Source organism: Ursus arctos, unplaced genomic scaffold (assembly GCF_023065955.2).
Source record: "Ursus arctos isolate Adak ecotype North America unplaced genomic scaffold, UrsArc2.0 scaffold_16, whole genome shotgun sequence".
Lineage (NCBI taxonomy): Eukaryota > Metazoa > Chordata > Mammalia > Carnivora > Ursidae > Ursus > Ursus arctos.
In genome coordinates this window covers 13834459-13975413 of record NW_026622830.1, presented here as the reverse complement: position 1 = coordinate 13975413, position 140955 = coordinate 13834459, and the positions used below count along the sequence as shown (strand labels likewise).

General features: G+C 50.4%; 4 protein-coding genes across 14 annotated transcripts; 1 reads left to right on the top strand and 3 right to left on the bottom strand.

The window, feature by feature from the left end:
• Nucleotides 1–9899: 9899 nt before the first annotated feature.
• OCSTAMP (osteoclast stimulatory transmembrane protein) lies at nt 9900–16043 on the bottom strand. The gene is made up of 7 exons (XM_026502941.4): nt 16040–16043; nt 15271–15342; nt 14559–14617; nt 14063–14178; nt 12511–13513; nt 10823–11192; nt 9900–9955 (listed from the first exon to the last, which is right to left on the bottom strand). Exons 1-7 carry the CDS (start codon nt 16041–16043, stop codon nt 9900–9902), a joined length of 1680 nt encoding a protein of 559 aa, XP_026358726.4.
• A 5259-nt stretch (nt 16044–21302) lies between these two features.
• SLC13A3 (solute carrier family 13 member 3) lies at nt 21303–93080 on the bottom strand. 7 transcript variants are annotated; one of them, XM_048222243.2, is made up of 14 exons: nt 92910–93063; nt 66964–67229; nt 64266–64429; nt 56948–57014; nt 53935–54117; nt 51618–51743; nt 47598–47693; nt 46503–46607; nt 41684–41781; nt 39910–39951; nt 36951–37063; nt 28866–29027; nt 26263–26400; nt 21303–23073 (listed from the first exon to the last, which is right to left on the bottom strand). In XM_048222243.2, exons 1-14 carry the CDS (start codon nt 93018–93020, stop codon nt 22897–22899), a joined length of 1848 nt encoding a protein of 615 aa, XP_048078200.1. In that variant the 5' UTR covers nt 93021–93063; the 3' UTR covers nt 21303–22896. The 7 variants fall into 7 exon arrangements, with proteins under 7 accessions (XP_048078200.1, XP_048078201.1, XP_048078203.1 ...); XM_048222244.2 differs by lacking the exon at nt 39910–39951 and having other exon boundaries at nt 92910–93080; XM_048222246.2 differs by lacking the exon at nt 26263–26400.
• A 231-nt stretch (nt 93081–93311) lies between these two features.
• Nucleotides 93312–107120, bottom strand: TP53RK (TP53 regulating kinase). Of its 2 annotated transcripts, XR_007190668.2 has the most exons (3): nt 106647–107120; nt 104127–105099; nt 93312–95461 (listed from the first exon to the last, which is right to left on the bottom strand). XR_007190668.2 is itself a non-coding variant. In XM_026503657.4 (2 exons), exons 1-2 carry the CDS (start codon nt 107080–107082, stop codon nt 104621–104623), a joined length of 915 nt encoding a protein of 304 aa, XP_026359442.1. In that variant the 5' UTR covers nt 107083–107120; the 3' UTR covers nt 103224–104620. The 2 variants fall into 2 exon arrangements, 1 of the variants encoding a protein (XP_026359442.1); XM_026503657.4 differs by lacking the exon at nt 93312–95461 and having other exon boundaries at nt 103224–105099.
• Nucleotides 107121–113398: 6278 nt separating this feature from the next.
• On the top strand, nt 113399–128238 carry SLC2A10 (solute carrier family 2 member 10). 4 transcript variants are annotated; one of them, XM_048222241.2, is made up of 5 exons: nt 113399–113502; nt 120701–121990; nt 122681–122803; nt 124576–124711; nt 126764–128238. In XM_048222241.2, exons 1-5 carry the CDS (start codon nt 113499–113501, stop codon nt 126840–126842), a joined length of 1632 nt encoding a protein of 543 aa, XP_048078198.1. In that variant the 5' UTR covers nt 113399–113498; the 3' UTR covers nt 126843–128238. The 4 variants fall into 4 exon arrangements, with proteins under 4 accessions (XP_048078198.1, XP_044241802.2, XP_044241801.2 ...); XM_044385867.3 differs by lacking the exons at nt 113399–113502; nt 126764–128238 and adding exons at nt 118664–120033; nt 124332–124351 and having other exon boundaries at nt 124576–124705; XM_044385866.3 differs by lacking the exon at nt 113399–113502 and adding an exon at nt 118666–120033 and having other exon boundaries at nt 126788–128238.
• The last annotated feature ends 12717 nt before the right edge of the window (nt 128239–140955 follow it).

The following is a 140955-nucleotide window of genomic DNA, read 5'->3' as shown; positions in this document are numbered from 1 at the left end:
CCCACACACACCTACTACCTCTCTGCCCTATACTCTTCTCTGGGATCTTCAGTAAGAACAATAGCAAAGCCTCCTACTCAGAGCCAAACACCATGCTATATTCATTATCTTTATTTCCCCCAGCCCTGGCTAGGCAGGTACTATTAGTCCCATTTTACAGATGTGGAAATCGAGGTCCAGAGGGGCATGATTTCCATTGTCATGCAGACAGTCAGGGGCCAAGCAGGAAGCAGAACCCCAAAACTCTCCTTGTCCCCACCCCAACCCCAGCCATCCTGTACTCAGCTCTTTCCAAGGTACCAAATGCCAGTTAAGCCCAGGATTCCTCCTCCCCAGTCTATCCTCCTCCTCCCTGAGTGTGGTCCAGAGCAATCCTTTTAGCCATATTAAAGGCAAGTGGCTCCTTGAGCTTCTCTGCCTCTAAGCCTGCCAGCTCAGCTCTCTCTCCTGCCTAATTGAGCTGTTCACTTGCCAGCAGCAAAGGGCAGTACTTGGCAATGAACGTAGTACATTTCAAGTGGCATTCTTGATTTTCCCATGCCTTACCACATTTCTAGTCTTCCTCATCTTAGTAAAGTCATCGTAGCAATGCCGCTGGCTGCTAAAACTGCCACCGGTTGTTAAAACCAACTATTCAGAAATTATGTCTTTCTCCCTCACTGTTGACATCCAATACTTAAGGAAGTCCCTCAATTCCGCCTTCAAAATGTACCTCGAATCAGTGCACCTTTCACCACTCTGCCCTGGACCAGCGCTTTCCTCCATCATGAGCCTCGTGATAGGAGGTTCATGGGAAATTGTTGCTTCCTAGGTTCTCTGCTACATTCTTGCCCCTCACTCTGTGGCCCGTTCTCCATACAGTATCAAGTGATCTCTTAAAAATGTCAGCCACTCTCCGGCTGACACCCTTCGGTGGCTTTGTTTTGTACTTAAAATGAATCCAAACTCTTTCCACAAGCCCTAGAACGCTCTGCGTGATGCGGCCCCTGCCCGCCTCCCCCTCTCAGTCATGATGCCTCAACCAGCGCCTCCAGCCCTCTATCTGGCTAACACGGTGTGTTGGTTGGATAGTGTCCCCCCAAAGTTTTCACATTGACCCAGAACCCCAGAAAGTAACCTTCTTTGGAAATAGGGTCTTTGCAGGTGTCACTAGTGAAAATGAGGTCATCCTGGATTATAATGGTCCTAAAGCCAGTGTCTGAGGTCTTCATAAGAGAAAGAGAGGGAGATGCAGACGCAGAGGAGACATCCAACGTGGAGGAAGCCACGCGAAGACAGAGGCTGAGATTAGAGCGTGCGGCTACGAGCTGAGGGCAAAGCTGGGGAGAGGCAAGGGGAGGTTCTTTCCTTGAGCCTTCAGAAGAGCACGGCCTTGCTGCTACCCAGGCTGCAGACTCCCAGCCTCCAGAAACTGTGAGAGAATAAACTGTTGTTTTAAGCCCCCTGGTTTGTGACGCTTTGTGACAGCGGCCCCGGGAAGCTAATGCACGCGGGGAGCACCTTCCTGCCTTGGAGCCTTTGTACTTCGGACTTCGTACACGATTTCCTTCAGCTCGGTGCCCGGCCCAGAGGCCCCCAGTCATGGGCATGTGATTCCTAGGCCGGGAGTGAGGGTGATGCTGGCTGGTGGGGGTAGGAGAGGCTCCACTCACTCAGTCGCTCAACAAACACTCCCAGAGCACCTGCTGCATGCTGGATGCCGGGCATACGGCAGTGAGCAAGAGCCACAGACTTGTTCACTCACACGTTCGTTTGTTTACGCCTCATGCATTCGTTCCTTCAACACATATTGCTGTGGGCCTAGCCACGCGGTGAAGGTTCTTAATAACGGTCCTGATTGTTTGTCATTGCTTCCATGGGAGGGGATCTGTGTTCCTGTCCCTTGGATCTAGGTGGACTTGTGACTTCTTCAACAAATAGGGCATGACAGAAGCAATGCTATGTGACTTTGACACTAGGCCCTAAAAGGCCACCAGTTTCCACCTGATTCTCCTGAAACACTCATTCTTGGATGCTTGCCTTGGGGATGCTCCTTCTCTGTACCCAGATGCTACAAGCCGTTCGAGCCACAAAAGCAGCCACGTTTAGGTACTTTGGTCAACAGTCCAGACATGATATCCCAGCTCAGACATCAGACACATCAGGGAAGCAGCCCCGGATTCCAGCCCCCAGCCATTCGAGTCACTTCCAGCTGAGGACCAAGGCATCACGGAGCAAAGACATCCATCCCCACTGTCCCAGTCCACTTCCTAACACAATCCATGAGCCTTATAACGTGGGTGGCTGTTTTTTGTCACTGAGTTCAGGGTGGTTGTTACATGGCAATAGATGACGGCGGGACCCATGCGAGTCAGACCATCAGCAGTGGTCAGGAAGCACAGACTATCAAAGCGGGAAGCGAAACCCAGTCAACAAAGTTAACACCCGTTCGCTGATGTTGGGTTAGGGACTGATCCGGGTCGTTGGGATGAATAGCCAGCTCTGTGAATTAGGCAGAGTGGGCATGACGGCTCCCATTTTACAGATGAATAAACTGAGGTGGAGTGACCAAGAGAGATGAAGTGATCTACTTGGTGTCCCATGGACAAGGGATAAAGTAGGCGTCGGCACCACATCCGTGCAGTTAAACTCTCCGCCGGACCCTGTCCTTTGGAAGGCACAGGCAGCAAACGCATAGATCATCAGACTTGCCGTCAGAGTTTTGGAGGTGTTCCAGCACTGGGTGTGGGAGAGCCCTGTGTGGTCTGCGGTGAGGGCGGGGTGCAGGATTCAGGGAATGCCTCCCCAAGAAAGTGCCACGTCAGCAGGGCTGCTGGGCTGGTCGTCCTGTTGGCTCGTCATTGATTCCGTCCCAAAAAATGAACTTAAGCTACCAGTTTTCTTTTTTGCACACTACCCACCAAAAGTACATTTCAGATAGCACCCTAGGACACACACACACACACGGCTGAAACAAGGTCTACAAAATTATGCTTATGCTTACTATGAGCAACATATGGTGTTTTTTTCTATTCTATTACTTTTTTTTTTTTAAAGATTTTTATTTATTTATTTATTTACTCGACAGAGATAGAGATAGCCAGCGAGAGAAGTAACACAAGCAGGGGGAGTGGGACAGGAAGAAGCAGGCTCATAGTGGAGAAGCCTGATGTGGGGATCGATCCCACAATGCTGGGATCACGCCCTGAGCCGAAGGCAGACGCTTAACCGCTGTGCCACCCAGGCGCCCCCCTTTTTTAAATACTGGTTACAATGTGCTAATTTGTTTCCTGATCCACAGTGGTGACCCACCATTTGAAAAACATCTCGCCCAGCCTTCGTAATCCCAAGCCCTTTACCCGTGATGAGGTTGGAATAAGCAAGTGAATAGTTCCAGTGAGTGAGTCATGAATGGCTGTTGGGGGCGGGGGGCGGGGGGTGGCTTCTGGGAAGGTTATATGCTATATAACCAGTCCTAGAAGGAGGGAGAGGGAGAGAGGGAAAGAGACAGAGAGAGCCTACACACGCATGACCCCGAGGCAGTGCCTCCTGAAATTTTGTGCTCATCTGCCTCCCGACCTTGGGTGGAGGAGATGGGGAGCACCCAGCCATGCCGCTCTTGGGGAAGGGCTCGCAGGTGGTCTGCTCTCAACACTGCAGAGGAAGCTCCAGAGGAAACAGGTGGGGTGACTTTGGCCCTAGCTGCCTGGACCCTGGTGCTGGATGCCCACTCCTGTGGCTGCTCCCACCCCCAGGAGTCATCGCAGGTATGCACAGGAGCCCTCTGCAGCCAGATGGTGGCCATGCTGTCACCAGGAGGAAACCCTTTCCCTCTCCTGCTCATCACAGCGGGAGGAAGCCCCCCCACCCCAGGACCCGGCATGGGTCTGTGGGCTTGCAGCTTCACAGACGGCTTCTAACCCCCAGCTTCCTTTAGATGGAGAGTGAAGAAACAGAGTCCCTGAGAGGTGATGGGGTGCGCCAAGCCCCCCAGTCCTCAGTGAGAGAGCTGAGATTTGCAAGCTCTGGCTGACTCAAAAGAACACGGCCATGCTATAGAGATTGTTGCCATTTCTCCTTCCCCTTCCTGGAGTAGCATCCGGAGAATGCAAGCGAGAGACAGCCTCCTCCACCAGGTCCTTCCCCACGGCAATCAGAACGGCTCCTGCTCTTTGAAAGCCGAGAGCTTCACCTGGCTCCTCGTGCTCCATGGCAGCAGACTGTGTTTCCCAAGGGTGCTCCAGGGAGGTGGCCCCCGTGCTCTTTTGCAACATGACCTTGCCACTCCTGGTCAAGATGTGGGGTCCATTTCTCCACTCCCTTGAGTCTGGGTGGGCTGTGTGAGTCTTTTGGCAGAAGTGATGCTGATCAGTTCCCCGGGTAACCCCTAACTGGCCTGGCAACTCCTGCTTCCCGCCTCTCCGAGCCCCAAGTTGCTGGTAAGACATTCAGGCCATGCTGTCCAGGCCACGTAAGGAGGACTGTGGCCCCAGACACTGAGTGGAGAGGCCATCGTGGATGGCCAGTCCAGTCGAGCCTTCAAAGGACCCCAGCCGCTGTCCCCCTCCAGCAGTACTAATAGAAGAGACTGCACTGGAGAACCCCACCCCCAAGCCCAGTCAACCCACAGAACGGTGCGAGATAGTTATAAATCTTTGTTTCAGGTCCCTACGTTTGGGGGTGGTTTGCTCCACAGCAGTAGATAACCCAGAACCCCCACCCTACAACAAGGTGAGTGTAATAGAAGAGATTAGAACTCAGGGACTCTGTCTCCCAATTGAGAGATATTTTGATTTTTTTTCCTTCCCCTTCATAACGGAGCCAGCAAGCGCTGGAGTGGGGATAGGAACTCAGCACTTGAACTCTTTTCCAGGGTCACATTGGCATTTCCAGGTGGGCAGCAAGAGGGAGCAGCAGGGGACGTGTCCTTCTCCATACCTGGAACCGTTCTCTGTTGGTGCTCAACCCAGACGCCAGCAGAGGGTGTCTGATACTGCCAAGTTTCCAAGGCCTTTGGCAATCCCAAGACCCCAGGGCTCTCCACTGCCTGGGTCAAGGGAAATTAGCACTCCCTCTTCCTCATCTCTCTTCTTTGAAGACCTGGAATCTTCCTTGGGTAGGAGAAAGGTCAACATTAATATTTATGACTCTGGGAAAATCCCATAATCCTCTCTGAACCTCAGGTTTCTCATCTGTAAAATGGGCATAATAATGATTCTTTTGCCTCTAGACCAAAGAGTAAAAGGATCCTGAGACTAAGTGTGGGATTGTCAGCAGGGCTGGGATTAGTCTTCACTTTTTTCTGTCCTTTTAGACCTGGCACCCAACAGGTAATCTGGTGATGGGTTCCAGAAAACAGCTGGGACCCCAGAGAAACTAACAACCTCTCCCTCCTCTTTTCTGTCCTCCAAAAATGTCAAATTTGTCCCTACCTCGGTGCCTTTGCACTCGCAATTTCTCTGGCCTGGAATGTTCTTTCCCTTTCTCTTTGCACACCTACCTCCTCCTCATCCTTCAGGTCTCAATTCAAATGACATCTCCTCAGAGAGGTCTCCCCTGGCCACCCCATCTCTACAGGAAATGATCTTGTTTATTTATTAACTTGTTTCTAGAATGTAAGCTCCATGAGGAGCTCCTGTGTCTCTCCCGCTGTACCATCAGAGCCCCGCACAGGGCTTGTTGTGTGGTACGTGCTCAATAAATATTGGTCGAGTACACGAATGAAATGTCGGTGAGAACTGAGGACGTGTAAAAATGGAGCTAGATGCTTCTTCCAGGCGTCTCTCACACGGAGTGAGGAAAGTTCTGTTATTCCCCTTGAACGGAAAAGAAAAATGAGGGGCAGGGAGACTTAGTGATCTGTTTGATGTCACACGGCCACTAAGGGGTGGCGTCAGAATGGAAACGTCCATCTTTCTGACGCCCAGGTGTCTGTTCTTTCTAGTCTGTCTGGTGGAGAAGATGCTGCCCCCCGCTTGCATCCCCTCGGCGCCGGGAGTTCCCGTACAGGTTGCCGGTGTCCCTCTGTGAGCACCTGTGACTGCACCTGAAACCATCACCCCGCAGCCCAAGCAGGAGGCAGGCTGGAGGCGCCAAGGCAAGGAGCAGCCCTCGGCCAGTGACAGCTGACAGTGGAGGAGAAATACCCAGACTTCCTTGGGGTGGCGGTGGGGGGGACTCGGAGGCGTGTTCTTCGCCATCTTCCAGAAGTTCCGCGGCAGCGGTATCTGCTTACCTGCACCTGACTCGGCTTCGTCCCCTTTCTTCTCTAGCTTCCCCACGTCCCTGCTGGGGCTTCCCGGGATCGCCTCCCAAATACATCACGACACCAAAACCCCCACCTCAGCCTGGGCTTCATCCCAGCAGCATCGCTGCCTAGCACATTACCACACATGAAGTGGCTTAAAACAGCACACATTTCTTTCTTTCTTTCTTTCTTTCTTTCTTTCTTTCTTTCTTTCTTTCTTTCTTTCTTTCTTTCTTTCTTTTTTATTTATTCGACAGAGATAGAGACAGCCAGCTAGAGAGGGAACACAAGCAGGGGGAGTGCGAGAGGAAGCAGGCTCCCAGCAGAGCAGAGAGCCCGATGTGGGGCTCGATCCCAGGACTCCGGGATCACGCCCTGAGCCAAAGGCAGACCCTTCATGACTGAGCCACCCAGGCGCCCCAAAACAACACACATTTCTTATCTCCCAGTTTTTGTGGGTCAGGAGTCTGGATGTGGAGCCTCTGGGCCCTCTGCTCCAGAGTTTCTGACGGGCTACAATCAAGGTATGGGCCGTGGCTGGAGCCTCACCAGAGGATCCAAGGATCTTCTCACTTAGAAGGCTGCTGTCGGAAGTGGGGCCTGTTGGACCGATGGCCTCAGTTTCCAGCTGGCTGTCGCCAGAGGTCACCCTCAGATCCTTCCACGTGGGCCTCTCCAACATGGCAGCTTGCCTCATCAAAGCATGCAAGCCGAGAAGGCAAGAGAGTGAGCCCGCTAGCAAGATGGGAGCTGCCGTCTCAGGGGGCCTGATCACAGAAATGACACCCCACCACTTTGACCGTATTCGGTTAGCTGGAAACACGTTCAAGGGGGGGAATCACACAAGGGTGTGAATGCCATGATTCATTGGGAGTCATTGGGGGCCATCTTGGATGTCTGTGTGTCCTACCAGCTAGCATGCACCTGAAAGCTACCACCTCATAAATAAGTTAATAAGTAAGTTCCCACGGAATTCGGGAAGTTCTGCATCTAGTCAAGGAAGCTCTCTGATGTACACCGGGAGGCACGGCCAAGGACAACACGGCAGCGCTGTTCACGATAACAAAACTTGGAGACCACCTCAGCATCTGCCAAGGGGGAGTGCTAAACACCTCGTGACGTATCAGGGCCATCCAAGCATTAGAAAGAATGAGGTCGGGCCGAGACATGTTGCTGAATGAAGAGACAGACTGCAGAACGACACATGCCACATTGTGCCACCCAGAACAACACACAACCTTACACAATTCCATGTTCTAGTTACATATACTTACATGTGTAGACAAATATCCGAATGGTACCCACCCAACTGATGATAGTGGTTGTGTCTGCAGGGTAGGAGACAGATATGTGTGTGGTGGTCAAAGGAGACATTACTCTTACTTGTTAAGATCATAGGCTCTGGGGGCGCCTGGGTGGCTCAGTCGTTAAGCGTCTGCCTTCGGCCCGGGGCGTGATCCTGGGGTCCTGGGATCAAGCCCCGCATCGGGCTCCCCACTCTGCTGGGAGCCTGCTTCTTCCTCTCCCACTCCCCCTGCTTGTGTTCCTTCTCTTGCTAGCTGTGTCTCTCTCTGTGTCAAATAAATAAATAAAATCTCTAAAAAAAAAAAAGAAAAAGAAAAAAAGAGAGATCATAGGCTCTGGAAGCCAGACCACCTGGATTTCAGTTCTGGCTCTGCAGCTTATTAGCTGTGTGACTTCTGGCAAAACACTTAACCTCTCTGAACCTCCATTTCTTCACACCTAAAGGGAGAAGAATACCATCTATCTCGTATACTTTTGTGAGGTTTATTTTTCTTTAAAGATTTCTTTATTTACTTATTTAGAGAGGGAGAGAGGGCAAGCGGGGGGAGGGGCAGAGAGAGAGAGAGAGAGAAAATCTCATGCAGACTCCCCGTGGAGCACAGAGCATGGAGCCCGATGCGGGACTTGATCCCACCACCCTGAGATCATGACCTAAGCCAAAACCAAGAGTCGGATGCTTAACCAACTGCCGCACCCAGGTACCCCCTTTTGTGAGGTTTAAATAAGGTGATGCTTTCACAGAGCTTTGGCCATATCTAATGGCTTGCTAGAGCCAGCCCACACCAGCTCCCGAGAGCCAATTGTGGGCATCTCTGCCCCACTCCCAGCACACTCCCCGCACATCAGCACCCAACAAACACTAGCTATTATTATCTTCTCTGCTCTAATTTTCTTAAGGACAAGCATTCACGTGTTACTTGTGCAAAGGCGTGGGTGAGTCATTGCCTAAACAAGCCACAAGGCAGCTCTGTGGGAAAGGGAGCTGGGGGTGGGACTGGGTGTCGGGTGAGGCCAGTGATGGCTCTCGGGGATGCGTGCAAACACCTCTGGGGAGCGGGCAGAGAGGTGGCAGGACTGTGGTTCACCTCCCCGCAGCTGGTGATTCACAGGCACTGGCTGCTTAAGTTGAAACACTTGCCTGGGAATATATCTCTTCCTGCTTTGTGGTTTTCCCTTTGGCCACAAATCTGGCCCAAAGCAGGCTGCTTCCAGTACCCAACCATTCCCTTCTGCAAGCCCCAAATCTTCAGGGAGGAGCCAAGAACAGAGAGCGTGCGGTCCTACCTCCAGAGACCCGGTCATCGATTGGATTTTTACTGAGTGTTTACTTTGTACCAGGCACTGCTTCAGGTACTGGAAATAGTGTGGAGGACCAGACACAGAGTATGGAGTTTACGTTCTTGTCTGCATGAAGCACACAGCAAGTAACACACAAAGAGGCAGCTTAATCTATAAATGTATACGTAAGCTACTAAAGGATACGGGTAAGAGCACTTACGGAGGCGAGATAGCAACTTGATATGAGAGATCAGGGGTCAGCAAACATTTTAGTTAAAGAGCCAGACAGGAAATATTTCAGATTTTTGTGGGCCATGCAGTCCCTGCCTCAACTACTCAAATCTGCCGTCAGAGCAGACACGGCCAGAGACAATACTTAGACTAATGGGTGTGGCAATGTTCCAATAAAATTCTGCTCACAAAACCAAGCAGCAGGCTAGATTTGGCTCACAGATTATAACTTGTCCGCTCCTGCGATGGAGTGAAACTGGCTGGGATGGGACAATACAAGGTAGAGTGGTCAGGGAAGGCTTCTCTGAGGAGGTGACATTTGGGCTAATTCCAGAAGGATGCAACGAAGCTTTCCATGCCAAGACTTGAAGGAAGTGTGTTCCAGGATGTGGGGACAGCAAGAGCATTGCCCCGAGGTGCAAACCAGCCTGGTGTGTCTGGGGAGTTTAAGCCCATGCATCGTGCCCTAAGCCCGGGCATAGCAAGGCAGGGAGAGGTTGGCTTGAGCGGGGCTTTGAGACCCAGGGCACATCATCAGTCAGGGTCCTGGCAGGAAAGCGATGGTAGTCCTAAAGGGGAAATGGAAGAGTTTAATGAAGGTACCGAGGTGGGGACTTGGTAAAGGGAAGGATGGTAAAGCTCTCAGAGACTAGCACCTGCAGAAGCTATACTGTTCCAGAACCCAGGGGCATCTACAGCCACCTTGAGGGACCACCCAGCCAGACAGGAGCTGTGGCTGCCTGTAATGGAATGTGGCCTCTGCCAAGTAGCCCAGAGGGCTGCAGGAACAAATACCCTGACATCTCTCTCCTCTCCTACTTTGGATCACCGGCCAATGCCTCCCACTGGCTGAGCCCAGCTAGAAGTCAGAGGCCAGGGGAGACAGGATGATACAATTCACAGAGGTATGAATTCCTGGGAAAAAGAAGGGCAGAGAATGATCTTCAGGGAACAACAGGGAACACCAAACCCACAGGGCAGACAGCTGGGGTTTTACTAGAACTTTGATTGGGGATGCAATTGCCAGATAAAACATGGATTACTCAGTTCCATTTGAATTTCAGATAAGCAACAAATACAGGTTTAGAATAAGTATGTTTAGTATAAGAATGTCTCAAGGACGTACTTAGACTAAACCCATATTTGTTATTTATCTGAAATGAAATTTACATGGAACCGGGTGTCATGGATTTTTATTTGCTAAACCCTGCCAACCGGCATGGGAAATCCCCAGAGGAATTTGAAACAAAAGAGTAACATAATCTAATTTGGGATTTAATAAATACTTCGTTTATAAAATCAAAAAATTTTAGATGGCTAAATCTAAGAGGATTCAGGGGACATATAAATAAGTTTCAGGAGCATTTAGATACATTCACCACGTGACGTTTCCATTTATCAGGGAAAGCAGTGGATGCAGATGAGAGCCCGGGCTGACCCCCAACTGGCCTGGAGAAACCTCGAGTTGTCTCTGCATTTTCTTGTCTTCACTGTGCCGAGGTCTTTACTGCTTCCTGAAGCCTTTTATGCTCAAGATTGCATTCCTTCCTTCCCACATCCCCACGTGGAAAGTAGGTCGCATGTGTTGTTACTGTGCAAGGCGTAGAAACTGAGGCTCAGAGAAGTGAAGCAATCTATCCAAGGTCACACAGTAAGGCAGCAGGAAGACCAAGGTCTGTGCGGCTCCCAAGCTCTTTCCCCTCTGCCCTACAGCTCTCTGTTCTTTCCAGTGGCCAGCGTGCTGTAGGCCTGTCTACCTATGCTGGGTGGATGCTGGCAGACCTGGGTCTTGAGAGCAGGAAGGAGGCCCCATGGGAAGCCTCTGGCCTCCGTGCCTGTCGTATCTGTGTTGAAGCCGGGCGTGAAGGTGGTGGACCCTCCTTGCCTCCTGGGTGGAGAAGAAGGAAGCAGCGATGGTGTGTCGCAGGCGCTGGGCGTAGGTCTCCAGCAGGACGGTGGCGCAAGCTGCCAGTTGCAGGGCCCCGGCAGCCAGGGGGGCGGCGGTGTGGGGGTGCCGGGCGGGCAGCAGCGGGCAGCCCGGGGAGATGAAGCGGAGCTCCCACTGGAAGGTGTTGTGAGCCGAGAGGAAGGGGCTCTCCGGAGGCGGCTGGTTGAAGAGGAAGGGGACAAAGCCCAGGACTGTGTATGTAGCCTTCAAAGAGGAGACAAAGGCTAAGTCAACAGACAGACATTCCAGCCAGTCCCTGTTCCCCACCACTCACGGCCGCTTGCCCTCCTCTGCAAGATGGGCACAGAAGTAACCCAGCCTCCTGCCTCCTGGGCACTGAGGGGTATCAAATGACATCAGGAGTCTGAGCATGCTTTTTGACAATAAAAAGCACTGTACAAATGCTATTTTTATTATTATGTTTGGCAGAGAATGCTTTAGAGAACACAAATGGGTGCTACGGGCATTTACTCTTTGCTAAGCCCTTAGTGAAGCCTTTAGATGTCTTTTTCATCAGACACGCATGATCCTCTGAGGTTGAGCCCAGAATGAGCCTCATTGAAAAGATGCAAAGCCTAAGGTCACACAATGATGTGGCCAGCCGTGGGGGTGGGGGGTGGGGGTGGGGGGTGTCTGTCCCAGCCAAGGCGGGTCCCAACATCCTGCTCCTAAGAATTAGCCTCTCCAATTCCCTTGGGGTACACAGGAACAGGTGTAGGGACACATGGAGGTCAGAGGTGAACCATTTAAACTTTGGAGCCAGACTTCTTAGTTGGGTCCTGGTTCTGCCCAGGGCCTACTTCTCTTCCGGGTTCAGTGCAGGGGGCTCACGGAGGTATTTTATTCTCTTTTAAAATCAGAATAAATAAACGAGCTTTTAAGTTGAGGAATACGTTTCACTTCACAGATCATACCGTCCCTGATGCAGCCATCAACTTCATTTGAGCAGCCACGGACCAATACCTCAACAAATGACATGGCTCTGTTCTAATACAACGTAGTTTACCAAACCAGGAAGCCCGCAGGGTGTGGCCCCGGGGCACAGTTGGCAAACTCCTGATCTAGCTCATTCGTAAGCCCTCCTCCAGTCTGATACACACAGCTGTGAGCTGTTCACGATAGCCGCTACTGATTGGACCTCTCCTGTGGGGCATGGAGCTCCCTGGGTCCTTTTACAGAGAACCACACGTTAAGACTCACAATAACCCGGCAGGGCGAGGAGCAAGGATCCAGTTTGTACAAGGGAGGAAAATGAGGCTAGGACATCTTGCCACTTAGGAAAAGAGTGACCTGGGGGGTCAAGTTATTTTCAAGTCGTTGGGTATCTGGAGCCTCACCTGCCATAGGGGTGAGAATAGAACCCACTACACCGGGCTGTGCTGGGAATCCAATGAGTCTGGGCCCCCCTAGTTTCTCCAAGGACTGGGACTTGAAGGCAAACAGAATTCAATCGCAAATCAAGTGGTTAACACCCCCGCCCCTTCCTACAAGGAAATGACTCTAGTCCCCTCACCGCACTTACATCATACTTGACCGTGAGCGTGATGGGCACGGCAGGCAGCTTCTGAGCCCAGTCCACGGCCGCCTGAGCCAGCAGAAAGGCCGCGTGGTCTGTGGCCACCGTCACAGCTGTGGCCATCAGGAACAAGGCGAGCAGCCCCAGTCTCAGGAGGCAACTCAGCAGCTCCCCCTGGGACAGCCTCGGCCGGGTGGCCCAGAGCAGCCAGGCTGGTGGGGAGGCCACCAGGTGCGTGGCCCGGGCTTCCGCCAGCTGCCACGCCAGCTGCCGGGTCGCGTAGATATTGTCAAACCGCAGGTCGGTCAGGTAGCGATGGAGGTACCAGGCCGAGTCCACCAGGAGGCCCAGCATAAAGAGCCCTGCCACCACCTGCTGGGTCCCTAGCACGGCCGCCCGGGCCAGGGACTCCAGGCCAGAGAAGTCCTCCAGCACCTGCTGGGTGACGTTGAGCATGTGCAGCTGGAACGCAGAGCCATTGCCCTGGGCCTGCAGCGTCAAGCCCTGGCTCCCTGCGTGACCAGCAGGGCCCAGAGCCCTGGACGCCGTGTGCAGCTGGTGAGTGGTGTTGAGCAGACTCTCCAGGGAGCCCTCTGTGACACATCTCAGCACCTGACCCGCGGCACCCATGTTGGCCAAGACATTGGGCACCACGGCGACGCCCAGGGTGGCAGTACTCCAGGAGAGGAGCAGGCGGCGGCCCTGCTCCGTGCCCAGGGTAGGGACGCTCAGAGCAAACAGGCAGCGGGCAGGGGGCACCAGGCCCAGCACCAGGAAGACCAGGAGGCCCCAGACAGTGGCCGCTGTGGCAGAGGGTCCCAGAGGGTAGAGCAGCGAGGACACCAGCCAGTGGTATGTCAGACCTGCGGCGGCGACAGCCAGGGAACCACACAGGAGGAGCTGGGTCAGCAGCTGGCCACAGCTGGTTGGGACAGGCTGAGAGAAGGCAAGCCAGGTGGCCCGCAGGGGGCCGAGGGCTTTGCCCAGCCCCAATCCCCAGAACGTCCACCTGCACGTAAGGAAAAAGGGGGGGGGCTCTTTCAGGAGGATGAGGGGTTGGATGTCAGCCCAATGCCCCTGAGCCACAAAACCCTTCAATTGCAAACAGGCTGCACCCCTTTAGCCACACGGGTGGGCACTCTTCCCCGTGACTCACCCCAAACCCACAGGACCCAAGCGGAACGAATCAGAGGCTGCCCTAGGATGACCCTTACTGGGCTCTTCAGGGAACAGCCCAGTTCCCGGGGATGTGAGCATGGATGTCTGGGCTGCCTGCATCCATAATTCCAGGTTTGCAGGGGTGCCTCGCCCCGGGGAGGGCAAGAGTCGTGGAGAGAGAAGCACAGATGAGAGAGAATTGGGGAGAGAGAGAGAGAGACACTGTTTGCCCTAAATGCACAGTCTTGGCTGGCTTCCTGTGTGACTCTGGACATCCCTTCTCTATAGACCTCAGGGTCTCCTCTATGATTTGGAGGCGTGGGGAGTGGACCCACTGACCACTCAGGAGCTTTTCTACTCTGTTGTCCTTACATGCATTAAGCAACTATGATAGGCTCACCAGTGGAGAGACAGGAATGAAGGAATCCGACAAGAATCCAGGCCCTCCTGCAGCCTGCATTCGAGAGTGATGGCAGAGGAATCCGTGAGAAGAGGCTGGGTTCTGGACACAGTCTGCTGGAGGGGCCAACACGATAGGCAGTCTGATTGGCCGTGAGAGTGAGAGGAAGAGGGAGGTCAAGGATGACCTTGAGGTTTGGTGTCCGAACCACTGAAAACACCCAGGTGTCGTCCAAGGTGGGAAATTAATGACACGTAAAATCACGGAGGTATAGATGACATTGAAAGCCGTGGGGCAGGAGGAGACTCCTCGGGACAGTGTGCTGGTGGGGAGGAGAGACTCGAGGACTGAGCCCTCGTCTCAGGGTGGGAGGCAAGAAGGCGGCTGGGAAAGCCGAGCCAGTACAGTGTTCCAACAAGGGGGGAGAGACCACGTCAAGTGCTGCTGATGGGTCCACGAGGCTGCGGACTGAGCAAGGACCGTTGGATTTGCCTACATGGAGGTCCCCGGTGACTGCCCAAGGGTAGCGTGGTGGCACCGTGGGCCAAAACCTAACTAGAGGGGACCCGGGAAAGCCCGAAAGGAGTCGAACATGAGATATGAGTGTGCAGAGTCATGTTTGTAGTAAAGGGGCGCAGACAGGGTGCCAAGGCCACTGGTGGGGGTGGGACCAAGCTGGGAGAGACTCCAACAGGTTTGCAGATGGGAGAGCCCATCAAGAGGGGGGCGTGGACGAAGGGGAGGCCCCCTGGAGTGATCTTCTTAGTGGTGGCAGCTGGTAAGATGGACAGCACAAAAGGAGGGGCAGGTGATGGGCAAAATGTGGGCGTCTACGTCTCAGTTCCTCTGACGCACAACAGAGCAGTGGTTAAGGGCACAGCCTCCAGACGGCCTGGGTTCAAATGCCCGCTTCAGCACTCACCATCTGTGTGACCTTGGTCAAGATTCTTAATCTCTCAGTGCCTCAGTTTTCTCATTTCTATGACATGTAACTCATGTCTGTAACATGGGGGGATAGAATTAGCACCTCGTAGGGTCACTCTGTGTCTGGGACAGAGTAAGGAGCAGGTCACCTGTTCTCTGTCACGCAAGCATCAATGCCACCAGGGGAGGGACTTGGTCTCTTGTGCTCACTCATGTGGCCCAATTGCCTGGAACAGTGTCTGGCACGTAGCTCCCTAAATATTTGTAGGCTGTCGTAGGATTACTTCTGTTTGCTCGGGGTGGCAGGAAAGCGAGGTCAGCGTTGACGGAGAGTGTGTTGGAGGAGGCAGTGGAAGCTGGAAGAGGAAGGAGAGGGTGGAAAGAGTTGTGCCGGAGGTTGTGAGAGCCAATGAACCAGGGCAATGCTCTCCAAGTTGGGCAGCACCAAGGGCCCACTCGTGGTCAGAGATGATGAATTACGGCCTTTCTGGCCCCTGAGGCCATTTTCGTTGAGGACTAAACCTCCTCCTTTTGTATAATAAGTATTCAGGACATGGTAGCCCTTAAAAGAATAGTGAATAATACAAACGATAGGGGAAGGGAAGCCAGCTGTAAGTCATGCCGGGAAGCCAAGGCGTGGGGGAGTGTCGGGAATGATGTGGAAATCAGCTGCCATCTGTTGCCAGGGTGGCAAGCCCTGTGTGTGCATTTTCTCGTTCAATTCTTTTTTTTTTTTTTAAGATTTTGTTTGTTAGAGAGAGAGAACACACGTGCACAAGCAGGAGTGGCAGGCAGAGGCAGAGGGAGAAGCAGGCTCCCCGGTGAGCAAGCAGCCTCATGCGGAACTCGATCCCAGGACCCCGGGATCATGACCTGAGCCCAAGGCAGATGCTTCACCGACTGAGCCACCCAGGCACCCCTCAATTCTTACAACTATCTTGTAGACATTATTACTAGTCTTATTCACAGATGGGAAAACTGAGGCTCACAGAAGTGGAGTTTACCCAAGGTCACGCAGCTGGGGAACGGCAGAGCTTGAGGCTAAGCTCATACCCATCGTGCCAGACCACTGACCGTTTTCTTGCCTGTAGTCCCAGTGTCCAGGGTCTGCAGACCTACCCGGTCCTGGCGAGGTGTGCAGCTGTCTCCCACAGGGCCCTCATGCTCCCTGAATAGCCGCGGATCTGGATCGGGGCAGGCAGGCTCAGGCAGTGATGGCAGGTGGAGAGGAAGTGGGGGTAACTGTATTCTCCAGAACTTGGGGAAAACCCTGTTGCTTCTGCTTTTTGGTCCTTAATTAAGCCCTCCTAGTGGCTTTGTTCCGCTCAGGCCCGGGCCCACCTCCCAGGGGGTTGGGCAAGCTGCCTCATCCTCTTCCCACAGGCAGGGGTGGGTGGAAGGTGTGGGAGGCAAGAACATTCTCCAAGCAGTTATCTGTGATCCTGAAAGCAGGAAGGTAGAACTGCCCCCATTTCACTGAGGAAATTTCACTCAGTTTTGAGGCCCAGAGAAGCCATCCCGCTCATTAGTGGTAGTGCCAGGACTAGAACTCGGCTTGGCTTCCCCTTGCTCCCCCTCCACAGTTGTGTGCCCCAAGAGGGACCTGATCCCCCACTCTGAGCGGTGGGAACCCACAAGAGACAATTGGACCTCTGCTGAGACTCTCTTTGAAGCGGAGTGGCTCAGGTCCCCTCTCCAGCTGGCTTTCTGTCTCTAGCTCTGTCCCTCCCTGCCCGTGTGACCTTGAGCAGGTGACCCCACCAGTTTCCTCCTTTTAAAAGAGCGGAATGATAGGGGCGCCTGGGTGGCGCAGTCGTTAAGCATCTGCCTTTGGCTCAGGGCGTGATCCCAGCGTTCTGGGATCGAGCCCCACGTCAGGCTCTTCAGCTGGGAGCCTGCTTCTTCCTCCCCCACTCCTCCTGCTTGTGTTCCCTCTCTTGCTGGCTGTCTCTCTCTCTGTCAAATAAATAAATAAATAAAATCTTTAAAAAAAAAAGAGTGGCATGATAATAACAGTTAACATTTACGGAGCACTGGCTAAGTATCAGACACGCTTCTCAATAGTTCTTTTCGAGTTCCCTGAATGCTTATTTCCAAACACCGTTTGTGGTAGGTACTGTTATTTTCATTCTTCAGTTCAGAAAAGTGAGACCCAGAGAATTAAGTCCCTTCACCAAGCCACTCAGCTAGTAAGAGGAAGAGCCGTGATTTATAGCCGATGGTCCTGTTCCAGAGTCTACTGGTCAGCCACTGGGCTCTACGGGTGTGGAGGGAAGGGTTCCCAAGACTCGTGTTACCTTCAGATGCATCTGGCACTGCAAACAGTAGGCACTTAATAAGTGTGAGGTCCCTGCGTGCGCACTCTGCTGCAGTCATCACCCGGCAGCTACACCGCTGGGCTGATTGGAAAGCCAATCCCTCTCTGGAAGGAGATGCTTCGCCCCCAGCATCTCTGTGCTCTGCCTCCTCCGGGAGCCCTCCGCTGTGCCCCCAGCCCTCTACCCTGCAGGATGGATGGCCCAGGGAGAAAGGGCACACCTAGGTGGTGTTCCAGACTCCCCCTCCTTTTCCCTTATAAAGACATGTTGCCTGGGTCACTTGCTCAGGCCTGAAGGAGGGTGTTCTGTGGCCCAGACAGCGGAAGTGACATTATCATGGTCACACAATCCAATGAGACACCTGTGGCCCTCAGAGGGCCTGACACGCTTCCCAGATCACAAGCCCCCCCAGGAAGCCAGGCCAGGCACCACGTCTGCAGAGAACCGAGCACCCAGAGCAGACGGGAGCAGGAAACCCCGGGCGCCTGCAGAGGCCGCCCGTTAAGGCAAGGCTTAAAGCACGTGGGATGGAGACAGCGTGGACGGCCGCGTGCAGACCGTCTCGAAAAGGAGGGCTCCTACTCCGCTCCGGTGGAGGGTTGAAGTCCCTTGAAAAGAGGTCCAACATCACCAGATTTTCCAGTTTTTCCAAAGATGCCGGTCATTCCCTTTTTTATATAAAAGTCTCCAAGTTTTTAAAGCCAGCATTTAAAAAAGGCCTTTGTGCAGGCCCGTCTTACCAAGGCTGTGGGCCCGAGCCGGCTCGGGGGCCGCCGACCAGGTGCAGGGGGCCGTCTAGCTGTCCCTCTGAACTGCGGGGGCCCGGGGGGCTGGGGGTAGTAAGTAGATCCGTACGTGAACGCCAGCTGTGCCGCTCACTGTGCTGTGTGACCTTGGACAAGACACCGTCCTTCTCTGAACTTGTGTGGACTCTGCTCTCATGAGAATACTAACACCTACTTCCTAGGATTGTTTGAGGATTTAATAGAATAATGTATGTAGAGCACCCAGTCAGTAGATAACATGTTCCTGCCCCACTTTCTCCCACCTGGGCCGACAGCTCTATCTAGGTGAGTCCCAGCTCTGCTCAGACCTGATCATACAGGCTTCTACGATGCCCACTGGGCCAGATCGCGCGCCAGGGTCCCCATGCCATAGGGAACTTTAGGGCATTGTGCCGGTCAGACAGGAGTGGGCCTGGCAGGACCCACATTTGCCTAGTTTCTGTACTGGCCCCAGGGAGCCGATTGGTTAAGGACTATGGTGGTCATTTCCTGAAGGCCTCTGGTGAATGTGTAAGATTTGGGAGTTTGGTGGCATAGGGTGGGAAGTGGCAGAAGATATTTTTGGCTTTTTTACTTCTGCCTACATAAAGCTGGCTTGGCTCCAAGTCCCACAACGTCCGGAAGGGTCTTCTGAATCATCCAAAATAGAATCAGCTTTTTGAGGGGAATTTCTGGGTGGAGGAATCAGAACCATAAGACAGTATAGGAAGAGGAAGTGGTAAGCCTTCAGATCTAGAATCCGCATCGGAGGTCCATAGAATATTGGAGTCATTGAATTTTATAGCCCGTTGGCATACTGTTGCCACACATCCACTCAGCCTGAGAATACGGAGAGGTGGCTAAAATCTTACCAAGATATAATGCTATCCAACAGAAACAGAATACGAGCCATGTATGTATGTAAAAATTCTCTAGGAGCCACATAAAAAGTGAAATTTATTTTAATAAAATTTTTATTCGACTTTCAATAAAAGTTTTATTCAACCTAATATATCCTAAACATTATCCTCTCAAAATGTAATCAATATAAAATTTATTAAGGGGATATATTATCTTCATTTTTTGTACTCAGTTTTAAAAACCTGGTGTTTTTAAAATGAAGAGAATCAGTGTAAGGCATTAAGGAGGGGTAGGGGCTGTGGCAAACAAGAGAGTTCGCCTATCAGTTCGAATTTTCCCTCCACCAGTACTCAACTCCAAACAATTGTTGCCAGGTGGTGATAGGGTCCCATGTTGCCAGACCTCCTGGTCTTTTCTTTTCTAAGAGAAGCACAAATCTAGGTTTTAATGTAAAATTTTCTGAATTTATGTCTAAAATGTTAGCAATCAATTAATAGTTTAAAACTCATGAAAGGTGGCCCCAAAAGCCTGACTGTGGACTGGAAGCAGACCTGGGGACCACTAGATGACAAGCTCCAACTTGGTCTAAACCTTCCCTGCCATGTTTTCTCAGCTTGCCCCTCCAGACCCAGTCTCCACTCTTCTCCTCCTTGCCCCAAGCCCTGGGGTTAGACCTGGACGGGCAGCCTCCAAGGACTTTCCTGCATTCTGGCTTCTGTGGGTGTGATGGTTCGCTTTCTGTGTCAACATGGCTGGGCCGCAGCCTCCAGCTATTTGGTCAAACATTATTCTGGATGTTTCTGTGAGGGTGTTTTTGGATGAGATTTACATTTAGATTAATGGAGTTTGAGTGAATCAGATTGCTGCCTCCTGATGTGGTGGGCCTCATCCAATCAGTTGAAGGTCCGAATAGCAAAGCTCCTGCTGGTCAGGTCCACTGTCAGGTTCAGAGGTCTGGACTAGACTCTTTGAAGGCTCCACAGTCATTGCAGACATTGAAGCTCCAGCTAAACTCCCCGCTGAGTGACCTCGGCCACACCATGTAGAACAGAGACAAAGCCAGCCCTGCAGAGCTCTGTCTAAATGCAGAAACACGGCGCACCTGGGTGGCTCAGTAGGCAAAGCATCTGACTCTTGATTTCAGTTCAGGTCATGATCTCGGGGTCGTGAGATCAAGCACTGCAGCCGGCTCTGCACTGGGTGTGGCCCCTGCATAAGATTCTCTCTTCCCCTCCTCACTCTCCCCCTGCAGCCTCTCTCCTGCTCAAAGTCTTTCTCTCTCTCTCTTAAAAAAAAAAAAAAATGCAGAAACATAAGCCAGTAAGTTGCTGTGTTCTAGGGCCTGAGTTTAGGGTGGTGTGTTATATGGGCACAGTAACTAAACCAGGTGTTCTGCTGTGTGTTTGTTCTTTCTGATTTCTGGATGTTCCTCTTGTATTCCAGACAGGAGTCTCGTGTGTATTTCCAATGATCCTGTAACCACCCCTGCCACCCACCTTCCTCCCATGCTGCCATGAGCGCATGACTGACTCCTTCCAGTCTCAGTCTAATGGCACCTCCTCAGGGAAGTCCTCCCTGATCACCCTGGCTGAAACAGCTTCTGAGTCAGTTCATCACGTTGTCCAGTTTCATCTTCTCCCTTGCCCATATCATGACCCAGAGTCATTTATTTGTTTACCTGCCCACTGCCTGTTTCCTCTGCTAGCATGTAAGTTCCATGTGGATGGGGACAGTGAATGAGCACATAATCAGGTTTTAAATAAATATTGTTGAATGAATAAATGGAAGAAGGAGTGAGCAAAGAAATGAATAGGACAGACCGCGGATCAGAGGGCAAGGCTGCTTTCTTATAAATTCTGGTATAGATTCATTAATCAAATATTTACTGAGCACCTGTTATGTGTCAGAAACCATTCTAGGTACCAGAGTTATGGCACTCAACAAAATAAAGTTCGTATTCTGATAAGTTGGTATTTTAGAGGGAGAGAAAGTTAATAAACAAGAAAATACATAATACAGTGGCCTGACTGAATCCTAAGAAGAAAAATAGAGCAGAGTAAGGAGACGGAGCATAATAAGAGCAAGATTTTACACCAGATGGTCAGGGAAGAGTCTCTGGGGAGGTGACATTTGAGCAGAGACCTGAATAAAGTGAGGAAACAAGCACATCATTGGAAGCAAAGTGTTCTTGGCAAAGGGAACAGCATGTGCAAAGGCCCTGAGGCAGGGCAGTTTAAGCACGTGGCTGGAGTGGAGAGGGGAGAGCAGTAAGGAAGTGAAGTCAGGGAGGTCTGTTCCGCAGAACCCCCAACTCAGGAACTTGGGGCTTTCAAGCTCTCTTATGCCCAGAAAGCAAATCATCTGTAGGCCCAGTGTTGATTAATGCTCTTTATTTTATAGCATTTTCAATCAGAAGTATTTGAAATCACGATTCATCTGGTTACAGGTCCCATGGGTTTCTCCGTGAATGGACTTCTCTGGTCCCCTGCTCTCCAGGAGTGCAGCTCCCAAATCCCACGGGCTGTAGACGTGACTGGATACTGAAGTTCTCATGCGGGAAGAGGTGGAGACCATCCCCCAACGTGGGGGCCTTTCCTCTCTCCTCCCTGCTGCTCCCAGGGAAACAGCCGTGACTCACTCATGCCGTACGGAGGACAAGTTCAGTCTCTGGGTGCTGCCGTCCCAGCCCACACTGCTCGGGGGACATCATCCCTCAGATGTGTAGGAAGGGGAGACACGAGGCTTCCGGACCCCCCATGGGCACCTTGTCCAGTGCCAGGCTAATGTGGGCCACTCATTCCACTTCCTGAGCGCCCGCTGGGCCTAACACTGTGCTGTTCACTGGGGATGCCTAGATGCTTCTGCTGGAAACAAGGAGGGGTCAGATCTAGGACAGCCCCCACCAGCCACTGGCTCAGGGGAAGTCTCGGTTGACCCCCTCTGTAGAAGAGGTTACGATGTTTTGCCTGCCTGAGAAATTTTACCCTGGCCTTTTATGAGCCCCCAATGTATCTTCTGACTTTTTTTTTTTTTTTCATTCCTGAAAAATGTGGCCTTTGCTAATGAAACATGCTTACCCCTCGGGGTATGGGCAGGGAGGGGAGGACCAGCTGTCGCAATAAGCAGTAGCTGGCAGCCACAAAGTCCCCCGCTGGCTACACATCGGAGAGTCCTCGTTGGAAGGACAGTAGGGCCAGGGCTCGGCCTGACCCCAGAATGACAGTCAAACTGAATCAGATTAAAGAGGAACATCCTAAAAAGCGTGGGTAGAGATGTCAGGGTTTCTAGAACTCCCCTGGTGTGCTCAGGCACCCGGAAGTGCAGCGAGGAGGATCCGCACAGCCTCCTCGACCTCAGGAGGACACCTGTCCCTCCGCTGTCTCCAGGGACCGAAAGCATCCCCGGCTGTGGCGGCTGCGGTGTACCGGCAGGGGTCAGATTCAAACAACGGGCACAGACTGGGCAGGACATGCTGTGGCTGTGAACAGCTGGGACAGTGCAGCCCCAGAAGCCTCTCTGAGGAAGGCGACATCTAAAGGCAAGACGGTCTCTCCAGAGTGTAACCTAAAGTAGGCCCTGGGGGACATTAGCGGTGTCCGTGGGAATCAATGGCCCCTCCCATTCCAGCTGTGTAAGACAAATGCCGTTCCAGACATGCTTCCTGCTGCTGAAATAGGGAAATAGGGCTCCCTTGCACCCTAGCCATAGAACAGCTCAGAGCTAAAGGAGCTTGTTTCTCTGGCAGCAGATCTGGGAGATATCTGGGCCCTGACCTCCACGAAAGAGAAGGAGAGGGTGTCCTAGATAATGAGCCTGTGGGCCCAAGTGGACCACTGGAGGTCACCCTTGCTTTCTGCATACTGGATCACAGAAAAGAACTGCTCCATCATCCTGTAGAGTCCTAGCAGCAGGTGATGGCAGAAGCCTTCTGGGAGGGCCCAGCCCAGAGAGGGTCCCGGAGGGGGGCTCAAAGGGTCCGAAATGTGTCGTTGGCCAAGGCAGATGGCAGTGCTGTGATGTTGGCTGAGTGGATGTCGGCCCAGTCCGGGAAGGTGCCCAGCTGGAAGATGGTCTGTGCCCAAGTATTCATGGCCAGGCTGAGCAGCAGGACACCCAACAAGTTCATCAGGAGGCCTGTCCGCACCTGAAATGGAGCCCAGGTAAAGGGAGGGATCAGCTCAGTGTCCATCGTACAGATGGGAAAACCCACGCTCAGAGTCAGGAACTCACTCACTCACTCACGATCTCCCAGCCGGCAGTGACGGTGCCAGGACACGAGTCCAGGCTGGTAGATGCCCAAGACCCTTCCATCTTTATGCTAGCCTAGGCTGCCCCTCAGAGAGTTGCCAATGTCCGCATCTGCCGAGTGGTTTCCAGGGGCCCGGCGCTGTACCGTGCAGGTGTGCTAGGGATGTGTCATTCAACCCATCCCCATGACACCCTCCAAGGGTGATTTTTGTTACTTCCTCTTTACGGAAGAGGAAAACAAGGCTCAGAGAGGTTGGCTTACCCACATCACACAGCTTGAAAATAATCTGGTTTGATCAATAACACACGTACACACTCACACAGACACACACACTCACACCTATCCACACTCCATGCCTACTTAAGGCCGTACTGCTTTGTTTTGAAGAATTTGTCTTATGGAAATTTCAACCTTTTTTAAGTAGCTAAAACAAGTCTGCCTGTTTGCTTCTCTCCCCCCCCCCCCCCACTCCGCCGGGCTAACCCCTTGTGCATTCAGTCCAACTTTGGGCTGAAAATCTGTTTCTCCTCCAGGTTTTCTGGTTGTTGACCTCAGCACTGCTCAGCTGTGAACTGTGCAGGGAGAGAGGCGCTCTCTTCTCAACCCCCTTTTGAGTCTATTCCGCCTGAGAAAGTCTCCGTTTGGTGCTGTCGTGCCCTTAACACTCTCCCTTCCTTGCCAATGGCCCTCTTGAGAAAGTGGGGGCTCAGAACCTTCTCCAGGCGATTGTTTTCAGGGTGAATGTAATTCTTTTGCTTTTTTTTTTTTTTGTCTGTGTCTGTTTTTTTAGACTTACCTTCGATGGCATACAATACCAGTTTTCCATGGCCAGATGGGTCAGAAACTCTTCCCTTTAAATACTCTTGTTTAAGTGTTTTAAAAAATGTCGCGGATTTAGGAAAATTGTTACGTCAATATTGCCACGGATGGCTCACGGAAAGGACACCAGTTGTGAAGGGAGTACAACCAATGACAAGGGCCAACTGCGTGATGCTGGCCTGCCCCTCTGCTCGGGGTGGGGAGGGGTCAAGCCCTGGCCACTCTGGAGGTTCAGAAGGCGACTGGCCAAAGCTTTGGGGTGGCTGGGAGGAGGGCCGGGCTTCTGGGAGCCTGGCTCAAAATAGCTGCTTTAGGGGGGCGCCTGGGTGCCTCAGTCGGTTGAGTGCCTGCCTTCGGCTCAGGTCATGATCCCAGGGTCCTGGGATCAAGTCCTACATCGGGCTCCTTGCTCAGCGGGAAGCCTGCTTCTCCCTCTCCCTCTGCCTGCCGCTCCCCCTGCTTGTTCTCTCTCTCTCTCTCTCTGACAAATAAAATATTTTTTAAAATGCCTGCTTTGTCCCACGTTCGTTGTCACGTCAACTACCTACACCGTCACTCTCAGGAGCAGAGCCCGCAGATGGGCACGCACCAGACTGGCTCTGACACGTCTGCCCCTCTGTGCCCCCTTGGGCCCCCTTGGGCCCCCTTGTGCCCCTCGGCCTCTTCCCATCCCCACAATGTCTCTCCATTTCTCTCACTGTCTCCTTGTTCTCAGAACGGGCCAACGTCATGTCTGCGTCTCTGCCCTCTTGCTGCCTTCCCCGAGCCGGCCTCCCCGGTCCACACTCAGCCCCAGCCCCCAGCGATCCCCTCCACCCCCACAGCCAAAGTGATCTGGGAAAGGCAGGAGTCAAACCCCGTCACTATGAAGTAGGGACGCTGCAGGGACTCTATTTTAGAAGGGCTCCGTCCTGGCTGTTTTCCTGCCAGGCCCCGTTTACTCCTGTTCTATACTTGACCTCTGAATAAGCCGAAGAAGCAAGTTCCCACTTCGAGGGGGAAGCAAGAAAGTGAATCATTCTCTGAGTTCTGTCCAAGCCCCCAAACACCTGATCACATTAAAGAAGAGCCAGATCCCAGGTACGTTCCAGGACAACAGCTTCCAACAAACCGCGGCTGAAGCTGGCATCCATACGCCCCCTCCAGTGATTTATGGAAAAGCGCTGACGGTTCACCTGACTCCCCTTTGATGGGACCTACCGTGGATTCCTAAAGGCACACGGACGTTCCCTAGACCCTTTTCCAAGGTAAACCCCTAACCCCAAGCAACGATGAGACTCATTCTCTCCTCTCTGAGTCTCCCAGACACTCCGTCCACTATCCTCTGTCTGTCACTCAATTTTTATTCAATAAACTCAGTTTTCACTGCCTCTGGCCCACATGTGATTTCTGTCCTCCGTGAAGCCAGGGACCCTCTTGGCTGGTCCTGTGGGACCTTCCCCTGGGTTCTCAGACCCAGCCTATCTGCTCAAATCCCTTTAAAGTCCTCCCACTGTGAGCCACATAATATCCCAAGTCTGTGCCCTGCTGCTCTGCAACCCCCCCCCCCAGCCTCTGGCCTCATCCTTCCAACTCCGCTCCAGGCACACCAGCCTCCTCCTTCTCTCTCTGTTTGCTCTGTGACCTCCTTCTGTCACTCTTGCCCACCACCTCCCTCCCTTCCCCTCCGGGTTTAGCCTGGTTATCCTGCCAGAGGCTCTGTGCCTGGAGAGACCCGACCAGGAATTGGTTTAAGCACATCACCCTCTTCGGTTACACGGTTTAGGATTTGCCTTCCCTGAGTGCCCCCAGGCAGCCAGTGGAGGGGAAGTGGCAGCGGGAGGCAGGAGGAGGGAGGCAGGAGGAGGGAGGCAGGGGAGCGTGGGGAGAGGGAACACACTGGTGAATCTCCACCACCCTGGCTTCAGCCTCACCCCCAGGGTGCAGCCCGCTGCTCGGCTCTCCTACAGATTCCAGGCACGGAGCAGTTGGCTGAACGAGTAAGAAAAGAGAGCAGCACCCAGAGAGAGAAGGAAGTCCCTTGTCCCTGTAGCAGACTCTGGAAAGTCTTCACTAAGGCAATGTTTCCTGAAATTGTCTAAGCATAAGAATCACCCCAGAGTGTTTGCTAAAGGAACCTGGATATTCCTGCTGCCCCTGCAAATGACTTACTCGGAGACTGGGGGGAGTGGAGGAGCAGGAGTGGGGGGTCCCGTCCAGACGTCTTGCCCAGCACCTGCTGGCCACCCCCCTCTCAGGCCTCTGCTAGGACGAGCCCCGACTCACCATGTCTTTGACCAGCAAGTGTCCAGAGGCGAAGGCAATGGAGTTGGGGGGCGTCGAGACGGGGAGCATGAAGGCATAGGAGCAGCCGACCGTGCCGGGGATCATCAGATACAGGGGGTGCACTCTCAGGCGGATGGCCTGGTCCGGGTGCAGGGGGACACCACGACAGGGAAACGGAAGCCACCACAACAGATGGAGATGGTTGAAAGCCACAACAGCAGACAGAGACAGAAAGAGACGCGATGACAGAGGCGTAGAGACAGAGATTGGCAGAGTGGCCGAGAACAATCGCAGCAGACGGGGAGACAGGTGTGGAGATACACAGAGAGACATACAGCCCGAAACGCAGATCCACAGGCGAACGCAGAGACAGACAAGAAGAGAACCCAAACCAAGGGACACATGGAAAAGACATTCCCAAGGTTAGTGACATTCGGGGGCCGCAAGCTTGGGCCGGGGAGATTTTTCTAGAACACACCGTCCCCAGCCTGAGAGTGCATCATCATACCTGCAGGACTTGCTAAAACACAGCTTGCTGGCCCTACTTCATCCAGAGTTTCTGATTCAGCAGGTCTGGGGTGGCCCCAGGAGCCTGCATTCCTCACAAGTTCCCAGCTGAGGCTGATGCTGAGAATCACGGCTCAGACACACCCAGTTCCCTGCCTGGTCCTTCCCTCAGCCAAACTGTCCCCACAGCCAGTCCCTGGGCACCTTTAGCTGGGGCCTCACCAGATTTCAGAGACACAGAGAGTTTGAGATCATATCTATTGAGAAGCATTTCCCAGTTTCTAAGACTGTGTGAATCAAATGCGTCTCTGTGTTGGCCTCATTCAGTGGGCTGGTTGGTCACCTTTCTCAAATGATGTACTCATCTACAATTCCTGTTGGTCTCCTCTCTGCTATTGTATTTAAGATAGGACATTTTTTGGCCCCTCTAGGAATTTTGATAACCCAAAGCATATCCATTTTCTCAAAGAGAGCTAAACTTACCCCCGACATGTAACACGTTTTGGTTTTGACAACAAGCACCATTTAGACCACTGTGTCATCCACTAGTGTCTTCTCCAGCAAAGGTTGCCCCAACAGACCTGGCTGGGTCCACGCTTCTCCTCCCCTTCACCTCACAGCGCCCCCATCTCTCTCAATCATCTGCTCCCTCAGATCTGGGGAAGGGTGTGATTCAATCAAATCACACTTGGCAAAGCTGGGGGACCCCCGCCCCCCACTACTGATGGGGGTGTAAAATGGCGTGCCCGCTTTGCCTAGATCTAACAGAATTATAAGGGGCACATGCCCCTCAATCCGGGGTCTCATCGAGGCGTGTAGCTAGCGGGAAGCAGGGGTGCACAGACAAGGAAAGGTCCAGGAGGCATGGCTGGATCACGGCAAAGGCTGGAAACGATTTACTGTCTCTCAGTGGAGATCTTAAATAGACCCACCGCTATCTGCTGGTAACAGAATATCCTCTAGTCACTGAAAAAGGATAAAGTACATCTCTGTGTGCTAACACCGTGTGATCGCCATTACAAATTCATGCAAAACTAAGCCAACTAAAACCAAAACCAAAGTGGCTCAGGTCAGTGTGCCTGGTATATTACTGTTGACAAAGCGTGTAGTTGCCTCACTGATTTAATGGGATCAGTTCTGGATTCTATTGAGATAACCACATGGCTTGGTCTTCTTTAATCTATTTAAATACAGAACGCTGCTGATCGCTTCTAGTGTTAATTGGGTTTGAAATTCCGAATACAAATTCTATTTGATCATGATATATTGTTCTTTTCTCATGATCTTAGATTTATGTTGCTGTTTGCATCTTTGTTTACATGTGAGATTGAGTTGTGACTCCCCCCCTCCCTTTGCTGTCCTTCTTTGGTTTTAGTGTCTGGGTTTTGCTCACCTTATTCCTGGATTGAATGGCTTTCTCCAACTTTCTGTGCTCTGAAATAGCGTGAATAAGGTGGGAGCTAGCTGGTCTTTGAAGGTTTGCCGACCCTCCGAGGACTGGCTGGTGGCTTTTAGGGTGGTGGTTCTCCACAGGGGGGGATTTTGTCCCCCCCCCCCCCCCGCCCTGTGGACATTTGGCAATGTCTGGAGACATTTTTGAGTGTCACGATTTAGGGCGGTGCTACTGGGACCTAGGGGATAGAGGCCAGGGATGTTGCTGAACACTGTACAACGTACGGGACAGCCCCCCACACAACAGATAATTCTTTGGCCTCAAATGCCAACAGTGCTGAGAAACCCTTCTTCAGAGGGAGCTTAGCACTTCGCCTACCACAACGATTTCTTCTGTGGTTATTCGTCTACTCAGACTTCCTACTTCGTCTTAATCCACATTTGAAAATTTACATTTTCCCAGAAAAGTCTCCAAAGGAAGAAAATTTGGTACCTTTTGAAAGTATTTACTCTGCGTATTTCTTAAAGAAGAAAAAAAAGATATCGGTATAAAAAAAAAAATCAGGGTCTGACAGTTTCAGGCATTTTGGAAGAGAACAAAGGCACCTGTAGCCGGATGGAGCTCCTCCCGGCAGCGGAGAGATTTCTGAAGCCCCGCCCCCGGCCCCGCCCCCGGCCCGCCCCTCCGGCCCCAGGACTCTCACCAGCTCCGCCAGCACCGGCAGGAAGATGATGATCGTGGCCGTGTTGCTGGCAAACTCGGTGAAGAAGGCGATGACGACAGTGATGAGCAGCACAGCCAGCGCGGGGGGCACGCTCTCCAGGGGGTGCAGCTGCCCACCGATCCACGCGGACAGCCCCGACTCCTGCGGTGGGGGGGGAGGGGAGCCTCTGTTCACACCCCCGCCCAGCTCTGGCTGCCGTCCCCCAGGGCTGGGTCTAGGAAGAGGTTAGTATGAACCACCGTGATGAGGACTGTGACCACCACGCTCCTTCACCGACGGGGAGACTGAGGCTCAGGGAGGGTAAGTGACAGGTCCAAGGCCACACATTCCAGCCCACTGGCATCAGCGTCTCTGCTTCTTGAACGGCTCTCTACTCCAGCTCTGTAGGCCCAGGACCCAAACCCCTGGATCCCCAAATAATGCATTTGGCTCTAGCACCTCTAAGTTCCAACTTGAGTGAGAGAGGAAAACTGGACCCTCTGTGGATGGTGATGAATGACAAAAATATTAACACAATTATGTATACAAAGTATTCATTAGTAATCTGATCATTATTATATAATAATATATACAAGAAATACTATATATCATCCATAAAGACTGTATCAGATATGTTAGATACAGCACTAGCCAAATGACTCAATAATAAAGACATTTGTGAGTAATGATAAGGATAATTATTACAATAACACAACATTGTATTATCACTCATTTCATCATAAGAATCATCAGCCCTGGGGCGCCTGGGTGGCACAGCGGTTTAGCGTCTGCCTTCGGCTCAGGGCGTGATCCCGGCGTTCTGGGATCGAGCCCCACATCAGGCTCCTCTGCTATGAGCCTGCTTCTTCCTCTCCCATTCCCCCTGCTTGTGTTCCCTCTCTCGCTGGCTGTCTCTATCTCTGTCGAATAAATAAATAAAATCTTAAAAAAAAAAAAAAAAGAATCATCAGCCCTGAGGCTTTACAGGTTGCCTGGCACCTGCACACATTACCTCCTCAACCCCTCCCAGCCTTTCTGGAAGGCAGACATTTGTCTCTGTGTTACGGAGGAGGAAACTGAGCCTGGCAAAGTTTTTGTGACTTGCCTGGGCTCCCCAAAAGTAATAACCTGAGATGTATTTCACACTCAGGGCCACGTACTTCTTCTTTTCTTTTAAGATTTATTTAATTATTTATTTGAGAGAGAGAGAAAGAGCAAGCATGGGCAGGAGGAGGGGGAGAGGCAGAGGGAGAAGCAGATTCCCTGCTGAGCGTGGAGCTGACTCGGGGGCTTGATCCCAGGACCACAGGATCATGACCTGAGCCAAAGGCAGACACTTAACTAACTGAGCCACCCAGGCGCCCAGTGCTATGTACTTCTATAAGCAAAAATGGTCCTGCAAGCTCCCTATCACTTGGGCACCATCCTCTGGACGCACCAGTCTGTCATTAATAAGGGCGATGCCCAGAGCCGACAGCAGCCCTCCAGGACAGAGAAAGGACAGGTTAGATCATCCCCTCCCTGGCTCCAGACTCCACCCCGCCATCCGGGTAGCAGAATTAGCTCCATGCTCTCTCTACTGACTTCTCCAGCAGTTACTCTACATAGGAGTATTTAAATACTTAATCAAATGTGTGCTTACCATAGTCCTTTTAACAACCCAGTATCCTTTGATACCAATACACTTGGGTTTTTCAAAGAAACTTCATACATTTCTTTTATGTCTGATAGAGAACTTACTGCTTATCTAGAACTTAAAATTTCTTAATGGATTCTAGAACACAGCATACTGTTTTTCCATAAATAAAATACTATGCCTGTGCCCAGAATTTGACATAAAAGTTAGCTTCAAGGAGCGAATAATAAATGCTTCAAGATATTTTTCCCCAGGAGAGTCTTTTTAAAATTTAGATGCTTCTTTTACATCCACACTGTTTGTCTGATAGCCTAGAAATGATGGCACATGGCAGAGTCAAGGCCCCAGCCCTTCCCCAGCGAGAGAACCCTTCAAGGGGAAAACGGGGCCACTGGTTTTTCCCAGAGGCCACAGCTCTGGCTAAGAGACTGATGGCAGTTGTGTGCGATTTAAGGGAGAGAGGCTGGAGAGAGGGAATATTAATGACTTGGATGAATGAGAAGCCAAGAGCTCCCCTGTGGCCGGGCCTCTGGGTGGCGGGCTTCCAACCAACATCCCAGCACACTCAGGTCCTTGGCTCAGCTTCTGCAACCAGAGGGAGGTCTGGTGGCTTCAGGATAGTGAAGCCCCTGCTCTCTGGGGATCTCCTGGGGGACTCCAAAAGGCTTCACCTGCCCTTTCCCATTCCCTTAGGTATTGGAAGCTCCGTTTCCTTGGAAACACACAGCCCCACAGTGTTCCAGGGACTCTGGAACCAGCAATGGGCAAGGTCGGATGCCATGTGGCCAGAGGATGAGGAGAAAGGGTCCCAGAGTCAAACTAAGCTTGTTCCCCACCATAATCCTTCCTAGCTGTGTCACCCTGGGCAAGTAACTTAACTTCTCTGTGCCTCAGTTTTCTCATCTGGAAACCTGGATACAACAGCGCCTATCCCAGAAGGCTACCATTGGGAGAAAAGGAGCAAATCTACAAAGCAGTTGGAAAATGCCCCAGCGCCTGGTGAGCCCCCCCACGTGCCAACTGTCATTAGTAGCTTCAAGTCACAAGATGCCAGAGGCAATTCAGAAATTGCCCAGCGCGGTGGTTGTCAAACTGTTTCCTTACAGCCCCCAAAGGTGTCAAGAGGTGCCCAAGGCCACATTGCAGGATGGGAGGGGAGAGGCTTGACAATCTTTAAGAGCCTCATAATACCCAGCAGGCTCGGCTGTGTGTATACAACTCTGCAGAATAATTCCTAGGGAGAGAGAGCCGGTGAATTTGGTTCAAGGAAAGCAAAAAAAAAAAAAAAAAAAAAAAAGCGCATGCGTGAACATTCAGACCACCATACTGCTTACAAGCTGTGTGACTTCGGGCAATTGATGAACATCTCTGTTCCTCGATTTCTTCAAGGAGTTGTGGTAAGGATTAAACAAATGCTTGCAAAACAGTCCCTCTACATAGTAAGCACCGAACAGGATTCATTACTATTTATCTGACAGCCACTTAATGTGGAGTTTACTCTGTGCTGGGCACTCTTCTAAACACTTGGCTAATATTAACTTATTTAATCCCCGTAATGACTCCATGAGGTAAGTTGTATAATTATCTCCATTTTATGGCTGAAGAAACTGAGGCACAAAGAGGTGGTGATTTGCCTGAATAAGTGAAATGACTTGCCCTAGGGTTGGAATTTTGAACCTATAATCTAGCTCTTACTTCGTTAGGGTACCTCTCCAACCAATGATAATGCCAATCATCATCAGCATCACCATCATCATCACCATCACTATCATCATCATCACCACCATCATCACCATCTCCACCATCATCACCATCATCATCACCATCATCCTCATCACCATTGCCATCACCACTGTCACCATCATCACCGTCACCATCAACACCAACATCACCATCATCATCATCATTGCCATCACCACCATCATCACCATCATCATCATACCATCATCATCATCACCATCACCACCACCATCATCACCATCATCATCACCATCATCACCATCATCATCACCATCATCACCATCATCATCACCATCATCACCATCACCATCATCACCATCATCATCACCATCATCATCATCATCACCATCATCATCATCACCATTGCCATCACCACTGTCACCATCATCACCGTCACCAACACCAACATCACCATCATCATCATTGCCATCACCACCATCACCACCACCATCATCACCACCATCATCACCATCATCACCATCACCACTGTCACCATCATCACCGTCACCATCAACACCAACATCACCATCATCATCACCATCATCATGGCCATCACCACCATCACCACCATCATCACCACCATCATCATCATCATCACCATCATCATCATCATCATCGCCATCATCATCACCATCATCATCACCATCATCACCATCACCACCATCACCATCACCATCATCACCATCATCACCATCATCATCACCATCATCACCATCATCACCATCACCATCATCATCGCCACCTCCACCACCATCCTCATCGAGGTGATTCTCTAGCTGGAAATGAGGGATGGGGAAAATATACACGTTTCCACTTGCCTCCAGGTTTGCTCCCTTGTGACTTACTCTCAGACTCCTATAACCCCAATATATTTTTAGATAAGTTTATTTTGGTGGAGATTAAATGAGATATACACGAAGGTGCCTGAAGACCAATTTCTCAATCCATGAGATAGTAAAACTGTATTCACAGTAACAGTAGTGAGGTTGAAGGTGGTCTTGGTGTTAGCACTGGGTATGCATCGTCCCTGTGCTGGGCACTTTCCATGCCTCACGTCATCAACCCTTAAAACAGCCCGTCTCATGGGTCATGCCCAACAAATGTTTACTGAGCATGTTATGTACCAGGACTCATCTCGATGTCGGAACAGTAGTGAATAAGGCTGATATGACCCCTGCCCGCATGGAGCTTACATTCCAGTAAGAGAGACACCAACAAGCAAGCAAATGAGCAGGAAATTTCAGGGAAGGAAACAGGAGGGAAAGAGTGGGGTGATTATAGGGAGAGTGACTGCAGGGAAGGCTACTTTAGATATGGTGCCAGGGAGGGGCCCTGAGTTGGTGACCTTGGAGCTGACCTGAAGGGCCAGGACTCGAGATCTCGGGGAAGAGCATTAGGCAGAAAGAAAGCAGATGCAAAGGTCCAGGGGTGCAAATGAGTCTAGTATGGCTGACATTAAGGGGCCAGTGGGATTGGAGGGGAGCCAACGAGGGGAGAGAGGTAGGAGCTGACGCCAGGGAGGCAGGCAGGGGCCAGGCCATGCTGGGCCCTGTGTGTAGGCCACGGAAGCCTTCAGACTAGAGTCTACATATATGGGGAGTCATGGGCAGTTTTCTAGCAGGAGAAAATGCACTGAGGACACTAAGCGGGTTTAAGTGAGTCGCCGAGCTCAGAGCAAGCCCTGGGATCTGCTTCCAGCCCTTCCGAACTGCACTAGGGAGTGCACACATCCAGGCTCACCCTGGACCCCATCCGAGGACCTGTAAGCCCCAGGAGGCCTGGCGGTGGCCTGGTGAGGGCCCTGGGCAGGGGCCAAGAAGCAGGAAGTGCCATGAGCGCTCTGGTTCCTCCTGGGGCAGGCTGCGCGGGCCTGGGGAGAGGACGGTACCAGCAGGGATTGGGGGAAGGGGGCAGCTGCCAGACAAAGCCCTCGTTGAACAGAAACTCCAGCGGCGGCCCAGGGCTGGGCCAGGAGCCAGACCGGCCTCCCAGTGTGCTTAGTGGTCCTGCAGCCCAGCCCCCACTGAGCCGAGACTTTTCCCACCACATCCTGAACTCAGAGAAGCCTCCGGGGTACAGGGCCATCTCCCCGACCCCCTGCCTCAGGGTCAGGCAAGATTCGTACCATCTGGATAAATGGCACCCTTTCCACCGAGTTGCTCACGTGGGAACCTCCATGTTATCCCAGATTCTGATGCCCCGCCCCCCGCATTCAGTTATAATAACCAACCACGTTGGCTGTGTTCTAAGGTCTCCACTTGCATCGGCTCATTTCATAATTGTAACAAGTCTGTGACATGGCACCGTTGTTGTTCCCGTTTTACAGGTAAGGAAACTGAACCACGCAACGAAGAGCGACAAGACCCACAACTCCAACCCAGACAGTCGGGTTCCACAGCCCGTGCCTTTTACCATAGCGTCGCAGAGCCTCTTCAGGACCTGGATAACATGTCACTCCCTTTGGGAAGCCTTCCCTGATACAGCCCCAGTAGGAGGCAGTAGTGGGAAAAGTCAGACAGGAGTTCAAATCCCAGCTCTGCTACCTATGAGCTGTGTTACCTAGGATCAGTCCATTAACCTCTCTGGTCCTCAAGATTCCTAAAATGGACACAAAAACAGTAGTGCTGCTCACCCATCCTTTTGCTCCTTTTGAAGTCTATACTGTTGTATTTGTGTGTGTTATTTGTTGTGGGAAAAATGAGTAAAATAAATATATATGTCATAAAAAGGAGTCGTTGGGTCGAGAACCTGAATGTGCCACCCAGATCCCCTTCAGTGAAGGCCTGGTGGGTGCCCTGGCGTGATGGCTTAGCACTCCGGACTCCGAAGGCCTGCTTGTCCCCGCGCAGGGAGTCAGGGAGTGTGAGCACAACGGGCCTTCACTGTCAGCGCCCGGGAGGCTGTCTCAGACCTGAGAATCATCTTGCCCGAGGTCACACTCACTCCTGGGACGGCTCACATGGGCAGACTGATGCTGGCATGCCGGGGTGTGGCCTGGCCATCTCAGACCAGTCGGGACGTCTCTGAAGGGCCAGTTCAGCGCCACGATCCCGGGGGGGGGGGTGGAGGCATCGTGGGGTCTGCTCACAGTTGTGCTTCTCTCCCTGGCCTCCACAGCGGGGAACTTGAGGGGCACAGCGTAACACCCCGCTCACTCCCCTGCATGTCAGAGTCCGCTCCCTGGCAGCGGAACCCACAACAGCCGTGGCATGAGGATTTGGAGAGAGCACCCGGAGTTCCTCGTGCTCCCCATTGCTGTGTGTTCCACCAGCTAGCACGTTCTCTAATTACTTCCAACAACCCCGAAGGAGGAACTTTGATCCTATTCATAGATGAGAAAACTGGCGCCCAGAGAGGTTTAGAAACTTGCCCAAAGTGCCCCAGCGGGGAGCGGTAGAGCTGGGATTTGAATCCAGATACTGGGATTCTCAAGCCGGGGCTTCTTACTAGTGTACACTTTACGGATGTCTTACATCGTTTCATTGTTGGAACCTGAAAATTCGAACTGAATTAAAGAAAGAAAGCAATCTGAGAAGCAATTTCAGGTTTCCCTCACCTTAATTTCAGATTAACCCTTCATTGGTGGTGGTTTTAAATGCCTTGGCTTACAAGGAGAGATTTAGGGGTGAGGTGGGGCCCAGCATCATGAGCTGGGGGTTCAAGTCCCGGCTCCAACAATCTCCTGCTGCACAAATGTAGGCAAGTTTTTAGCCTCGAGTTACCTCCGTTCCCTCATCTTTGATGTGCGGACAGCAAACGCATCTACCGCCGTGGTATTGATGAGATGAACCGAGTCCCTGTTTGCAAAGCACTTCACACAACGCCTGCACTTGGGAAGTTCCTGAAAATGAGTCGTGAGGAGGCTGGCCTCTGAAAGCAGACCGACTGGAGTTGGAACCCCAGCTTCTGAGCAGAGTGCTATTGTACGACCTTCAGAGAGTGGCTTAACTAACTTCTCCATGCCTCAGTTTTCCTATCTGTAAAATGGGGACACAAATAGTACCCAGCCCTTCGGGTCAGCGTGAGCGTTTAAAGGGGTAACACCGAGGCCGCACCTGCTCTGAGCAGGGCCGGCCGACACTGCAGAGTGTCAACACCTGCAGAGCGCTGAGAGCCAGAGCCTCCCGAAATTCTGTGCTCTGCGCCCCTCGCCCTAGTCCCAGCCCTGCCTCTGAGGTCACAGAGCCCTCTAGAACAATATTCATAATAACACTAACTGATATTAATAATCTCTAACATTTATATCACCATGGTCAAGAGCATAGGCCGTGGCATCAAACTACCTGGATTCTAGTCCTGAGTACGTAGCTGTGTGACCTTAGGCAAATCACTTTGCTTCTCTGTGCCTCAGTTTCTTCATCTACTCATAGGCTTGTTGGGAAGTTTGAGTGAGTTAACGTGGGTAAAGCACGTGGCACGGTGCCTGGCCCAGGGGGAATACGACGTGGGGTTACTCCTCTGTGCTCACGGGACCCCTCGAGCCATGATGGCAGGAGTCGTTGGCAGTAGCATGTTCCTCATGAGCTCCTTGAGAGTCTGGATCGGACCTGACGCCTCCTTTTCTCCACAGCACCAGGCTCTGAGTATGGAGCCCTGATGACCCCAATCTGGCAACTGGGGAATCTGGTGGTGGCTGCGGTGCCTGGGCCGCCGGCGCATTCCCCCCCGCATTCCCCTCCCCAGGCCCGCAGCCCCCTGGCAGCTCTTACCTCACAGCCTTTGGCCATGGCGAAGCCGCCTCCCAGGAGAAGGATGATGTTCCAAGGTACCGTGTCCTGGACCTTCTTCCATGTCAGCAAGGGCTCTGTCTCTGCGTTGGAAGCTGGGTGGAGAGAAGACACTTAGCCTCGCGAGGGGGCACGGATCCCCCTGGGGCAGAGGGGGACCCGATGCACACTCAGGACGCTCAGCCTGAGGAAGGGTCACCAGCCCCTTCAGCCCATCTTTGTGGGGACACTTGGGGCGGGGGGGGGGGGGAGGATATTCTCCTGGAAGCCACAATCTGCCTCCAGCATCCGATCTGGGAGCTTCAGGGAAAAACCCCACGAGCATCGCGAGGGGCATCTGCTCTATTCGCAACGAAAATAATTGTCCCGGCTTCCAGAGCATGAGAACCTCCTGGAACTGGGCACCCCACCCCCGTCCAGGATGTCCTTTCAATGGCCTGAAACCCCTTCTGGGGCAGTGCTGCTTTCGTCCTCATTTACAAGACAAAAGGCTCTCTTTGTAACGGAATGTGCACAGAGAGGGAAAAAGTGGAAGGAAATTTAGGAAGAGAAACTGAGAGTTTCTTTGGGTCTCGGAATTATGGGAGGATTTCTAGTTCCTCAAAAGCAGCAGTGTCTGCGTGCAGGTTAGAACGGGGCCCAGCAAACTTCTGTGAAGGGTTCGGGGGTGGATACTCCAGGCTCCGCAAGCCCCCGTGGAACCAGGCTGCCACCGTAGGGTGTGAGCGGCCACAGAAAGGACACGCGTGAGCGGGCATGGTGGTGCTCCCAGGGAACCCTACTGACCAGGGAGGGGTGCCTCTGGCTCGCGGGCTGAAGTTTGCCACCCCCTGTGTTGGGAGCAGAGGCCTGGAGACAGACCCTCCCGGGTGTTGGCTCACCGCATGCCCTTGAACGTGACCTTGCCTGTCTGAGCCCCCACTTTCTCGGCTGACCCCTGGTACAGAATCAGTCCTTGGAGGGGCCTCATGAACACAGACGAGGCAACGAGGGAGCTGCTGGTGGAGAGGGACGGTCCTGTTCTGCTCACAGCCGAATCCCCATCTCACTGCCTGGCACCTGGTGCGGACTCCAGAAACGCTAGTTCGCCCGTCTGATGCGTGCGAAGCGGGGCCGATGCCTGGGGCAGGGGGACCGCTCTTGAAATGGGACCGTCCCCGTAGGCGGCCACCGGGAGGCGGGGAGGCCAGCGCCGGCTCACGCATGGCAGTGCCCTACTTCCCAGAACAATTCCGGGTCACACAACCACTGACATTTTGTTTCTCCTTCTCAGCTTTTTCCAGTTATCCAGAATGAGAGCTGGAGACAGGTGGGTGGCTCGGCCCTCTGCCTTGAGGCGACAAAGTATGATTTCATGAAAGAGGCAGGCAAGGTCTGAAAAAGAAAGGGGACTTGCCCCACATAGGAGAAGGCCTTGACCGTGGGCCTCACGTCACACCGATTAAACGCGGGACACGGTAAGTGCTAATGGGGCCTCCTGCCCCACGACAGGCACTCCACCTTCGCTCAGATTGTCTTCATTACGTTCCCATCCGGCGGTGCCCTTGCCGCTGTTTCTTAAAAGCACAGCCTCTGACGGTGGGAGTGTCACACGTCCAGCCCCACTTCATGCCGGCGAGCTGGCTGGAGCAGCGGCTGAGAGCAGAGCCTGAGGTTGAACGAGACTTGAACCCTAGCTCTGCGCTTCGGCTGTGTGACTTGAGTTACTGACTCTACTTCTCTGAGCCTCAGTGTGCTCATCTGCGAAAGGGAGCAACGGTACATCCTCAGAGACCCGCTGGGGAGAGGACATGGGCCCATGGGGGCAAAGGGCTCGGCGCTGGGTGTGGCCCAGAGCAAGTCCTTGGTTGGTCATTTCACAAATATATATTGAGGACCTACCACGTGTCAAGCCCTCTTCTAGGCACTGGGGATTCAGAAGTGGCCAAAACAGAGAAAATCCCTCCCCTTGGAGAACTTACATTTCCAGTAAAGGAGGCAGGTGAGAAACCAATAAAAGTATAATGTCAGGAAATTTCATGTGTTGGGAAGGAAAGAAAATAGGGTAGAAGGGTGGAGAGTGACAAGGGAGGGATGCTCTTCTGGATAGCGTAGTCAGGGAAGGCTTCTCTAGGGAGGTGATATTTGGACAGAGTGTGAGTATAGTCATGGGAGTGAGCCACACGATATCTGGAGGAAGAGCTTGGTGGACAGAGAGGAAATGGACGGCGTCATTATCACCAGCATCATCGTCCAGAGGCACAGTGCCCTGCACATAGGACGCACTGTGTCGATACTCGCTGAGTGACATAAAGGGACAGAAATGCTAGTATGACTCCCACCAGGGAAGAATGGAAGGCAGCAGGTGTAATAAGGAAATCAAGGTTGGCCTGGACATCCGGGTTCTATCCCCTGTCTCTGTTTAGCTAGCTGTGTGACTTTGATCAAGTCACTTTCTGTCCATGGAAACTGGCCACTCGCTCAGGCTCCGCGTCGGTCCTGAGTGCTGAGTGCTAGAAAGCACCATTTCAGCCAAGTCTGCGTGGGCCTACTGGTGGCCAAAGGACAGGCGGTGCTCGGGGAGGCCCCCCTCTCCCCATCCACCAGGCAACACCCGAAACTCCAGCCCAAAGAACGCTCCACTGAAGCGGCACGCTGTACCCCGCGGGCAGACCAGACCCGGCTCCCAGACGTGATCTCACGCTACTGTCCTTGGCTCACACGGTGTTTTTCAGTTCAGATTAGTGGCAAACGTTTAAAATCAGGGAGATTGCATACAATTTTTTGCTTCTCTTGAAAAATCAGCAAATCTGGCAAGACCAGTCCTGCTTTCCTGCATGGTGACAGTTGGTGGAAACTGAGTCACAGCTGCCCTTTTATTTAGAGGTAATTGGCTTTGCCAGTTTCCCACAGACCCCACGACGTGATGGGGTGCCCTGACGCGGGGGGTCTTGCCACTCACGAGCATCCTCGGCTGCTGTTTTCCTCCTATAGACATTGTTCTCTGTTTCAACAAAGCAAAAGGAAAGCAGGGTGGGGAGGGCGGTGTGTCATGAAACACTTTTTCCTGCACCCAGTCCTCCTGCACCCAAACACTGTTCCCTCCCTGTGGGCATTTGAGTTTGCAATCTCTGTTCTATAAAACTACTAAAGCCAGGGGTGACGAGTGTCTAAGGGACACACGGCTGGGATACCAGACATGGACATCACAGGCCCTCCCCACAGCCCCGGCCGAGAGGAAGCTCTGAGCTTTTCGAGCCCGCCCACAGGTGATGGAACCACAGACAGGACCTGATCAAGGGCAGCTGATCCCCAGGCTGGCCGGGAATCTACGAGGCTTCGAGGTGGCCTGGTGGGAGAGCTGCGCAAATATCAGGCCAGACCAAGCAGATTCTCACTCTCGGCAGTACCCACGGGAAGAGAGACATAGCAGGTGCACAGACGTGCAGCGAAAGATGAAAGGGTAAAGAGAAAGGGATGCATGTGCTATGGGGAGGGGCGGGTTGTGAGCCAGCCGGAAGTGAGAAGGCAGGAGGCAGCCACCGTGGGAGTGCGTGCCGTGAGGATGTGGAGAAGACATGGTAAGGGAACCCGTATTCTAAAAAAAGCAGGAACTGCACCGCAGCAGAAGCGATAAAGAAGCCAAAGCTCAGCAGCAGGGGAACGTCTGGAGGGGCCAGTGCATGATGAAGGCCAGCTGCAAGGCAGACGGAGGAGCGGAGACACATCCTGCCGGGATTGCAGTCTTTGCCCCCAGTCTGAGGCTCCTTGGATCTAGGGTTCGCTCAGCTGCACTGTTTCCGGGGCCCTGTGATATCGTCTCCTTGCTGATCCTTTCCTTGTGCCCCACGCTCAGACCCCTTCCTCCAAACCGGAGCTAACCGGCCTGTGACTCTAGATGACGACCCCATTTCTGACTCCTGGGCCAGGGCTCATCCCACCGCCCTCGAGGGAGCAAGCAGTCTCTGTCCCAGGTGGTAGGTGGCAGTGCCTTGCTCTGGCAGACACCTGCTGGGAACCCCGCGGGGGCACAAGCTGGCCATCGGAGGGCCAGCCTCCCGAGCTTTTGCTTTGGAGGGCTTGGGGGTCCTTTTGACCGGACCTAGAACGCCGCTAGGCTGTTGTGCCTCGGTCCCCACCACTTCCTATCCCGTTAAACCTAGCTTGAGATTTGCACGTCTGGCCCCTTAGGCACCAGACGCAGAGTCGCAACTCCTGCCTCGGACCCAGAGGCCACACAGGTTTTCTGTAGAAGGGTCAGCAAGTAAATATTTTGGGTTTTGTGAGCCAAGAGGCAAAATCGAGGCTACTGTGTAAGTACTTATGTAACTAACTAACTAAATGTCCACAGATTTCTTATTGAAGAAATAAACTTTATTTATGGACTCTGCAGTCTGAATTTCATGTCATGTTCCTGTGTCATGAGATATTTTTCTTCTGATTCTCTTCAACCATTAAAAAAAGTAAAAGCTATTCGTCGCTCCTGGGCTGTACGAAGCAGATAGCCGGCTGGATTTGGCGGACTGGAGTTGTCACTCCTGCCCTGGACCGTCACCTCTGGCAGCCCCAAGTGCCCAGACCAGGTAAAGCCTCAGACAGAGAAAAGGGAAGAAGTGGGACCACATGGTTAGTACAGTGGGGCTCAGGTCCCAGGTGTGGGCGCTGCCTCGAGGCCACCAGTGCTCCAAGTCACAGTCCTCACGGAGCCCGCTGAGACCCCGGCCTTGACACCTTACCTTTAAAGTCAAACCACCACTTGAAAGAGGGCCTTTGGGATGGGAAGAAGAACAAGATGGTGACAATGGCCACTCCGGTGACAGCATCGGAAAGAAACCTACAATGACAAGGCCCCAAAGCATGTGACCCTAGGCATCGCAGCAGGCCTAGGGTTTGCTGGATTTGCAAATGAGGATTTGGGGGAGGGAATTAGGCACTTGCTGTGAAGGGGGCGTTGTTGCAGGCCACTGGGTACTGTCCTGCCTGCACTCAGCGTGGATGCTGAAGCCCTCTCGCCCTGCCCTCGGCTCCCTGGGGTGCTTGGAGGCCACCGGAGACAAATCATAGCAGCATTGTCCACGATAGCTGAACTGTGGAAGGAGCCGAGATGCCCTTCAACAGACGAATGGATAAAGAAGATGTGGTCCATATATACAATGGACTATTACTCAGCCATCAGAAAGAATGATTACCCAGCATTTGCAGCAGCATGGATGGGACTGGAGGAGATTATGCTAAGTGAAATAAGTCAAGCAGAGAAAGACAATTATCATATAATTTCACTCATTTGTGGAACATAAGAAATAGGAGGGAGATCAGTAGGAGAAGGAAGGGAAGAATGAAGGGGGGTAAACAGAAGGGGGAATGAACCACGAGAGACTATGGACTCTGGGAAACAAACTGAGGGTTTCAGAGGGGAGGGGGGTGGGGGATTGGCCGGTGATGGGTAGTAGGGAGGGCACGTATTGCATGGAGCACTGGGTGTTATACGCAAACAATGACTCATGGAACATTGCATCAAAAATTAAGGATGTACTGCATGGTGACTAACATAACATAATAAAAAATTCAAACAAACAAACAAACAAACCCCCCCAAAAAACCCACAAATGCTTATCCTCCAGGGGGACAGACTTGACCAAAGTGGGAAGAGGCTGAGCACCACCAAATATGGGCTCTGTGGAGCTCCCATGGAGCACCAGAACCAGGGCTTCTCTGAGAGCTTGTATGCATTTCTTCCACTTCTGCTTGCCTTCCTCCTGGGACGGGCGGCTTACTACTCGGAGATGCAGCCCATTCGCACCAGCAGAACGCAGATGGAGGCAGCCTCACAGCCCCTCAAAATCTAACTACCGCCTTTCAAGGATCCACTGCATGTCTTGTGGCGACATTAAGCTCATAGAAGTCTCAGAAACAGCCCTCTGGGGCAGGCAGCTTCCATCTCAGATGAGGGATCTGAGACTCAGCGAGCAGAAGCAACTTGCTCCAGGCCAGGCCGTGGTCCATGCAGGAGACGGGCATTGAACCCAGATCTGTCTGGCTCCCGGCTCAATGAAGCACAGAGCCAAATGTCAACAAAAGCCCTTTCGGCCCACACATTTGGGAAGAAGAGTATTCGAATGGCCGAGAAACCGGAAAAGATTGTCAATATCACCGTATTAGAGAAATAGAAACCCCACGCTAATGGAGTATCATTCGCCTGCTAACAGGCAAAACCTGAAAGGGTGTTGATAATACCTAATGGGGACATTGGAAAACATACTGGTGGGGTGAAGAGAAACTGGTTTAACCTTCAGGAGGCGGCTGGCAACGTTTCAATCCTTTACATGTGAATACCCCTTGGCCCAGTTATTGTACTTCTAGGAAGTTATCCTCGGGAAAACCGGGCTCTTGTACACAGATTATGTATAGGGATGTTCAATATGGATAACAGGGAAAAAGTGGAAGATTTTTAGTATGGACATGTGTAAATAACTTGTGTATAATAATATATATATAATAGTATATCTATAATGAAATACCCTGCATCTGTTTTTTTAAAGATAAAAGATAATATCAATCTTTATGCATTGACATAGAAGTACAACCAAGATATTTTGTAAATCAAAAGAAAAGTTTTTATTTGCAGTATGAGACACAATCCAAAAGGAATTGATTAAATAGATTAAGATGTTATCATTCTGTAGAAATACTATGGAGAGTTTAAAAAAAAATGAAGTGGGTCAGAAATAGTAAGTTGCCCATGAATATATTATTGTACTTTCTAATTTTTGTAACATATACACACACAGATATATGTCCGTGTGTATGTATTATTATGTGTGCATGTGTATATCAAATCCGTTAGACACCAAACTTTTAATTATGATAATCCCTTCATTTACCCTTGATGAAGAGTAACTAACTTTTCCTCTTTCATTTCAGCATTATTTAAATTTTTTATGAGTATGCATAACTTTTATAATTAAACAAAAAAGAAAAAAGCAGATCATAAATAATATGTCTCTGTGATCACGTTTCTGTTTAAAAAACCTTCTGTTTAGATAGGTTTCTCTTTAGCTAGTTTGCATGTATTTTTACAGCTAGTTTTATCTAAATATAATTAACATGCAATAAAATGCACCCATTTAAATGGTTGGCTAATGTATACAGTCCTGTAACCACCAATGGGATTAAGACATAGAACAGTTCCCGGATAGGTGTTTTTAAGTCAGGAAAGATGTGTATCAGAATTGGAGACTGGGTTTCTAAGTGATTTTCACTTTCTTTGTATTGTTGGAATGTTTACAACACCCACTTTTCATCTGAAAAAAAATAACAAAGCATCTACATTTTGGAAAAATAAGACAATGGTAGTAAGAGCCAGTCCTCTTGGTTCCATGGAATGACATGGCTTCTTCCTCATAATAATCTGCATGAGATCAGAACCTTATATCACCCATTTTGCCGGGGGCGGGGGGCGTTTGAGGCTCTGAGCGTCACTACACTCCCAGGGTGCAGAGCTGCTCTATCCAATATGGCAGCCACCGGCCACACGTGGCTAGTGGACACTTGAATTCTGGCAAGACCAAACTTAGATGTGCTGCCTTGTAAAATGCTCACCGGACTTTAAAGAGTGAGTATGAACAAAAGTAAAATATCTCAGTAATTTTTTATATGGATGACATGTTGAAATAATACACTGGGTTAAATGAAATATATTATTAAAAATTAATTTCATTCTTTTGACTTTTTAAATGTGGCCCCTAAAGCTTGGAAATTATATATGTGTCTCACATTATATTTCTGCCAGATGGAGCTGATGGAAATCATCAGATCTCACCGAAGCCAGAGGACATATCTCCTATCTAATCATGTTCTGACACGCCAGAATCTGACACAGTCACCCACTCGCTCTCTCTTAAAATGCTCCCCAAACTTGGCCTTTGCTCATTTATTGCTCTCAGTTTTCCATCTACCTCAATGCCTGCTTTTGCCGTGTCTCTCTTCTACCCAGCTCCCGAATGTACGGGGTCCTCGAGTCTCCTACGCTCTCCCTTGCAGTATTTGAAAGACATATTTGACTTGACAAGTCTAACCCAAGTCTAAAATCGACTTGTTGACAAGCTACCCACAGCCTCCTAAAGAATGTTCTTCTCCAGCTAACCACCGTCCGTGCAGCTGCTCCTTCCCTCATGCCCCCAAATTCCACCAGGTAGCAGGTGCTGTCATTTCTAACTTTCAAACAGACCCTGACGCTGCCCGTCCAATGCTACCACTTTGACACACGCCAGCAAGGCCTTTCCCCTACACCAGGGCTCAGTGAGCGTCTTCTGTAAAGGGCCACACAGTAAACACTTGACTTTGCAGGCCGTATGGTCTCTGTCCCGACTCAGCTTTGACCTTGCAGTGTGGAAGCTGTGCGGACGATCCATAAATGAACATAAATGTGGCTGAGTTCCAATGAAACCTTATTGGTAGACACGGACATTTGAATTTCATGTGGTTTTCATGTGTCACAGATATTATTTATCTTTTGATTTTTAGCCATTTAAAAAGGTAAAAGCCATTCAAAAACAAGAGGAGGGCCAGATTTGGCCCAGGAGCCTTAGTTTGCCAGCCCTGTCCTAGATGACAGGGGGTCACCTAGATGGTGTTAGAACTCCTGCCTGTTTCCCCCTCTCCATCCCCTAGTAAGGGGAACTCACACATTACTGAGTTCTTTCCATGAGCTCTTCTAATCACTGGACATGAACTAACTCATCGATCCTTGGAACAATCCAATGAGAATTGTACTATGACAACACCATTTTATAGATGAGAAAACAGAGGCACAGAGCCTCACCCACAGAAAAGATGCAAATGTTTTATGTGTCCGATAAGACTCTCCAGGATCTGGCTCGCCTGCCCATTCAGCCATGCTTTCCTGCCTTCCTGCCGAGCCTCAGTCACCCTGGGCTTCTCTCAGTTCTCCAAATGTGCTAAATTAAGTTGCTGCCTCCGGCTCTCAGGAGACCTTCCCAGCAGGTCTCCAGTGCTTATCACTACTCTTCTGAACTTTGCTTCCTCCCAGAACTACCCAAAGTCAATGCCCCCCCCCCCCGTTCTTTTCTAACATAGCCCTCTTGCTCGCTCTTTGCCCTCATCACAATCTGCAGGGTTTTGTTGTCGAACACTTGCTTTTGCCTGTGTCCCCAGCACCTGGCACAATGTGGAGCACATAATAGGCGCTCAATAAGTGTTGATCGATTCAACCAACAAACTAATGAGTGAATGAATGAACGAATGAATGAATGATGTGCTCAGAGTTGCACCACTGTTTACAAGGGGCAGAGCTGGCATTTGAACCTAGTTTTGCCTGATTCCACAGGCAAAGCTCCTAACACATGAGAACCCAAGATGTTTTATCATCTGAACCTAAACTGTTTTGCGGGTAAAGGAAGGAGCTGTTTACAGTCACGCGGGACCGAGGGTATACACCTAGCCCAGCCCCTCCAGCTGCACTGCCTCTTCAGCTCCAGACACCCCCTCCCAGAATCTTCCCCGCTGGGCTCCACCCCCAGGTCCCCCAAGTCTCACCCAGGGGTGAAGAGGCTGGCCCAGCCAGGGATGAACTTCGGATCCCGGGAGAAGAGGAGGATGGCGAACATGCAGAAAAGGGTGAACACGGCCTGTTCAGCAAACCTGTGGCACAGAGAGGCAGGCGCCCTGCTGATGGTGGGGTTTGGGCAGACCGCAGCGTGAGAAGGCCTGGGGCAGGTGCCTGCTGGCTGTGACCTGGCCTGGGGCTCTGCCTCTGAGAAGCTGCGAGAAGTAATCCACTCTCCAGAGTGAGGGGAAGGGTATCCCGGGGTGTAAGGGATTCCTGTCCAGGGGCTCCCACACTCCCCTAGGCTCCCTCCAGAGCATCAGGCACCACCTTCCCCCCAAGTTATTGATATCATGCCCACCCGGAATTTCCCAAGGTCCTAAGGAGAATCACCAGAGAGAAAGAAAAAGCAAAGCAGAGGCGAAGTCAGAAAAGCAGGAAAAAAAAAAAAAAAAAAAAAAAAGGAAACAGGCAGACAGAAACAGAAGTAGGCAGGAGAGAGGGGAACAGTCATACATGCAGAGGGACATGGCTGTACAGAGGGGCAGACAGACAGGGAGAGGGGCAGACACACGGAATCCCCAAACGTTGCAGTAAATATCTCCCCAATGTGCCCATTCCACAGACTGCGGAGCAGAGCCCAGAAAGGGTTAGTGCTTTGGCCAAGGCTGCATAGGTATTAGTGGCAGAGCCAGCTCTTGGGTGCAGACCTCCTGACTCCTAGGTATTTTCACTGAATGGGAACCATGCATTGAAAAAGTCCCCGGAAGCAGCCCGAGGTAGTGCTGGCCATCCCATGTGCCCAGAGGGAAAGAGTGCATTAGCTGGAAGGGCAGGAGGTCCCCCCCCCAACTTATACCCTGAGGGGCTCCCTGGTTCTCGGGGCGTTTGCCCCATCACCAGGGGAAGAGGCTGACTGTGTAAGCCAACCCTATACTCTCCATCCCCAGGCTTCTAGGCCATCGTCCTGAAATTCCCCCAAACTCAGCTCCCTGGGGTCCGGAGGTCAGGCCAGGAGGTAGGTCTCCTGAAAGGCTATGCAGGGCTGTCTCCCCCCACCCCGCAGGAACCCCCATACCACGCACTTGATGGGCCCCAGGTTCTGGAATTCCTCCCGAATCACAGCGCGAGCCCTGTCTTCTGCATCAGTTTTGATCTCAGATTTCTTCTTCCTCCAGCCCCTGAAACAGAAAGTAGGGAGGTGAGGAGTGGCCACTGCAAGTATGACTAACTCCTCCACTGCCCCAACACCCCCTGGCGAAGCCTCATTATCTCTGATCTGGAGGCCACAACAGTCTGCTGCGGAGAGGCCTCCCTGCTTGTGTCCTCCCTTTCAGAAATCTGCTCTCCCCACCTATAGCCTCGGTGGTCTTTTAAAAATGTGAGTCTAATCATAGGACTCCCAGTCTTACAATTCTTTAGGGGGTCAAACAGGCACCTGAATAAACTAATGCAACAGAATAGGAAGTCCAGATACAGACTGCGGATTTAGTCTATGATCAAGTTGCTATCTCAGATTGGTGTAGAAAAGATGAGCTATTCGGTCAGTCGTGTTAGACGTGCAGATCAATGTGACGGAATGGGGAGTCTAGAAATAAACCCATACTTCTGTGCTCAGTTGGGTTTTGGCAAGGGTACTAAGACCACTCAATGGGGGAAAAATCGTCTTTTATCATATGATGCTAGGACAACTGGATAGCTTCATGCAAAAGAATGAATGTGGACCCCTACCTCAAACCATATAAAAAATTTAATTCAACATGGATCAGACCTAAATTATAAGGGCCACATGTATAAAATTCTTAGAAGAAAACACAGGGGTAAATTTTTCTGGGTTTGGATTAGGCAACTATTTCTTAGATATAACACCAAAAGTTCAAGCAACCAAAGAGATAAATCAGACTTTGTCAAATTTTAAAACTTTTGTGTGTCCATAAATAGCACTGGACAGCTGGGGGGCCACTTGGAACAAAAATTGAAGTTGGGGATCTAAACCTCACATTGCATCCTAAGGACAAACTCCAAACAGGTTAAAGATCTCATTGTAAAAAGAAACAGACAAAGAAAAAAAAAAAAAAGAACCTTGATAAAAACATGAGATTCTTTCCTTTTCTTTCTTCCTTCCTTCCTTCCTTTCTTTCTTTCTTTCTTTCTTTCTTTCTTTCTTTCTTTCTTTCTTTCTTTCTTTCTTTCTTTCTTTCTTCTTTCTTTCTTTTACAACTCCTGTAATGGGAAAATCTTTCTAACTGTAGTTGAAAATTCAGGAGCCACATGAGAAGGATTGAGAATAAGCACTAATCTTTCAATATAAAGAGTCCTAGAAACAGTAAGGCCAAGATCAATAATCCATTTGAAAAATGTACAAAGGACATAAACACAATTTAACGAGCCACAGGAAAGAAAATACCAGTGGCTCTTATGAAGCTAGGAAAGCTTTTCACGTTGCCTCTCAATAGGAAAAGTTGCTCAAAATGACTCTTAATAAACTGAATGGAGATTCTTTCTCTCTTATCAGATTGGCAAAAATCCACGGCTGCAGGCAAGCAGACACTCTCATACATTATAAATGGGAGAACAAATTCGTACAAGTCCTATGGAGAATGACTTGATAATATCTATTAAAAGGAAAAGGTATTTATTCTCTGCCTCCAAAATCTCACCTATGGACATTACAAAAACACATGCTAACATACAAAATCATATCTGTCCGGGAGACTAGCCACCAGAAAAGACACCGTATCTGCCTGTATGTGTTTAAGGAAACTCTGGAAGATGACCCAGGAAACCAATAAAAGCAGCTACCTGTTTGGGGGGAAGTACTGGGGGATGGGTAAACGAGGGCATGGCTGGGAAGAAGAATTCTCACCGCATACCTCTTTGCATCGTTTTGATTTTTGAACCACGTGTTACGTGTTGCTTATCCAGATTAAAACAACAACAACAAATGAATATATTTCTAAAAAATCCTCACAATGGCTCTTTTGTATGAAGATCAAACTCCCACAAGACCCTCAATGATCTAGCCCAGTGTTTCTTACCCTTGGAACTATTACCATATTGGGGCAGGATCTTTCTCGGCTGTGGGGTGGGATCGTTCCTCGCTGCAGGAGGCTAACTTGTGAATTGCAGAATGTTTAGAAGCACTCCGGCCTCTGTGATGCCAGGCGTAATGCCTCAGTTGTGACAACCAAAATGTCTACAGATATTGCTAAATGTCCCCTGGTGGGGGGATCAGAGGTAGGGCAAAATCATTCCCAGATGAAAACTCCTGCCTCATTCCCTGGCCTCATTTCCCACAAATCTCCCTCATCCCCTGAACTCGGTCACTTTAACCTTTCAGTTCCAGAACATCCTTTGGTACCTCCAGCCTCAGGACATTTGCACTTACTGTTCTAGCTGCTTGGAATGCTCTTCACCGTGTCCATTTCTTCCCTCCCCTTTATTGAGTTGAGTCTATTCATTCTTCATATCCCAGTTCAAAAGTCCCTTCCCCAAGGAAGCTCTCCTGACCTCCCAGTCAGGTGGGAGCCCTCCAGGGCACAGCATACGTATCTCACTGTCTTTTCCTTCACAGCACTTACGGCTGGCGTTCCTGCCACACTTGGCTGCTCCCTGTCTGTCCTCCCCACCTTGAGTGGAAGCTCCCCAAGGGCAGGGAGGACAGCCAACACCTGGGACAGTGGTCGGCACGGAGTGGGCGCTCAGCGGATATTTGCTGAGTGGAGATGGTGTCGTGGCATTGGCCTGAAACTTCTCTGTTGCCCAGAAACACATCTGTCACTGAACTTCCCTCTACCTGCATTTCCTCCATCCCCTCATGGCTGAGCTCTGCAGAACCCTATTAGATTGAAACAGGTAGACCAGAAAAACAGGCTCTATTTCCGGCTCGGTCCTGGGCAGTTCACACACCCTGACTTGTTCAGCCTTTACTTTAGCTGTAGGTAATTTTTAGCCCCAATCTACAAGGGAAGACATTAATCCTCAGGGAGGTTACCAAATTGCTCAAGGTCACATGGAAGCGTGATTTGAATTCTGGTCCGTCTGAGTTCAAGGTTAGGGCTTGCTTCTCTGGACTAACGCGAGCTTTGAACCGAGTTTCTGTTCTGAGGAGTTCTGGGAAGCATGTGAGTCAAGGAACACCACGATCAAAGCCTTTCTATTCTCAAACATTTTCACATCTCTTTGATCCAGAGTAACTTTCACTGGTTCCATTTTACAGATGAGCAAATTAAGGCCCAGAGAGGTGAGGGGATGGAGTCGGAGAATGACTCTACGACATGCCTGCCACCCCCAGCCCTGAGCTGTCACTCCTATGTTAGGATGTCCCCAACTCCAGGCATTTGTAACCTACCTTCACAATGTTCCCATATCCACATACCACCTGGTTCGTATTTGCTTAATATCTTCCTCTAAATAGATTCATTATTTCAACTAAAGAAATGTATATAAATAGAAAGCTTTATATCACTCCCATAAATGGAAAACAAAAGTCACTTGCCATAAAAAAAGTAATCATAAAAATAAATACTTGAAAGCAAAGCAATTATTATGCTCTGGCTGGACACCGTTGCTGGCGTAGGTGTCCGGAACGGACGCTTGCTCTTTGCTGAAAAAGCTGATTTGGGAATGCTGGAAAGGTTTTACAGTTTCTCCACCACCCAGCTGAGACTTGCTCCATTCTATGTGAGTTGATAAAGGATTCTTCTTCTCACTCTATGAGTCGATGTTATTTAATACCTTGTCCTCATGCCACCCCAAGTTATCTCCTGTACCAGCGCCCCATAAAATGGGGGAGAGCGCACTTCCCTCTCCTCTGGTAGGAGTGTTTATCTTACTCAAAGGACAGTGCTATCCGTCATTACCCATGATGGGTGACGTTAACTGAGGGTCTGGGCGTCGCAGGCAGGTCACACCACCCATAACCTTCACATCCCTGGGACGTGGGGTCTACTCTAGTCACCGCATGAGAAGGGAACATGAAATTATAGGGATGACCCTCGGTTTCCGTAGGAGGAAACTCGACTTGAGAAGACCACCCTCTACCCAATGAGAAGGAAGCCGGAACCCCCGTCGGGCCCAAAGCTCGAAGTAAGCGTGAGGGGTACCTCAGGGTCATTCCCCCGTACAGGAAGGAGATCCACAGCCAGCCCACCAGCAGGAACAGCACCATGAGAGGGAAGGCGAAAATGAACCAGGAGCCGAAATTCACCACATCGCACTGTGGGAAGAAACTGGAGAAGGGGGGGGATGAGAGCCCGCCGGGGTCAGCCCCGCTGATGCATAGTATACGTACAGGCAGCTATTCCCTGGCTAGAACACCGAGGTTTACGTGTAGAAACTAGAGTATGCTGAGTATTAACAGTGGATTGAACATATTTCAAGTTTTTTCCCTACATTTTCTGAATGTTCTATAATGTACCTACGTAATCAGCGTAAAGTAATAAAATGTATTCAGGGAGCAAAGGCCAATGGGGACACTCAGGGCAGCCTTTTCCCCACTTCCCCCACACTCCTGGCTAGAGAATCAGAACCCCGTATTACTTGGCATTCATTTTACATCCCCTCCTTCTAGACCAGAATGTCCAAGCTTATGCAATTAAAATATTGTGTGATTTGCATGTGATTTGCATGTAATTTACTCAAAATCCTTCACATTTGATATTTTTACTTCTATCGCCAGTATTTTTTCCTTAATTTTTTTTCAAGTTGGAAGAAAGCCCTGCTTGCCTCACAGTGGACAGGCAGCCTGAAAACCCTCTGACAGCACCTGCCCCCGCCCTGCCCCGTTCCTCCCTATCCCCCAATCGGTACCTGCCCCAGAAGGCCCCAGAGCCCACATCTTCCCTGTCCAGCCCAGGGATGTGCTCCAGCTTCGTCCTCCCGGCTGACTGGCCCTTTGCTGTCACTTCTTTCTATCTGAGGACACTAAAGGGGCCAAACCCAGATTGTCCCCACGTCTCAAGCGGGACCATCTTGGCTTCTGGTTTTTCAGTCCCTAAGCAAAACCCAGAAGGCACAGCGAGGCCTTGCTCAAAGGTGAAAAGACACCAAAGGTGTGCAGGGGGCTTAAGTCAATTGGGGGAAATACTGATGCCTGGCCCCCATCCACACCTCCTGAATCAAAGTCTCTGCCACGGAGACCCAGGCATATTTTTCTCACCCTCCTGGCTGACTCTTCTCTGCACCCTGGCTGAGGACCCCTGGCTTCTACCATCAACTCTGAAAATCAAAAGATTTTAGAACCTGAGAATATAGTGGAGGATTAAGGTTTAAAATCGGCTCAAGACGTAAAACACAGGTGTACTTAGAATTTCTCATGAAAATCACCTTGATGAAAAGTGATAGCAAACCTGCTCTCAGGAAGCCCAGCTTTCCCCCTTCATCCTAGGAAGTCCTTGATTCTTCGGTTGACTATCGAGAAGTTGGCCAGCACCTGGGGCCACGTTGCATAGGAAGCACTTCTGTTGTGTCTGTTTGCCAAATGCTTACATTTGCGTTCTTGTGATTAAGTGAACATATGATGTATTTCCACTGCAAAGGAAGCTTAGAATCCCCACCTCTCAGAATCCTGGACTCTGAAAATCTTAGGAACAGAATCTTGAAATACTGGGATTATTTACATCTTCAAACTAAGAGGCTCGGGATAATGGAATTGACAAGTCATGCCATCTGAGAATCTTTCTCTTTTATTCTCCCGCCCTGAGGGGTGGACACCCAGACACTCTTTGAACAGCTTCATTGCTGGGGAGACTTCAGCTTCTGGCAGAGCCCACTCCATGGTTGGCCTGTGCACCTGGTTGCCAGGCTTCTCCTGGAGCCTCACAGCCACAGACCAAAGCCGCTGGTTGGGGGTTGTTTTTAGAGTAGATGTCACATCATGTCATTACTTCGCTCCCAGCTCCCCACTGACTCCCCATCTCACTGGCAGGAAAAGCTGGGGTCCTAACAACTTACCTTATCTCCTCCCACGCTTCCCTCTGCCTTCCGCACCCCCGCCTCACTGGTCTCTGTGCTGCTTGCCTTTGAACAGGCTATTCCGTCTGGAATGCTCTTCCCTCCCGTGCTCCCATAGCTTCTAGGTCCCAGATGTCACCCTATTAGAAAGGTCCCACATCCCCGACCAGCCTATATAAAATAGCATCCTCTCCTGTCCCTTCCACACCCTTATGCTGTTTTGTTTTATTTCATAATTTATCACACCAACATATAATATATCCATTCCCCTTTTCCTTTATTGCCTGTCTCCCCCACCAAAATGGAAGTTCCCCAGGGCAGGCACTTTGCTGGGTTTGGACCCTGCTGGGCCCCCAGAGCATGGCCAAGAGAAGACATCCAGTACAGACTTCCCCAACGTGTAATGGAGAGGGACAAGGGTGGGAGGAGCGGAAACTCCAGGGCTGGGGGGAGCACACCTGCTTTTACCTTTTGAGCTGGCCAAGCAGGATGAGGTTGGGGGCCGTGCCTGTGAGGGTGGCAGTGCCCCCAATGCTGGCCGAGTAGGGGATGGAGATGAGGAAGCCCTTCCAGATGTTTCTGCGATACTCCTCCTCCTTCTTGCAGTCTGCCACAAGGTCCAATGGAGCCTCGGCCTCAGGGCAGTCTTTGCTTTAAACAAACCCAAAGAGAAGCCGTTCAGAGCACATTCAGAATCCTGGGCCTCATGGGGAAACACACTGGGTGGGTTGGGAAAACTAAGTGGTCTTCCTGGCGGGCATCTCAGCACCGGCATCAGAAGCCTCTAAAGCCGGGCAGCCTTCCAGCTTCAGTGCTCTGGGCAGGTGCCTCTGGTTCGGGTGAGTTCGCGGCGGCAAGGACTGCGGTTTATATGGAAAACAACCTAAATCTCCATCATAAAGGGGTTGGCTAGATAAAACCGCTCCTCTTTCTGGCTGGAACACCAACGCGGCTATTAAAAACGATGATCTCGATGGATGTTTGTTAAGATGAAAGATATCCATAACGTGAAGGGGGAAGTGTCGGTAACCGCACTGCTTAATTTTTTTTATTTTTAAACTATTCACATATGTTACGAATATATGAGTATCAAGAAAAATTTAGAATGGTATACACAAAGTTGCGTTGGTGCCTTTCTTGGGGGTGGAAATACGGATTCTTTTTTATCCTCTTTTTTTCTTTCTTTGTATTTTCTGGGTTTTCCTGGTGCAGTTAAAAGAGTATTGGGAAAGAATAAAATTAAAAAGTATTAATTATATAATTAAAAGATAATGACATTGCCATAAATTTATGGAGGTGAAAAGATGTTCCCTACCTTCCATTAAGTGAGACAGGTTACAGAAGAGCATATACGCATTAGCAATGTTTTTATTTAAAAAATGCATTTCCGTACATAGAGAGGCATCCAGAAATAGTCTAGAATAGTATTCACTTAACGGTTTTAATCTATCTTTGGGAGTGAGATACTGTGTACATTTTTCTTTTTGTTTAAGTGTATTCTTTTAAATTGTGCAATTATAAAATTTTTATAAGTGAATGAAATTAAGAATTGTCCCTGTATAACACATTAATTTCTTTTCTTTCTTTTTTTTTTTTAGAGAATCAAAGATACTTCAAATATCTTCTGGCCTTAATTACTACATAAGAGGCCCCTTATCTGGAAGGCAATTGGGATATGATTTGGGGTCTAAAAGGAAGACAAGGACTGGACGCAGCTGGAGACAAATGTCATGGCCTGACCTCTCAGGGTGAAAGTTCTACCAGGAACTGTGGGCTCCCCCAGACGTGGGGACCCAACCAGACTGAGCCTCACAACGAGAATGAGAGAACAGAAGGGGCCTGAGGGCTCATCTAATGCAAGCCCCTCTTTGTTCAAATGGGGAAACTGAGGCCTAGAGAGGGGACTTTCATTCCAATGGACATAGAGTCTCCATCCAATGGATGGGGTTTGCATTCAGGGGACATGGAGTTCTAGAGAATGAGGACTGGGTCTTTTCCACTAGATTCAGCACAAGCTCTGTGTGGGCAGATGGTCCAAGTAGATTCCTCAGTTGTGGGGTAGTGAGTGGCTGGGCCAGTCACAGTCACCATACCTCAAAGCTGGACTAAAAGCCCCCAGATATAGTACCAAGAAGGAGCAGAGACCATGAAATAAGACAACCAGACATGAGGTCACATCCCTCCTCTGCTAAAAGCCTCCACTGGATCCCATGTCATTCCAAGTCAAGGCTACACCATTGGCCTATGAGGTCCCTCATGCTCTGCCCCCCCCCCCACCACCACATAAGCGATTTCTCTGACCCTAATTCCTCCCATCCACTCACCCAACTCCAGCCATACTGGCTTCCTGGCTGCTTTCGACTCTCAGGATCTTTGTACCTGCAGGCCCATCTGCTGAGAACACTCTTCCCAAAGATCCCCCCTTGACCCCTCACCTCCTATAGGTGTTTGCTTACGTGTGACCTTCTTGGAGAGGCTTTTCCTGACCACTTATTTTAAAACGGCCTTTTCACACCCCACAGGCCCCCTCCCTAGCCTTCTTTCCTGCTCTGTTCTCCCGCATAGCCCTTACCAACCATCTGACATGCTGTGAATTTTACTCATGTGTTCGTTTCCTGTCATCAAGACGTAAACTCCACAAGGGCTGGATTTTTGTCCGTTGCTGCGTCCCTGGCAGTGCCTGGCTCATCGTAAGCTATCTGTAAATATTTGTTGAATGAATAAAACAGACCTGACTGATGTCCAGCAATGCCTCCGGCAGGTGACCTGACTTCCTGCTGTTTCATCACCCAAGGTAACAACGCCATGTGTAACAAGCGCATGTAGGAGCCGGTATGATCCGTACTTGCTCAACACAATCTCATTTGCTGTCAAAAAAACCCTCTAAGGTGGGTTCCACTCTCATGCCCAGTTGGTGGTTGAAACTAGCAGGGGCTCAGAGAGATTAAGTGACTTGTCCAAATCACACAGCCGGTAAGTGGCAGAGCCAGGTTCGAAGTCAGGTCTGCAGGGCTCCGAACCCCAAGATCTTAACCACGCTGCCAAATATAAAGGACACCAGCCACTAAATGTGCTGTCAATGTGAAGATGCTTCCTAAGTCACACCAGCGTGAAGGACTGTGATTGTCTCTTAGGAAGTTTTGTCTTTAGAGGCTCTGGATGCCGGTCTGCATGACTTTCCTCCTTGACTGTCATGTAGTTTGTATGCTCCTGCTCCTCTGGACCCTCCTCTCAGAGCCTCCCCCTTACCAGAGGGACTTAATATGCTCCCCTGCCCTTTCTACCTACGCTTGCATTTTTTTTAAAGGAGGCTGGGTATGTCCAAGCCCAAGCCAAAGGGATGGATGGTAGACACTTGGGCACTAGGTCATTTGGAGAAAAATCTGGGGCTGGGGGGAGGATTGCTTGCAGCATTGAATTCTTGTTCATCATCTCCTCAGATCAAGCACAGGTTCCTCCATCAATTGTACCAGGAACTCACTCTTCTGTGCTGGCAAGAAATTGCATCTCCGTGGGCACGGGGTGCAGGCCGTTCCTCCGCACAGCCACTAGGAGGAAAGAGCATGATGTCTTTAGTGTAATGTAACGAATGGACGGGAGCATTCCTGTTCTCATGTCGTCAGTGAAAAGGGCTTCTTCAGGTTTCCCTCCTATACTGTTAATTAAATTTTTTAAAAAGGCACTCAAAATTCCCTCCTTCCATCCCACCCGTCCCTATTTGAAGATGGCCCCAGGCCTGTGGGCAGGGATTAAGTGGCAGGTCCTCTGGACTAGACTCACCCAGGCTGCCATTGCCAAAGGCATATTTGAGAAAGACTAGTTAGAATAGATCAGCAATAGGCTGGGTGACCCCACTCTCTCTCTCATTCATTCATTCATTCATTCATTCATTTAGTATTTGTTGAGCACCTACTGTGTGCTATTGGGTATGAGCTTGTGGTACACAGTGAATAATACAGAACAAGCTCCCTGCTCCCATAAAGGTTATATTCTAGAAGGGGAGCCAGACGATAAATGAATACAGAACATCTCAGGTAGTGACGGAGGAAAGAAAAGTGGGTGATATGTGGAGAGTGATCACAGAGTGGGGACGGGAAGCAGGTGGGTTGCTGTGATCAGGCCAACTGAGAAGACACCATGAGCTGATGGCAGCTGATTTGAGACCTAAGGATAAAAGGAGCCAGTCACAGGAAGAGCTATAGGAAGAGGGCTTGAGGCAACAGGTGCAGCAAGTGCAAAGGCCCTGAGGTGAGAGTGTATCTGATGTGTTGAGAAGAAGAGCAAGCAGTAGGGCCGGAGGGGCATGAGGAAGGGAGAGAGCAGTAGGAGGGGAGGTGAGGGAAGGAGCGGGGGTGAGGAGGCCAGGAGGTGGGCTGGGTCACGCAGAGGTCTTGGGGCTTACAGCAAGGACTTTGGCTTCTACACCGAATCAGATGTGAGCAGAGCCAGGGGAGTGTTTGAGCAGAGGAGAATAGAGTCAGGACAGGTCTGGCTTCCTTTTAAAGACATCCCTTGTCTGATAGATTAGTCGCCCCAGAAGCCTTCAGTAACATTTTGGAAACAAGAAAAACTGAAGGGATTAAAATTTCTTGCAGCTAAAACCATTACTAGGAGCAAAAAGACCTATCTCTGAGCATTGAGAGTGTGACTGATAGCTAAACACATGGGTTCTGGGTTCAAATCACGGATCCGTCACTTACTACGTAACGTTACATCAGTGGTTCCCAACTGGGCCAAGTCTGCCTCCAAGGGACATTGGGTGATGTCTGGAGATATGTTCATTGTCATAACTGGAGGTGGAGGTGGAGGTGGAGGTGGAGGTGGGGGTGGGAGTGTGTTACTGGCATTTAGTGGGTAGAGGCCAGGAACGCTGTTAAACATCCTATTATAATAGCACAAGTCGGCCCCCACAACCATGAATTATCCCGCCCAAAATGTCGTAGTGCTGGCGTTGAGAAACCCTGGTTTAGATAAATCCCTTAATCTCACTGTACCTCAGTTCTTTAATTCATAAAATGGAAGTAATAATTCTCCTAAGGTTGTCAGGAGGATTAAGGAGTTGACCCATTTGCTATAGATAGAATGCTTGCATCCTCCCACAATTCATATGCGGAAACCTAATCCCCAATGTGACAAACTAGGAGGTAGGGACTTGGGGAGGTGATTTAGGTCAGAAGTGCAGAGCCCTCATGAATGGGATTTGTGCCCTTATAAAAGATGCCTCACAAAGCTCCCTTACCCCTCCCGCCATGTGTGGACACAGCAAGATGGTGGCCATCTGTGAACCAAGAAACAGTCCCTCACCAGACAACAAATTTGCTGGCACCTTGATCTTGGACTTCCCGATCTCCGGAACCGTGAAAAATAAATGCCCAATCTATGCCATTTTTGTTACAGCAGACTGAAGGGATTAAGACACCATTTAAAGCAGGGACTGGCAAATTTCTTCCGTAAAAGACCAGATAGTAAATATCTTAGTCTTTGGGGGCCCTATCGTCTCTGTTGTACTCAACTCTGCCATGAGAGCAGCCTAGACAATATAGAAATGAATATGTGCGGCTAAACCTTTATTTTTGGATACTGAAATTTGAATTTCATAGAATTTTCATATGTCACAACACATTCTTCTTTTGATTTATTCAACCATTTAAAAATACAAAAACAATGCTTAGCTCACAGGTCGCACAAAAAGCAGGCCCCAGGCTAGATCTGGTGGGCCAACGTTTGCCAGAATCGCCACTGAAAGAATTTAACAGGAATCTGAACGCTGGCAAGGATTTAGTCAATGTGGGTTTCTCTTGAGATAGAAGAAGAAAGAGGCCCTCTGACATCTGGAACTGGTCGGACCAGATATGCCGCGTTGTTCTCTTGCTGGACCTAAACGATCTTACACATCACCAGCGTCGGACAGAGATGAACATGAGACATGCGAGGGCACTTTATAATCTTGTCTTAGACCAAAGCCACTGGCCACCCACAAAATGCCAAACGTCCCCCTCTCTCGCCAACTGAATGGCTACTTCTTTACTAGTAGAATTGCCCCTGATTTCTGACATCGTTCAACGTAGAGCAAGTTCCTTAGACCCCCACAAATGCCTCAGCCACAGCCCAAGCCCCGTGAGAGGTCCTTTCTAACACGTGACTGAGGTCATTTCGGAGGAAGGGTCCGGACTCCAGCTGCAGCTCTTTCCTGTCTCAGCAGGTGGCTTGGGGAGCAAGTCCCGCCCCCTCTCCACTCTGGGCTGCTCCTTTCCTGTTGGTACCCACAGGGAGCGGGAGCCATGGGAGCCGTGGGAGCCGTGGGAGCCGACGGTCACTTGACCGCGGCTGGGCCTGCTGACCGCCTGCAGAGGTCTGAAGGCTAAATGCAGATCAGCTCACCCGGGTGATAAGACCCTACACGTTGGTGCAGCTTAAGTTTCCTTCAAGTCCTAGTTGAGAGGGATTTATTTATTACCTGTCTCCCCCATGGATTCCCAGCTCCACTGGTGCAGTCTTGTGCACTCAGAACACTGTTCGGCACATAGTATGTGTTCAATAAATGTGCGGAATTCATGAGTGAACGAATGAATGGATCAGTTACGCCACTGTTCTAAACCTCAGCGTCCTCCTACATAAAATGGGGGGAGGGCGCCTGTGCAGCTCAGTTTCCTCCTCTATAAAATGGGCACGATGACACGGCCATCCCTACAGCACCGTAGTGGAGAATCTAATGAGCACACACACGTGGGGCGCTGGAGAAGCCACCACCCACGTGGCCCCTCGGTCCCTCAGGCAGCACAGGGAGCCGAGCTGGGTGAAGACACTGAAGAGAAACATCAGGGCTGCTCTCCAAGATTGAGGACCCCCCACCCCGAGTCTTGTCCAGCGAGCCCTGCCCTGCCCCAGGCTCTGTCCCGCTCTGGCATGGTGCTTACAAGCAGATTCTAGTTTCAGACAGAGCTCAGCAACTAACTAATCCTTTTGCCTCCCTGAGGCCCAGTGTCCGCATCTGTAAAATGGGATCACCTACCTCCTAGCACCGTTATGATTACATGAGCTGACGCGTGTGAAAAATACAGCACCGCGTCTGGCATGTGGTCAGTCTTCAGGAACTGAGAGCTCACACTGTCATCATTGTTGTTGCTGTGGGTGCCCCTCATGGACCTAGAGCCCCCAGGAGCCTCCCCACCCCTGTCTTGGTCCACTAACACTCTTCCACTCCCTCCATGCGTGTCTTCACAACCTGCCACCAGGACAGAGCACAGAGACTGCGTGAAAGGGAACATCTCTCTTTTGCTCTGGCATTAACTTTGTTTTCGGTCTTAAGGCTGATCATTAATCAATCCCTGCTCTCTGATCCCACCGCCTGCGAAAGTAGGTGTCTGCCCCAGCTTCCCAGGCCCTCCTACCTCCTGACATCCTGCAGCATTCGGCAGAAGACTCTGGATTTCACCTTGCACCCAACACTGAGTGCGACCATAGGCAAGTCCCTTCCCCTTCCTGGGTCTCAGATTTTTTATCTTGATAATGAAAGGAAAATGGCTTTCAAACTTTTTTTTTTTGGCCGCTAGACTCTTTGGAAAAAACTTGTGTATGAGGCAGAATACCAGAGGTTAAGGGTTCAGGCTCTGAAGTCAGCCAGCCTCGATTCAAAATACCAGAGCCGCGGTTTTGAAACCGTGACCTTGGAGGCTAGTTCATCCTCTCTCTCTCTCTTTTTAAAATTTCTTCCTCAGTTTCCAATCTTCTAAATGACGTCACGGCTGGCGCCACGTCCTGCAGACGGTAGGCCCTGCGAAGAGCCCTATGAGGAGCCCCAGCACGAAGTACGGGTTCAGTAAACCATCTGTGATTGTTACGGGGATGCCCAGCGGATAAAACAGGTGAAGTGGGGGAGCTGCGGTAGACATAGGAGAAGGTGCAGAGTCTTCTCTGCTTGTCACCACTCCAAGGGGACGGTGACACGGTTCTCTGGAAGCCCCAAGACTCCGGGGAAACAGTGTGAAAACAAACGAAGCCAACTCTGGCCTACGGGCCAAATCTGGCCCACGGCCTGCCGACTGAGAAGGGTTTTTACATTTTTAAATGGCCGGATAAAGTCAGTAGAGGCCTAATATTCATGATGTAAAAATTACATGCAGTTTTCATTTCAGCACCCATAAATAACATTCCATTGGCACCCAGCCACGCCCACTTACTTACATCTCGCCTATGGACGCTTTCTCTCGGCAAGGGCGCAGTCTGAAGTTTGAACAGGGCGATGTGTGGCCAGCAAAGCCTGACATATTTCCTGTCTGGTCACTTACAAAAACAGTCTTCTGACCCCTGCTGTAGAACATCTCTTCCCTCCCACGTGGAAGACTTTGACCTTTCGTAGGTCCGGGCTCTGCTCCTTTACCAACAATGTAACTGATTCTGGTCATGTCACTTTCCCTCCCTGAACCTCACCTGTAAAGTACTTATCATCATTTCTAGCTTTCGGGGCTGACGTGAAAATAAAATAAGCAAGACCCTGGTGGCATGATCGGCAAAGACCCATACCACGGTAAACGAGATTAACTTAGACGATACGTGAATCGATATTGAGATTTTTAACATATAGATCAATTTTTAACACATATTCAGAAAAACATAACTAGCACTCAAAGCCCGTGGTTTCATGAATCATGTTTGCTGTGTTATTTGGCATAAATGATCCAGAGTTCCCAGGGTACATCTGCCATCTATCCCTCAACACGTGGTTTTCCCAGGTGGCATCTCTTGGTCCCCACATTATGTTCACGTACCAGCCAGCAGAACTGGAGGGCAGGAAGGGCAGGCCCCGGAAGTCGCACGCACCATTGCCACTCAGAGACTATTGGCCGCGCTTAGTCAAGGGACCACACCTAATTGTAAGGGAAGCAGGGAAATTCAACTTTTTCTCTCCAAAGCCATGTGCCCATGTGGGGCTTTGGTTACTAAAAGAACAAAGACTCAATATTGGTGATAAAGTAGAGATTTCTGCCCACATAGGAACCAATCGAAAGCTTCCTTTTTAAATACATTTATGTAAATAGGGGCGCCCGGGTGGCTCAGCCGGTTAAGAGTCCAGCTCTTGGTTTCCGCTCAGGTGATCCTCAGGGTCATGAGTTCGAGCCCCACGTGGGCTCTGTGTTGAACATGGAGCCTGCTTGAGATTCTCTCTCCCTCTCTCTCTGCCCTACCCCCTGCTCGCACGAGGAGCTCTCTCTCTCTCTCAAACGTAAATAAATAAATTAATTAAATTAAATACATTTATGTAAATAAAAAGAAAGATGTTTTAAAGCCCACAGAATGTGGCAGCCACTGCCACAATGAGGGAAAGACTAAGGGAATCATACAGGTGCCAGTGAAAAGTCCTGATAGCTTTGTGCCTCTGAATCAATCCTGAAACTGCCTTTCTCTGCCTTCTTGATATTTGAGGAAAACAAACCCTTATGTTTCAAGCCACCTGCAGACAGACCTTCTTTGCCTACGCTCCCACGGACGCAGCTGGTTCCATGGGTAAGAGAGTGCGCTCTGGAGCCAGCCTGCCAGGGTGCAAAGCTGGGCTCAGTCATTTGTCTGCTGTGTGACTTTGGGAAGTCACTTCCCTTCTCTGAGCCTTTGCTTCATCATCTAAGAATGCAGAGGCTACTTGTATTTTGTTTTGTTTAGAACACAGTTTCCGAGGTTCAAGGGAATCAAATCCTTCAGTTGGTGGCATATTCTCACTGTCCTTGTACAAGGACCCTCTTTTGTTTTTTCTTTTTCTTCCTTCCTTTCTTCCTTTCTTTCTTTCTTTCTTTCTTTCTTTCTTTCTTTCTTTCCTTCTCTCTTTCCTTCTTTCGTCCCTTTGATTCCCATTTCCCACTCCCATCCTTTGCAGAGCAACCATGCTGATGCGTTTAATCTGTAGGTTTTGTTAGCTTAAGGTCTTGCAAAATGGTCACTTGCATGAATTTTTCATTTACCTAATGGTATTGTCTTCTAGATCTCATTCTGGACTTTTCCCCCCCAATCACAACTATGTTTTGTGAGATCCATTTCTAGAACCATGTTCCTCTAATTCTTTGCTCCTAAAAGCAGCCCGGCGCTCAAGGGTACACACTTGACCTTCCCCTTTACTGGTGGTGGCGCTCACGTGGCTACGAACTCACCACACCACGGAGAATGTGCAACAGATGCTGTCACGCCTGTCCCTCGTGGACCTCTGTCAGAATTCCTTTGGCACTGGTATCCAGGAGCCAAACTATCGGGTTACAGGGTATGTACACTTTTCTTTTTTTTTTAGGGTATGTGCACATTTAATTTGATTAAATATTTGCAGAATAAGAAAGGCTGACCCCGTGCACATGCTGTCTGGCAAAACACAAGGGTTCCCATGGTCCCCTTCTTGCCAACATAGGACACTGTCTAGTTTTCTTATCTTTGCCAGTCTCACTGCAGTAAATCTCATGGTTTCAGTTTGCATTTCTCTAGGTATTAGTGATGTTGGGCACCTCTTCGAATGCTCTAAAATCAGGTGAAAGTCTCGTATCTACTTCCTAAGGCTGTTTTGAGAGGTAAACGAGATAATGCAGGCTAAGTGTTGAACTCATCACTCAGTACGCAGTCAGCACTCCATGAATGCAAATCTTTTAAAAACCAAAGTATCGAGGTTGACTTAGCTACTTTTCAGTTATTATTGCTATTTAAACACTTGGCACATAGGAGATGCTCAGTAGTGCATTCCCTTCACCCTCCCCTCACCCTCTGGGCGTCCGGCTCCCACTCCTCCACATTGGTGGGGCTGCCCCAGTCCCCTTCTGCAGCCTCACCTGCGTTCTCATCACTCTGCCAGTTGAGGTCCTTCTGAGCCTCCTTCTGGCTGAAGAGACTTTTCAGGATGGCGCTGGCAATGGGCAGCATCATGGCAGTGGAGGCCGTATTGCTCAGCCACATGGACAGGAAGGAGGTGGTCACCATCATCCCCAGGATGAGCCTGGGAACAGAGGGAGTTAGAGGTACATCCGGAACGGGGGCCTAGGAGGTCCTCTTTACCACCCCTGGGGAATCCAGCCCACTCGTTTTCAGACAGGAAGTTAAGGCCTAGCGAGGACAAGGCAGTGACCAAGTGGGGACCAGATTCACTCACCAGCCTTATTTCAGGTCTAAGGACACTGATTCCACACGTTTCAGTGAACTGGCCACAGGTACCCAAGGTAAAATAGTCCAAAGATACCCCAACACTGAAGTTTTCTCTCCCTTGCCCCCCAGTCGTTGATGGCTTCCATGACAGAATAAAGTCACCTTGGTTTGGCACCAAGACTGTCCACCATATCTCCCCAAACCATCTTCCCAGCCTCTTCTCCCACTTCCCCTCCCATTTCTACCAGGCACCTGCTCAGACTCCCCTGGACTCACCAACACATCCAACAGGCCCCGATCTCCTGCCTGCCTACCATTGCTTGGCCCCCTCCCACCAGCAGGAATCCAAATTCCATGATCTTTTTTCTTTACATTGAATTCTTAACCCACCTGGAATTTATTTAGATGTCTAGTATGAAGATCTAAGTAGATTTTTTTTAAAAGAATAAGCCAGTTATTCCAACGCTCACCATTTACTGAATAATCCATTCCTTTCCCACTGATTTAGATTTCTTCTAGAATATGTATCCAGCATTGAAAAAAATCTATTTCTGGACTAGTGTCATGCTGTTTTCATTGTTCTAACTTTATCATATGTTTGAATAGCAGCCCCACCCAGTCTTCAAGGTCAAATGTAACGTGCTCCATGAAGAAGTCTACCCCTTACCTCTCCTGTGGGCTCCCACACCACAGATGCCCCTCGGGTTAGAATTCCGCTTTGCACTGGAATCAGTCCTATAGATACAATCTCTCCCACAGGACTGACAGTCCCTCCAGAGCCTGCGGAGTGCCTGACACAGAGCCGATACTAGAAACCTAGGAGTTATCTAGAACCTTCTTCTCCTTAACCACTACCCCCATCGATTTTATCAACCAAAGAGCTCTCAAAGCTGCCCATTCTGTTCATCTCCACTGCTACCACCCCAGTCCAAGCTGTCACCATTGCTCGTCCGGACACCCAGAACAGTCTCCTAACTAGGCTGTCCCCAGAGTCACCCCTAATCTGCTCTCCACCTGGCAGCCTAGAGGAATTTTTTTTTAATGCAAATCTGGTCATGTCATTCCCCAACTTTGAACACTTCGAAGTGGAGATTCATAACCAGCAGGGCCATGGATATAATTCAGGATGGAAACGAGAAGGGAAAACGCATTTTTATTTGTCTAACCTCTAATGGAAATTAAGTATGTCCTTTGGTGATAAACAAACGCAACAAAGCTCAATAGTATTAGAAGTGCCTGGGACTCCGTCACCAATTAAGATCACAGATATTTTCAGATCTTGTTATAATAGATGCAAACATCTTGGAATTCCACTGACACTCAAAACAGCCTCAAAATGCAGTTGTTATTAGGCCAGTAGAGGGATCTTACCATTTACCGTAAAGGAGTACATACGGTACCACGTCACAAATTTGTTTTTAAACATTTATTTGGGTCACTGCATTTGCTTGTGTTTGCTGTTGTTTTAAATCGTACGTGCTTTATACATTTAAAAATATTATTCTAGCAAGGGATCCTTAAGATGCAACAGATTGCAAAGGAAAAAAAAAGATTAAAAGAACAGTGCAACCCTATTATAAAGTCCATTTAATTCTCTTAGGATGAAAGTTCAATCCTAGCCAGGGAGCCCAAGGCCCTGCAGGAATGGCCCCTGCCTCTCCATCTCTCCGGGGCCATCTTGCCACCCGCTCCTCACCTACCTGGGCTATTAAATAGCAAACTAGGAAGATAACGACCAGGATTTATTGCACTTTACAGGTCTAAGCTATTACATCTTAATTTTACAGCCAAAGAGAGAGAAGTTAAGTCATTTCACAGAGCGGGAAAAGTGGGGTTCAGCCCCAGCAGTCTGAGTCACCTTGCTAAGATGGCCCTCTCTAAAACTACTGGACACGAATCACTGGGGGCCAGGCCTGGGATAAGCATTTCAACTGACTCCCCAGGTGATTCTTTTTTTTTTTTTTTTTTTTTAAGATTTTATTTATTTATTCGACAGAGATAGAGACAGCCAGCGAGAGAGGGAACACAAGCAGGGGGAGTGGGAGAGGAAGAAGCAGGCTCATAGTGGAGGAGCCTGACGTGGGGCTCGATCCCGTAACGCTGGGATCACGCCCTGAGCCGAAGGCAGACGCTTAACCGCTGTGCCACCCAGGCGCCCCTCCCCAGGTGATTCTTACACACTTTCGAGAACTGCCCAAGAGCCTGGCACTGTGTCTGGCATACAGAAGGGGCTCATAACATATTCAGGGAATGAATGAGTAAATGGAAGGTGGGACATGATGAGCTTGTGGGCCTGGGGGGTCAGATCAGGAAGAGTGAGTTTGGGCTCCAAGAGATGCGGTCCCTCTGCCTTCCCACCTTTGGGCTGCACCCATTACCTGGCCTTACCTGGCTGGCTGGACCCCAACGAGCATGAGGATCTTGAGGGCGATCCTTCGGTGCAGGTTCCACTCCTCGATGGCGCTGGCCATGATCAGCCCGCTGAGGAAGAGGAAGTTGGTGTCCAGGAAGTACTGGGGGCAGACCTTGCTGGAGGGCAGGATGCCCAAGAAGGGGAAGAGGATGATGGGCAGCAGGGCCGTCACCGAGAGGGGCAGGGCCTCTGTGCACCAGTACACCGCCATGAGCAGGATGACAAACAGGCAGCGGCCTTCCTGCAGGGGGGAGGGGGGGAGATGCAGCTCAGAAGGGTCAGCGGAGCCCTGGGTGGGAGGGGGAGAAGAGATCCTGGGGCAGCACCCATCGAGGCACGTTCCGCAGGGAAGCTGTGGAGAGGGTGAGCGCCCAAAGCTTTGACCTTGAGCAGATAACATCACCTGTCTGAGCCTCATTTTGCTCAACTATACAACGGGAAAGCAACATCTGTCCATTTTATAAGACTGTTTGAGGATTACACGAAATGCTCCATTGGTTTAGGAGTAGACCCTGAGATGAGCATGAGAGTGAAACTAGTTTACTTGGTAGAGGATCCCAGAATGTTCTGGAAGGGCAATAGGGAAGCGAAACAGAAGGAAGCCAATACAGACAGTGTATTCATGGGAAGATTACCCCTATGGGCAGTTGAGGCTCAATCCTGATGGGGGACCCTGGGAGAGGGTGTAGATCATGCTTCAGAGTTGATCTCCTGGGAAACAAGAAAGCTGGCTTTTTACCTGCCAACTCCTGGCCATCACTGGTTGAAGGCTGCTCCTGGGAGCATTAACTCCCCGCACTTCTGGCCTGCCCCGCATACAGTGAGAGAACACACCGGTACAGAGCGTCTCAGGTTCAGCAGGAGGCTACGGGCACGTGCAGGATGGTGAGTGCCGATGGAGATGTGGAGAGAGCACCAGCAGCGGCCGCCACACCCATACACTCAACACAATGCCCAACCCAGAGCGCATGCTCTGTAAATGGCAATCACAATAAGCGGTATGTATGGGGTTACTAAGTACCGGGAACTGTGTAACCCTCACAAAATCCCAGAGGAGTGAGTATCCCCATTTTCTGGAGTAGGAAGCTGAGATGCAAGGAGGACACTAGCAAGACAATGATTGCAGAACAAGTCAATCTGCCTCCAGAGCCATTGCTCTTAATGGAATACCCGCCAGCTGCTCCCAGCGGAGCACGAGAACCTCTGACAAGTGGACAACGCAATGCTGAAGATTCAGAACCAAACAGCCCAGCGGTCGCCAGGGCTCGGGCAGGAGGTGTGTGTGTTGGGGAAGGGGAGCTGCAAAGGAGTGCAAGGGAATGTTTGGGGGTGATGGAAATGTTCTAGAAACAAGAGTGCAGAAATGACAACGCCTTCACTTCTGATCCATCAGTGTCTCACTGGATCCATCATCAATAGTGTCTTATTATTATTATTCACATGGCCACTGTCTGAATAAAATTGCTTACTGTCCTGACCTTGCTTTCTTATGTTCTCTCAAGGCAATGACCTTGCATGTTCCAGAAAACACAGAGTCTTTCTTGAATTCGATGCTGTCGGACACCATTTTATGCTTCTTACTTCTTACTCACAGGTTTGGTTGACTTTAGTCAGTGTCCACAGGACACTGAACTGAATTCCATCCTAACAAGCAGCCTCCTTATAGAACATACCCTCAGCTACACAGTCAGGCATCAGCCACATGCAGACACCAGGACGAGTTAATCCATCTAACTGAGGGGTAAGGACAGGATCCGAGGGACCAATGGCTTTGGCAACAATCTAAGCAAAGGTGACCAGTGACTAGGGTCTGGGGGAGTGGCGGAGGTAGTGAGAAGTGGTCAAATTCGGGGTCTATTTCCAAGGGAGAGCCTGACAGCTTTGCCGAGGATCTGTTAGGATGTGTAAAGCAAAGAGAGCAACCGGGAGGAGTTCCAGTTGTTGGCCTCAGCCCGGGGAAGAATGAGGTCGCCATTTACTGAGCCTTACAGAGCCAGGGAGGACTGTGGGATATACCCACACTCATTTGCACACCTCGAAAACGCATCCTGTTTTCTCAACAACCTGGCTGGGAGTTGAGACCAGGAAAATGAGTGAGACACAGTCACTGCCCTTTAGGCAGCAAATCAGACCGTGCCAATAATAGAAGAGTCCTCTGTGGCTAGTTCTCAAACTTGAATGACCCTCGCAGACTCTGCCTACCAAGTCTCCCTCAAGCGGGGGTATGTTGGTAAATATTTAACAACTGGAAAGCTCTGTTGTGTGTGTGTGTGTGTGTAGAAATTCCTTTTTTTTTTTTTTAAATATTTTATTTATTTATTTGTCAGAGAGAGAGCACAAGCAGGGGGAGGAGCAGAGGGAGAAGCAGACTCCCCTCTAAGCAGGGAGCCCGGTGTGGAACTCAATCCCAGGATCCAGGATCATGACCTGAGCCGAAGGCAGACACTTAACAGACTGACCCACCCAGGTGCCCCTGTGTGTAGAAAAAAAATTTTTTTTTAAAGATTTTATTTATTTATTCGACAGAGATAGACAGCCAGCGAGAGAGGGAACACAAGCAGGGGGAGCGGGAGAGGAAGAAGCAGGCTCATAGCAGAGGAGCCTGATGTGGGGCTCGATCCCATAACGCCAGGATCACACCCTGAGCCGAAGGCAGACGCTCAACCGCTGTGCCACCCAGGCGCCCCGTGTGTAGAAATTCTTGATTACTGTTTGGTTTAGCTAAGAAGTCACTCATGTCATTGACCAATGAATTTAGTTTTACTACAAATGTCAGTTTATATTTTTATTTACATTAGTGATTAAGACAAGAGGGAAACAAGGACGTATGTCAGAAATTCACTTGTTCACCGATGATGTGAGCGACTTCTTTACTGAATCAAATGATAGTTTTCAAATACTGGAAGAATCCATCCTCATTTGGGGGGGCTATTCACAATGTAACCACTATAGACACAACACATTTTACGTTTCATCTGCACTGTTAACATTTTCCAGCACTTTCTTAAATTTAGACAAGCAAGGGGCTCTTGGGGGGCTCAGTCGGTTAAGTGTTCAACTCTTGATTTTGGCTCAGGTCATGATCTCAGGGTCAAGAGATGGAGCCCCATGTCGAGCTTGCACTGGGCGTGGAGCCTGCTTAAGATTTTCTCTCTCTCTCTCTGTCCTGCCCTCGCCCCTTTCTCTCTCTCTCAAAAAAAAAAAAAAAAAATCGAGAAGAGCAACAAAACAATAAGCTAAGCTCTGATTTGCAGTGTTTCCCAACTCCCAGGTGTACGTACCCCCACGTGGTTGATTTCAAGCTATCAAGTGACATCACTGAACAGAGTTGGCAGGAGATGGACAGTAGCACACCCCCACACAGCATTTCCTCCACACATACTGATGTAAATAAAGCAGATACAGATAATCTCAAGATCTTAGATAACCGTAAAATAATCAGCAAGTGGTGAGCTTTGAGTATCTATTACCTTTGTTTTAATATATTGAATCACAAGTTTATATAGTTTCATTTTAAATATCTATGCTTACAACCGGCTAGCAAAATTTATGAAAACTCGACAATCAGATCTACGAGCTAGTATACACGCTCCAATACACTGTTGCAAGCTTCCAGACAGAACATCCACGCAAACCGCCCCCTCCCCAAAGGATCTGGGTTCTATTCTGTTGCAAACTTGACATTTTTCAACTCATGCTTGGTATCATGCTCCATAATGCAACTATCTTTTTAAAATATACAATTATTTTCTGCTGAATCTTGCCGCTGGCTCAGGAAGACACACCACATCTATCTTGTTTTTTATATACCACCTGCCAGACCAACAGTTATCCTGGTTTAGAAGATACAGGTCTTAGCTCAGGCTGCTATCACCAAATACCACGGGCTTAGTGGTTGAAACAGCAGACATTTACTTCCCCCAATCCCGGAAGCTGGAGAATCTAAGATCAAGGTACCAGCAGACTTGGGTTCTGGTGACAGCTGGCTTCCCGGCTTACAGATCCCATCTTCTCATTACATCCTCCTCACCTGGTCCTCGCTTGGTACATATGAAAAGCTCACTTTCTCCAAAGGCTCTAATCCCATCATGGGGTCCCACCCTCATACACTGATCTAATCTTAACAGTTTCAAAAGGACAATAAGGGGTTTGTAGGAACAACTTTATACCAGTAAATTTGATGAACTAGAGGAAACACAAAAACTCCTCGAAAAACATAACATTCAACTATCAGGAAAAGAAAGAGAAAAGCTGAATATTTCAGGATCTATTAAAGAAACAGAGTCAATCATCAAAAACCTTCCTACAAAAAAAACGTCTAAGGCCTGCTAACTTCAATGGTAATTCTACCAAACATGTAAGGTATAAATAATACATATCTTACACAAGCTCTTCCAGAGAACAGAGAAAGAGGGAATATTTCCCAATTCATTCATGAGGCCAGGGTAACCCTGTGACTGGCGTATCCCGATGAGGGCATTCAAAGGAATAATAACGGTTGAGCATTGCTGGGACATGCAAAGTCGTCTGTAAAACCAGTTTCCTTGTCTCTCCTGCCTCGCATCCCTATGCAAAGGAATTACAGGAACAATGACAACCCAAAGATTTTCATGTATTAACTCATCCAATGAAAGGAACTATCACTATCCTCTACTTCTTCCAAGTGAGAGGGAAGAGCGCCCCCCACCAAATACGTTTTAGAGCAACAGCAGGAGAGAAAAATAAACATGACCTTTCAAAAATTACCTGTAGGAGCTATAATTTACATACAATCAATTGCATTGTTAAGTATGCGTTATATGTTACAGTATATGTTAATCAATTGTTAAGTATACAGTTTGAGGTTTAACAAATGTACATACCCACATCACATCCCCATCAAGAAAGAGAATACTTCCGTCACCCCAGAAAGTTCCCTTTTGCCCCTTCCAGATCAATCCTCAGGCCCCTTCTAAAACACTGCTGTGATTTCCATCACTAGAGATTGGTTTTGCCCGTCCTTGGACTTCAATGGAATCATACAGGATGTACTTTTGTACTTTTTGTTCGGTACGAGGGCTGCGAGGTTCACGCACGTGGCTGTGTGTGCCCACGGTTCGCTCTTTGCTAGTGCTGAGTAGTACTCCGTCCTGTGAATACACCACCGTTTGTCCGCGCCTCCTCCTGCTCCTGGGCATTCGGATTGTTCCCAGTTTGGAGCAATGACGAGTAAAGCATTCAAATGCATCTGCTCTGGGGGTGACATCCTGTAAGTCCTTTTGTGTCGTATATGGCACATTATATAATGGGGGATGGAGGGGGGTTACTGATAAATTCTGGCTGTAAGGGGCTGCCTTTCAAAGGTTCTGAGTCCCAGGCTTGTTTTCTCCCTCTCCTTCTCCTCCCCTCCCCTGTTCTCTCTCTGTTTCACTCTCTCTCCTCCCTCTACTCACTCCCACTCTCTCTCTCCTCCCTTCCTTGGTGGTCTTGCCAAGATGTCAACATCAGTCCTTTGCGGAGCAACAACTCCAGATATAGCCCATGTCAGCTGGGAAGATGATCGGAGGCAAATGGCAGGAATTGGGAAGTTAATCCTTGGCCGGCTTGGGGGCTTTGCCAGTAAGTGGGTCAAGAGTGTGTTTCATTACCTTGCTGGTTAGTTAGGGATTGGAGCAGGGCCAAGGTGACCCCAAATAGCTTCCCTGCCCCAGCTGGGCTTCCTGTGGGCAAATGGATCCAGAATTGCCAGCTGGATGCCAGACATCTGGTGGGGAATTAATAAGTACTACTGCCCCTCACGCCCCACCCCTGCCAGGCCTTGAGGACAGAACTGACTCCCAGAGAGCAAAAATCTCCCAGGAGGCTTGGAGGCAAGGCCTTGTGAGCTGGCGCCCATGCACACTAAGTGGTGGGCTCTCAGACATCAAGCCAGCCGAGCCGGTTCCCCCCTCCAGGCCTTTGCACCTGCTGTCCCCTCCGCCTGGCCTTCTCGACCCTGATCTCGGTCCAGCTGGCTCCTGCTTGTTGTTTGGCCCTCATCTCAAAGGTCGCCTCTTCAGGGAGTGACCTGACCACGCAATCTGACCATGGATCGATGTGGTCCGATTTCCATTGTCTGGCCTTGTTTTTGTCAAGCACTTCTCAATTGCTGAAGTATTTCTTGTTTGTTGCCTTGTTATTTCCTTTCCCCCACTAGACCATAAGCTCCATACAAACACGACCCTTGTCTTTATCTGTTCACCTCTGTCTCCAGGGCCTCAGTGGATATTTACAGAATGAATAAACACACAATCTACATCAGGCGGCACAAACTCAAGCACAGGGCACCATTTAATGAGTGAAGCGGGCCAGTGGAAGAAAAAAATCACATCGTTTTCTCGAGTCTGATTTGCACTGCTGACAGCACCGTTATTTTAGCAGTGGGGGAGATGCCCACGCTTGATGATAAATCAGAGCTGGCGCTGGGCCTCGGAGTCAGGAGTGCAATAGGGAGGAGTGGGGACTGTGGCAAATGGGGAATATTGGCCCCTCTAAGAACAGCAACTACCGCTCAGTTTCTGGATGTTGCCATGAGAACATGAGCCCTACAACGCCAGATCTCCTGATTTTTTGAAAGCTTGAAACTGCTTTTGTGTGACATCTCACAGTTTCAAAAGATTTGCTTATTAAGAAGAAAGTGTAGGCAAAAAAACCCCACACCCGCAAGCACTATCAAACTCTTGGTCACCGGGTTACGATCTGTAGTCTAAATGGTTTTAACTGGTGTAAGATTCCAGGAAAGTGCTCACACATACACAATTCCGAATCTAAGTCAATTTACTAGGGATCACGGGATGCTATATTTAAAATCTCTGCTCCATTTTAAAATTCCTATTTTACAGGTATAGAAACTGAAGTCTGTGGAAGAGCAGTGATCTCTTGAGGGCCATGCAGAGCACAAGAGCAGAGCTCACGGCACTCAGGCCTGGTGACCATTTAAATGGTGCACCAGGGAGTGGGGTCCAGGCAGAGCCACGATTTTACCCCAGCCCACAGCACATCTGTCCCACGTCTGCCTCTGGGCCACCCCCTGCCCCTTTCGTGAACTCAGTCCAGCCACCTGGGTGCGTGGCGGTCTGCATGTCTGCAAATGGAGACTTCCCTTGATCCCTCAAGGGCAGATTGGGGTAGAAGCATAGAGTCGCATGATCCCAGGGCCCGTTCCTTTGAGTTTAGAGGGTGGGGCAGGTGTCTGATCATTTTCTAGATCATCTCAGAGTCAGCAATTTGCCTCTTTGCCACTTTGTTCTGTATCGAGGCTCCGCTCAGGAGACAGAATCTTGCTGAGGTGGCCCAGGGTTGATAGAATCAAGGCTTCTGGTGAAATCTCTCTCAGCTACGCGGCCCTCCCCTCTGCCATTAAAAGCTGGTACCACTCGGCTGAAATCCCCAGGGCTGCACGAGCCTGCAGGAGGCTGCTGCCCGAGGAGACAGCTGCCAGGAGCTCTTGCTGGTCCTGATGATCAAGGTTGACACAGAGGCCAGATTTTGGAGGAACGTGATATGGAGGGGGTTGGGGAGTGGATGCGGAAATGGAAAGGAACAAATGCCAAGGAAATCTCCAGAGCTGAGCTGTCCGCATAGAGAGCTTCCAGCCACATGTGCCTACATATGTTTGAATTCCTTAAAATGGAACAAAATTTGGAATTCCACTTTCTCGGTCACAGGAGCCACATTTCAAGTGCTCAGTAGCTGCTTGAGACCAGCATCTACCCCTCCGGATAGAGCAGATAGAACATTTCCGTCATCACAGAGGAGGGGCTCATGTGGCTCGAGGGCCAGGAAGTCTGGGTATGGTGGCTCTGCTACAGTGTCTCAAGGCCAATCCCTGAACCCTCCGAGCGTGAGTCCCTTCGCTTGCAAACTGAGATGAAGAAGAATGACCCTGGGCTGTCACCTCACCGAGGACCCCTTAGAGTGAGCGCGCACAAGGCACCTGGAATACGCACTTGGCAGATGGGCTGTTTCAGGAGTGAGGTTATGAATACATTTCTAGCTCTTCGTTAGATGCCCTCCTTTGCAAATTTCAGCCACAAATATGGTTTTTTTCTTAAAGAAGACATCCTCCGAATACACAAGCCAGCTACCTGTTGAACGCCAGGGTTGCGCTTTCTTTCTCTGAGGATTACTAGATAGTGAACGGTCACAGAGCAGAGATTTGAGGCCAGCCTGCTTTCTCCCTCCTTCTGGCTCACCTGAAGTTTTTGCTTCCACGTCCATAAGATTTTTTGTTTAACCCTCCAGTCCATTAACGTCACCATGGGATACATATATCTCAGTGTTGACGAGTCTCTATAAGTTGTTTTTTTTTTTTCTGGGAGACAGAAAATCTGCCTATGTCTTACTTTAGTTTCAGAGAAGTTTTCTGCTATTAAAGATTCGAATACAGAGGGTCCCCAACTTCCGTTGGTTCAACTTAATGCACAAAAGCAACACCCATTCGGCAGAAACCATGCTTCGAAGTTTGAATTTTGGTCTTTTTCCCGGGCCGGCGATATCCGGTGTGATGCCCTCTCGTGCTCTCTCCGGATGCTGGGCAGCCCCGCGATCCCAAGGGGCTACTGCCCAGCCACCTGCAACCATCGTGTCCCCATGCAACCACTCTGCTTTCCACCGCGACACTGTGCATTAGATGATGGCCCAACTGTAGGCTAATGTAAGCGTTCTTCCCCCCCCTTTTTTCCCTTTTATTATGTTATGTTAGTCACCATAATGTAAGTGTTCTGAGCACCGTTTAAGGCGGGCCAGGCGGAGCCGTGACGCTCGGTCGGTTAGGTGTAGTAAACGCGTTGGCGCTTACGATATTTCCAACCGACAATGGATTTGTCGGGCTGGAATCCTGCCATAAGTGCAAGAAGAGCTGTACTGTTTTCTGTTCTACTTGTTTTGTTTCGTCTTGAGCAGCACCAATTATGCCGAAGTCGCATTTCCTCTGTAGTCCATATCGATCATTTCCCCCTCATCCTTTCTTACTTTCTTTCCTATCTCATCTTGCTCTATCTCCTTCTCCTGTAGAGTACGCCCCTGGTTATGTTTTTACTTTATATTTTACAGATTTTTTTCCTGATTATGTTTTTTTTTTAAGATTTTATTTATTTATTTGACAGAGAGAGACAGCCAGAGAGAGGGAACACAGCAGGGGGAGTGGGAGAGGAAGAAGCAGGCTCCCAGCGGAGGAGCTCGATGCGGGGCTCGATCCCAGAACGCCGGGATCACGCCCTGAGCCGAAGGCACACGCTTAACGACTGAGCCACCCAGGCGCCCCCCGCCCCCCGATGATGTTTTTGATCTTTCTCCCTCTTGCCGTTTCTCATACGGTTTTTATAACAGAGCAGCTTTGTCTCTTCCACCTGCTTCCAGAACACTGTTTTTTTTCACATCCTTCTGCCTTTCACTATCTCTTCCCTGACCCTTTTATTTCACATCTTGAGATTTATTTTAGGAAGGCCATGATTTCTTGACATTTTTTCTTCATATCTCACAGAGAAATGTCTGTTCAATAGTTTCTCCTACTTGATAACACAGCTCTTCCAGTATTTATTCTTCGTTTACTTTGTATTTGATGTTCTCTGTCTTCTTACTTCTCATCCTGCCTTTTCGCAGGTCCCAAGCAGGCACCTCGTCACAGAAGGGGGGCCATTCTCAGGTGAGTTCTTTGTGAAAGGAGAGCGTGGGGAGAGGGACGGTAGGGGAAGCTGAGGCAGCAGGGGTCTGGGCATCAGCACCGCTGATCTTCCCAGAACCCTGTGTCACCGGTACTGCCCTGAAATATGTCTCCACTCTCAGCAGTGGGCTCAGTGTGGAGACTAAGTGTGAAGACCCAAGAATGTCATGGAGCTTTGGCGTCTCTTTGAGCTTCTCGTCTCTAACTGAGAGACCGAGAACCATTACAGCCATACAGCGGTCACTACGCATCCTTTCTCTTCCGTCTGCCCCCGAACATCCTGCTTCGTGCCAAGGAGCTTCGAGCCTGCTCACCCACTTCGCCTGAACTCCGTATGGTCGCCTGTGTCCCGGGGACTCGGCCTTCCCCGCTGTGCATGCCTCCAGCTCGGCCAGCATTCGGAAGGGCTCAGAGAGTTGAAAAGTCCTCTGGGAGAGCCTGTGGCCTGCCCAGGCACTACAGGGGCTCGCATCACTCCTGGTCTCCTGCCCTGTGGTCCAAACCCCACCAGTAGCGTCAGCCCCCTCTTCACACCCCAGGGGTGGCGTTGTGGCCTGGCGTCTTTCCTCGGATGGCATGTTCCTCTCCCTTTGCTGCTCTCTGTTGATGTTCTCAGACTGCTTCAGAAAGGTGGATGGACTAGAAAAGTCGGGATCCCACCAACTTAAACCACAGGTGCCTTCCACCTAGGGATTTTGCCACGAGAAAGGACTATCTTGCCTTTTGTTTGTCTTCGCACGCACATAAGTAGCGTGGGTGCTGGAATCAGGCAAGCCTGAATTAGAAGTGCAATCCTCCCACACTTGGGCTGTGTGATCCGGGTATTCAGCTGGCCTCAGCCTCAGTTTCCTTATCTGCTGGAGGCACGTAATGACAGCACCTACCTCGCAGAGTGATCTCGTGTGACATAACCACTGTCCCAGTGATAATTACGTGAGAATACTCCACGAAATACGAGCTGTTATGTTTTATACAAGTTCAATTTCTTGAAGTTAGGCCTCAAAAACACTGTTCTTAATTCTTAAAAAAAAAAAAAATCTTAAAATATGAGAGCCAGAATGAACCTGAGATCATTTAATCCAGTGGTTCTCAACAGGGGAGGATTTTGTCCCCTGGAGGACATTTGTCTGGGGACATCTGGGGTTGTCATGATGGGAGGCGACTCCTGGTGTCCAGTGGGTAGAGGCGGGGACGCTGCTAAACATCTTACAATACACAGGACAACCCCACAACAAAGGATTATTTGTTCTCAGTAGTGTCAACATTGACAGTGTCATGGTTGAGAAAGCCCGGGCTACACTAAGCCCTAGTACAACGGTTGTCCAGAGAAGGAAAGTGGCTTGCCCGAGGTCACACAGCGAGTAAGAGGGAAGGACTCGTCTTACCTTCTTTCATTGAAAAACTGTTGTGCCTTGAGCTTTACCAGGAGGAGGAGGTGGGAGCAGGGCTGGACAGGGATGAGGCAAGTGCCCCACTCTGACAGGGAGCCCCGCTTAAACTCTGCTTCCCTGGGTACCTCTCCAGGCTTCCGCTAGTCCTGGCCCCAGGTGGGAGCAAGAATGGGGGCCAGGGGTTTGGTGACCACAGTCCCTGACCCTGACCTAGTCATGCCAATCCAACCTAGGCATTTCTTACAGGAAGCCTTATAATCCCGCCCACCAAAGAAATCCCAGCTTCTCGGGTGAGCCAGGCCGTTACTACAGGGATTAAAGTCTGCAGACAAAATACGCAGAGATGAGAGGGAAGAAAGAAGAAAATGCCATGTCAGGTGGTTAATTTTTGAGCTGGGGAATGATTTCCAGGCAGACACAAGGCCACTTTTTTCCATTGCCCCCAAGCTTGCCCCCGTCACTCAGCAAACGTTCTCTGAGGCCAGGGGCAGGAGCTGTGCAGAAACCATACCCCCCACCACCATCCCTCCTGTGCCCCATTTCCCCGCTGAACCGCAGCAGGCATTTTTGCCAGGACACTGAGGCATGGCCAGGCTCTCAGCAGGCACCGGTGATGGCTCCGTGCCAGGCAGAAAGCAGGTTGGCCAGCCCTGTAGGGAGCAGGACCGGGGCCAGCTGCCCACAGTGGTGCTCTGCAGCGGCCCACGAAAGGCCCATTCCCCCGGGGTGTGCAGGGCTGATGGTGGGAAGCCCCGAACTCCAGCAAGGCAGCAGCCATGCCTTAAACCTCTCGGGATTCTCTCACAACCCCCAGCTCAGCGTCCATGCCGTGCAAAACCCCTGGAGCCACTGAGGGTCGGAAGCTTCGTAGCTCAGGCGCTCACTCCTGGTGTGAGTGACCTCAAGCAGACCGCCTCCCCGCTCAGAGCCTCAGTTTGCTCCCAGATGACATGACAGCGATGACGTCATAGTCACCAGGGTGGGACTACATGTGGAGGACAGCCAGTCCCCCAGAGGCAGGAGCGGTTAGGATCAGGAGAACCAGCTGCAGAAGGGAGCTAGGACACGCGGGCTGAAATCTGGGCCTGATCCCAAAAAGCAGAGGACCCTCTGAGTTACGCTGTTGGCATCCCAAGCCGGAGTGCCTGGGTTCAAATCCTGCCTCCACTGCTTCCTGGAGGAAGTGACTTAACTCTATGCCTCGGTCTCCTCATCTGTAAAATGGGGCTGATGACGTTGATGAGAATTTCAACCCCTGGAGTTACTGTTACAAGGATGAAGTAAGTTAATGAAGGTGAAGTGCCGGGAGCAATGCACGGTGCAGTCAGCGAGCCACAGAACGTTACCGCTACTGACAAGCTCGGTTTCTTTGAGACGTTTTCCTGCCCTCTTGGTCTTTCTTTTACTTTCTTGCCCTTTGAAAAAATGAGACGTTTCAGCCCAAGGATCTGTGAGGTCCTTCAGGCCTGCCGTGTAAGGAGGAAGGCAGCGATTCCAGGGGGCACACAGACATGGACCCCAAAGCAAAGGAAGTGGGGCGCACACACACCACAGGCCCCAGGAAAGGGAGAACCCAAGGCGCTGAGAAGCACCTGGGCATGAGGCCTGCACCTGAAAAGGGGGAGTTCCATAAAGCCAGCCGAGGCTCGGGGACACGAGGCTGCTGGGACTCCCACAGGCCTGGGACAAGCTGTGAGCGCTGGCCTGACAGGCGTCCCTTCGGGGCCGGGGGGGTCCTCCTCAGCACATCAAGAGGCATGTTACGCCATCCTGAGAGAACTGGGAGGGAGATCAAAGGGAACATGGCCACGGCCCTTCTGTGAAAGCCCTGTAGGCTCGGGGCAGGTCCCCCCCTCCCCTCCCGCCCCCAGTCTCTCCAGCAACTCTCCCTCATTGCCTCAGAGCCATACCACGGCTACTCGACAGGCCTACACGCATCGAGCCCAGTTACGGGCCAGGTAGCTTCCCATGGATTCCCTGCTTCAACCCTTCCCACAGCTCCAGGAGGCTGCTACAGCGGCTGTCCCCCGTCTGCCGTGGCTCAGAGAGCTCGAGTGACTTGCCCCAGGTCACACTGCCTCAGTTTGAGCAGTAGATGGGAAGGATAAAGTGACCATTTCCTGAGGGCTTCCCCTGGCCAGCCACCAGGCACGCCTCGGACACGCAGGAACTCACCTGCTGGGCACACGCCCCCGTCTAGAAATGAGAGAACAGACCAGAGAGGTACCACGACTCTTTCGTCCACGTGTGCACTTCTAGACAGGGATGAAGTGTGATGCCCACCAGGTGGTCTGAGCCCAGGGCCCTGGACTAGTCTCAGCGATGAGGGTAACAGTGATGGGAACAGCCGGCCCATACTGAGCACTCACTCCGTGTGGGTGGGTGCTGGGCGCTGGGCTGAGCTCCCTACATGGATTGTGATTTTGTTCCCCATACACTCTGGTAGGTTCTATTACAGAAAATGAAAGGACACTCAACAGAAAAGTACTTTGCAAGCTCTCTCATATCCTCTCTGGGTCTGGTCAGTCTTGAGGATAAGCAGAGGTGAGTTGCGTGTGCCCATTTTCCAGAGGAGGAGACGGAGGCATAGAAGGTTAAGCTGAGCACTAGTCTAGGGTGACCCAGAGGGAAACAATGGAGACAGTCCAGAAGTCTGGTCTCTGATTTCCCACCAGGGCTCCCCCCTACCCTCTCCGGTGCCTGAAAATACCCGAGGAAGCAGTTAAGAGCCACCTGTGTCCATCTGGGCCCACGACTCAAGGGGGAGTAGAGGAAAAAGTAGAGGGGGTGACTCGCCTCTGGAGACCTCTGAGGCCAGCCATCTCATCCTCTTACCCTTCCTCTGGACTGGATTGGTAAGACCCCTGGACTCATTAGCAGATGTTCTAACAAGTTCAAGTTCTTGGAGCCATTCATTAAAAGTGTTCCTGGGGCAGCTCGCACATCACGGCTGTTCAAGCTTCACTAATCATTCATGAGCCAGACAGGCAGGTGGGGTGGCTGGAAGCCCCGCTGGACCCATGGGGCCCCAGTGGCCTGACTCAGCCTAAGGAGGATAGAACACATTGTTCTGAAAAAAGCGAGCCACCCACTGTGTGACCTTGGGCAGCTTCTTTCCCTCCCTGGGCCTCAATCTCCCCATCTGTCCAGAGGGCCCTTCAGTTCCCAGCATGGGGCAGGGGTACACCTAAAGCCCCCCTCAGGACTTCTCTACCTCCTCCTGCTCCTTAGAGTCCCTCCCATGTCTTTGGGGGCCTGCACTAACAGGAGCCCTTTCTCTGGCTGAAAGTGAAATCAGGCCTGAAAGCACTGGGGGAGGATGGGACTCTAAAGCCCAGCTGGGCCCTTGAACTTAGTTTCTCCATGATCGGGGGGGCAGGGGTCTGTCTCCCGGGAACAGTTATATTAAGCTCCCGGGAAGATCATTTGATGAACACGTGTTGTGCTCTGACCTCAGTGCCTTCGCACCTGCTATTCCCATGCTCTTCCTTTATATGTGCTCAGCTTTGCTCAAATATTGTCTCCTTCAGGTATTTGTTCAAATGTTCCCTCCTCAATGAAACCTTCCTGACTCTACAATTGCATTACCTCTGTTGTCAACTCCCCACTCCCCTTCCCTACTTTTATTCTCATCATCATCTGCCATACCATAGACCTTACTTATTTAGGTTTGTTTTTTCAACGTCGCCCTCTCTAGAATGTCAGTTCTGTAAGTATAAAGACCTGTGACTATTTGCTTTACTACCATATTCCTTTGGAATAGTAGCTGGCATGGATAGGTGCTCAATTAATACTTTTTGACTGAATGTATTAATCACTTGTGGACAGTGCCTGGCACACGGGAAATAGCCATTTTTATTCCCATTCATTCTGGACATATTTATTGAGCACCTACTGTGTGCTAGGTGTTGGAAGATACATGGGTGAATGAACAAGGTGGTCAGGATCCCTACTTGTACTTGGCTATTTGCAGGGTACTTTACTGATAACAAAGTAAACAGGCTTCCCTAAGCCTCACCATGGCCCCCTGAGGTAGGCAGGCCCATCAGACAGATGAGGACACTGAGTCTGGCACGTGCTTTGCTCCCACTCACGGAGCAAGTTCTTGGCCGTGCCGGCCTCCATCCTGGGTCAGCTGAGGCCATATCCTGTGTGCCCACTACTCTGCCTAACCTCCCTCAGGCACTGGGGGGTCTGCCCTGCCACTAATACGTTCAATTCTCTACGATTTCCCATCATCCCACCCGCACTCGGGTCCGGCTGGCCCTGCTCCGGGCATCCCGGGAGCCCCTGCGGCACACGTTGGGGGAAGCCGGCCCCTGCTGCTGAGGCCTGACCTGGGGAGTTTCCAAGCCCCTTTTGACAATGACCCTCCACTGCCCACAATCCCTTCCTTTTCAGGCCACTGGGGTTCCAGGCTACAGGCCAAGAATAAGAAAAAGAGGTCTTTCTCTGATAAGCACTATCTCATTTAATCTTCTCAGGAGCTCCTAGGAAAAGAGTTTATTCCTCTTTATAAGGGAGGAAACAGAGGCTCAGAAGTCCCAAGAGCCCACACAGTGAGAGAGGAGAGGAGGCCAACAGGACTCAGGAGCAAGCCTCATCCTCCATAAAGCGCTTCCAGATCCCTGGATCCACGGGCTCATCTGTAATGCAAATATTACTACTACTACTAATAAAATAACATTAATAGCAACCATTTACCTAGCACCTCTGATGTTCCAGGCACAGCCCCAAATATTTGAGGTACATGAGCCAATCTTCACTCCACCCTTATGAGGGAGGTCCTATCACTGTCCTCGTTTTACAGAGGAGGAACTGAGGCACAGAGCGGCTAAGTCACTTGCCCGAGATCATGCAGCCAGGAAGAGGGAGAGCAAGATGAGTCCAGGAAGTCTCTGCGTTCCTACTCTCACAATGCTGCCCCCTCCCCTTCAGAAAGTGATTCGGGGGCACACCAGCCCAGGGATTCCGGGGAGACCCCTTTTCCAGACGCTGAAAGCCAGGTCTGGAGGAGGTCCCGGTCCCCCAGAGGAGAAAGGCCGGGAGCAGGGCACGGAGCCAGGCCTCACAGGTTAATGTCAGTTTAGCAGGGGTGAGAAGGTGCTCTCAGAACAGGTCTCAATCCCCCAGCCCCCCAACAAGAGGTGGGACATGGCCCGTGAGCCGGGTGCCGCACCAGGCCTCTGCTAGGCTCCCCGGGCCTGGCCACCCCATGCTCTCGTCCCAGACGCCAGGCCCCTCAGATGCACTTCCCAGCAAACCGCCTGCACTTCTAGGTTTGGGCTCCACTGGCAAATGCCCTGCTCAGGCACCACCAGGTTTTGCTAAGTTCCAGCCCTTCACAGAGAAGGGGCCGCAGAGAGGGGCAGGAGGAAAGTTCTTTCCCTCTCCCCTGTCCCCCAGGCCTCCAGAGTCAGAACAGAAAGGTGCAAGCAGCTTGTGAATGCATGGGGCTGTGGGTGGCAGCCAACAAGGGCTTCTCTTGTTTCTCCCAACCAAGGGAAAGGTGTCGCCTGCTGCAGCCCCAGGGCCAAGGGGACAAAGGGTCAGCTCCACCCAGCGCAGCCAGGAGCTGCTCTCAGAGCCGGGCTGGGCGGCCAGGGCATTCTGTCTTGTCTGGCCGGCCCTCCATTTCCAAACGCTCTCCCCGCCATGAGGGCCCCTGCAGCCAGGCCGTGTGCTCACAGGCAAACACTTCCCTCACAGCCTGTTTGCTTGACAGAAAATGGGATTTGACCGTCCCTGCCTCGCATGCTGGTTGGGGGATCAAAACATCAAACACATGGTAGGCAGGCTTGTCAAGCTCCGCACCACCGACGTTTGGGGCCTGAGGTCTCTGTCGTGGGGGCGTCCTGGGCATGGTAGGGACACTTAGCAGCACCCTTGGTCTCTACCACCAGATGCCAGTCGCACATCCATCAACCAATAACGTCCAGACTTTGCCAGCTGTCTCTGGGGGAGCAACATGCTTGAGAATCACTGATTTAAAGCCTTTCCCAGAGCCCAGAACATAGGCGGTGATTGGTCCACGAAGGCAGGCAACATCTGTCAAGACTTTAACCAACATCACCACTTATTGTCGTGTGTTTATAGATGAGAAAACGGAGGCACAGAGAGGTTAAGTAACTGGCCTAAGATGACACAGCATATTAAAAAGCCAGGATTTGAGCCCAAACAGCCAAACTCCAGCTCCCATCCATCATGCTTGACCACCCATGTTAGTTCCTGTCTTCAGAGAGCTCCCCGAGACTTCCAAACTCCTCCTCGGGTCACGATGACATTATCTCTCTTCTGGGAAGCTTTTGCTGATGTGCCTGACAATACACTGCACAATCACTTCCTTCCCTCTCCGCCTCCACTGAACCATGAAGGAGCGTGGGCCTTTGACAAGGTAGACCAAGGGTCAAATGCCAGCCCCACTACTCATTCAATGACCGTGACGTGCTGGGCAAGTGGCTTCCCTTCTCAGCCTTGACCTTTCCATCCATAAAATGGGTCCATCACCCTGTGCCCCGCATTGTGGCCAAGAGCACAGACCCCAGAGCTAGAGTGCCAGGGTCTGAATCCCAGCTCTGCTGTTTCCAAGCCTTGGGCATTTGGGCGAGTGACTAACCCATTCTGTGCCGCAGTGTTCCTATCTGTGAATGCAGACAATAACAGCACCTGCCCCACAGAGCTGTGGCGAGCACAATGAGCTAGCAAGCCTATCCTGAGTGCTTTGAACTGTGTCTGGCACTTAATAAGCACGGGAGAGGTGCCGGCTATGACAATTAGGAGCCTCTTGGGGAGCAGAGAAGGGGGCATGAATAAGGCATGTGGCCCAGGACATCAACAATCTTGAATTCACTTCCTGCAGCCTCCCAGGGACTCCAGCACATTCCTGCAAGAGAGCTTAATATGGTTGAAATCAAATCCCCGTCTTGGCCCCGACTGCTGGTAAGGACCCATGCAGGAGAGTGGAGCAAAAGAGAAAGAGGGGGCAAGAGAGCCGCCAGGCTGGCCGGCAGGAGCCTATGGCCCCCTCAGTCCTGTTCCTACCTCTTTATCAGCTGGGGATCCCTGTTCTGTCCTGTGTGTCCGTGCTTCCCTCCACCCAACAACACAGGCTCATATCCCCATTGGTTGCCCCTCGCCCTGTAAATTTCAGGGGCAAGTAGCAGAGCTAAGAGCCTGGTACCCCCATTATGCAGAAAATAGCAACAGCCAGGCTCCCCTATTGAGGCCTCCTATGTGTCAGACCCTTTCCGGTCTTCCCAGCAGGTAGGTTTCAGGATGCCCACCTTGCAGATGAGAAAATCAAGGCTCAGGGGAGGGAAGTGACTTGCCAGGGGGTGCTTTGAACTGCGGCCTTGTGTGTCTCTTCCCCGATGTATCTCGGCTGGAGAGAGTGGCTCAGGAGCACATATGTGACTTATTCTAGGCCCCAGCCAGGTCTGGCTTTGCTAAGGTGCTGACTTTGTGTCTTCAAGGTCTGGGGGGGGGGGGGGGCGGGGATGTCAGAAAATCCTGCTCATCAGTCCAGAGGGCCAGAGGGCACTGTCCTGTTGAGTCTGGTCAGGAAACGATCTCGCTCCCTGCTGCATCACCAGGAATCACATCGGCCTGTTTACACACCTGGCAGGAGCTCCAGGAAAGTGGAAAGTTGGCTGGGCCTCAGAGGAGCGGTGCCGAGGCCAAGGGGTCTGTGTAGGCAATGGGTCAGACCTGGCCAGAGAGCATGTAGGGGCACGGATGAGGGTTCTGGGACCGTCTGACTGGGAGAGGCTGGGAAAGTCCCTTCAGGCCCTCTCTGGGCCTCAGTCTTCCCAACTGATAAAGGGAAAGCTGGAAGTACTGACCCCAGCTCAAATCTTCCACAAAGGGGCAGCAGGCTGGGGTTTTTGAAAGCGCATGTCTTCTGAAATCAGGGCTACCTGGGTTCAAATCCAAATTCATTCATTCACTTGTTTACTGAGTACCTACTACATGTCAGTCACTGTCCTGGCAAGGGGGTGCTGTGGGGAATGAGCCATTCCCTTACATTGCCCACTGCCTAGCTGGGAAGGCAGACAGTGAACAAATAATGACCATTTCAGATTGGGATGAATTCCATGAAGGAAATAAAACAGGAGGCTGGTTTAGAAAGTGTTTGGTGGGGTAAGGAGGACAAGTATTCTTGAGAAGGGGTAATCAGGGAGGACTCCTCCAAAGAGATGCTACTGGGGCTAAGACTTGAAAGACCAGAAGGATCCAGCTGTGGAAGATCAATGGCAAGAGCATCCCAGGCAGAGAACACAGCAAGTGCAAAGGCCCCGAGGCAGGAAGAAGCTTGGTAGGTTTGAAGGACCAAAAAGAAGACCTATGAGGCTGGATCATCATGAGAGAAAAGAAGAGTATGGAAGACTGAATCAAGCGTGTGTTTCTGAATTTGATGCTCTGACACCTTGGGACCTTGATAACTCTGGAAGGTCAGCCCCTACCAGGGCTGGCTAATTCCTAGAGATAGTAAACAACTCAGGTGTTTTTCCAATGTAAACCAACCAATCCAGAGCCCACACCCCAACCACCTATCTTTTATTGGGCCCTCTCACTCCACGCCACAACCCATCCACCTGCCTCAATCACTGAGGGCCAGGTACCAGACAGCTAGGGACAGCCTATGTCCCAGAGCCCATGGAAATTATTTGCACCAGCCAATCCTAAGCCTGCTTTACCCTGACCTGCCCATTCCTTAAATACTTAATATACTGCCAGAAACTGATAAAAACCATGACGAAATGTAAGGCAGGGAAGAGAATGGAGTGTAAAGGATTTTTTGATTTCTCTGTTAGATCGGGTGGTCAGGGAAGGCCTTTGAGGAGGGTCATCTTTGAGCGGAGGTGAATGACGTGAGAAAGCAAGCCTTGCAGATATCTGGGGAAACAGCAGTTCAGACAGAGGGAACGGCAAGTGCAAAGGCCCTGGGGTGAGAGTAATTTTGAGATATTTAAGAAAGAGGCAAGGTCAGTATGGGAGCAGAGGGAGCAAAGGGGCCAGAGCTCCCAGTAAGTGATCAATAAATATTAGCTGTTCTTACTCTTTGTTGAGGGCCAACTGTGATCTGAACAGAAGTAAGGGAGCATGACCTCTGATTTCCCTCACCCCATCTCTAGACATTAGATTCAGAGATTAAATATTGCTAGATAAAACATGATGGCCGGAACCTGAAATGGGGGATCAGTAGACAAAGACAGGGGGTGAAGATGCTCACCTCCCACCCTGCCACTCCCTCACTGTGAGGCCTCAGTCAATTCACTCCCTTCTCTGGGCCTTGGTTCCCTCTTTGGGGAAGTTGAACTAGAATGAGCCCCAAGTTCTGAAACAGGGGCTGTAATAGGAGCAGCTGACATTTACTGAGTGCTTACTACAGGCCAGCACTTGGCAAAGTGCCTCAAGCATATGAACGCACTTCAGTAGGATTAGACCCAATCTCCCGATGAGTCAGCTGAGGCTTAGGACTGACCATTTCCACATAGCTCATTCCACCAAACACCACAAGCATCTCCCCTTTCCCCCCAGTTAGCTTCAACGATCCCTACAGGAAAAAAATAATGTGTAAAGGATAGACTGCAAAAGAAACAAAATTTATGTGCATCTGAGATGCTGTTTTTGCAAATAAACCTATCCTTGCTCACAAATTCCCACAAGGAAAGGGCTATGAATAAATCCGTTTTATCAGACAGGGGACCATTGCAGAGAGCTGCGAGAAGACATTTTGCGGATTCTTTCCTCCTTCTCATTCCTCCCAAAGCAAAGTCTCGGTTTGGTACTAAGTTGTCTTTACACCTCTCTTGAGCATTTGCCTCCCTGTGTGACACAGAAAGGGCAGGTCTCAGGCCTTGGCTTCGAGTGGGCGGCAGTGTGTAGCCAGAATCAACCAACACTGGAAACCTGTTTATTTCTATTTTTCTTCTGTTAGTCACTCGTGATCCTGGTTTCCATACGTGGTCTTGGTATTAAATTGTCTTTTGAAGTCATTGTATTTAAGTGTTTTGAAAAGGAGGGAAGTCTAGTCAGGCAGTAATGATGTAGAAAAAAGGGGGGGCACGAGAGGAATATAATTAAGTAAGTAAAACTGAGCAGGGTAAGGGGATCTAGCGAAATGTTGTGGGTGGTATTCGGATGATGGAAACTAAATCAGACCCTAGTCCATTTTGGGGGTTCCCTGTCCGAGCTCTTTGGGTTCAACGAGATGATACATGCTTAAAGCACTAGGAAGGTACTCGATCCACAGGGCTGGATCTGTGGGGTTTTCTGGGAAGCCCGTGTTAAGGGAATATTCAGGGTCTCTAAGAACCCTGGTCACCCTGTCTTCCCAAACCCAGGACCAAGAGAAGTGACGGACAAAATGTTTAGTGGCTGTGCGTCTTTAGGAACATGACCTAACTTCTCCGTGCTTTGCTCTCCTGGTCTGTAATAATGGGGATAATCATTATTCCCTTTTCTTAAGGCTGATGTGAAGAGTAAATAAACTAAAATTTGAAAGGCATGTAAGACAGCATAGGATAAGTGGGAAAACAGTATTTAACAGTTATTAGTTATTGTTATAAACTCACACTACATTTGGCACTGCACAGGACAATGTCCATACGTTCTCTTAATTAAGTCTCATAAGGCTCTTTGTAGGAGGTGTGAGTCCTCACTTCACGCAGGAGGGAGGGGTGCCTGGGGGGCTCAGTTGGTTAAGTGTCTGCCTTCGAACCCTGGGGTTCGATGTCAGGCTCTCTGCTCAGTGGGGAGTCTGCTTCTCCCTCTAACTCTCCCTCCCTCCTTCTCTCTCTCTTTCTCCTCTCTCTCAAATAAATAAATAAAACCTTAAAAAAAAAAAGAAAAGAAAAAAACCCGAAAACGAATGAGTGAACAGAGACTCAGAAATGCAAAGCCACCTGTCTCAGAGTTTCAGAGCCAAGACCCAAATGCAGGCCTTCTCAGTGCTATGGCCCATGCTCTACCCATCCTTTGACTTCTCTGGGTCTCCGTCTCTCAGCTACAGCACAAGAGAGGTGAAGCATATCTTTAGCACTAAATTTAAAAGTAGGAAGTTACGGCACAGGCACGACATATGATTACACAGGGCCCCAACAATAACCGGGGAGGAAGGTGATCTTGTGGCTATGTTATCGGTGAAGAAACGAGCCCAGAGAAGTGAAATGCCTTGCCCAAGGTCACAGAGCGAGTATGTGAAATGAGAATCCAGTTCTGATTCCAAAGACTCAAAACTGGGAATGAAATGACCATTTTCCTTATCACTCACCTAAATCCCACCCACCCAAGAATTAGGCAAATGCAAAAAAGTGGGCCTCTGACCTTCTAGGTGTACTACGGTCCCCTTAAAAGATCTACCACCCCAGAACAAGTCTGCAGCTAGCAGCAAATTAGGAAAGGGGACTCTTCCTCAGGTGGGTCCAGCACTGCACCAGGATACACAGTTGGGCAGGTGGAGTGCAGATTGATTCAATCTCCCGTTGCCAACTCAAGGCGCCTTGTGCAGTGCACAGCCTGTGCAATCTGTAGCAGTCCTGCCTAAAACATCCCCCTAATTCCTCTTCTTCAACTCAGTCACCCATGAGTACCCATTGCAAGAACTCATCTTGGCCACATGGTCAATCTGGTTACATTTGCTTTCAGTGGGTGGGGGTCCAAGGTGGGAGAGGGGGCAAGCCTTTCCTGCAAACACACAGAGCTAGTGCTCACTTGCAAGCTGCTTTAACAGTCTCCTCTATCCGTACCAGCTGCCCAAGGCCAGTTCCCCAACTTCCATCTCCCAGGATGGCCATTCTTGGAAAACTTTGAGGTGATCCCTCCAGCAGCATCCTGATTTCCTATGTCTCCAGCACTCTGTAGCAAGAGCTGGAATCTCCAGTGGCACTGGAAATCGCAATCACTGCATTCCAGAAGCACATCCCACTCCTTTTCATCTCTGCTGATAGTGTTCTGTTTCAAGCCAGGAGGACATAATGTAAGAATTGCTCCCCCCTGCTTCTATCTGCTCTTTGGATTAACCCCGACCTCCCCGCAAACCGGCTCACCAGTCATCAGGGGACAGGTGCACGAGGGCCAACCTTGTCGACCACACAGACCCTAGAACATCAGAGCAATAGTGGCCTAGAGACATCATAAAACTGAAAAGCCAGGACCCAATGAGGGGCAAATGGCAAATGCCCAGGCAGCTCCATTGTTTTTCCTGATCTGATACCTGCAAAGTTTTGGGGAAGCCATACGTACCATGTACCTTGCGTTGGTGGTTCCAGAATTTCTGTATGAGAGGGGCTTAGAATCTGATATTGGGGGTGGGAGTGGACACTAAGGATACTTGCCTTGAAGCTATGTTTGCACAGCAAACATAAAGTTTTTGTTAGCCCACTGGCCTTTGTTTGGGGAGGTTATCATAGGGTTGATACTGGTTAAGATTACCACAGAAATTGTCTAGAAGCTTTGTTTGCATAGCACACCCACTCTTTGCTTTAAATGTACGTCCCAGATCAATAAAAGATGCTGTGATTCACACTGTAAATCAGATTGAGAAACATGTCCATTATTAATATCCAAGAATAAAATAATTATATATAATATATGTCTCTGTATATAATATATATATTATATGGGGTGAGGCTTCGAGTATGCTGATAGAGATTTTTGAGGGAGGCTAAGATCACCCAAGAAGCCAGATCTGTCTCCTGGGAGGAGGCCCACACTTATCAGCCACTTAAAGAGACAGTGACATCCAGGGCTGCACAAAGGGTCCCCACCGGGATCTGTAGGAAACCACAGGAGGTTCTTACTCAATTATAACTGAGGAAAGAGTATCGAGTATGATGATTCGAAGTACAGTCCCTGCATTCTGGCTCTGTACTGGCTATGTGACCCTGGGCAAGTCACCTAACCTCACTGACGTCCATTTCCTCACCTGGTCAGTAGGCATGTTCGTAGCCGCCGTCTCCCTGGTTCTGTGCACATTACACAGGATGATGCCGGAGAGGCTTTTCACATGGTGCTTGGCACAGAGTAAGGGTTAAGCATTCAATAAAACCCCTTACTCATCAGGCTTACCACCACAGCGGATGGCTAGAGGCACGTTACTGGGGCACGCTGGGGTCCGCATGGAAGTACTTTCACAGCGAAGCTAATGAAACTTAAGCTTCAGAGCCCCTCCCAAGCCCTGAACTGAATTTTCTATTTGTAAATCTGTGTACTTTTTCTTAAAAAGTACCCCTCAGATACTATATGCTTCAGGCCCCATAACACTTGCATCTGCCCCTGGGTTCACAGATCTTGCAAGAGGGCTGAGCAGAGAGAAGCTTACAGAAGCCCCTGCTGAGGACAGAGATGCTGTGTGTTCTGGCTTTTCTTCCCTGGGGCTCCACCTGGGAGCTCACAGACCCATCCATCCTTCCATCGGTGATGCTTCACAAAGCGAGGCAACTTCCTTGCTCAACCCTTCACCGCAATTCGCAGACACCAGCACCATGACGGCCCCACTTTACAGACAAGGAAAGCGAGACCCAAAGAAGAAAGGAGGTTGGTCCAAAGCACCAGGCCGGGAATGGGACGGTTTTGAAAACTGACCTCATCCTTATTCTGGCATTTGTTGTTTCTCTCTTCAATGTCAAAAAAGTCTAAGAGCCTGGATCATTTCACACCAGAAAACTTATTTGTACGTGAGCTCTGGGTCTCTTTGGCGCCAGCTGGTATCACCTTCTTACTCCCTGTGCCCAAGGAGGGACCCTTCCTCCAGGCAGCCCTCTCTGAATACCTCTCCCAGCTCCCCTGCTCTCTGCTGGGGGGGTGCTGGTAATGTACTGCTAAATTACACCCGCTCTCTGCTTTTCTTTTTTATGAACATTGAATATCGCATTGAGAGGTGGTAAAGCAACTTCCTGGAGGTAGAAGCCTTGTCCTCTGCCCTCCCATGATGCTCTAGATGGGCTGGGCACCCGTGAGGGACCCAATAGGGACCCGTGACACCACCAGCCCCCATTGGTGTTGACTTTCATCATGACATTCCTGACCTCAGTCTGCAGCCTTTGGTCGAGGGATTTACTTTCTTTGAGAGTGTAGAAACAGCTTAAGTTCTGGATTCTGACAAGCTAGGGACTGGATCCCCACTCAGCGGCTTGCTGTGTGATTCTGGGCAAGTCACTTCATCTCTCTGAGCCTCACTTTTCTTCTCTGGAAAATGAGATAAATAACCCCCCGGCCCCCACCACCACCCAGGGGCACGGAAAGGATTAAATAAAATGATGCCTGCCCGGCAAAGCTTCATTGCCTGGTTCTTGGTGAGGGTTCCTCCAACCCTGGCTGTTCCCATCACGTAAGGGGCCTGGACTAAAACCGGCCAGTGTGTTGTAGGCACTTACTGTGTACCAGGCTCGGTTCTAAACCATTTACATATATTGCCTCACTTAATATTTACCACAGCCCAATGGGTTGCCAGTCTGGTTTCCTCCATTTTCACATTTGAGTGAAATGAAGTTCAGGGAAGTTCTGTGACTTGCCCCCACCCCGTCCTACGGCTTGGCATTCACTACGTGTTCGTTGTGATTATCAAGTGAAATGTTGCACGCAGCGCCCAGCGCGTGGTTAGAGCTCATAAGAGCGGCAAAATCACTCCTGGAGAAGTGAGAACATCTAGAAGGCTGGGTGGGGACTCGGGCTCCAAGGCGCAGCTGGGAAAGGGTTCGAGGGGGCCGGGTACAGGGGAGAGGGTCGAGGGGGGTCCGGGACCTCAGCGGTCTCCCGCCTCGGAGGCGGGGGAAGAGAGGGTCCTGCCCGCAGCGCGGCCCTCGGGTGGGCGGAACGGGGGGCGCCCGGGAGGAGGAGGCGTTACCTTGGGCGGGAGGGCGAAGACCACCGGCAGCAGCGCGAGCGGCGCGAACAGCAGCACCAGCAGCCGCCGCGCGCTCCACACCTTCTTGGCCACTGTCGCCAGCGCTGCCATCTGCGCGATCAGCCGGCGGAGCGGGCCGGCCCGGGACTGCCCGCGCCTGGCCCCCCGCGCCGGCTTAAAGCCTGGGGGAGGGTCCGGGGAGGGGACTGCGCTCGCGGCCCGCCCTCTCCCAGCTCCTCCCCGAGGAAAAGGGTGGTGCCTGCGCCCCCGGGACTGGGGAGGAAGAAGAGGGCCGGGAAAGTCAGGGAACGGTAGGCACAAGAACAAGGAACGGACTCCAGCCCTCAAGGCAGTGTGGCCTCCAGTTTAACCTGCGGCCACCGGCCGGAACCTCTCCTCGCTGCTCGACGGTCCGTGGAAGGGGCGGTCACGACAACGTGAGGATGAAAGCGCTTGTTAGCATCACCTGGGTTCGAGTTCTGGCTCTGCACGTTCTCGCTGCGCGGCCTTGAGCGGACGGCCTTGGAGCCTCAGTTTACTCATCTACAAAGTGGGGGTGATGATAATGGTCTCTACCAGACAAGGGGTCAGTTGGGCAGTTTAAATGGGTTGATGCACTTAACGCTCAGCACAGCGCCTGGCACCGAGCAAGCGCTCCCCGGGAGTCAGTCGCCATTGCTGTTGATTCTGTCCTTCCTTCCAGGGTGGGTGAGCCGCTGCAGGTAGGAGCCCGGAGGCATCCTTTCCTTCCTCCTGGGTAAAGGCACAGGAGTACCGCTGCAGAGGGATAGGGTAGCTGCTTCCTCAGCTTTTAAAGAGACTGCCAAATGTTCTCCAGAGTGTTTGTACCATTTTACATTTCCATTAGCAATGAATAAATGACCCAGTTTTTCCACGTCTTTGCCAGCATTTGGTGTTGTCCCTATTTTTTATTTTAACCATTCTGATAGAGGTGTGGCAATATGTCATTGTGGCTTTAATATTTATTTTCCTAGTGACTGATGATGTCGAACGTTTTTCATGTGCTTAGTTGCCATCTGCATATCCTCTTCCAGGAATCATCTTTTCCTGCTGTTTGCTCGCTTTCTAATTGGACTGTTTGTTTTATGCTGTTGAGTTTTGAGAGTGATTTATGTATTCTAGATAGGATATGTGGATTGCAAATATCTTCCCCCAGGCTAGAGCTTGTCTTTTCATCTTTTCAACAAAGCCTTTCACAGAGCAAACATGGTAAGAGGTGGTGGGAGACAAGGATCCTCACTAGCCAGGGAGGACAGAAGTCCCTCCTTCACTTCCGCTGACACCACCCTGGGAAGGAGGGGACACACTGTGACAGCCTGACGAGGATGGAAGTCAAGTCTCCTCACTCAGCCTATGCTGGGGGCGGGGGGGGGGGGGGTCACAGTTTTTTTCGTGGTGTTCAGCTGGAGTAGAGAGGCTTGTCTGAAAATGGTCTCACTGGGCTGATCTTTCCTTGTGCTTTGGCTATAGAGGGCAGGCTTTTGCCGGGACTTTCTGGAAGCTTCTGTCAGCATTTCCGGGTTGCCTGCTTCTTCCAAGTCTAAGATTTAGTAGGCAAAAAGAGAACCCAATAGACTTATCACCAGATTGTTCCTTGGGTCCCAAGTTGCTGCCTTCATCTCTCCACTTTCTAGAATCTTCTTGTTTGTTTTCTGTGTATTGTACAGGGTTTTCAGTTATACTCAGCAGGAAGTATAGAGAAAATTATGTCTACTCCATCTTCCCAGAGGTGGAAGCCCCTCTGTTCTTATTTTATTTCCCATGTGGGTCATGCTGCCATCATTCCCATAAACCCCTAGAGCAAGTTATTTCCCAATGGACCCTTTGCAGGCTGTGATGAAACTTTCTCCAGTGTCCTTTCAAATTGGGCACCTGACCTTGAGCCCGCCCAATAACCGGCTTCATCAAAGGTTTCAGCCAGGTTAGTGGCGGACGACCTCGGATGGAGGGTGAGGCCCTGGAGGGAGCACTTTGGACATTTGAAGCCTGGGTGTGGGAGGCTAGTTTTCCAAACCAGAGAAACTATTCCTGGGGATTTGGGGGCCAGCTGACATCATAGAAACTGTGGCCCATTCCCCAAAGCCTGAGCGGAGGCAGTTAGGACCAGGGTATATTGCACCCAGAGCCCCTGGGCTGACTTCCTTGTTCTGGAAAGAGCTAAGAGATTAAGAGGACAGTATTTAGTGTTAGAGCAGAAGTTTCAATCCAGTGGCTCGAGTGGAATAATAATAATAATAATAATAAGAAGAAGAAGAAGAAGAAGAAGAAGAAGAAGCAGCAGCAGAAGAAGAAGCAGAAGCAGCAGCAGCAGCAGCAGCAAGCACATAAACCGCACTCACAGTGGGGGAGGCACTGTTTTCAGCACTTTGCATGTTTTAACTCATTTAATCTGTACAATAATCTGTTTGCATTACCTTTCTGAGTCTGTCATCCTGCATTAGACAAAGCTACATTCCAATTCCGGCTGGACCGCTTGACTTCTTGTGCAACCCTAGACAAGAGCTTGAACTCCAATGGGCCTGTTTCCTTGCCTGAAATGGACACAAGAAGAGTATGTAGCTCACAGGGATGTTGGAAGAATGAACGAGCAAGGCTGGAGCACAGTACTGGCACATAGTAAGTGCTCAACAATTGACAACTATGATCATTCTGCTTGTGGCCAATTTTATTTTCCCGGGACGGCACCAATATCTCTCTTCCCTCCTACGTGGGCTTCCCATATGGTCCTCTTAAACATGATTGACACTCTTCCCACTGAGAGTTGAGGGTCCCTGTTCCCACCTGTTGAAAGTGGGTGGGGGCTTGTGCCGCGCCAACCAGAAGAACATGGCAGGACTGATGCTATGGGATCTCCAGGGCTCAGCCATAAAGAGGGTACAACTTCTGCTTGGTTCCCTCACTCCTGGGACTCCCATCCTTGGAACCCAGCCACCATATTTGAATTTCAGACTACACCAGGCACAAAAACCAGAGAGAGAAAGCAAGGCTCCTAACGGGCCACCAGCAACAATTAACCAGCCTATGAGCAAATGAGCCTTCAGATGATTCCGGCCCCTAGCCTTTGAGTCTTTCAGCTGATGTCCCAGACGTGGTGGAACAGAAACCAGACACCCCCATGCTGCCCTGTCCGAATGTCTGACCCATATGATCATGAGCATAATGAATAGCTGTTTTATGTCATTAAGTTTTGGAGCAATTTGTCACACAGCAATAGATAACTATTACTACCGCTATTATTTTTCTCACCCAGAGTGAGCAAGTGGGGGCGAAGTAACAGAAGGAGTCAAACTCACAGAGGAAGTTGGTGGCAGAGATCAGCCAGGACTTGAGTGGGCTGAAACCTCTACAAAGAGCTTCTTATAGGAAGGAGAGTCCGCACAACATGAGGCCCCTGGTTGGATGACTTGGACCTTCGCACCCTACAGGAGGAGTGATGGCTCCCAGGCTGGACCCACCAACTCCCTTTCTTTGTTTCTTCCCCCTTTACGCTGAGAAAGAAGTAGGATGTGGGAGGGAATTCTTAAAGAACTTCCACAGTTGATGGATGGTTTGACTACCATTTACTTTCATTCCCTACTAGGCTTGTCCGCTAGACAGATGAGGAAACTGCGGCTCAGAGAGATTAAGACATTTGCCCAAGGTCACACAGCTAGTGCACAATAGAGCTGAAATTCCAGTGATACACAGCACCCCTCCTTCTCCCCATTTTTAGAATTATTATTATTTTTGAAAGATTTTATTTATTTATTTTAGAGAAAGAGTGTGAGAAGGGGGAGGGGCAGCAGGAGAGGGTAGAGACACTCAAGCAGACTCCATGCCCAGTGTGGAGCTTGATGTGGGGCTTGATCTCACGACCCTGAGAGCATGACCTGAGACCAAACCAAGAGGCCGATGCTTAACTAACTGCACCACCCAGGCGCCCCCTCCCCATTTTTAATAGGAAAATAACAATTTACGTAAAATGTGCATACATATTGATTATAGTCACCGGCCCAGGGTTTTTTCGTAAAGATTTTATTTATTTATTTATTTATTTATTTATTTATTTATTTGAGAGAGAGCATGAGTTGGGGGGAGGGGTAGAGGGAAAGGGAGAAACAAACACCACCCTGAGCAGGGAGCCCGATGGGGGGCTCAATCCCAGGACCCTGAGATCATGACTGGAGCCAAAGGCAGACGCTTAACTGACTGAGCCACCCAGGCGCCCCCACCAGCCCAGGTTTTAAGGGCTTTCTATGTGCCAAGCACTGTGCTGAGCACTTACGTGAATGACCAAGCCATGCCTAGTTCTTTGACCCTATGTCCTGCCTGCCTTCTCCTTGATCACTCCATGCCTCCCTCTTTGTGACCTTTCTGCTCCTTGCACGTGCCACGCTCTTGGCATGGATGGCTCCCTCTGCCTGTATGTCTCCCTGCACCTTGCCCACCACCCCATCTCAGTGGCTGCTTCCTTCTCTCACTCAAGTCTCGACTCACACATCACCTCTTCCGAGGGGCCCCCCCAACTACCTACTTTACTGGAACATACCCTTCCTCAACTCTGCCTCACGCGCTCTGTATAAAATCGCCCGACCGCTTTCCTTCAGGGCATGAGTCATCGTTTGAAGTGATTCCCCACTAGATTACACTCCATGAGAACAAGGAGTCCAAATTATTCCCTGCTACATTCCCAGTGCCTGGAACAGTCCTGGAACATAGCAGAGGTCCCGTAAGTCCTGAAAAATTGACCATGCCTTAAATCATTGTACTTTATTATTATAAACATTAACCAAAAGCCTATCATTCATTCACAAGTATTAATTGAGCAACTGCTATATACCGGGTATCATTCTGGGTGCTGGGGCTTTGGCAGTGACCAAACAAGACAAAAGTCTCTGGTCTCACAGAGCTTTCATTTTATTAGCTTTATAATAAGATAAACGAGTGGAATATATCACATATCCCATACTGCTTAGTGCTATGAAGAAAAATAAAGCTGGGGGAAGGGAGAGAACGCAGGGAGTACTGGCACCAGCTTTCCACTCCCCCTGCACAGAAGGGCAGAACTCAGTGCCTCCCCTCCTACCCCCCTCGCTGAGCCCTGTACCACTGTCAGCATCTTTCAGTGTGACATTTTGGTCAGGCCTCTACAGCTCCAAGAGCAATATTGGCTTTGAAGCCAGTCCCAGCGGGTGGGCCTCAGGCTGGGGTTGGGATTAGTTACCCCTTTTAGCTCCCTGGCTGGGTTTGAGCTGCTCAGGCCTGCAGGGCCTTTCCTCTCTATGGGGGAGGAGGCAGGCCCAGAGTCCCCCAACCTGGGGTTGCATCTAACTCTGGGTTCTGGGCCATCCCCTAACCTTCTGTATCCCAGGCGGGAGAGTGAAGGTTTACAAACATGAGGAGGCCTTTGATCGGCACCAAACCCCCAGGGTTCTGAATGTTTTTTGTTCCAAGCTGCAGGCCAGGACCATACTCCACTTTGCCTCCAGCAGGGAAGGTGGTGGGTAGGTGGCGTGTGTGTGTGTGTGTGTGTGTGTGTGTGTGTGTGTGTTGTGTGTGTGTGTATTTGGGGTAGTGGAATGAAGGCTCATGTGGCTCCATGATTTTCTTTCCCACAAGCAGACTGTTGCTCGCCTGAGGGAATTCAATTCAATTCAGCAAATGTTTACAGAGCACCTACTACCTTCCAGGCACCATTCTAGAAACCATGGCTGGAGCAGTGGCCAAACAAGGCCCCTGCCCACGGAGTAGACAGGAAGCAAGCAAGTGAATGTGAAAGATAGCAGGTGCTCAGGAATGGGATGGAAATAAGGCTAGGGAGGGCTGGGAAGGGGGTGTCACTTTTCTATTGGGTGCTCATGGAGACCTCTCAAAGTGGCATTTGGCAGAGACCTAAAGGAAGCCAGGGAGGCAGCCACATAAAGATCTGTGAGGAACAGTGTTGCAGGCAAAGGGAACAGCAAGTGCAAAGGCCCTGAGATAGCAACATGACTGTAAGAAGAACAGGGTAAGCAAGTAGGGGCAGAGTAAGAGAAGAAGAGGCCAAACTCACAGAAGAAGCTGCTGGCAGAGATCGGTAGGCCTTATGGAGGCTGAATCTCAGTCCAGTGTTCTCGTCTCCCAGCCCTGAAGAGAAGAGGCTGGAGCCTGCCTGTCATTGTTCCTTCACTTTGACCTCGGTAGAGAGGGCTGTGCTGTCCCATCTGCCAGCCTGATCCAGGAAGGCGGCAAGATGCCAGGGAACAAGTGTGGCTTTAGAGGTTGGGGGTCTGTTTCTGTTTTGGTTAGGAATGTTTGTGGCTTCAAGTGATAGAAAACCTGGCTAAAGCAGCTTCAGCTTTAAAGATGTTTACTTATGCAAGTCATAAGTCAGGGAAAGAGCTCTGAGGTCTGACGTCACTAAGGACAGACTCACAGTTCTGCCCATTCTTTATTCCCTTGTCTTCCTCTCACTGACGCTGTACCTGTGGGGCTGCCTCCTGGTCTCAAGATGGCTGCTGAACCTCCAGCTATCGCCACTGCATTTAAAAGCAGGAATTGCTGATGCAAGTGTGTTGGAGGCAGGGTGTGGAGAGAATTCTCACACCCTTTTATAAGAAAGAAAATCTTCCCCAGAAGCGACTTCTGCAGATTTGCTTTTGTGTCTTATTGGCCAGAAGAGTCACATGCCCACCTGCATATCAGGGAACAATCCAACCTTTCCTGAGATGAAGCCATTCTCACCTAATAAATATCTGGACAAACAGAGGCTCTGTCCAAAAGGAATAAAGACGGTGGCTTTTGGTAGGCAACAGACAGTGCCTGGCACAATCTCTATCATGTATAAGCTGATGACTGGGCAAGTCGCTTAGCATCTCTGAGACTCCACTTCCTCATCTATAAAATGGGTACAGGAAGTAACTGCTGTTTCGGCCCTCTTAGCATCTATCCCGTCCTTCTCAGGAACACCTTGATTTTCCTTAGGGCGGTGGCTCTCAGAACAGCATCACCTGGGAACTTGTTAGAAATGCAAATGCTCAGCTCAGGCCCAGACCTTTGGATTTGGAAGCCCTGGGGTGGGGGCGGGCAGTGTGGGGAAGTGCACCTGTGTATCTTTGGCTTCTAAGTGGGGCAAATGATGCTTTATTATAATTGCCTGTTTGTTGGTTCTAAAAATAGTATTAATAGGTTCTATAATAATAACAATTGCTAGCTGTTAACGACGCGCTGGGCACTGCGGTGTCCCTCTACGTGCCTTATTCCGCTGATGCTTCTGGTGGGCATTGATGGGCAGCCCAGGGCCCCCTCAGGGCAAGCCTGATCGCCCCAAATGCAGGAAGTGTGGTCAGCAGGCGGCCACCACCTTCAGGGATGGTGTCCCCACAGAGAACGGCCTCACCCACGCTCCTGTCCTTCCAGGGGTGGCCCACCAATGACTGTGTGATGGGAGATTATGAGGGCCTGTTCCTCTCAGCCCAACTTGGGACATCCCTGCAGGGCCTCAGCAGCAAAGAGCTCCCCAAGGGGTCAGCTGAGGCTGTTGCTGGGTCCGCTTTCCGATCCCACTTCTGCGCCTGCCCTCCCCTGCCGTCTTGCCTTTCCTTCTGTGGAGGACGACCCCCGAGGGCACGCCTTAGTAAACATCCTACAGGCTACACTGCATCTCAGTCCGCTTCCTGGGAATGCCGACCCATGACAACACTCACAGCAGCTCTACGGGGTAGGCATCATTGTCGGTCCTTCTTACAGAGGACGTTGCTGAGGCTCAGAAAGGTGCGGTGCAGGGGCGGGGGGGGGGGGTCCCACGTCAAGCAGCTGATCAGCACGGAGACGTGGGATGGGAAGCCATCAAGTTTTGTGATTAGAGAAGTGGCATAAACTGGCTTTACAAGGGTGCCTCTGGCTGCTGAGTGAGGGAGAATATGGGGGGCAGGGCAGAAGCAGGGGGAGGAGTGGGGAGACCACTGATTACAGCAGTGCTGGGAGAGGGAAGGGGCTCCAGGGGGATCTGGGCTTCCTCATCATTGCAGCATCCTCAGGACCCAGCACAGAGCCGGATGCAGCCAAGGTGCTCCATAAATACCCAGGGAATGAATGAGTGAAGAAGTGAGAGAATGGATGACCAAAATCAAGGCAGGAGGGAACTAGCCACCCCCACACAGCCTGAGTGATCAGCACGGGCCCGCTGTATAGGGTGCCCAGCTAAGGTGCTGAGTGGATAAGCGAGCCAAGTTCCAGGTAGGGAGAGAGGAGGAAAAGAGCGAAGGAGAGGAAGGAGGAGGAGGGAACGGGAGGGAAGGGAGAGAGAGGAAAGAAAGAGGGACAGAGGAAGGAGGGGACAAGAGGAGGGAGGGAGGAGGATGGAAGGGGAGGGAAGCTTCTTCAACGACAGTAACTGGCGACCTCTGCTGGCAAACAGAGAGCTCCTCTGGACTCAAGAAAGGGCAGTTTGGTCCTTTGGTGGGGCAGCACCCTGAATTCAGGACACAGGAGGAAAGTCCCAGTGCCCTTGTCAGCTGGGTTCTCACAGCCCTGGGTTCTAGCAGCCAGCAGCAACCGGGTTAGGACCAGGATGAGGTGAGTGAGGCTCTCACTAGGGCACACATTTAAGGGGGCACCTAAAAACTCAGTCATCAAGACAAATATTTTAATAATTGAAAAACAATTAAAAACAATAAAAAAAAAAACTTCGCTAACTATGGCCCACAAGCTGTCTGCCTGGTTTTGTAAATAAATTGTATTGGAACCTGGGTCAGGGTCAGGGTTGACTTTCTCAGCCACAGCAGAGATGATGCACACAGCCCTTGGCTGGTGGTGTTCCCAGATCCTCGTGGCCAGCAAGAACATGACTGCCTGTGCAAGGACTCACTATGCCCAACGTGGGTAACTCCATTCCGTGGCCCATGGGCCAGCCACAGGAGCTCTTTTAAGCGTTCTAGAAGATGTGGGCATTGTGTCCTTTGCAGTGTTGGACGGGTCTCAATGTCACATCACATTTCCCTGACTCTGCCACTCACTAGCCGTGTGACCTGGGGCAAGGCTCAATTTCCCTGTACCTGCATTGCGTCCTCTGTAAAACAGATTAATGCATGCAAAGAACTCAGTAACTGCTCAATGGTGAACTGCTGGGGTTACGAATGTGGGTTTGAGTCCCAGCTCTGTCACTGATGTGACCCTAGGACATGATGCTTTACATTGCTGAGCACCATTCCTCATCTGTAAAATGAGGTTTATAATCCATCTGGGAAGGTTCCAGTCGGAACTCACACAGAGCTGCTAGTGCCATTGGCTCGCGGTGGCAAAGCGCCGGCTGTCCCCACAAGAACTTTGAGGAATCGGAATTGCAGAGGGTTGCTTAGCCCTTTGTGAGATGCTGAACCAGGGACGGAACCACTGCTCGCCTCGGAATGTTTGCTAATTCCTTATTTCCCATCACGGCCACGGGCTGAGTACACAGACGGACTGTTCTCCTCCTGGAACATCTGTGGTTTCTCCAGGAGCCCCCTCTCCCTCAATGCTTGCAAAGACCATTTAAAATGTTCTGCTGCTGCTGCTGCCTCTATGGCCACTGGCCACCACGTCACATGCAGCAATGGTTCGCGGCACACACGTCAAGGCCTCCATCCCAGGCTACTGCCATCACCGGCCCGGGTAGCTGCGAAGCCTTCTCCCTGGTTTCTCGCTTCCCCTCTTGCCCCCTTTAAACCTTTTCCTACCAATGGCATCCTTTCAAAACATAAGTGTGACATCTCCCTGTTTAAAACTCTCTAGGTCACACTGAGAACAAAACCCAGGCTGGCCACAAGGCCCTGCGTGATCTGGTCCTTACCCACCTCCCCGATCTCACTTCCTGCTCCTCCTCCGCTCTCTGCAAACCAAAGCCGGAGGATGCTCCTCCTTCACCAACTTTGTCCCTGGAACAGCTCCCCACCTCCCCGTTCTCCTTCACACGGCAGTTCCAACATCAGTTTGTTTGCTAGGAGAGTAAGGCCAGCCTCATGTCCCCTCTGTGCCCCCAGCACACAGTAAGCACTAGGTATCTGCTGACCTACTGGCTGCACACGTGCCCCAACCTCCCCCGCCCCCCGCCCTGGGCAGATATGAGCCTCATTAGCCTTATAGTACTCGTGAGGAAATGGGAATGAGCCCTCTCATTGACTGAAATAATTGAAAAAATTATTGCCAGCCCCTAGGGTCCCTGAAGTTTGTTAAAAACGTTCTATAATGCCAACACATATTATAATAATATAAAGATAAGAATAGAGTAATATAAGCAATATATATAATTATTATAACATAAATATATAAAATAATATAATAATATCATATCCAGTATCTCATTTCTTAAAGTACCAGTGAGGAGCACATGGGCTTGGGAGCCAGGTACAAGTACCCTCTGCTACCTGTGACATCTTGGACAAGTTCCCCCCTTTCTGAGCCCAGTTCTCCATCCACAAACTGGGGATAATACCCAACTTGGAGTTGTTTCAGATCCAATACGAACACTCCTGGCACAGTATCTGACAAGCAGTAAACAGGCAATATTAACTCTCCTCTCTACTAGGCACCACTACCCAAGACGGGAAGTTTTCTGCCACTGTGGTGAAGGAAACACAGTCCCGGACCCACGGGAAAGCTCACTCCCCGCGCACCCCAGTATCCCACAGGTTACCGGCCACACGTAAGGCACTCAAAGTATTTATTTGCTAGCTGGAGCTGGCAAGGAGGAAAGGTACTTTATTTTATACCTCCCCACAGCCACACACCTCTGGGGAAGAAACTGAGGCTGGGCAGGGTTTTCAGTGTAAGCTAGCTGGTGGCATTTTGCACCTTCACTCAGTTTCCCTGCCGCTTTCCCTTAAACCAGGCTTTTTCAAACTTCAGTCCTTCCCAAGCCACTCCACCTCTTTTGTTCTACCTACTTACTACCTGTGATAAAAATCAACTCACTTTTTTACCTGCATAAACGAAAAGGAACCTTGTATTGATCACTGGCCTTCATTAGAAGGTAACCGTAAAAATACAGAACGAAAATGAAAACAATCCTGTATAAAATTATACAAATTTCAGCTGCCTGAAAGCTATCAGCCTGCTTTTTGTAAATAAGACTAATTGGAGTTGAGCAGTATTTTTCCTTTTTGTACTATGACCCCCAAAAGAAATATATTTTATATCAAAACTCGGTATATACCCTTGTCTATATATACCTTTGAAACAAATTTTTTAAACAGTACTTACATGTCATGCACTCTGGATATTCCCTAGTCTATGATTCTACTTCATTTTTAAAACGCTGGCTGCATCCCACTATACTGGTTTCCAGAGGACTATGCCATGTACACAACAAAAAAAATGGTGGATTGGCGGGTTGATAGAGACATCCGTGAGACTTTGTCCTCGTCTCACCCGAAGGACTGTAAAGCAAATAACGTTGTCGCTATGTGGTTCCATGTTCTGCAATGCCATGCTCACGTACCCGACGTACACATGGCGCAGCCGGAGAAAGCCTGTCCTAGATCTCTTCCAGACACCCAGCTCTGCCTAGAGCTTCTGTACACAGTAAGCTGCTGAGAACAGTCGACTGCAGAGGATAATTACACTTAACAAGCATGATCACAGACCGCTTAAAAATACCTCAACACCTTTATTTAGGTCTAATCTACTCGGAGCACTCCTTCAAATTCACTTGGACATAAATGGCCTAAATGTCTGTACTCGTCAGAGAGACTCTTCTACCCGACCATGGACCTCTTTCTTCCTCTCAGGCGCACTTCATCTAGTTTTTTTAGCACTGGCTTGGACTTTTTGGAGAAGGTGGCGTAGCTCTTCAGAAAGGCTTCAAACACAGTCTCAGTATTGGGATGGGTACTGAGGAAGGCTTTCTCTAGCACGTAGAGGTCAACTCCCTTATCTTCCGGAAGTGCTGAAATGAAACTGAGCCCAAAGTCTATGAGCACAATGTTCAGCTGTTCCACAGGGGGTTTCAGGAGCATGTTCGAGGTGGTGAGATCACCGTGAATGAGGTCTTCATCATGCATTCGAGCCAAAACCTGCCCAACTGTCTTGGCTAAGCCAAGGAGACTTTGGGGAGTATTTTCAGTCTCCATAGTGGACTGAATATAATCTCGAACAGTCACTGAGCCTTCAATTTCTTCCATATATAAGCAGTTGGAAGCATAGTCTACAAAAAAGACAACGGGGGCAGATATCCCTGCAACCAAGATAGAAATGGTTATTGGATTAGATTCTTTCTTAATGTTAAGTTTAATTTTCAAAGATTGAGCCAGACTTTTACAGGGCATATCTGCTTATTTCAGGAAAAATGATTTAGGAATGCTGCAGAATAGTACAGCTTAACTCATCTGGAAGTTTCCCTTGCTCATGCCCTGCAGGATTGTGCCTTAAGCCACCCCAGAGCTAAGCTTAGTAGTGCCAAAGTGCCCTCCTCCTTTCCACTCTTTATGACTGGATTTCATTTGTCATACTTCGTCCCTAAACAAAACAAAACAAAACAAAGAGCCAGAAGGGTAAGCATAGTCAGAGTAGGCTCTACCTCGAAAGGACACAAACAGGCCAAACAGAGTGTTGGCTGAGAGATTCACCTTTGCAGTCAGAAAGGATGGGTTCAAATCCTGGCTCCCTTCCTTGTTAGTTGTATAACCTAAAAGTCACATCAATTCTCTAAGCTTGTTTCTGTTTCTAGAACAGGAGAATGATACCTCCAATAATTGAAAGAATTCATTGCATTCAAAGATTCAGTGAATATTTATTGAATGACACTCGGGCCCAGCACACTTTTCTAGATACTGGAGACTTAGCAGTGAGGATACAGCAGGAAACAAAGCAGCTCTGATCCCTCCTTAATGGAACTTAATCCTAGAGAGGGTGAAAATAGAAAACAGGAACACACAAGTAACTTCATTAAACTTAGGCAAGGGCAGAGATATGTCTGTTTGTTTGCTACTGAACTTCCTCCAGCTCTCCCACTACCTAACAATGTTCTGGTGTAAAGCAGGTGCCTAAGAATATTAATAAAAGCGAAAGGATGTGTAAAAGTCAAAAGCCAGTGTTTCTGAGTCAGAGGTTATGGGCTGAAAGCCTGGCTGGGTCACTCACTAGCTGTGTAACCTTGGGCAAGTTACTTCCCCTCTGAGCCTCAGTTTCTCATCTGAGGATAAGGCATACTGTGGTGCTGTACAACGGTGTTTTAATGAAAAAGTAATTAACGATTTCATGAAATCTAAAATGTACTGAGTGCTATGTACCAGCCATACAACCAAACATACTGTGACTTCCCTTTACAGGCGAGGAAACTGAGGGCGAGGTTAAATAATTTGTTGAAAGCCTGCATATGACTCAGTGGTGTCGGTATTTGAACCCACTCAAGTATTTGTAATTACATCTGCTTCTTAAAAGTAATGAATGAAGAGATAATGATCGAACACTGAGACGGTACAAATGGGGAAATCGAGGCTCGGGGCAGTTAAACAGCATGCTCCCTGTCGAGCAATAGTGGAAGAGCCGGGAACTGAACCGGGAGCAATGGCTCCAGGACAAACGCTCCTCGCTGCTAGGAAAGGCAGCTCCTTAAGAATGAAGGAATGAATGACGAGAGAGATGAAAGATTGGCATTTCTCAGCAGAAGTTCACGCAGAGGGTACAAAGGGAGAGACTGAGGGGAAAACGGGGCGCGGCGCTCAGGGGAAACCGTTGCCCGCGTCGCTCGGGCCCCCGAGCCCCCGGGCCGGGCCGCCTCACCTGCGCGGCGGCAGCGGAGCAGCGCCCGGGCCTCCTGCACCGTCCGCCGCCGGCCGAGCCGCGCCTCCAGCGCCGGGTGCCGGTAGCCCTTGGGGAAGCGGTGCTTCACCACGGCCGCGCGGCCCTGAAAGCGGCCGCGGAACACGCGCGCCTCAGCGCCCTGCTTCACCAACTCCAGGCCGCTCAAGAAGCGGCTGCTCCGCTCCCGGGCCGCGGCCAGCGCTTCTGCCTCCGGTGCCGGCTCGTCGTTCTTCTCGGCCGCAGCTGCAGCACTGGCGGCCGCCATGACTACGCCTCGGCGCCGCCGCTCGGAGCCCGTCGGCTCTCTCCGGAAACTGCCGGCGATGTTCGGCTCGCTTTGTCGTAAGTCTTCGGACGTCTTCGGCCACTCCAGTGCCGACACTTCCGCCGGTGGAAGTGGCCCCGCCTCCGACATCTTCGGCTATTCCCATAAAGCCTCGGCAACTCTCGGTCAGAAACTTCGCCTTTCCCGGGCTCTCTCCAGAAGCGCTGAGGCTCGTGGTCGGCCTTGGTGGCTCCGCCTCCTAGTTCTGTGGCTCCTTCCGGAAATAGTTCACTAATGGTATCCCCTTTTTATTCTTAAAAGCGTGCTAGTTTGGATGGTAAATCTACCTATAGGTGGTAGAGTGGCGGCGGGGTGTGGGCAGTGGTACAATTTTAAATAAGGTGGTTAAGAAGGCTTCTGTGAAAAGAAAGCGCTTCAATGAACAGGTGGCCTTTGAGCCCTGTGAATGGATGCCTGAAAGAAGAGCATTCCAGGCAGAAGGAAGAGCAAGTGCAAAGGCCCTGGGGGAGAAGTGTGCTTGGCATGTTTGGGGAAGAGCAAGTCTCTGTACTTTGGTTTCTCATCTACCAAATAAGACTGTAAAGAATACCCATCATGGAGGTTTTGCGAGGATTAAATAAGTAACTGGGGGTAAAACACATAGAACTATGCAGGCACATGATGAGCATTCCCAGGTGAAAACTATTATTATTTATGGAGGGCTTAATACAATAGCTATTATAAGTAGACTCCCAGCGCCAACCACTCTTCGGGGGGAGGGTCCTCCCCAAAGTGTGGTGCCCCCCAGGGGGCCACCAGAGCTGCATTACACTGCAGAAAACCCTCCATTACCCCAGGTCTTGGCTGCCAGTGCTCAGATACAGGAGCGGGGTGGTTTGTGTGGCTGACAGCACGAACCCTGACTGGTCCCACCACTGAACAGCTGGGTGTTTCGGTGATTGTGCTAGTTAGGGTACAGGATAAGCTGCTGTCACAAAGTGACCTAAAAATAGTGGCTTGATTATGAGAGATCTTTCTTTCTTATGTAAAAGTATAGATCTGGCATCCTTAAGTCATTGCTATCTTCTCTGAGTCTATTCCAGTTGCTCCCCTACTCCAGTTGGCAAGAAGAGGGATGAGGGTGGGGACAGGCAGCTAAGAACTTGACCCCAAAGTTCCACACGTCCCTGCCGCTCATATCCTATTGGCCAGAACTCAATCACATGGCCCATGAAGCTCAAAAGGAAGCTGGAAAAACTATTCTCTAGCAGGGCAGCCATGAACTCAGCTACAACTTTGGGAAAATATTATGAAAAGGAAGTAGGGGAGGAATTATAACAGGGGACAATGAGTAGACTGCCAAAAGTTTTGCTATTTTAAGCTGCAAGTAGCAGATTTTTCAACTAAATAGCTTACTTAGGATTAACAGTAAGTTCATTTATTTATTTATTTTTAAAGATTTTATTTATTTATTTATTTATTTGACAGAGAGAGAGAGACAGCCAGCAAGAGAGGGAACACAGGCAGAGGGAGTGGAAGAGGAAGAAGCAGACTCCCAGCGGAGGAGCCTGATATGGGGCTCGATCCCAAAACGCTGGGATCATGCCCTGAGCCGAAGGCAGACGTTTAATGACTAAGCCACCCAGGTGCCCCAGTAAGTTCATTTATTATCCAACAGAACAAAATTTTATGAAGTGAGGGGTCCCAGGTGTCCTTTAGTCACTTTATGATTTTAGGGACCCAAGCTCTTTCCATGCCCTTCACCAGCCTCAGCTTTGGTCCCTACACTTGTCGTCTTATGGTCACAAGACGGCCACCAAATTTCCACACATGATATGAGGACACAAAAACATCTGGCCAAAGAAGAGAGGAGCTACATCTTATACACCTCTCTTTATTTGGGAGAAAACCCCTTGCTGGAAGTCCCTCCTCTCCCACCAGGCTTCCTCCACAGGACATTGGCCACGATCGGCCCACGCGTCTTTGCTTTAGCTGCCGAGGAAGCTGGTAAAGTGAGGATCTGGCATTTTTGGCCTGTACAGGCAGAGAGCTGCTCTAGAAGCAAGGAGGAAGGGAGCTAGGCATGGCCCCTGGGGAGGCAGCCAAGGTGCCTGGCACACGGTGGATGCGACAGCAAGCATTGTCTCTTTAAGGTTCAGATTCATCATCCTCAGAATGAGGGCAATTAGTTTTACTGTGACAATGACTTATTAAGATTAAGTGAGATGTTGCTCGTGAGGGTGCCTGGGGGATGGCAGACACTCTTCGTGTGCTCATTTTCCTCCCCCCATCATTGGGACCCTGTTTGAAATACTGAAGAAAGGCCCCTTCGTCCAAGGGTTGCTATGACACCAACCCTCAGCTCTGCAGCCCCTGCATTCCATTCATACACAGGGCAAGCCACCTTTTCAGGCATCAGACCCTTTGTGTAGGCGCAGTGTGGTTTCCAGCATCTTTCATCAGCCCAGACTACTCAGAGCTCACCCAGAACCAATGCCATTTACAATGCCCAGTTTCCCAAGTCTGTGGCTTCATTATCATAATTGTTAGTGGCTCCATAGCCATCTCCATGGTTACCGAATCTGTCTGAACCCCTCCTTTGGAAAATCCACTGTGCAAACATACTTACAAGTCCCAGGCTCGCTGTGGTCAGACTGGTTCTGGCTTCTACTGTAGGAAACCCTAGTTTCAAACCTTTCAATGGCTCCCCATTGTGCTGAGGATTAAAGACCCACAAGATCCTGCATGGGACACTTCTGTCCCTCTTCCAGGCTCATCTCCTGCCAAGCTCCCATTGGCTCTCTGATCTTCAAACACATTTGCCTTCTCTCAGTCTCTCATTCTTACCAGGCTCCCTCTTGTGATAGGGCCTTTGCATCTGCTATTTCCCATAACAGAAGTGCTCTTCCCTCCCTTCGTTGCCTAGACCCATCCAAGCATCTTTGCACACTCAGCTCAAATGTCACTTCCTCAGGGAGGCCCTTTCTGATTTCTCAGAGGAGAGAAAATCCAACTTCGATGAGTTCTGACGTCCCTTTCTGCCATCGTCACAGACTTTCCTTTTTTGTTTGTTTGTATGACCATTTAAGTAGTGGCAGGATTTAGTTCCTCATCAGCTGTTCCTGGAGGCCACCCGCAGTTCGTGCGTTTTGGGCCCCTCCATCGGGCAGCGCACAATATGGCAGGTGGCCTCATCAGAGAGGGTGACAGGTCAGAAGCGCATGAGCAAGATGGAGATCACCATGATATCCATCACTTTTGCTGTATTAGAAACAGGTTAGTCGGTCCTGCCCACCTTCATGGGAAGCCATTTTTGAAGATGCTTACCAAAAGGACCCGTGAAATCATTTCTGTTCTCACTTGGGCCAACAAATGAAGAGGGATTCTCTATTCTCTAGGAGAGACAGAGCCCAGCAGCGAGCCTACACACGTTGTCATGACTTTAACACGAGCCACAGAGATCAAAGAACATCTAGGGACTTTATGCCCTTTCTATTATATAAATTCTATAGGTTACCTCATGGTAATGGAACAGCCCAGGCCTTGCTGTACTAGGCCCCCATGTCACCAATCTATCATAGCCACTAACTCAGGAGACCAAGGGGTGAGCACGACCCTGGCCCACTGTCCCAATCCGGGAATCCTCTGGGGGCTGGACAGATTGGAAGCATGGCTCCTGGCTGGGTCTGCCAATACTGTTGTCAAACAAACACAGATTAACTCATCGCAAGAGAAGCCAATAACTCAAGAGGCAGGCAAGGGTTTGGAAAAGAGAAAGGGAGAAATTTATTTGGCTTGCAGGCAGCCAGTGATGGGGGGAGGGTGGTAGGCTCAAGCCTTAACAACTGACCTCTCCCCCCACAAGAGGCACCTAGGGTTTTATAAGGAGAGGTTCAGGGGTTACCGCAAGGCACCTAGCAGGGAGCGAGTGATCATGAGTGGGGATCAGTATGTGTTCGGTACATGGTCACGGGCAGAGAAGGGGATTGTTCTTCTAAGCATTCCTTTGCTCTCAGGGCTTTTCTGGCCTGGCGATTGGAATGTTCCAGTCATTCCAAAACATCTTCATCAACGCAAGAAAGTGCAATAAGAAATAAGCACAGTGGGTTTCAGTTAGAGCATGAGTTAAGGGGTCTTGTCTATTTCTGGCTTTAACTGTTGGGGTCTATAGTTGGGCAAGAGGGCTCCCTGACAACCAGGTGACAATTCTAGGTATTCACAGATGAAGGAGGAATTGTCATGTGACAATGGCCACGAGGCCTCCTCGGGCTCTTCTCCATCCCGGAAAGGCAGTAGAGCGTGATGGAGAAGAGGCTGATTTCCCCATAAGTGGGCTAGACTCCCTGCTCAGCTACATACTGGTGTGTGTCCTTGATCTTACCTCTTATGCAAGCAACTTACTTCACTCCCTTTGTCTCAGTTTCCTCATTCATAAAATGGGAGCAAAGGGTAACTATTACTATCTCATTAAGCAGCTGTGAGGGTTAACAGTGAGCTAATACATGCAAAGTACTTAAAGTGTATAATTATCACTTAATAGTTTCAGCTATCGTTCCTATTATTATTGCTGCATAACAACTTACTCCAGAACTTTGCACCTTAAAAACAGCCATTTATTATACTCCTGGAGTTTGCAGGTCAGGAATCCAGTCTGGAAACAGAAGGGATAGCTTGTCTCTGCTCCACAATGTCCAGAGCCTCCGCTGGAAAGATTTGACGGCTACCAGCTGGAATCACCCGAAGGCATGTTCTGGAAACAGTGCTGGACGACTTCAAGGTGAGGACCACCCACTGGCGTGTCCGCAGGCGGCCTCTCTGTGCCTTGGGCTTCTTCACAGCATGGCAGCATCCCGGTAGTTGGACTTCTTAGAGACTCAGGGTTCCTGGTGCCAATGTCCCAGTGTCCCAGCCTCCGGAGTCACGCAGTGCCAACTCTCTGCGACCTGCCGTTCGAGGGCATTCCCAAGCTCAGTTGGACTTCAAGGGAGTTAACAAAGAATTTCAGAGCCCTGTTTTCAAACTGTCCTACTGGCGACCTGGGTGTGCTGTTGTCAGAACTGTACAAGGGTCCCCTGGCTCAGAGGGTCTTGTCGGTGCTTCTTTGCCGAGAGGCCTGTGTGTGTCTGTAACATACGATCCCCACTGGGGGAACTGCCGATGCCCATGGACGAGCGTATCCATGTGGACACGCCGTGAGAGGCTGCGTGAGCCTGGGGCCGTGCGAGTACTGATCTTATATGTGCATTTTTGCCTGAGAAGGAAAATTAGTGGGGTGTCCCCAGCCTGGTTCCTTTCTGGAGCTCATATATGGAATTGCCCACCTATTTCCACATGGATACCTAATGAGAACTTAACTGTCGCACGGCCAGAACAGAACTCTACCCCAAGCCGCTCCTCTCCCAGTGGGTAAGTCCTTCTTGAGTCTATCTGCCCTCAGACCTACTTTCCTCCCACCCCCCCCACCCCCTGCTGCTATCCCCTATGTCCAAATCAACCTCTCTCTCTCACCTCCCAACAACCTCCTCCCCTTGGGTCCCCCTATTTCTGCCCTTGCTCCCTATAACCTACTAGAACTCTCCAATGATATCTTGTGTCCATGGGAATAAAATCCACATTCCCTACCCTGGCCTCCCAAGGTCTTAAATGGTCTGGCCCTTGCCAACCCCTCCCTCCACTCTCCCCACCAAAGCCTGGGCTCCAGACACCGGGGCTTCACTTCCATTGTTCTTTATACTCCAGAAGCTCCTTCCACCACCGCTGGCCTTTGCCTTTGCCCTTCCCTTCGCCAGGAACCTCAGGTCTCAGCTCAAGCTCCCTCCAGAGAGCAGACTTCCCAGGCCCGCAGCTGAAGCAGCCGCCCGTGGCTGTACACGCCAGCGCCCTGGGTCTCGTCTCTGCCCAGACTTTACCACTGCCCGGGCGTCTCTGGGTCCTTCAGTCGTGTATTTCTCCTCTTCCTCCACGAGAAAGCTAACTCCGCAAGAACAACAAAGACTCTCTCTAGTGCTTCCAGCCCATCACCAAAGCCCAGCACAGTGCCTGTGGGGACTTGGGGGGGTGTCCCAATGGTCCAGTGAATGGACAGTAATCCAGGGGAGAGTGTCTGAGTGGCTGAACCGGGTATATGAGTATCCGGTTGGTCAGTGTAGACACATGAGTGTGTGTGTGTGTGTGTGTGTGTGTGTGTGTGTACAGGCTGGAGAGGCCAGTCTAGTAGTGTGGACTGGAGGGATTGAAGGTGCTTCTTTCTGTGGGGAGCACAGGAGAGGGCAGCATGCGGGGGTCCCCCGCAACAGGGGTGACAGTGGGCGGGGGCCAAGAGGAGGATAGTGGGTGGGGACCCCCAGCCAGGCCCGGGGCGCTCCGTGGCACCCCTCGGTCCCGCCTCCAGACACAGGGTGCCAGGGCTGGCCGACGTGGCGGCGGCGCTGCGGGCAGGCGGGCTGGGAGGAGGGACAGAGGCGGGAGGCGGGCCGGAAAGTTTGTCGGGCGGCCGAGGCGGGGACTCCGGCGGGGGATGCGCTCCGGTCCCAGCGCCCCCAGCTCGCCAGGGAGTCTTGCTCGCCATGGGTAAGTGGAGATCTGGCGCTGCCCGCGGGGGAACCCCTGAGACCCCAGCCGAGCGCGCCCCGCCCCCCCATACGACCCAGTCGGGTGGGGTCCGCAGGCCCTGGCTGGGCGCTGGGAGGGAACGAGCGCACTTCCTTCCCTGCTCCTTTCTGCCCAGAAAAAAGTGAGCCGGGAGTGCTCTTTGCTTGATAACTGAGCGCGATGAACTCTGGGCAGGCCGTCTCCTGACCATTTCCAGCCCTACAACCACCCGGGCAAGGGAAACTGCTCCGATTCGGCAGATAAAGACATAGAGGCTCCGGAGGGAGCAACTTGATGAATCGCTTGGCCCAGCACTTCTGTCGCCAGGCCTCAGGCCACAACAGACAAAACCTCTGCTTTGTCGTATTCCATGCGGGGAGACGGGAGATTAGAATCCAGAACTGGGAGCTGTGGGGGCTGCAGGAGAATAGGGAATTGCTTTGTTGCTACAGGGACCTGGGATTTCCATTCCTCTCTCCGGATTCAGAGCCTCGCTCAGTCATTCCGTCATTCATCCCTCTACTGTGTGGCAGGGGCTGGGCACTCAGCACTGAACAAAGCAGACAACAATCCTCTCTTCTATGGAGCTGACATTCCAGTTGAGAAGCTGGAAAGGAGTAAATGAGTAAAATAATCTCCAAGAGCGATAAGATGCTATGGAACACATAAAATGAGGTGGTGCGAAAATGTTGAAGGAAGCAGCTTCTTTAGCTAGGTAGGTACTGAAGGCCTCCCAGGGTAGGAGGCACTGGAGCCGAGACATCACGCAGAAGTAGGTGTGCTAAGATCTGGAAAAAGAGCTACAAGGGGGCGGGGATAGCCTGTGCAAAGGCCCTGAGGCATGAGTGGGCTGGTGTGGTCAGGCCAGTGTGGCTGAAGCACAGTGGGCAAGGGGGAAAGGGTGGGAGGAAGATCAGAGAGTTAGGCAGGGGCTAGACTGTGTAGAACTTTGTAGGCCATGGCGAGAAGTTTGGGTTTTATCCCAAATGACATGGGAAGCTGGAGAAGAGGTTTAAGCTGGGTTTAAAAACTCACCCTGGATTATGATGCGGAGAATCATAATAGCTAACAGTGGCTAGAAGGTAGGCAGGCATACGAGGTAGATATTACTATTATCCACATTTGTAGATGGGGAAGCTCAGAGGGGTTAAGGAGCTGCCCAACGTCACCCAGCTATGGAGTAGAAAAGCTGGGATAGGACCCCAGCACTCTTGCTCCAGTCTGCATCCCCAACCACTGTCCCATCCAGCCTCTCATGCACAAAGTCATGGTACAACTGGCCACCAACTCCAGCTCTGACTCCAGAGCATACGCTCTTAACCCTCAAGGCACATTGCCCAGAGCCTGAGGGAAACATAGGCCCAGAGAGGTCCTCCCAAGAACACTCAGCTTGACCTGGTCCCTCCCACCTGCCCCTCCTATCCCTTTGCTGCTTCCTAAGTTAATTCAACAGCTATTGACCGAGCTTCTCCTAAGGACAGAGCTGAGACCGGGTGGAAGGGGGAGGAAGGTACAAACTAACTGGTACTAGACTCTGTCCTCCCTGCCATCCCAGGCTGCTTTCCCGGGCTCCCTTTCTCAGGGAGTGGGCCCTGGGTATAGACCTGGATTCCAGCCTCCATTCTCCCACTTCCGGGTGCATCGTCTAGTCTCCTTCTCTGACCCTCAGCTTGCTCATCTATGAAGCAGCCCCCATAAAAGACGGTTATCACAAGGTGGCCATGAGAATGACGTGAGCAAATGAATGAAAAGGGCTCAGCTCACCACCTACACGTGGTAAATGGTCAGTTCACGTGAGCTTTCCTTTTTTGACCACACCGAGTGTTGGGACTCTGGAGTCAGACTGGCCCTCCTCAGTCCAGTCTCTGCTCTGTCACTTACAAACTGTCACCTTGGGCAATGGCTTCACCTCTCTGTGCCTCAGTTACTTCATCTGTAAAATGGGAATGACAGCCGTGCCTGGGTTATAGGTTTGTTGTACAGATTGAGTCAGCTGATGCAGATCCTTCCAGAAGGAGGTATAGCTGGCTGTGGGGAGTGCCCGTAAGTGCTGGAAGCCAGCCCTCTGGGTGAGGATATTTGCACAGTTCAGTCTCACTCTGGCTTCTCCCCGGAACTTGAGGGAGAGCCCTGGCAGGTCTCCGGCGGGGGTGGGACCCAATGCACTGCGACCTCTGGTTGAGATGCTGTTCTGGTGTCACCAGCAAGAGGCTCCCTGGGACTTGTAGCTGGTCGTACGTCCACCCAAAACCTGACTTCTTTCTCCTTCCCCTGCTCCTTGATTCTCTCCCTGGGAAGTTCTGTCCTCCACAGTGAGGGGCTTAGAGGATTAAGGGAGTTCCTCCAGTGTGAGACAGCTTCGCATACAACCAATCTTTTTTTTTTGAGAGAGAGGGCGGGAGAGAGTGTGTATGTTTGCTGTGTGCGGGCAGGGGGAGGGGTGGAGGGAGAGGGAGAGAGAGACTCTTAAGCAGGCTCCAGACTTAACACAGAGCCTGTTGTAGGGTTCGATCTCACAGCCCTGAGATCATGACCTGAGTTGAAATCAAGAGTCAGAAGTTTAACTGACTGAGCCACCCAGGTGCCCCTAGACAGGTAATTAATAGAAAGGGGGAGCAGTTCCCACACCCAGGCTGGACCCTACTTTGGGGGCCGGGATTTACTCTACTTCCTGTAGCGTTTGACCCCTTCCAGACCCTAGACCTCGCCAAAGAGACCTCTCCCACAAGAGCCAAGGCCCTTCCTCTCTGGATTCCCTAAGCCCCCAAAGTCCCTTCTTTCAATCTTCTGTTTACTCAACAAGTATTTCCGGAGCAGGGAAGGGCATTAGAAGTGCAGGGTGCGAGGGGGAAGGTTGCACTTTTAGGTAGAGGGTGAGGGAAGGCCTGGCCAGAAGGTGATGTTCAAGCCAGGACCAGAGGGCAAGAGGGAAGGAATGGAGGGGGAGGGCTATCCCGGCAGAGGTGACAGCTGGTGAAAGGCCTTGGGTGGAGTCACACAGGAATGAGGAGGAACAGACAGCAAGGAAGCTGGCATGGCAGAGCCGAGAGAGAGAGAGAGAGAGAGAGAGAGAGAGAGAGAGAGAGAGGACGCCTTGAAGGTTATTTCAGAATGAAGTGGGAGCTCTGAGGGCTCTGAGCAGAAAGACTCAGGCTTTCACAGGACCCCTGGGGCTGTCATGCAGCATTCGTAGGTTCAAATGGATCTGACGAGTCCCCTGCAGAGCCACGTGCGGACACCTCCCTAGGCCCCAGCTCAGTCCTGGGTTCATTGGGCAGAAACTTCACTGAGCCCCTCTGGGGTGTCAGGATGGGGCTGGGGCTCAGGAGGGACAGACAGGACGTCTCCATCACTGCTCTGCCCTGTTCAATAAGGAAGACACAGCAACAAACTTGAGACGGTCCAGCACCGGAAGGGGGAATGCAGAGTTGGTGGGAAGTGAAAAGTGTGGCTTGGAAAGTGGAGGAAGAGGTACAGGAATTAGCCAGGGCCTCCCGTGAATTACCTTAAGCAAAAAAAAAAAAAAGAGAAGGGGAGGGGAGGGGAGAGGAAGAGTGAGGAGAGGAAGGGAGAGGAGAGGAAAGAAGGGAAGGAAAGGGAAGAAGAGAGGAGAGAAAATAAAAGAAAAAAGTAGAAAGAAAAGAAAAAAAAATTTCTTAGTCGCTGAGAAGTCCATGGCTTCGGGAGCTGGGGCTCAGGCAGTGTTGTCAGGGACCCCCTAAGGGGGAAGATGGCCCCCAGCAGCTCCAGGCAGGTAAACTACCAGCTTAGCACCTTCAGTGAGCCAACCCACTGGCCCAGGGGCAGCCACGTGGCTCGCATTGCAGCCCAGGGCCTGGGAACCTGCTGGTTGGTCAGATCTGGGTCATGGACACGGCCCTGGAGCTAGGCGGTGGGGGTGGAGGTGGGGGTGGTCATTTGTACCCAAACCAGGAGACTGAGAGACAAAGCCCGGGGAAGGGCAGTGTCCCAACAGAGGGCAGGGGGTGCCAAAGAACAGACACATACAAGTCAAGGCCATTCGGGGAGGTGACCGTGAGCTGGAACTGACGAGGTTGAGTGGGCCTGTGGGGACACAGGTGGTGCCGGGGAGGACAGAGGGGCATGGAAATGGGGGGTGTGTGCTGGGAAAAGTGTGTGGGGGGCTTGGGGGAGGCAGGAGGGGAGGTGGGGACAGAGCTGGGGAGGGGAAGTGACTAAGGGGCTGTGCTGGGGTCACCAGCTCAGGTAGGGCCCCGGATGACACGAAGGAGTTAGGACTTACTCGAGCAGAGGCCATGGGAGCCAGGAAAGCTTAAGGAAGGGAATGTGCTGTCTTTCGAATGACCCTGACTCCTTGGGGGCCGTCCTTCATCCTTCCACGGGGCACTGTTGGTTCACTCTACTTTGGGACTGGATTTTCCTGAGACCTAATGTGTCTGTATCTCCCCTCCACCCCTGACCCTGCACCCTGCTCTCTCTCACACCCCACCTATCTTTGATTGTCCTTCTTGCTTGAAGTCCGTTCCACAAAGCTCTTAGGTATGTGGGTTTGGGAGTCAGAGGGATCAGTGAGTCCTGACCCTGTTGCTTCCCAGCTGTGAGGACACTCTGAGCCTTACTTTCCCCGTCTCTACAATGGGGATTGTTGCAGCTGTACCACCTAGGGTTGTTACGAAGATGAATTGAGAGACTAAAGTCTTTACACAGGGGAGCCGCTCAATAAATAACACTTGTTATTATTACTGTTTTCTTTCACTACTATTTTTGCTCTTCTGCTCTTAACCACTGTGATCCGAATCTGCCCCGATGCGTTTTCCAGCGGGACCCGTGGACAGTCAACTTGGCCTCTGAGCCCCATGACTGGATTCCCTTTCAGCTCCAGAGGAACTGTGGAAATGGCAAACAAATTCTGTTTGCACGGGATTGCCTCACATGGCCTGGAGGAACCTTCCCTTCTGGCAGCAAGATCCAGGAGCCGAGGGAGAGGGGGCAAAGGGATGTGAAGACAGGGCAGGACGCCACCATCGTCTTCCTAGGGGTGCTCGTTGATGGTCATGAACAGGAAGCACAGGGCCAACAGGGAAAGGGAGGGGGTGATTTCCCGGGGGGAGGGGCAGGGTGGGGGGGAGAAGGGTGAGCAGAAAGGGCACTGAGGCTTCCACCCATGAAACTCCTCCCCCTACGCAAAAATTGCCTAACACAGATGGGGGAGAGGTAGAGATAGGAGAGAACAGCGCGAAATCATAATATGCCAAGTTTCGGTAATGGAGCGGTTAAGGGTGCGGATTTGGCGCCAGACCACCCGGCTTTGAATCTGGGCTCGGCTGCTTACTACTTTTGCCCTTAGACAAGTCACTTCACCTCTGATGGTCCGTTTGTTCCTTTATAATAATTCAAAAGCCCTCCACATGAAGCTATATTAATTTAAAAGTGTTATTCCACTTAAAGTGCTCAAAGCAGTGCCTGGTTCAGAGAAAACAGTTGGTGAATCTGACTGTAGTATTATGAGTGTTCTTGTCAGGTCCAGGGTGGGTGTGGGTGAGATAGTACTGCTGGATTAATCTAGATGCTTCTAGAAATATCTAAGTGTAAGTATGTGAATTAAGAATTAAGAGTAACCTGTAACTGCACTGCCAATATGGGGGCTGCTAGCCACATGTGGCTATTTTTATGTTTCAATTAATTAAAATTAAATACAACTTTAAAATTTAGTTCTTTAATCACATTAGCCCCATTTTAGGTGCTCAGGAGCCACACGTGCTAGTGACTACTCTCTCTGCCCAGCTCAAGCCTTCATCCACTGAGAATGAAATTCATTATTACCTTCATGACCTATCACGTCACCTGGCCCCTGCCTATTTCTCTTGCCTCATTATCTTCTGTGGTTCCAGCCACCCTGGCCTCCTCGCTGAAAGCACAGTGGTTAAAAGCCTGCGCTCTCTAGCTGCATCTGTCACCCACTTGCTGTGTGACCATGAGAAAGTTTCTTAACCTCTCTGAGCCTTGGAGGATGATGCTAATAATAATATGTTATAGGGTTGTTGTAAGAATTAAATGAGTAAATGCATGTAAGGTTCTTAAAACAGGGCCTGACACTTAGTGTCATATAAATACTAGCTATTAATATTAGTGGTTATTGTTCTAAAATACCAAAAACTGTCTTGCCTCGGGGCCTTTGTTTTCACTGTTCCCTCTGTCTAGAATGTTCTTCTCTCAGATTTTACATGGCTTTCACCCTCACTTAATTCAGATCTCTGCTCAAATCTTCGAGAGGACTTGACCGACTGGTCTATTTAACATAGAGCTCCTCCATCACTTTCAATCCGTGTTCCCTGCTTTTTAAAATGACACCTATCGCCACCTGAAGTATATACGTATTTAGTTATTGTCTGCCTTTCTCTACTAGAATACCAAGTGCCGACAGCACCACTGTCTTGCAGCCCCAAGAACAGGGTTCGGCATGTTGTAGATAGCAGATAAATACGTTTTTGAACGATCGCATGGGTGGATGGATGGACGGATGGATGAGTAAGTGTGTGAATGGGTACATAAGGGATGGAATATAGATTGGTGGGTGAATAGACGTATTTGTGGATAGATGTATCAGTAAATGGGTGGTGAATTAAAGAGCACATGAATGGACAAATGGATGGATGAATATATGGTAGACAGCAAATGGGTGGATGTATTAATACATAGATGGGGGAATAGATGGAGTGGCTGGATGGATAGATGGATGGATGACAAACGGCTGGATTCAGGAATGCGTGCATGGGTAGACGGATGGCTGCGTAAGTGGATGGAGTGGATGGATGGATGGGGGGTGATGGGGAGATGGATGAAGCGTCAAGTGGATGGCGGGCTGGCTGGGTGGATGGATGCATGAAAGCATGCATGAATAGATGGATGAGTGAATGAATGACTGGAGTGGGTGGTGAATGGATGAAGCGGATGGGTGGATCAGTAAATGGGTAGATGGGGGAATGACAGTAGATGGATGGAGGGGTGGGTGTTTGAAGGAAGGAGTGGATGGATAGACCCACTGAAGGAATGGATGGGTGGATGAATGGACAGGTGAATGGATGGAGTAGCTGGTCGGATAGATGTGTGGTTGACGGCCGGAGGGCAAGTTCATGGAGGGTTGCCCTGGCAAGGAACCGTCCTGAGCTCTGCTCCTGTCACTTTTGTTTTCCAGGCCGTCCCCAACTGCTCCTGCCCCTGTGTGCCTCTGTGTCTTTGCTGGGTGGCCTGACCTTCGGTTACGAACTGGCAGTCGTGTCAGGTGCCCTGCTGCCCCTGCAGCTTGACTTCGGGCTATCCTGCTCGGAGCAGGAGCTCCTGGTGAGCAGCCTGCTCCTGGGGGCCCTCCTTGCCTCCCTGGTGGGGGGCGTCCTCATAGACCAGTATGGCAGGAAACAGGCCATCCTCGGCAGCAACGTGGTGCTCCTGGCAGGCAGCCTGAGCCTGGGGCTGGCTGGCTCCCTGGCCTGGCTGGTCCTGGGCCGCTTGGTGGCTGGCTTTGCCATCTCCCTGTCTTCCATGGCCTGCTGTATCTACGTGTCCGAGCTGGTGGGGCCACGGCAACGGGGAGTACTAGTGTCCCTCTATGAGGCCGGCATCACCGTGGGCATCCTGCTCTCCTATGCCCTCAACTACGCCCTGGCCGGTGCCCCCGGCGGCTGGAGGCCTATGTTCGGCTGGGCCGCAGCCCCTGCTCTTCTGCAGTCCCTCAGCCTCTTCTGTCTCCCCGCTGGGACCACGGAGGCTGCAGCCCACAAGGACCTCCTTCCTCTCCAGGGGGGTGAGGCCATCAAGCCGGGGAGGCCAAGATACTCCCTTCTGGACCTCTTCAGGGCCCGGGATAACATGCGAGGCCGGACCGTGGTGGGGCTGGGGCTGGTGATTTTCCAGCAACTGACGGGGCAGCCCAACGTGCTGTGCTATGCTTCTACGATCTTCCACTCGGTCGGCTTCCGTGCGGGCTCCTCGGCCGTGCTGGCCTCTGTGGGGCTCGGCGCTGTGAAGGTGGTGGCCACCCTGATGGCCATGGGGCTGGTGGACCGAGCGGGCCGCAGGGCCCTGTTACTGGCCGGCTGTGCCCTCATGGCCCTGTCGGTCAGCGGCATCGGCCTCGTCAGCTTTGCCGCGCCCATGGACTCCGGCCCCAGTTGCCTGGCCCTGCCCAACGCCACCAGGCCGTCAGGCCTCTCCAGCCTGTCCTCTCCAGGACCCTCCAGCCTGCCAGGGGCCATAACTCCACTTCCACAGCCCACGACCAGCGAGAACCAAGGGAAGCCAGTGTCGTCAGCCTCTAAGAAAAGCAAGTCTCGTCCCAGAGCTGGGAACCCCACGGCTGCTCCCCTGCCGGCCTTCAGCACCGCCTCCCCTGCACCCCGTTCTGCCCCAGAGCGCGCCCTGCTGCACTGGACCGCGCTGGTCTGCATGATGGCCTTTGTGAGCGCCTTCTCCTTTGGATTTGGACCAGGTAGGCGGGGGCTCTCCGGCAGGTGACCCTGCAGCCTCCTACCCCACCCAGCAGAAAGGCTGGGGACCGCGTCGGTCAGGGTCTCAGAGCGACACTGGAGGTGGCTTGACCGCAAAGCCAATGAAGTTTACGCTTTAGGGCTCCTTGCCTACTTGCAGGCACTCCTTCCAAGGGCCTAATTTTCTGTTCATAGCTTTTTTTTCTTATAAAGGGCCCCAAATTATTTAAGCTTCAGGCCTCATGAAACCTGAGTTTGCCCCTGGGTAGATCACTCAAAGTGTTCACTCGAAAGGGCACCTGGGTGGCTCAGTCGGTTAAACATCTGCCTTCAGCTCAGGTCATGATCCCGGGGTCCTGGGATGGAGTCCCACATCGGGCTCCCTGCTCAGCGGGGAGTCTGCTTCTCCCTGTCCCTCTGCCTGCCACTCTCCCTGCTTGTGCGCTCTCTCTGTCTAAATAAATAAATAAAATCTTTTTTTAAAAAAGGAAGGAAGGAAGGAAGGAAGGAAGGAAGAAAGGAAGGGAGGAAAGGGTTCTTGCAGCGGTGTGGCAGGGGCAGCGGGAGGACTGGGTGTCGGGGGCCTGAAATTCTGCTTGAGTCACGTTGTTGGGAGGCTGCCTGCTGGACCATGGGGCCCAGGCCCCAGTTCCCGCCCCAGGCCGTGAGTCCTCCCTGCTTTCCTGTCCTAGTGACCTGGCTTGTCCTCAGCGAGATCTATCCCGTGGAGATCCGAGGCAGGGCCTTCGCTTTCTGCAACAGCTTCAACTGGGCCAGCAACCTCCTCGTCAGCCTCTCCTTCCTTGACCTCATCGGTGAGTCCTCTGACCTAATCCCATGGTCCAGTTCCTTCTAGATCCTGGAACAGTTGCCTGGGGTGGGCTCTTGTTGGCTCAGCAAGATTGCATGCCCATCCCCGGCTGGAAGGCTGCAGGATTCTGAGGCCCAGGCCTGGGGCATATACCAGCCCCTGGAGTCAGGGCGGGTGGGGGACAGCCTCACCCAACCACGTGGACAGAGTTGGGGGGGATGGTTCCTCGAAGGAAAAGTGGGGTGCTAGTATCAGCAAAGCGGGAAGGAGAGGCTGGCAGACAAAGACAAGAGAAGACATGACCTTGGAGGCTTCTACCCCTGATAATTCCAGGCCCATCAGTGAACGGGCCAGCTTGATTGACAGCCTGGGAGTCTGGGCTGAAGGAGGGGAAGAGCCTCCATCTGGAAGCCAGCTCTGATTGGTGTGGTAGGGGAGGGAATAAACTCCCGGTGGGGGGATGGAGGAGTCTGGAGGCCTGAGTGTGGGTCTCTGGTACACGCACCCCCCAACACACACACACACAAGTCCATTTTCTTCATTGCAGCCCAAAGGCCCTCACATGAAAGCGGGGGAGTTTTTGAAAATTTCCTACTCGTAGCCGCATAACTCTGTAATAAATAAATAAAACTCCGTGCAGAATGTAACCTTCTCCAGGCCCAATAACAGGTCTACACCCAAATAGTGAGAATGTGTCTGAGACCAGCAGATTCCAGAGCTGACACCTTTTTTATTGTAAACCGGCTCAGACAGGCTTGTGCCCACCTGCCAGCAGGAAGGTCTTCTCATACCTAGTTTGGGTGACACTCTCTCTTCCTACCTGGCATTCGAACCCCCATCTGAGCCATGGTGGGGTGCGGTGGGAATTATCTGGGCCCAGAACACCGGAAAGGGTCTCTGAATTGCTGAGATGCTCCTGGCCCAAGGCCACTGGTCACCAGAGCCAAAGTGGAAAGGGGCTCCTTCCCCATGAGCCCCAAGGCACAGTTCCTAGGGCTCAGTTATTTTCCCATTTGCTGCAGCCGAGCGTTTCCTCTTCAAAAGCACAGCAACATTTCCTGCTGGGGGCTGTGGGAAAGGCTGATAGAAGAACAGGTCCACTGTGCCTGTCCCCCCTTCCCCCAGCTTAGGGAAGCGAAGCTTCTTCCTACTGCCTTAGTCTTCAAGCATGCCCTTTATGTGAATAAATGAGGAAGAGAGGGAGAAAGGAAGAGAGGAAGGAGGGAATGGAGGGAGGGAAGGAAGAAGGGAAAGAAGGAAGGTGGAAGGAGGGAAGGAAGGAAGGAAGGAAGGAAGGAAGGAAGGAAGGAAGGAAGGAAGGAGGGGCAAATGCCCCTGGTTACTTCTATAGACACAGGCCAACTGGGCCGAAACTCCATTCCCTGGATGCCCAATTCATTCACCCAATAACCTGTTTGTAGAATTTCTGAGGATGTTTTTTGTTTGGGGCCCGGGCTTGGCCCAGGCTCTGTCCTGCAACTATTTTGCTGCTGAAGTGAATGCCATTTTCTTCCCTCCATTCATGTTTTCAGATCATGGCCTCACTCCTCTGGTGAGTGTTTTAGATGTGGGTGAGTGGGCTCTCCCACACCGACCCGATGCCTGCGTCTGTGTTCGCGGGTCTGGGCCCTGGTCCTTTGCCTGCCTCTGGGATAACCAGTCCAGCTCCTGCTTTAAGATACTTATCCGACTGCATGTTGTCTTAATTCTGCACATCCCACATCTGGAGAATGTGCTTTGGGGGAACTGCCCACGCTCTTGCCCTCCTGTTCCCAGGCACCATCGGCCTGTCCTGGACCTTCCTGCTCTACGGGCTGACCGCTGTCCTCGGCCTGGGCTTCATCTATGCATTTGTCCCTGAAACAAAAGGCCAGTCCTTGGCAGAGATAGACCAGCAGTTCCAGAAGAGATGGTAAGAGGACGCAGGGCTGGGCCTCGGGAAGGACTCATTTCCAACCCTGAGCAAATCCGTTCAGGAATAACTCCGTGTACTTTCCCTTTGCAAGAGAGCATTTTTCTCCTCCCGCTGACTCTCAGGGCCTGGACACTGTCCGTTTTGTCTTGTCTTCATAGAGGAGCTGTTTTCTTGGAGTTGTTTGTGTCCTCTCACAGCAGGGTTTCATTTGACTTTAAGGCCTCAGCTCATGGGAACTTTAAAACCATGCAGTTATGGAATCGCATGAGGTCAGAGTAGCAGAATCTTAGTCATGGAAGCTTAGAAAAAATATAACTGTGGCCTTTGAAAGTCACATACACAGAACTGTGGGCTTAATCTACTCTTTCAGCAGGTGTTTACTAAGTCCCTACTACGTGCCAGGCCATGTCTGGGCCTTAAGAAACGTGACCGAGTCAGATGGGCAAGGTCCTTGTCCTCATGGAGCTTCCATTCTAGTGGAGAAGGGGGACAGAAAATAAACAAGCCAACAGATGCAGCAACAAGAGCATTTTGGTTAGTGATATGTACCTGGAAAGAAATGAAACAGAGTGAAGTATGTTGAGAAGGCCTGACTGGCAGAGTGGGGGACAGAGGGGTAGGGGGTTGTGGCTAAATTAGAGTGGTAGGCCAGAGAGGGGAGGCCTCTCTGAGAAGGTGCAATTGAAGTTCGTGAGGAGACAGGCATGTAAAGATGATGGGCAGGAGCATTCCATGTAGAGGGAACAGCAAGTGCAAAGGCCCTGAGGTTGGAAGTGTATCCAGCATATGCAAGGAACCACAAGGAAGCCAGTGTGGCTGGAGCAGGGGGAGGGAGGGTGGCAGGAGGGGTAGAAGATCAGATCAGCCAAGTTAGAGCTTGATCATATAAGGTCTATGGATCATAGAGAGGAGTTCAGTAGCTTAGCATCGTGGGGGCTTGGGCCATTCAAATAAGAGAAGAGAGGAATGGGAGCATCAGAAGGGACCCAACACACTATCATCCTGCATATCCTTGGCAGATGCCCCTTCTCGTAGTGAAGGGAGCCACAGCACCCGACTGCCCGTTCTACTCCTGGGAGGCCCTAAATGGCTAAAAAAATAAATCATTCTAAGAGGGAGTTGGAACTTGCCTCCTGCACTGGCTGCCAAGTCCCACCCCATCCCGACCCCCGAAGGGATGCAGAACTGGTCCAGCATAAAAGCCTTCAACCTGCCCCATTCCACCCCGGAGGGTTCTCTGCCGGCGGAACACCCCCAGTGTGTTGGATGACCCCCTGCAGGCCCCTCATCGGCCCAACCCTATTGGTTAGGAAATAGATCTGGCTGCTCAGAACAATCCGGGTATAGGGGGTCCAGGGCTGGGGTGGCAGCTGTGCTTTGAGAGGTCGTCCAGGGTCTCAGGTTCCTTCTCTCTGGTTGCTCTGGTTCTCTCTGGTTGCTGCCTCTTCGATAATTACCTTTTGCACATGGCCTATGACAGTGAGCCACCACGGTCCTGCAAGAGGGATGGGGAGAGGGGAGACACAGGCTGAAAGAGGCACATGTCACTTCCACCTGCATCCTTTGGACAGAATGTGGCTATACCTACTTGCGGGGGAGGCCAAGAAACAGGGGCTTCCATCTGGGGAGCCCTGTGCCCAGCTAAAGATCAAGGGTACTCTAACTAGGCTTAAGGGGGGTACAGATACTAGGAGCCACCTGGAATCTCTGCCATCCTGGCTTTCTGAGAAGATTCCAGAACCCCTCCTCTGGGAAGAGGAGCTAAGGAGCAGAAAGGTGGGTAGAAGCCAGCTTTGGGGTAAAGCAGGGTGTAATTGCAGCTGAGGGGAGTGTCAGGCTGGACCTGGGGACTTGGGGTCGCATGGCGGAGCCTGGGCCAGCCTGTGGGACAAGGAAGCTGAGGCTGCCATGACTTTAGAAGGAGACAGAAAGTTAGGGGGGATTTGCCAGGGTCTGGCAGTCATCACTTCAGTCCCTATAGTTCAGATATGAGTCCCTGACATCAGAGACAGAGAGAGACAGAGACACCACCCCCCCTCTGCTTGACAGGCTCACCCTGAGCTTTGGCCACAGGCAGAGATCCGCCAGCATCCCGTACACCCGCATCGAGGCCTCTGCAGCCTCCTGAGGAGTCCATCTGCATGGAAGATGCTGGAACCATGGCTTTAGCAGACAGTCTCCAGCTTCCTGCTTGCCTTGGCCCTGGAGCACAAGGTCTCGGTCGTCCTGTAAGTCATCCCTGCACCAGAAGAGGTCTCTCGGGCCCAGGTGAAAGAGGAGAAAGTTTGAGAACCCAAAAGTCTTCATTTTGAATCTCAGGCTCTGAGGGGCCCTGAGGTTCTGCCTTCTTGCCTCAATGTCCCCATTGTCTCTGCATATCCCTGCCGTACTTATAATGACAACATCTCTTGGAGTCTGTTGTCTTCTCAAAGAACCTAGGGTACCAGCCCTGGAAGGAAGTCTGCTCTGGCATCACCCCCAAATCCAGATGAGGATGCTGTATTTTCTGCTCTCTTTTCCCATCGGGCTGGGATTTTCTGGCAAGGGGAAACCTGCTTTTGTCATTCACCAGCAACTCAGATGGGTGGAGAAGATGCTTGAGTTCTAGCCCTGCTTCTCCGGTGTCATGCTGTTGTGACCATAGGCCTCAGTTTCCCCCATATGTACAATGAGGGCCTGGACCAAGGAGTTCTTAAGATCGCTTCCAATGCCAATGAACTGGAATTCAAAATGCTGCAGGCCCTGCTTTCAAGGGGCTGGCCCTCTCTTTTTGGGGGGGGGTGTCAGTTTTAATTAGGGGAACAGGAAATAGGATTCCAGAATCGTGGGCACTAAAATCCAAGAGCTGCCCCAGACGGTGCAGGAGAGCTTTGCAGGAAGGAGGTGGGTTTGGGGGCCGACAAGCCCGGCTGTTGGTGTTGCCTGTCTCGTGGCCACTGTTGACCTTGGATCACTAGCAGCTCTCGCTAGCCTCAGTCCCCACATCTGCAGAATGGGGATGATTAGGCCCCCAGGGGTGTACTTAACCCCTGTCTTCCTGCAGGAGGGTCTTCAGCTGGTCTCCTTCAGCTCGTCAGGGCCTGGGCGGGGGGAGGGGTCTGCTCACCCTCAGTTACCCAGGTCCCCACTGTTGGGACATTGTTAAGGGTCAGCCCCTGAGGGGTGAGTACAGTGGAGACTGAACAAGACGCTCAGGCCGGAAGTCACCAGGGGAAGGGCCTGGCAAGAGTGAGTGCTGGATGCGAGGAAAATGAAGAGCTGAAGCCGACCCAGGGAGCCGCTGTGGGACGACGCTTGGTCACGTGTGCCTGTGCCACGCCCACAAGACTCTGGCCCCTCGACTTCTCTCCTCTTGTTCTAGATGCTTCCCTTGTACCGAGGGGTGTGCTGGAGGCTTGTGAGAGCCTGTTGTGATGTTTTCGGGACTTTTGCCAGCTGGTTGTTAAACAGCCATTTAGATATTAAATTATTGAATATTTCAATAAATTATATTAAAAGCAAAAGTAATAAATACTAAAACCTCATCACTGCCTTATTCTGCTACGTTTCACTACCGTGTGTGCTCTTGAGGCTGCTTGCACATAGTGTGTCTTATGAGAGACACGGGAGCTCCGGCACGTCTCCTGATCCCGCGTACAAGGCGTCAGGCCCGCGGGGAGGGACTTGGCACCACAGGGATGGGGGATCACTACAGGCCAGGGCTTGCCTTACTGTTTCCTTGATGCTCCAGCCTTAAGAACGTGATGGATGCAACAATGCCAATTAACCTCGTGAGCGTGTCTGTCATGTCTGTAGCGGAGACGTGGTGAGTGGCACTAAAAATTGAGGGAAGATTCTTTCACTTTCAAGGGCTATTACCCAATGCAACAAACAGGTTGCTCCCATCCTCGATGAAGGTCTTCTGACCTACGTCTTCCTTGTTTTACTTTCATCTGACTCATTAACGTCAACAAAACTTTCAACCCACGTTCATGTCGAAACTACACTCGCTCTGCTGAGACGCGAGGAGCTCCTTTGCTGAGTCGGATTGTTGGCCAGCGTTTATTCCTCGTCTGATTTGTCAAGTCGTGGCAAAATGGCAGTGATAGCTGGTTTTGGATACAAGAATTTGGCCAAAAAAAAAAAAAAATCAACAAAATCCATCTGTGAAAATGAATTGGCTATATAGAATTTATAAAGAATATTTACAGCAGTGTGTTATTATTTGTAAATATGTAAATTTTGTGTAACAAACACATAAAATCTATGCACACACACACAGTTGTTCTCCTGGAGCACAGTGGTTTAACACTTCCCATCACACCACTCCTTTCATCTGTCCTTATGGCGCCTTCAGATCCAAATCTCTCTACAAAGACCCCTAGGCCTCTCTCAGTTCTTCTTTCCTGTCAGCCTAGAGAATGCTTAGACTGGTCTCAGACTGGTCAGGGTCATAAACTCAGCGGTCAGACAGGCAATGTAAATGATTGGAGCCCTGTGGTAAGACCGCGGGGAGGAGTGAGGTCTGTGGAAACGGGCAAACACAGGCCCTCTCTAAAAGAGAGAGCTGACCAATTCCAGCTCGTGGCCGCCATGTAGGAATGTGGACCCATCGTGGCCTGACCATCTGTATTTTCAAGAGAATTTCAGACTTCGGTACAAAATTTCCTGATTTGTTAATAGTGGCAGTTGATTCTTTTTTTTTTTTTTAAAGATTTTATTTATTTATTCGATAGAGATAGAGACAGCCAGCGAGAGAGGGAACACAAGCAGGGGGAGTGGGAGAGGAAGAAGCAGGCTCACAGCAGAGGAACCTGATGTGGGGCTCGATCCCATAACTCCAGGACCACACCCTGAGCCGAAGGCAGATGCTTAACCGCTGTGCCACCCAGGCGCCTCTCTTTTTTTTTTTTTTTTTTTTAAGATTTTGTTTTATTTATTTGAGAGAGAGCACGAGAGTGAGAGCACAGGAGCAGGGGTGGGGCAGAGGGAGAAGCAGGGAGCCCCACGCGGGCTCGACCCAGGACCCTGGGATCATGACCTGAGCCAAAGGCAGACACTTAACCGACTGAACCACCCAGGCGCCCAGTAGTGACAGTTGATTGTTTAGTGAAAAATCAAAAACACACCTGTGGCTAAATCATGGCCTTCTGTTTATGCCTCAGCTCTTGATAACTTTCCCTCTGAGACACTCCTTTCCTCTGGATTCTTCAGGCTCCCAGCTTAATCTCTGTAAAGAGTCATGGCTTTGGAAGTCAATGCCAAGCATATCGAGCAGCGAAGCAACGTGAATTGAATAAATCAGCAAGGGTGTTAATGAACATGGAGGGAAGCAATGGTTCATATCTCCAATATACTGAACTGGCACAATTAGGTGTGGGACTTGGGTAATGGCTCCTCTGGGTATCGGGGATGATACTATTAACTATTTAGAGATGATATGTATCAATCACTAGTTCCAAGCTGCGCCCTTGGGTGCTCACAAATGGTTGAGTCCCAGCAGCCTCCGGGAGCATCTGGCCCCGGGTGAGGAGGATGGAGAGGGCAAGAACCAGGTGGCCGTTCATAATGGGTGGAGGGGTAGGGGGGCGTCAAAGAAATCTATGAGCGGTACCTATTAGGTGCTCAGCAGTCTTTAGCACCAACCAGAAAAGACACGTGGTCTGTTCTGTGATCTGCAGGGCGGGTGGTGGAAAGTTCTTCTCTTCCTCCCAGATAATCACAGAACCAGTTCAGGAAAGCATTTCCGAAACCCCAGTATCATGCGTAGCCTTTTCATATGTGTGCCCATCACGGAGTCCCTTCCTGCCGTTTGCCAAATGGCCCTACACAGACTACTCACTGAATACTTTTCTTTAAAGTGATTTGCTTTTCAGGACACCTGGATGGCTCGGTCAGTGAAGCGTCTGCCTTTGGCACAGGTGATGATCCCAGTGTCCTGGGATCGAGTCCCATGTTGGGCTCCTTGCTCAGGGGGGAGTCTGCTTCTCCTTCTTCCTGCTGTTCCCCCTGCATGTGTGCTCACTCTCTCTCTCTGACAAATAAATAAATAAAATCTTTTTAAAAAATAAAGCGATTTTCTTTTCAACTTAAATGTATTTTAAGAGGAAATTTTATTCATTTATTTTTCCAATTAAATGCAAACTTACTGAATTCTGTACGAGGCACTGTTCCAGACCCGGGGGGCACAGCAGTGAACAAGACAAGGAGCTGTCCTCACAGAGCCCACACTCTGGTGGGGGAGTTATATGAGAAAAAAGAAATGAGAGAGAGAGAAGGAAGAAGGAAGGGAGGAGGGAAGAAGGAAAAGTAGATGGATGGATGGATAGGTAGGTTCATGCCAGGTAGTGAGGAGCACAAAGAAGAGGTAAGGGGTGGATGGGGGTGCTTGCATATTGCTTTAGCTAGGAGAGTCAGAGACAGCCTCTTTGAGGTGGTGGCATCTGAACAGAGACCCGCATGAAGGACTAGAGTCGAGCCACGGAAAGATCCGGGGTTGGGGGGAGGGGCGGGAGTTGGATGGCTCAGTCAGTCAAGCGACTGACTCTTGGTTTCGGCTCAGGTCATGGTCTCTCTCTAAAATAAATAAATCTTAAGAAGAAAGAAAGAAAGATCTGGGGGAAGAGCATCCCAGGCTGATGGCCCAGCATGTGCAAAGGCCCTGAGGTGAGACTGAGCTTCCCATATTGAAGGGACCTCAAGGAGTAAGTGAAGGGTAGAGCAATGGTAGAGGAAGAGGAAGAGGTCAGCAGGGGTTGGATCGTGAAGACCTTCCTGACAATAGAAAGTATTTCCTTCCTTCCTCCCTTCCTTCCTCCCTCCCCCCCTTCCTTCCTTCCTTCCTTCCTTCCTTCCTTCCTTCCTTCCTTCCTTCCTTCCTTCCTTCTTTCCCTCCCTCCTTCCTTTCTGATTTTATTTTTAAGTAATCTCTCCACCTAATGTGGGGCTCAAACTCCCAACCCCAAGATCAAGAGTTGCACGCTCTGCCCACTGACCCAACCAGACACCCCCACTTTTTCTAAATGCCCTGGAAAGCCCCTGGAGGATTGACATGATCTGACTTAATGTTATAAAATACCCATTGTTGGTGAAGTCGGTGACTACAGAAAATGATTATCAATTACAGAAATAAAAAGAAATCATAAAAATACTACGAAAGCAACATGGTTTCACTCAACTCTAAATACGCTTATCTGTTGAGGGCACTGACCTTAAGGCCTCCTCTGTGAGGAAAGAGGGAGCTTAGCAAGTGTGAGAGAGGCGTTCAAGACGTAATAGCACCAACCTAAGCCTTTGTCTGGCTTGAAAGAGCAATGATGTGATACAGCATATTTGATGTGGGAAACAAAGGCAAAAGAAAAATTATTAAATTTCCTACTACTTACTGCCCACGGACAAGTCCTTGAAACAGGCAAGGTGACCTTCCTCTAGGAACTCGGCTGCCTCGATGTTAATGCTTTGCTAAGGGCAGGAGGCAATCTTAGCCCAACCCCCAGGATCCTGTAAATCTACTGTAACATATAAAAATTCCTTTGGAAACATTCTTTATCTCTAACCCCCCCCCCCCCAGATGCATGTTGGCAATCACCACCCAAGCATATGGCCCCGATATACAGCTGAAGGGTCTCATGACTCCGGTTTTATTAGTAATAAATGACCTTTTCCCAACAATAGCTAGCTCCCCAAGGTCCTGGAAACATTGTGTAGAGACTTACGCTATCCCTAACCCCCTCCCAACTTGAAAGTATATAATGGGTCACTCTTCATGACCCCAGGGCAGCTCTCTCTGCCCCCAGGTCCTGGCCCCATGCTTTAATAAAACCACCTTTTTGCACCAAAGATGTCTCAAGAATTCTTTCTTGGCCATTGGCTTTGAGCCCTAATGTCTTTCCCATGACATATTTATATGGTATTTGTGAACCTAAAATCGTTACAAATGCCATGGGTCATAGACTCCCACTCTTTGGTAGACGCCAAAGGTCAGGAAGCCGGAAGCCTCAAGAAAGAGACAGGTGGCCTTTGTTGCTCCCACATCAGCCCCTCCTGGAGAGCAGGGTTCACGGTGTCACTGTGGACCCAGTTTAGAGCGAGGTCCCTGCAGCAGGTGTCCTCTGGTAGAGGGGAAGGCTGTGTAGATGCCGTCATTATTTGCCTGCTGCTTCTGAAGGGCTGGCCACCCCAGAGGGAGAGGCGAAGGAGGAAGAGCAGAGACAAGATGTGAAACCAAACCCTTCCCACACCTGAGATCCTCACACCGGGGAGGGGAGTTTCCATGCCTGTCTTGTAGATCAGGGAACCAAGGCTTATGAGGCAGACGGCTGACCCTCTCCTTTCCAGGCTCCTGCCAGCCTCCCCGGTGACCCAACATCCAGGTGGATGACCCCTCACCACCTCTGTGGTGGTTCTGGCCTCTTCTGGTGAGCAATCTCTGTGGCCCCATGTTCCACCTGGCCTCTTCCACCTTAAACACACGCAACAGGAAACATACTTTAAATGTTTTATTTCCAATATCCCACTTCCTGATCACCATATTCTAACATTTCTGCTAATATTCTAATGCCCTCCAAGGTAACAGTTCTCTGACCTCACTGAAACCTTTGACCTCGACCTGCCAGTGCCTGACCCTACTGCTTTTCCAGCGTCCAGGGAGAGGTTCACGGGCTTCGTTTTCCATCTTGTCCAACCTAGATCCCAAATCCCAACCTTAAAATCATCCCTGCATATGCCCTTCTGCAGACTTAAGTCATGCTATTCCTATCTTCCCTCTGTGGGCAGAGAAAGCTGCAGGAGAAACGTCATATAACCTGACAAACAGGTTTCACTTGAAACCTATGAACGCAAACAGACTCGCCCTCCAATGCTGCCCTCTGCGCAGCAAAGGAAACAGTCGATACATTTAGATGGCAATTTACAGAATGGGGGAAATACTTGCAAACCATAAATCTGATAAAGGGTTAATCGCCAACATACATAAAGAACTCATAGAAGTCAATAAGCAAATAATCCAATTTAAAAATAGGCCCAGGACCTGAACACACGTTTTTCCAAAGACATACGGACGACCAATAGGTGTATGAAGAGGTGCACAACATCATCAGGAAACGCTAATCAAAACCACAAGGAGATAACACCTCACACCTGTTAGGATGGCTCTGATAAAAACGATAGATAATAAGTGCGGGGGAGGATGCGGAGAAAGGGGAACCTTTGTGCACTGTTGGTGGGAATGTGAATTGCTGCAGCCACTGTGGAAAACAATATGGCAGTTCCTCAAGATATTAAAAATAGGACTACCACGGGATCCCACAATCCTACTCCTGGGTACATACACAAAGGAAGTGAAATCACTGTCTTAAAGAGACGATGTAGCATTATTCACAATAGCTGAGATATGGAAGCAACCTAAGCATCGTTCAGTGGATGAGTGGATAAAGAAAATGTGGTATATGCAGATATACCTAATGGAATAGTATTCAGCCATGAAAAAGAAGGAAACCCTGTTACTTGCAACAACGTCTAAGAACCTGGAGGGCGTTATGCTAAGTGAAATAAGCCAGACAGAGGATGACAAATACTGTATGGTATCACTTATATGTGGAATCTTAAAAAAAAAAAAAAAAAAACCACCACCCTATTTCATGGAAACAGAAAGCAGAATGGTGGTTGCCAGGGGCTGGAGGTCAAAGGCTACAAACTTGCAGGGATAAGAAGAGTAAGTTCTGAGGCTTTATTACAGCCTGGTGACTAGAGCTAATAACGTGGTATCGTGCACTTGGAAGTTGCTGAGAGTAGACCTGAAGCAGTCTCGCCACACAGACAAAAGGGTTAACTCTGAGCGATGGGTGTGTAATCACCTTGATCCTGGCAATCATTCCACAATGTGTTTATATATCAAGCAATCACGCTGTGCGCTTCAAATATATACAACGATTTGTCAATTATTCCTCAACAATTAAAAAAAAAAAGACTCCTCAAAACCAAAAACACAACACAAAAACCCCCAAATGCTCTCAGGCGCACTTCTCTGCTCCCCGACTCAGCGGCTTCTTACTGTCCCCTGGTTGAAACCTCTCTCATCCCTTCTATCTCCTTCACTCTCAGCTGCTGACCTGGCCTCATATTTCACTCGCCGGGGGAGCAGAAGTTCTCAGAAGTGAGACAGACGCTGCCCCCCAATATCTGTTATCTATCTGATGCATTGCATAAGAGTCCCAATGTTTGGCTGGAAACACGGCCGCCCAGAACCAACACTGTAGCCCCCAGACTCCTTTGAAACCAGATGTGGCCATGTGGCCAAGTGACTGAATGCGGGTCAATGTGAGTGAGCAGAAGGGGTGAGTACAATATCCAGGCAAGCCCTGTGGCAGAGAGGACTAATGATCTCCCCAAATCCATCCTCTTCTTTCTCCTTTTAGCAACAGAAATCCCTTTGTTGTAGCCGGATGTGTGGCCATTTCCTAGCTTCCCTTACAAGAGAAGGAGTCATGTGACTAAGTTCTGGCCAATGGGCCCCTCTGTTGAGGTCCTCAGGGCCACTCCACCCCGGCCTTGTCCCCCAGACCAGGCCAGGAGGGAGGAGGAACCAAGGCTGGAGGGAACCAAGTGGCCCTGGAGGAGAGAGGGTCTCTCCGAGCGCAGGGGAGGAGGCCACGGATGTGAGTTGTGAATCTGAAAGAAATTGTCCTATAACATCAATAATAAAAAACAAGTTTCAAGCCACCATGCTCAAGAAAAAGGTTTTATTATCTTTTTATTGTCTCTAGAGAAAAGGAACTTATGAAATTGTTGTCCTAAGGAAAGAGTCTGTACCCAAAGTGTAGGAAAACAGAATAGAGAAAAATCAGGCCTATAATAGCAACAGCATTGATAACTCATTGTTCTTCCTAATTTTGGGGTGTTCGTGGTATTTGCTAGCTGTTTTAGTGTGCCAGATTTATGGTGCTTTCTTTTCTTTAAATAAATATTCTCTTCCAAACTTAGTTTTGTGACCATAGTTTGTTTGTTTGTTTGTTTGTTTGTTTGTTTGAATGAGAGCCCTTGCTGAAGTCGGAGCGCCTGGCTCCGGAGAGGAGCTGTGAGCTCGGCGCCCTGGGTCCCTGGAGCCGCAGCCTGAGAGCCGCCCCTCGGCCTTCCGGGCCTTGCAGCTGCTGCCCTCCCCTGCCTGCCTCGCTCTTCACAGGGCCTCCGGCCTGCGGTGTCTCTGTTAAACTTCCCTCTCCTCAGAAGGACCTTGTCACCGGACTGAGAGCCCACCCAGATGCGGCGTGACCTCCTCCGAACTGATTACATCCGCAAAGACCTCATTTCCAAATCAAGTCACGCTCACAGGTTCTGGGTGGATGTGAACTTTGAGGGGACACTATTCAACCCAGTTGAGGAGCTCATCACCCCAAACCCTATGGCTGAGAGCAGAGGAGGGGAACCCCTCCAAGGAAAATCAGTACCCCTGGCCCGAGAAGAGGACTAGAGGCCGGTTATCACTCGGCACACTTCTCCCTACAACATGTCAGACATGCGTGTGTCCAGCTCTGCTTGCATACCCCCGCAGACGGGGGGATCACTACTGAGTCAGGCAGTTTGTTGCACGGGTGGGTGATGTTCAGGGGGTGACCCTGCCCTGATGCGCCCCATAGGTTTTATTTACTGTCTTGGTAAATAAAGGATCAAGGATCATGGGCTTCCTGGGCACAAAGCTGGTCTGAAAGGAGTTGCAGGAGGGAGGGGTGGAGGTGAAAATGGGGTACATAAAGAGGTGACCTGGTCAAGAGGGAGGGCCCGGAAAGTGCACAACGTGTGAGGCAGGAGACCCAGGTTTGAGGTCTGCCTCCGTCACTTGCTAGTTTTGGGACCTTGGGCAAGTGATTTTGCCTCTGTGAGCCTCAGTTTCCCCATCTGTAAAATTGAGATGGCCCTACCTCAAAGGTCTGCTGGACAAACAGAAATACCAGATGGGAAATTAACTTTCTCAGCTGTGAAGGTCTGTGCGCCCACCCAGAGTGGGGATCCTCCAAAATCGTTCCCCTCAGAAGTGGGCGTGGCTTCCTGCCTTCCACCCCCAGGACTGCCCCCAGCTCCCACTCTGACCCAGGGCCAGACTCAGTTTCCATATTTGTTCATTTTGCTCTCCAGCACAAATACTTTCTCATCAGTGGCATAGGACGAGGGCGGAATTACAACATGAGACCCACCATTTTCACAGAGCCATGCTTTGAAAGTGTTTCCAGACCCTCACATGCTGGGTCCCGTCCAGGATACAGAAGAATTATCGTGGATGGTTTGGTACATGGTTTTGGAGTTTTTCCACCTCGTGAAATTTTGAAGTGGAAAAGCTGACATTTTGCTTTTAATTGATCCTCCCAAGATGTGAAGGGTTCCCAAATAGGTTATTATGTTGAAAGCTTCATATTCTAAATAAAATTAAATAACTTTAATCAAATTTCGTTCCTAAGAATTATTTTATTTAATGATGTGAAGGGTGGCATTCAAAAATATTACCTAAAAAGTCATATTCCTATAATCTTTTTATTACGATATTTGAGAATCTTTAACAATTTTGCACATAACAATATTGCACACAAAGTCAATACCTTCCACAGTCTCTGTGTGGGTGTTTCCCACTGCATGTGGCATTACAAAGTGGCTAAGTTCTTCCAGATTTGGGCCTGATGCTCTCCCAGCTCTCTTAACTTGGCAGACTGGATTGGTGGTCACTGAGATACGATCCACACAGCTATTCTTGCAATAATAAATATTGCATTTATTTTTAAGCTGATCAATACAATTTCAATGTCTAAAGTGATAAAGAGATTTTTTTAAGCCTCCAGTTTACACATGGAAGGTAGTAACATGCTCGTGTGCTTCACTGGTTAGATGGATAGATACCCCCCCAGTTAGAGAACCGCCAGTGTCACATAGCGATAGGGATGCCAGAAATAACTATAAAGTGGGCATTTGCCTCTTCGACTTCCCAAAGCCAAAGCTACACCTAACACCAAATGCCCACTGTTGTCTGAACGCCTCAGCCGCTGCTGCGCACACAGATTTTCTACTCTGCACGACGATTCATCACAATATGAACAGTGTTTATCTCTCTAGGTAGTAGAATAAGAGGGAATTTGAATTTGGTTAATTACGCTTTTCTGTATTGTCAAAAATTTCCAAAATTTAAAAGAAACTCAATAAAATGTACTGCAAACAACGAGAGCAAAGGGAAGCTGTGGTAGATTCAATTATTGTTCAGCAAATACTCACTCCCTGCCCACTCTCACTGTGACATGCTTTTCAGCCTCACTGAGGGTGGGCCAGGTCATGTGACTTGCTCTGGCCAATAGAATGTGGGCTGAAGTCACAAGGTGTCCGTTCCCAGCCCTGACATGAAGAGGCATTGGGAGTTTCCTTTCTCTTCTGTGGGAACTCCCATGACCCACTTGCACGAGCCCATTTAGCCTGGATTGCAGAATGAGAAACCTGTTACAGACCTGAAGCTGAGCTGCAGCGTGAAGCAAGGCTATATGAACCAACTTATACATGCAAAAGCAAAAAAGAAACATTAATTTAAGATTCTGGGATTGTTTGTTATGCAGCAAGTGCTGACTAATACAGAGTCCAATCAGGTAGGAAGTGTTTTTACTTCACTTACTGAGTTTACGCTTGCCATGCCCAAAAGCCCTAAAACAAAATAACAATACAGTCATAGCTTTCAAAAAAATAGAAAATCCTGAAAAAGATAGAGAAAAATACAAACCACCCATACCCTACCACTCAAGGATAGCCACTAACAGCATCTTGCTGTCCATCCATCTAGCCTCCTATCTCTGATGACAGATGAAGCCCTGTTGATAGGGAAGACAGATAAAAGGCAACCTCGTCCTTCGAATTGTTCTGATTGGAACCTTGGCGGTGTCCCTGACTGCTCTTTTTCTCTCTCACATCCTGTCTGTCAGCAAATCCTGCAGGCTCTGCAAACTCAGCCTTTCTCATTATCCCTCCATCACCAGTGATGGGATAATCACCACCACCAGGTCTCACCTACAGGATCGTACTAGCCTTATAAGCACCTCCCTACTTCCGTCCTTGTCTTCTCATCTAGGCTCCATGGAGCAGCCAGAAGGATCCTTCCAGAACCTAAAATTCAGTTCATGTCATTCTCCTGACCTGACGTCCCCATGGCTCCCCCTCTTACTCAGAGGAGCACGTACTTTCCCACTCTTTCCTCTCTTGCCTCAGTTTCTCTCAATCTCCCCCTTGTGCAGTCAGCTCCAGCTTTCACTGTTCCCCCAACACATCTGACACACTCAGCGCCCATCCTTGACTCTTCCTGTAAATTTTGGTGGGAATGTACACAGAGCAGGTCCTTGTATGGCCCACCCACTTGCTTCCCTACGTCTGTGAGTGAGAAGTCATCTTCTCAGGAATGCCTTTCCCAGCTATGCTAGCTAACATGTCACACTCACACGCACACACACACACACACACACAGAGTGATATTTCACATTCCTGTGTCCCTGCTTTACACCCCTCCTTGACCCTGGCCCCTCTCTCAGATACTGTATATCTGAATTTCCACTAACTTGTTTATGTGTTAACCATATCCCCTTGCTGGAACATAAGTTCCATGAGGACAGGCCACTTTGTTTTGTTGACCACTGTATGTTCTGTGTCTAGAACAGTGCCTGGCACATACGTAGACCCTCAATGACTATTTTTTTTTCTTTTTATTTTTTATTATTTTTTTTAAAGATTTTATTTATTTATTCTACAGAGATAGAGACAGCCAGCGAGAGAGGGAACACAAGCAGAGGGAGTGGGAGAGGAAGAAGCAGGCTCCTAGAGGAGGAGCCTGATGTGGGGCTCGATCCCATAATGCTGGGATCACGCCCTGAGCCGAAGGCAGACGCTTCACCGCTGTGCCACCCAGGCGCCCTCTCAATGACTATTTTTGTTGAATGAATGAATAGATGAGTGAATGTTAAGTGTGCAGAATATTTCAGATACATAATAAAGGGGAATAGCACCACAGAGGTTAAAGAAAGATGGCTTCTTCCTCTTACATTGTAGATGCTGTAAAAATTGATAAAACATTTAAAATGGAATGCAACTGTATAAAGTCATAAAGGCCACTGGTAGAACAAGCAATAATATAAGGAATAAAAACAAGGAGGTTAAGGGAAGAAGGAGCAGTGGAGGGAATGCGTGTGAACAAAATTCCTCATCTCTTATCACTGGACATTGTTCAGAGGGTAGATAATGTAAGAAACAGTACTTTATATTTATCTCTTAAAGCAGAGGCCTCAATGCTGTAAAAACTGGCCCTCAATTGTATGGCCCAGACATTGCTTTTAAAATTTTCGAGTTAGTTTCCAAGTTTTCTTTATATATATATAAACTCTGTTTCTCTTGAAAAAGATCTGGCCACGCTGGGCCTGCATTCTGAAATCGAGCCACCAGGTGGCGCAGAGTAGTAGCCCCTCCCGTTAGATGTGGCTTGAATCTTCCCGCTTTCACTCCTAGTATAAATATTTAATGGTAAGAATCTAAAAAATCAGAAACAAAAAATTCTAACAGTAGTTATCTCAAATCAGTGAGGCCTAGGAGTGTTGCAAAGATGGGAAAGGAGAGGAGCTCATTTAGAACCTTCTATGCTCTAAAAAAAAAAACCTGATGATGCATAAAAAAAAAAAAGAATCTTCTAGGCTCTGAGAGCTTTTATATAAGTTCAGGTACATATGCCTTGTTTATATAGTGAAGGCACCAGTTGGGTTAAAAAATCACGTGAAATACATTTGTCACTTTAGAATAATTGAAACACGCTGAAAAACACACAGGTCAAGAATAAAAACTGCCCATACCCTACCAGTTACTAACAACACTTTGGTGTATATTCATCTAATCTTTTGTCTATTATAAATCCAGCTAGTTAGAAACAAAGACAGACATCTGTATAGGTGGATATTTTCACATCACTGAGATCGCACTGTATGTAAACCGTTGTGACACTTACCATTCTAGATTGTCGAGTATCTCACATGAGGCTGAATTCAAATCCATACTGCCGATGTTAAAAACTGTATCAGCAACTTCTCCCGGCATCTGGCTTTTTCTTTACTTCTGAGTGTGTAGAAAATTGAATTATGTGCGTACCAAGTCAACATTCCAGTTTTCCTGGCAAAGACTGATTCTGCCAGTGGAAACAGAGTGTTTTCATTTTCCTTCTCTCTCCCCGTTGTTCCATGCTTTTCTGGTTTCTCTGTGTGCATATTTTC

What these genes read in the sequence shown, in the direction of transcription:
- SLC13A3 (XM_048222243.2), bottom strand. Translation starts at nt 93,020, where the DNA reads ATGGCAGCGCTGGCGACAGTGGCCAAGAAGGTGTGGAGCGCGCGGCGG. An exon ending in GTTGGGGTCCAGCCAGCCAG is followed by an intron (nt 64,430 to 66,963) that starts GTAAGGCCAGGT and finishes CTCTGTTCCCAG; the next exon opens with GCTCATCCTGGGGATGATGG. An exon ending in TACGGGGGAATGACCCTGAG is followed by an intron (nt 47,694 to 51,617) that starts GTACCCCTCACG and finishes TTTCTGTTTCAG; the next exon opens with GGGCTGGAGGAAGAAGAAAT.
- SLC2A10 (XM_044385865.3), top strand. Translation starts at nt 120,006, where the DNA reads ATGGGTGGATGGATGGACGGATGGATGA. An exon ending in ATGGATGGACGGATGGATGA is followed by an intron (nt 120,034 to 120,700) that starts GTAAGTGTGTGA and finishes TTTGTTTTCCAG; the next exon opens with GCCGTCCCCAACTGCTCCTG. An exon ending in CTCCTTTGGATTTGGACCAG is followed by an intron (nt 121,991 to 122,680) that starts GTAGGCGGGGGC and finishes TTCCTGTCCTAG; the next exon opens with TGACCTGGCTTGTCCTCAGC.
- OCSTAMP (XM_026502941.4), bottom strand. An exon ending in CAGTCACCGGGGACCTCCAT is followed by an intron (nt 14,179 to 14,558) that starts GTAGGCAAATCC and finishes TGGCCCCTCCAG; the next exon opens with CAGACTGTGTCCAGAACCCA. An exon ending in TTCCTGCTCTCAAGACCCAG is followed by an intron (nt 9,956 to 10,822) that starts GTCTGCCAGCAT and finishes TCTTTTTCCCAG; the next exon opens with GAATTCATACCTCTGTGAAT.
- TP53RK (XM_026503657.4), bottom strand. Translation starts at nt 107,082, where the DNA reads ATGTCGGAGGCGGGGCCACTTCCACCGGCGGAAGTGTCGGCACTGGAG. An exon ending in GCTCCGCTGCCGCCGCGCAG is followed by an intron (nt 105,100 to 106,646) that starts GTGAGGCGGCCC and finishes TCTTGGTTGCAG; the next exon opens with GGATATCTGCCCCCGTTGTC.